The sequence below is a fragment of the Nelumbo lutea genome, chromosome 2 (assembly GCF_056320005.1).
Source record: "Nelumbo lutea isolate HS-2025 chromosome 2, American lotus-T2T, whole genome shotgun sequence".
Taxonomy (NCBI): domain Eukaryota; kingdom Viridiplantae; phylum Streptophyta; class Magnoliopsida; order Proteales; family Nelumbonaceae; genus Nelumbo; species Nelumbo lutea.
The window spans coordinates 35,243,758-35,359,224 of record NC_142685.1 but is presented as its reverse complement, the minus strand read 5'-3'; the positions used below and the strand labels follow the sequence as shown (position 1 = coordinate 35,359,224).

The 115,467-nt window shown below is 37.1% G+C and overlaps 3 protein-coding genes, 1 long non-coding RNA gene and 2 pseudogenes across 6 annotated transcripts in view; 3 read left to right on the top strand and 3 right to left on the bottom strand.

Moving 5' to 3' along the window:
* Positions 1-16,879: 16,879 nt before the first annotated feature.
* LOC148869826 (HAD-superfamily hydrolase, subfamily IG, 5'-nucleotidase) lies at positions 16,880-65,436 on the bottom strand. Of its 2 annotated transcripts, none has more exons than XM_088969463.1 (13): positions 65,011-65,436; positions 64,703-64,918; positions 64,433-64,569; positions 64,172-64,321; positions 60,877-60,978; positions 48,429-48,593; positions 48,011-48,121; positions 40,988-41,085; positions 27,720-27,843; positions 27,217-27,306; positions 23,840-23,884; positions 18,567-18,887; positions 16,880-17,288 (listed from the first exon to the last, which is right to left on the bottom strand). In XM_088969463.1, the coding sequence occupies exons 1-13, from the start codon at positions 65,087-65,089 to the stop codon at positions 17,256-17,258; spliced, it is 1,671 nt and encodes a 556-aa protein (XP_088825589.1). In that variant the 5' UTR covers positions 65,090-65,436; the 3' UTR covers positions 16,880-17,255. The 2 variants fall into 2 exon arrangements, with proteins under 2 accessions (XP_088825589.1, XP_088825590.1); XM_088969464.1 differs by lacking the exon at positions 16,880-17,288 and adding an exon at positions 18,231-18,371 and having other exon boundaries at positions 65,011-65,417.
* Positions 65,437-67,033: 1,597 nt separating this feature from the next.
* On the top strand, positions 67,034-70,115 carry LOC148869825 (uncharacterized). Its single transcript, XR_016106551.1, has 2 exons — positions 67,034-67,331; positions 69,768-70,115. It is a non-coding gene; the product is annotated as an uncharacterized LOC148869825 (long non-coding RNA).
* Positions 70,116-74,093: 3,978 nt separating this feature from the next.
* Positions 74,094-79,635, bottom strand: LOC148869824 (putative dynamin-related protein 4A pseudogene; annotated as a pseudogene).
* Positions 79,636-81,782: 2,147 nt separating this feature from the next.
* Positions 81,783-85,428, bottom strand: LOC148869823 (Rubredoxin-like superfamily protein). Of its 2 annotated transcripts, none has more exons than XM_088967407.1 (2): positions 84,653-85,428; positions 81,783-81,919 (listed from the first exon to the last, which is right to left on the bottom strand). In XM_088967407.1, the coding sequence occupies exon 1, from the start codon at positions 85,273-85,275 to the stop codon at positions 84,685-84,687; it is 591 nt and encodes a 196-aa protein (XP_088823533.1). In that variant the 5' UTR covers positions 85,276-85,428; the 3' UTR covers positions 81,783-81,919; positions 84,653-84,684. The 2 variants fall into 2 exon arrangements, with proteins under 2 accessions (XP_088823533.1, XP_088823532.1); XM_088967406.1 differs by having other exon boundaries at positions 81,788-81,919; positions 84,659-85,428.
* A 10,124-nt stretch (positions 85,429-95,552) lies between these two features.
* On the top strand, positions 95,553-96,452 carry LOC148869822 (LOB domain-containing protein 23 pseudogene; annotated as a pseudogene).
* An 8,642-nt stretch (positions 96,453-105,094) lies between these two features.
* Positions 105,095-115,467, top strand: part of LOC148869821 (FAD synthetase 1, chloroplastic-like) — a 17,039-nt gene continuing 6,666 nt past the window's right edge. Inside the window, exons 1-3 of the mRNA XM_088967568.1 lie at positions 105,095-105,322; positions 106,322-106,562; positions 114,947-114,999. Coding sequence (XP_088823694.1) covers positions 105,175-105,322; positions 106,322-106,562; positions 114,947-114,999 — 442 coding nt within the window. The 5' untranslated portion in view covers positions 105,095-105,174. The remainder of the gene's footprint in view (positions 105,323-106,321; positions 106,563-114,946; positions 115,000-115,467) is intronic.

Genomic DNA, 115,467 nt, shown 5'->3' with positions numbered 1-115,467 from the left:
CAGACGAATATCTTAGTTTGGGCCTGGCCAACTAGGAACTTGCACCAAATTAAAGGAATGTTTAATAGATTTTTAATGAAATGGTTAGTGAAAAAAAAAAGACTTTTTATAAAATTAAAGGAAGAGTAATTTTGCACAAGTCAAACAAAAGGGCTCCTTATTGTTCGGTAATTCAATTCATTAATTCTCATTCTCTAAGCACTTTAATTAGTAGCTAAAAACTCATATACATATATATATAGCACTCAAATCTATACTCCATTAACATAAATCTGTTGTAAAAGAAAACAAGAATGTCCATTTAATTTGCAGGTCGGTATTTGGAACATCAATGTCCATTTGGAAGTGCTTCCCTACTACTTGTATTCTTATTGGGAGGATTTCTCCTTCCAAAAGGTTGGTTTAATTAATTTGATTTCATAAGTTGAACAACAATTTACTTAAGCTTTCCTTAACGACCGAGTACTTTGTATTCCGGCAATGATCAAGCCATGGTGGATTTGGGTTTTCTGGTTGTCACCATTATCATATGGGCAGCGTGGAATTTCAATTAGTAAATTTTCAGCTACAAGATGGATGGAAGTATGTTCTTTAGAACCTATACACTAGCAATTTTGTTAGATCTTAATACTTTATATATTTGGCATATCTCCCAAGTACTTAATCATTTGGGCAACTATTGAATAAGACTTACAAGTACTGTTAACATTTTTACTTGGTAACGATTTACATATGGAAACACTACGGTTGGATACAATGTTCTCTATTTACATGCTCTACTTAAGTGCTAGTTACTGGTATTGGCTTGGTATTGGGGTTTTGTTGGCTTATGCAGTGGCCCTCAATAGCTTGGTAACCTTTTCCTTGGCTTACCTTAACTGTAAGTCTACAAGGACTTCATGTTTTCTTCATACACATGTGATTTGCCAATTACGTGTTTAGTTTATCATTCTTACATTAACAACCTGATTTTTGCAGTGAAAAGTCATATATATGATTCAGAATCCATCTTCTGAAAGTAGAACTCCAAGGAGGGGAATGATCCTTCCATTTCAACCACTATCAATGACATTTTATAATGTCAATTACTTTGTCAACATGCCAAAGGTAATTTTGTGTAGTAACTTTATTTTCTTTTTTTAGTGCAATACATTTAAGTAAAATTTTCTTCTTTGTTATTTTTTCTTAGGAAATGAGTTCAAAAGGGATCCCAAAAAAGAAGTTGCAACTGTTTTCAAATGTTAGTGGAGTATTCTCCCTGGTGTTCTTACTGCATTAGTTGGTGCAAATGGAGCAGGGAAAACCACAGTGATAGATGTGCTTGCAGGCAGGAAAACTGGTGCATATATAGAGAGAGGGATATTAGAATACTAGGGTACCCAAAAGATCAAAATAATTTTTCCAGAATTGCAGGATATGTTAAACAGAATGACATTCATTCTCCTCAAGTTACAATTGAGGACTCCCTTTTGTTTTCTTCATCTCTTCACCTTCCAAAAGATGTCAGCGGAGAAAACAAGCATGTTAGTGTCTAAGGAGAGTAAACTTCTAAAATATATGCTTCTTTCAGTCTTTTTCTTAATTTAAGCTATTGTTGTCCATTGTAGGTGTTTGTTGAAGAAGTTATGACATTAGTAAAACTTGATACTCTAAGACATGCTTTGGTTGGTTTGCCTGGAATCAGTGCCATATCAATTGAACAAACAAAATGCCTAACAATAGCAGTGGAACTTGTTGCAAATCCTTCCACTATTTTCATGGATGAACCTACATCTGGATTAGATGCACGAGCAGCGGCTATTGTGATGCATATCGTTCGTAATATTGTTGATACTGGAAGAACAGTGGTTTGCACCATACATCAACCTAGTATTGATATATTTAAAGCATTTGATGAGGTGACTGAGAAGTTTGCTTTGTTTTTTATCCAAAGTACTCCTTTAAACTATAATTTACATATAATTATTATGATTGTGGTGCAGCTACTTTTGATGAAACGAGGGGGTCAAGTTATATATGGAGGGAAGCTTGGAGAGCACTCACAAATTATGATCAACTACTTCTAGTACTATTGAATTGATTGATATAGTCACTTGTGTGCCATTTGCCTTCTAAATTCAAACATTGTGGAGAATAGTTATGAATTTCACTTCAAACTGAAGAAGTAAAAATAAATTGTCCCATTTAGATTTGTAGTTATGCAAAGAACTTGCATAAGTTTACCATTTTGGGTTCTCTTTTCCAACTTCTGGTAACGAAGACTCTTACTTATCAAGAGGACCTTAAAATCTTATCTTTAGTTGTGAGAAAACCTGGACAAAGTGCAGTTATTTATTCATCTGAACTTATGTGTTTGCGATTAACATTACCCAAGTCAGATCAACAAAGCCTCGTCCCAAGTTACAAACTATATCAGGCCGGTTAGACAAATCTAGTTTTTCCATTCCACTCTATCATATGGTCATATCTTTTGAACCAAAAACATGTAACCAGATTTGGCACTCAAGTTCAATTCCATATAGTTTCTCTTATCTTTCTCAGTTAAGAAGACTCATACACTATGAGAATAACCTTGTAGGAACAATACCTCCAAGTGTAGGAAAATGTATCAACCTAGAGATTTTAGATATTTCGCACGATAAAATGTTTGGGTTTATTCCAAATGAAGTTGTAGGACTGAGCAGCATGAAATTGTACTTGAACTTGTCAAGCAATCTCTTGCATGGGCCGTTGCCATTAGAGCTTAGTAAACTAGACATGATCTGGCCATTGATCTGTCATCGAATAATTTCTTTGGCATAATCCCTCCTCAACTAGGAAGCTACATTGCACTGGAGTATCTCAACCTTTCAGGTAACAATCTTCAAGGTCCACTTCCAGTCTCCGTTGCAAATTCGCCTTATCTTCAAGTCATTTGGTCGGTTAGACAAGGCTTTGTCTCAATTATATATATCAGCTCAAATCATTTGTATTATTAATTTTATGCTATAGGTTTCAGAAGGTGTCAACTGAAATTCTTTAAAATAAAATTAGAAACCTAAGCCATCGATCAAACAAATCGCCACCTTTGTTTGGCAAAGCATTACACTTATACCAGCAGTTTATATAACGTCTACGCTGGCGGTCCAAACTGCCACCTTTCATGAAATAAAACATTAATGGCGGCGGTTTAATTTGATAAAAATTTAGTCTAGCCTAGCGGTTAAAACTGCCGGATTTGATTACAAAATTCAACTAAGGTGGCAGTTTATGGAACTGCCAAATTAATCTAAGTCAGCGGTCAAGGCATCGGCTCAATAACTAAGCTGGCGGTCAAGGCTACCTGTCCCAGCGGTTTGGGCAACCACTGTGCATTATATAAGCCGATTGTTCTCTAAAAACCACCAGCAAATGTATGGTTGGACTGGTTCCCTAGGATGGTGGTCTTTGTATTCTAGACCAGCGTCCATGACCTAGGGCAACAAAACTATAGAAGACGGCCACTGAACTATCGGCTCATTTCTATGCCGGTGGTTTAACAGGCTAAGCCGGTGGTCCAATAAGAGCCGGCTTAGCCCATTTTTCTTGTAGTGTACTGCCAGTATTATCAACAATATTGTTAGCAATAATATTAATAATATCATAGTAATGTTATTATTCTAACGTAAATATTATTATTATTATTATTATTATTATTATAGCAATATATTACTGTTAATATTGTATTCTTACTACTATTGTTAACAATACACGTGTGTATTTTTAATAGGGAAAATCTACGATTACATATCATAGTTGAACCCAAGATTCAAAATTTTGCAATATATTACTGTAGAGTTCCTTTCCGTATGTATTGGTCTGTATTGGACTATTTCGGGTCTGTATCGGTCGACGAAACAGTCCAATACAGCCTAATACAAGTCCCCTTTTTTTTCATTAATTTCATTAAATTATATTTACCTCTCATTAATTTTATATTTATTCTTATATTTAAATGCAATGTCTCTCTCATTAATTAATTAATTACTCCTATAATTAATGCATAATTTTAAATTTGAATTTCACATTTAGCGCCTAATTGGAATTCTCTTCTCATTAATTCCGTTAATTAATAACCCTCTTGCTCATTAAATTCATTTTGTTAGTATAAAACTACAAACTTAGCAATAGCAAGATTTGAACCCTAACAAATAGACTCTAACAACTAAAGGTTCACCACTAAGTCATGCCCATTTGCTTGCTATAGGTCTATGAATTTTTATTTTTAAGTGAATTTTCTCTTTTTCGTAGTGTATGCTTATCAATAAATGTTATAATTAATTACTAAAATTTATGTATTAATAAATATTAAGATAAATCATATTGATTATTTTAAAACTAATGTATATCAATATACAATTTAGTTTTTTTCTTTGTTTTTTCACATTTTAGTTATTCCATCAATTGTCAATAGTTAATAAGTGTGTCCCGATATCTCAAATTTTATATATACCAATAAATTACAGTTTTTTTACTTTTAAATAACTTATTTACAATCATATAAAATTTGTAACTATCATAATTAATATACTTTTTAGGATGTATTTGAGATTTTTAACATATTTATGCATATCTTGATTTTTCGTCTGTATCCATACGTATCCAAAATGTATCCTGATACATCTCTTAAAATTATCTTTCCGATACACCTTACATTTTCAATACTTTAAACCTTGATTGAAACCATATATAAATTATATATTTGTTTTCATTCCTGAATGAATTGGTTGAATTGAATGTTAGCCTCTTGTGTCAGCTCTTTCATGTGGTAACCGATAATGATAACATGGACGGGCTTGAGTCGAGTCAATTAATGAGTTAATTGTAAAATTACAACTGCCATCCTGTACTTTCATGGTAATAACAACTAACCCTCCAAATTTCATTTGCAATTTTTAGATTCCAACACTTTACCCAGATTCTCATGTCAATGACACGTCTATGCTTACTCTAAACATTTTTAAAATCCCAAATTTCCCTTTTATCATTTTATATAAGAATACTTCTAGAAATTTTATAAAATACAACAAAATAAATAAAAAATAAAAGAAAAAAGAGAATTGTAAAAAAATATAATAAATAGAATAAAAAAAGGAAAACAATGCAAAATACAAAATTTAAAAGGAAAAGAAAAATATAGAAAATATTAATAATTATCAAAAAAAAAAAAGTAAAAAGGAATTTGAGAAAATAAAAGGAAAATACAAAAAATAATATTGCAAACAAAGAAAAAAGATAATACTAAAAATTAGAAAAATAGAAAAGTATATAAAACTTTTAATGGATATTTTCGTAATTATCTTGGAATTTAAAGGTGGAATTTGTCACAAATGAAAGTTTGGGGGCTAAATGTCACTACTCCAAAGTATAGGGTGACATTATAATTGACACATTTATAAATTTTGAATCTTTTATCGAAGAGGTAGCTTACATAGATGGTAATCATTTTTTGCCCGTAATAGTGCAGGACAGTCAAGGGGGTCGACCTAGTCATTCGCTCCAAGACAGTCTTATTTGGTAACGGGTTTTGACCTTTCAATATACTCCTTAAAGGTTATTGCTAGTCTTGCTTGGTTAGACTTGGGATGGATGAAATTTGACAAATCGGGTCGAGTTTGAATGATAATGGAATGCGGATCTAAATTGAGTTTTTTTTTTTCTATGAAATGCAAATATTTATATGCTTAAATTTATGGATATAGAAGCTAAGAAACATATTGTTATAGTCTGGGCCCGAGCTAGGCTTAGCACCTCTCATAATGTTTATAGTCTGGGCCAAGGCCCATCCCAACTGGACTCCTGGTCCTGAAATGTTAATTAACTCAGGGTCAAGCTAGGCTGGTTTAGGACCTATAAATTTAAATGTATTATATTTTTTTACTGCAATTTAAATATATTATATTATTTAACATATAATATATGTATAAAATATATTATACTTTATATAGTATAAAACACCATTTATATATATAACCTAAAAGCAAAAGGTTGTACGACCGATTTTACCAACTAGAATCTTTTTTATATAAGCTAAATGAAATTCTATGAACTTATAATCTTTCCATTTTTATGTTTTTAACCATTATCTTAATTACAATGATGCCATTGAATAAAACAAATAAATAATCATAACTTGTCATTTCTCCTTTTCCTCTTTCATATTTAGTATAAAGATATAATTATTTATAATGGTGCATTGTTAATTATTTACAATGATACCACTAAACTTCTACTTAAATGAAATTTTATAATCTTATAATCTTTCCATTTTCATGCTTTTAACCATTATCATTGCAAATTTAATTAATTACAATGATGCCATTGAATAAAACAAATAAATAATCATAACTTGTCATTTCTCCTTTTCCTCTTTCATATTTAGTATAAAGATATAATTATTTATAATGGTGCATTGTTAATTATTTACAATGATACCACTAAACTTCTACCTAAATGAAATTTTATAATCTTATAATCTTTCCATTTTCATGCTTTTAACCATTATCATTGCAAATTTAACTAATTACAATGATGCCATTGAATAAAACAAAAAAAAATCATAACTTGTCATTTCTCCTTTTCCTCTTTCATATTTAATATAAACATATAATTATTTACAATGGTGCATTGTTAATTATCTACAATGGTGCATTGTTAATTATTTACAATGATACCACTAAACTCCTACCTAAATGAAATTTTATAATCTTATAATCTTTCCATTTTCATGCTTTTAACCATTACCATTGCAAATTTAATTAATTACAACGATACCATTGAATAAAACAAAAAACAATCATAACTTGTCCTTTCTCCTTTTCCTCTTTCATATTTAATATAAACATATAATTATTTACCATGGTGCATTGTTAATTATTTACAATGATACCACTAAACTTCTACCTTTTACGTATTTGCTAAAAATTATCTTCATCTCTCATTTTATTTATAATCGTGTCATATTGGGTCGTGCTAAGCCAAGCCAGGCTTCTCTCCCCTGGAATAATTTAGGGGTTTGGCCTAGCACAACCGTCAGCCCAAGCCCGCACTTACTTGTGTCGTGCCACAGGCTAGGCTGGTCCGAAGCTTAGGCCAAGCTAGGCCATGAATCGTGCTAATCCATGTTTTTTTTTTAATTTGAAAAAAATAATGAAAAAGATTAACATAAATTAAAAAATTAAAAAAGATCTTAAAATTTTATTTTATATAAATTTTGATGTATACAATTGAAAATAAATTTTTATATAATATTAAATATATATACATATTAATATAATATAATTATTATCGGGCCACCAACTAACATAAGCCATGTTTTTATAAATTAAAAAAGAACTTGAAAACTAAATTGTATACATTAATATACATTATATAATATATTATTAAGGTTTTAGTATTTCTAATTAGGATTAAGTGGAGTGATTATCTTAAAAGAAATAAATGATAGTATATGGTGGGGGCTGTACAATTATCATGCATATAAACAAATCAATATATCATATATCATATATAATATATTTATATATGATATAGAATCGAGTTCGGATTGGTTCGGGTTGCCCAAGAGGTTAACCTTTACCCAATCTGAAGTAAAGTTGGATTCGTAAATTTCAACTCTAATCCTAACCCGAACATCAACCCGGCCGAACCCAATCCAACTTTTTTGGATTGGATTAGGGTTGGAGCTCATGCCAACCCGGCCCAAGTTTGCGGCCTTACTACCTTATTGTAATTTCTAGGGATAAAGGCAAACTTTGCACAAAAGTATCCACAGGAGCCCAACAAGCACCTGCCTCTAAAATCATGCACAATGGCCCGCCAAGCACCTAAAATCACGCATAATAAGCCGCCAATCACCTGCCTCTCGCTCAAGCTTTTATCAAAAGGCAAAACAAAAATAGAACCATGCAATCAGTGCATTTGGGAAATCCATTGAGAATGGACCAAGACAAAGGTGTTTAGGGCACGCTTACAACCCACTTCCCGTCAAACGCAATGTGCTGTAGATCCTCCAATAGACGTTAGTCCCTCCTCTCCTGCATCCCTAGAGGCCAAAGCAGACCCTTCAAAAGCCGAGAAACCAATTCAACAATCAAATCAACCAGATCCATCTCCTCTCATTCTTGCACTGTCGGTGCCTTCTTCGACTACAGCTGTAGCTCAACCCGCCACGGATAATCCCAATTTAAATCCTCTTGGTTTTACTCCCATCCATTTGCGTCCAGAGACGAAGTCTAATAAAATACCCTTTGTAATAGTGGATTTGAAACGACTGGTGGGTACAGTGGAATTGTGGGGTCTCCATTCTCCACTGCTGAGAAATTATTCAAATGATGGATTCGGAAATGGGAAGGTTCTGGGATCTAGTTGTTTGGAGACTTGTGGAAGAAGGACAGAAATAGATCGTACCCATGCCTCTCTACTGTTTGGCAACAACACGACATTTCACAGCTTCGTGTTTCATGGTTGTGAATCATGAATGCACCATTTGATGTGCATCCTGCTAGCATTATGCTTATGCAAGGATATCAAGTTTCATTTTGAAAATTTGAAGAATAATAGAGGGCAAAATTGACCGCAAGAGAGTAATATTGGGTTTTACAAAAAATTATACAACACATGGTGTCACATGTACACGGATTGTGATGGAACATTAAGGGATGCTAATAGTAGGGGTAAATCTAGTCAATTATGAGAATACTTGAGGGTACTTTAAGACAATATGCAAAAAATAGGGATAGTACTAGTCAATTTCTAAACCATAGGGGTACTTTAAGAAATTTGCCCTTAAAAAATTTACCTTTCGCAATTTTTTTTTCTATATAATAACTTACCTTTTGACAAGCCACTTACCATCATGTTTTGCCCCTACATTGCAAGGGCCCCTCATATATAATATACAACATATATTGTGGGTCAATCTTGGCCTAGAGTATTAGGCTTAGGCCTAACACAAAAATCGTGGGCCTAATACAGGCTAGGATAAGCCTAAAAACAAAATGTAAGCCCAAAAGGTGTATATATTGAGCATTTGGTTTTTTTTTTTTCTGCAAAGCATTTGGCAAGGGTTAGGGGTGAATATTGCCAACTTGGCACAAGCCTAGTGTTAGACAGTGCATGCCTTTAACTTCAATTAGATTGATGTACAGATATATTTATTGTAAATGAATAAAAGTATATTATTGTTTCATGTTGATATTAGTAGGTTTCTATGAAATTACTCTTTAAACTAGATACTTATGAAACTCGTGTTAATTTAGAATGTTCTCAGCCATTTGATGGATTTGAGGAGTTTATCCTGCTAAAGTTAACACTGATGTGTCACCAAAGAAGTTAGGGCAACTTGTCTCAGTTTCTAGGGTTAGACCTAAAGCACATGCAGTGTGTGTTTGGATGAAATACTGACCTCAAACCATTTTCTAGTTATGCCCTAGACCTTGGAGATTGATGGGCAAAACTGAAAAGTTACACATAACCCCTAGACTTGATTATGGTACTATACTAGATGTTGGATTGGACTGTCTTTAATATGCCAATTAATGAGATTCATTAAGGGTCAAAATCTGAATATGTTGGGGCAGTCTGAGAATTCACTTAAGTGGGTGGTCATAGTGATAGAATCGGCCACTTTGTCAGAGAAAATGAATGATAGGACTTAGACTCTCTCTGATTGAAACCTAAACTATCAGTAGTGGATTTCAACTATGTTTGAGATTTGGTTTTGCAATATATATATATATATATATATATATATATATATATATTATTTTATGAAAAATGCTTGCAAAAGGTTTTAATTCCTATGATCTATCCGAGTAGAGACTGTGACACTATACCTTGCAGCGAAAGGAGATGGGTAGTGTTATGATCATTATGGGCTGAGAGGTTAAGTGTAAGAGATCATTACAAGGCTAATTACATGATAGACTTTATCTTACTTAAGTCCATTATCCTTTGATCTTCATATGATGGTTGAATTTAATTTTTATTTAAGTGTAAATGTTGGGCCCTTAGTAATGTGCTTAGGGGTTCACTACGTTTAGCAGTGAATTCGTCCAAACATTTTCACAAAGGCTAAGCCGAATCCATGTGAAGTCATTGTGAAGTTTCATGCCATACAAATAAGGCCTAAGTTGGCCATGCAACATCTTGGGCCATGAGCCTTTTAAGAAAATGGGCCTTAATTAATAAGATTAAGTAAGCTTTCACATGATAACTAAGTTATCATGTGCTCTAGTTCAAGTCTAGGTTTGGAAATGGGTATGGAGCACCAATCCTCGTAAAAGGATAAGGCTTATCTTTTAATAGAATACAGATCCAATTAGATTTGGATAATCTTCTAATTTGATTAGGAGAAATGCTCCATAAGGAGATAAAAGAACAAGAGGGCAAGCCAAACTAGAACACCACTCTCTTGTTCTCTCTTCTTCTCTTTTGTCTTCCAAGAAACCCTATCATGACATAGGCTTTCAAGGACTGGTAGAGATCAGTTTTCTTCTAACTTTTGCATGAAAATTTCAGAAGAATTTCAGGCTCACCTTCCCCAATTTGATCCAAGCAGTTGGTTTGTAGTTTTGCTGAAAACTGTGTTGTTGAATTAGCTTCGCCTATACACTGCGCCATCTTCAATGGAAGTTGGTTTTAGAATTAATTTGGGCATGAACTTCCACCTTGAAATTTGTGTTTGTGGTATCCATATCATGTATAAATCTTCCTCTTTGTTTGATTTCAAATTTGGTTTGATTCAATGCAAGATCGATCTTAAAAAATGCAGTTTTTCAAAACATAGGAAATCTGATTCCCAAAATGATTAGGAAATTTTTGAAATTTCACCTAGCCATATAGCATGGTTCGACCATCCATATGATGGATCTTAACCCTTCCAACACCTTTCCAACTTTTCGAACGAGATGCAAATAGTTAGGATTCTAATGGTTTGGCCCTTGTATTTGGCTTTAATGCATTGGTGATATATTGACGGGACTAACCCTAGGCCATGTAACAGATATGATTGAAAAGATACTATGTGCAGATCAGATTGTGACCTGCTCTGATACTATGTCAGAGTCAAGTCAAAATGACAAAGATAGAAGAACCAACAATTTGGTGGGTGTGTCACATAGTGACTGTCAACACCCTAAAAGAGATATTTATATTAAAAAAAGTAAATGGACAAATATGCCCTTAGTGTACAAAAGAAATAGTACAAAGAATAGATGTACAATAAAAGAAGTAAAAGTACAAAAATAACCTTGCAACTAGATCTTTTCACTGTCTCTACATATATGAATCAATTATAGAAACTAGAAAAAATAGAAAAATGCCATTTAAATGGGAATTATCAAATGTGTTTGAAAGAAACATCCATGAATGAAAAAACTTTTAGATCCCTATATTTTGGCATTTGAAGGAAGAAATTAGCTTAGGAAAATAGTCGAGAAAGAACCACCAGTTTCCTTGTTTTCGGCATCTGGGGACAAAAATTAAGTTGCCTTTTTATTGATGTTGTCGTTGATGCCACTTTTGCAGCCAAAGAAGATAAATTGTTACAAAAAAAAAAAAAAAAAAAAAAAAACATACAAAGTGATGAAAGCGAAGAGAGAAGATGATAGAATGGGTGTTTATGCCGCTACCACTGCAACACTGCGATGTTGATGCTATTTTTGAAAAAGAGAGAAAACTGGAAAAAGAGAAGATTGAGTGGATGCTATTAGCACCGCCAAAGAAGGTGAACTACCGTTGTTTCCAGTGCCATTATCGTTTCCAAAGAAGACAAACATGCCTCTACCGCTTCCATGAAAGACAGAAAATGAACAGAGAAAAAAAAATCTTGAAAGGCTGAAGAGGAAAAGGACCAAGGGGCAGGGCTTTGTCATATTATTATATCCATTCAAGTTTGAGTCAATTCAGGACAGTCAAAACCAATCCCAACCCAATAATAATTGGGACATGGAACCTAGAACCACAACTGGCCCAACGAAACAATACATGATACTATAACCGATATAACCTACTCGATTTGTTAAGTTTTGTCAGGTAGACCCAACCCGTTAGCAGCCCTAATTCAGGACAGTCATCCTCCCATATTTCTCCAATTCGACCTTCACTACTATCAAATGCTTAATGGTAGTCTTTTCCTCATTATAACCCTTGTCAAATCTAGTACCATGGCTGTAATTGCATTCCTATTGGTTCAGTTGGTTTGGTTTTGTCAAGTAGACCCGATCCATTGGCAGCCCTAATTGTAGTTGTGCTTTTGAGGTGATAAATCATCTTCCTATACTTCTCAAATTCAGCTTTCACTACTACCAATTTCTCAATGTAGTCTTCTCCTCATTAGAACCCTTGTCACATCTGGAACCATGGCTACATTTGCATTCCTAGTCTTTCAATTTCCAACTTTCTTACTGTTATATTAAGATTTTTAAAATTAAGCTAAAAAATGTGTGATGTAACTTCCAACAAGTATCCTTTGTATATTTAGACCTTTTGCAATATTCACATATAGCATCTTTCTTTTCCTCAGCTACCTTAGGTTTCACCCCCTACATTAGCAAAGTGGTCGATTGGAATTGCCCATTGAAATTGAACTTGCATTTTATTTTCTTCACTACTTACCATAGAATAAGTCTATGAGTGGAATTATCATCTTTTATCAATATATTTTGTCTAGTAATGTCTTATACCGGATGTAGACCTATAAAAAATTCAACAAGTTTCTAATATGTTTCAACATCTTTTGTACTTTCCTAAACCACTACCTCCATTAAATTAATCTCTTGCCATGGATATTTCAGCATTGAATAATAAATTGCTAAAGGTCTCTCCCCTTGTTGTAAATTATTCAAATCATTTCTAACAATATGTCTCTACAACATTATCCCAAATATCCCTTACAAAATTTACCAACAAGTAGTTGATTGATATGAGGCTGCATTGAGTTCACCAACCCACCAATGGCATTATAGTTTTCTTACATGCATTTCTCATTTCTCATGGAAAGAATCATCCTCCTTAGGCTCCTTAATTACTATCCAAATTTTGAGCTTTGCTTGATCTCTTCAAATTGCTCCCATTACTTCTAAAACTTCAAAGAACAAGATGTGACTAAAAAGGATAACAATTGATACTAACCTTAATAAATCCCCCAAAGTATGATTGCGTCGTACTTAACAACCTAAGAGAAAGTAGAAAGTTCCAATCGCTCCTTGCAAGATCGCTAGAACTGACTGATCACTCTCTACAAGGATCAAAAGCAACCCCCTTCAAGCCTTGAGTGGCAGGTTGGAACCCCCTCTGGGACCCTTAATCCCCAACCTCTGTTAGATAGGGTTTTGGGAAAAATACTCCAAGAATTGTAATGTGCACTAATTTAATGCTTTTCTCCTAAAATCCTCTACCAATTAGGCTATATATCTTCTTTTAATTAATTAATCCTTAAATTCTCCACACATACTATGTATGGGATTACTTTTACTACTCCCATACCAAGATGAAAACTAACCAGCAATTATATTCTCTGTCTAATCAATGAAAAACAGTACAAGGAAAGGGAACCAGTGAATAAGAAAAAGAGAAGGAGAAGACAATTACAAAATTACCCTTAATTTGGCAGCTGTCAAAAAACATAAAGAAAAAGACTAAAGGCCCATAAAAACTAATTAACTCAAAGAAACTAACGAACAAAGCATAAAATATTATGACCCATCTGACACACTATTTCAACAATAATCATCAAGAACGATTCCAAAAAAACAATATGCGATAGGTTATTCGATGAAATATGGCTTTTCATAATAGACTATTCCGATAAACAACAATGAATAATCATCTGCAGTGAACTCTAGAAGAGCTGGGGACATTTGATCTAGCTCACTAGCGGTGAGAATGAAGGCCCAATGGTTTTTGCTAATGGAGGTTTAGAGAAAAGTAAAGTCCAAAAGAGGTAGGGATCGTGCCTTAGTTTCCAGCTCCTACTCCAGCTCTGCCACCTTGCTCCTCAACCTTTGGTCTTCCTCTACCTCGGCGCCATGAGCACCATATTATTCCTAGCTAGGAACTCTTGCCTTGCCTTGTTGGTGTCTCACATAGACAGAGGCATATCAATCAAAGTAGTCATAAGTAACGTTTTAAAAAACATCTTAGAAATAGAACTGTTCTAGTCACTAGTTTTGGGGTTGATGGTCCAACCGTCCAGTTTGAATAGATGGCTCGTTCTAATAAATAAATTAAAAATAATAAAAATAATAATTAAAAAAATAAAAAATGGTCAAAAACTGTTAAATGGGTGAATAGTTTGATCGCCCGAGTTAACGGGTTGTTGACTTTTTCAACGGTTTTTGGTCAAAGACCATGTTTGGGATAAAATGGAGCCAGTTGCCTAGACGGTTCCCAGGCCAAACAGTCTGATCATCTGGGTCAACGGCGGTTCGAAAACCTTGGTCCTAAGTAAGCCCACATTCCTTAGTGTAAACTCCCTATCTGCCATGCGTTGTAACTGTTGGTACCAATGAACTATCTTCCATACAACAAGGGTGAGAGTCAAGAGTCAGGCAAGGTGTTGAAAAAGCAAAGATTTGCGAGGAAGGGAGAAGACAAAGGTCATTTCTCTTTGGAAAATTATTGACAAGGGGTGTTAATGGTATTCAAAAATTTGATTTCGAATTCGATATTTGATATAATTGAATCGAATTCGATATTCGATATAATTGAATCGAATTTAGATATCTAATCGGTTGAATTCGGATATCCTATTCTTATTGAATAGTTAATCAGATTCGAATTCGGATATGACCTTATTCGATTCAATAAATATCTGAATTCGACCAATTATTTAATTCATATATATAATATATAAAATATTTTATATAATTTATATATAATAATTAAGTTCTATAAATAATTTATATATTTATATACTTTATATCAATAAAATATTTATTTTATATATTTTAATTAATCGAATCGAATATTCGAATATTTAATCGAATCCGAATTCAGATATTAATTTTCAATATCCGTCAAATATCGGATTCAAATTCAATCCGTTTACACCCCTATTATTGACTAACACCTCCTCTCCATTAGCGGTAGAGCTCCAACTCCAAGGGATGTGCTCAAAGGAAATGGAGATCGATTGAGAGACCCCTATTTTGAGAACCAAGCACATGTGCAACTTGAAAACGTATTAGTGTATCTCAAGTAAACCCAAGCTGATTTTGGAAGGAGTACAAATACAAATAGAGCAAAACCTTATATTTTGTATTATTTTGTATGTATTTGCACCGTACATATCTGCATTTGTACTCTTTCCAAACTGAGCCTATATGAAAAACATTTTTAGCTTTCAAAACTGACCAGCTATTGGGATACTGGGCTAACGACATTAGATTATTTTGTCATATTTTCATCTACATTTAGATGATAAGACTGGACATGCCATAAAAATTTTCCAAACAATGCCTAAAACTAGCTTCACCAGAAAGTTTATTTGATGACTGAACAAAAATGTATTGGGGCTTTCTAGTTTTTTCATCAAACATAGTTTCTAGGCTTTCTATGTGGAGGTACACCTTGCAAAGCTAGAAAAAACTATAAAAGCTTGCTAAGCCTGCTGAGATTAAAGCATGTAATCACGAGCACCGGGAGAAAATCAACTTGAGAAACCTCTTCAAACGGTGCAAATTCAAGAAACGCCAAAAAATATCGGCTGGATCCCTCCAACAGAGATGAATCAGCAAGTGTGTCTCCCTAACAAAAGGGTCCGGATCAACTCGGAAAAACCCACAAAAGGGGTAAAGAAAGACCCCCTCCTGTGAACATGGTTGTATATCTAATAATCTGCCCAAACTCTAAACAAAACACAGTGACTCTCCGAACATCCAAGGAACAGGCCTCACAGAAAGCAAAAAAAGACCGCTACTCCTCACACATGGGCGCCTCACAGGCACATCCACCATGCATTGGGAACATTTCCCATGAATAATAACTTTTAAGTACGGGACATGTTCCCAATGCATGGTAGGATGTGTGTGAGGTCGGTGAAGCACCTTTTGTGAGTAGTAGATCAGGTCTCAAAAAGACCACGTAACACTATGTAACTGTAGGGGCGTAACTATCCATCCAAGTCATTAATACTGTGTAATTGTAGGGGCGTAATTACCCATCCAAGTCATTGTAGAAACCAAAACAGTTGGAGAATGAATGTTGTCGGAGAAAACCCGAAGATCACCGGAAAAGGTTTGCCAGGAACAATAGCATCATTACAAGGTATGGTTAGTGTGTGTGTGCAACTTGTTGCTGGATGATTAGTACAAGGTATGGCAACATTAACTAGGGGTGCAACTTGTTGCTGGATGATTAGTACAAGGTATATTAACTAGGGGTGCAACATTAACTAGTGTACTAATCATCCAGCAACAAGCCTAACCCATCTTAAATTCCGGGCTGGGCTGGTTTGAGCTCGGGCTGGGCCCGCCCAAGTTGCACCCCTGGTTATGGCAAGTCACAACATTTTCTACTTCGCTGTTTTCAGGGATGGAGCCTGTTTACTTACTATTTTGCTCATGAGATTCTTTGTTATATAAAGATGATAGAGCTAATGCCATTTCTCCAATTTACGGAAAACCCCAAAAAAAGAAAAGAAACTGTTATAGAAAAAATAAGCTTTGACCTCTCAGATTTTAGAATACCATGAAATACTCTCGATACACATATTTTGGGTATTGAGTATATTGAGTGAAACTCTCTTCTTTTTAATTTTTCATTTGCTAATTTGACGGGATACTGTTTCAAATAATTGAAATCTTGTAAATACTCTTATTTAACGCATGGATCACCCAGACAACCCGATGCATATTGGTTGATACACAACTGAAACCTTTCGATATTTTGAACCTTGGCCTGAAGTTACTGGGCAGATGATAAATATCTAATCAACCACAATGTATACACATCTACAAACGAAGAAATGAGGAGGAAACATAACTAGCTAAAGTCTAACTAAAGAATGAACTGGCTGACTAAATCCTACTTGGTTAGGATAACAAATTACAGAAGCCCTCATTACCAAACTTATAGAATGTGATACCTTTTTCCACCCATATCAAACCCTGTACCCCCAGAGCCTGTAAATTACCCCTTCCCAAATTAATGGCACCAAGAACCGGCCCCAAAATAGTAATCATAAGATTTGTTGAGAACATACGAGGCATCAAGACGATAAGTAATCTCCATCGTCATTGATTAGTCTTGAACGAGCTGGATGGAACCTGCACAAAGGTTTAAAATAATGTTTGGATGATCTCTAGTACATGGCGCAGGCTCTATGGAAATGCCAGAACTGAAACTGATTAATCAGATCAGACCAATCCAATTTTCATTAATTTCTTTAATCATGCAGGCATGCATGTAGAAACACACAAAATTGAATGTACACAGGAAAAAAGAGCTTTTCATGCAGGTATGAACTTGAACATGACTAATGCGTGAACTCATGTATATTCAAACAAATGGCATACTTTTGAAAACCATAAAATGTATGATGCAGGGGCATAGATGTCATTTCACCTGTCATTATCTTTTAATATAAAGACAGTGCATGCTTTATGATTTATCATACCACTAATAAATCATAAACCACGTTGATCAACCCTTTTCTTTTATTCTACTATTTTGCCATTCTTTTAGATCAGGTATCTTTTCTCCTCGGATCAGCCACACCAGAATTCTTTCTTTTTAATATTTGTCTCATGAACAAGATCTCTCGTGTGAGATTCATGTCTCTATGAAAAAATAAAGGTCTCAGTCTGTTTTTCCTGGAGCTTATGTGGTGCACCAGTTCAGATCTGCTTGGGTAAAACTGATTCCAGGATGCACTGAATCCAGATGGAATCCAGTAAGGAATTGGCAATGAAGCAGATGACCTTTAGAACACTGTTTCATGGAGTCCAGTAAGTATATCTAGGGGGATTCAGCAGCTCTCATTACTGATTTTGTTTTATACCAGCCATTGTTGTAGGCAGCAGCATTGCCATTGGTGAGTTGTGATTGTTGCTGGATGATTAGTACAAGGTATGACAACAAATGGTGATTTCGATGATACATCCAAGATTCTAAATCAGGAATATCAAGAAGTCATTCTATTGGAGGGGGGAGGGTATTCCCACCCCGAAGCTGACATCTCAACTAGAACTAGACCAGATTCCAGAGCAGTTCAACCCCTCAAGTCAACCAGATATATCCTCAGTCTGATGATCTAGAAAAGTTGTCCCAGGCATTTCTCTCACTCCAGTAGAAGGACGAGGAAGAAAGGGACCATTAGTCCCTTGAACAATCTTTCTTGAGAACTGCACCTGTTATTTAAACTTTTTCTTATGGCAAGTAAGAGACCTAGAGGTAATGTACTATAATTAGTCTCAACTGATTAAAAGAACCATAAGAGATTACCCTCCTTTCATCAGTAGAGACTAATTTTTGTACATTCATCTCTAAATGATTAACAATTTGAATGATGAATTTACCTTTACATGGATCAAAAAAAACTTTACCTTTACATGATGCGGTATGATCTTGATATCAAAGGGTACATGAAGCCATGCTTCATGTGGATACAACAAGAAATTCTCTGGCTTACTGGTATACACATCTGCATATTGATGAATGTGGTATGCAAAAGCTGATTCCTGACCCGTGTCAGTGAGGAAAGTAGCACCGAATGAGCTATTAAACATGTTCTTCATCACGGACCGTGCCATCTTCCTCTCCATATTCAGCTCGTTCAGAAGTGAGTCATAAGCTTCTCCTCTTTGACTGTTAGATACAGTTGCATGAAATTTTCCAAGCAGTTCTTGTATTATGTGGAATTTTGCCTGGACTCAGAAACAAAAGAAAAGAAAGAAAGAAAGAAAGAATTCAGAGATCCCAAAGTTGTGAAACAATAAATATTAATATAAAAATTCAAAGAAAATTATTACAGAATGGAAGAGGCCCTTAACATTGGAACCCAAATTTCACCAAGGCCCTGACATAATCCAAAGAAAATGAATTACCAGGCAGGAAGATTTCAATGTGATTTTCTTGGTAGTAATAACTAGGGTGATCATGAGCTGGGCTTGGGCACATAATCTAGGACCAGAAGAGCGTTTCAGAATTTAGAGCTACAGTTCCCGTTGAATGCTGAAAATTCTACCTCAGATTGGTGATAGTTTTGAGTTTCTTGTTTAGAGAGAGTTCTGCTGGTTGGGCATTTTTGTTTTTGTTTATTGAGGATCGTATGCTTCAGAAGCAAGCTGGGGGTTAACTTTTGAGGGTTAAAAGTTAAAAGTTGTTATTTCTTTTGTTTGGGCTTGGGAGTTGGGTGTTGTCTTTCTTAGTGGGGCATCTTATCACCTCTATTTTACCTTCTTCTTTTTCTTATAAAATTACTTTTTATTTATTACCAAAAAAAAGAAACAAAACCTAGGGCCAAGCCTGGAAATTTATGTGCTGGACTGGGCCGGACTTTTACACCAAGCTAGAAATGTTCACCCTTGGTAATAACTGACCAATATAACAAATGGAAACAATGAAGAAAAGGTGTGAAGCCTAAAGAAATTGCTTTATGGGCTGAAACAGTCTCCTAGGGCATGGTTTGATGTGTTCAAAAATGGGGTACAAGCAATTTTAAGCAGATCATACATTGTTCGTTAAGAAGGAAAATATCACATTATGGTTTTAATCATATATGTGGATGGTATTGTCATTACAGGGAACTTGCATTCCAAAATTAAACAACTGAAATTTTTTGGCTACTCAACTTTAAGTGAAGGATTTGGGTTCATTAAAATATTTCCTTTGAATTGAAGTTCTTAAGTCACAGAAAGACATCTTCATTTTGTAAAGTTGGGGTCCAGACCTACAGATTCACTCATGGATCTTAACCATGACCTTCGAGAAAACAGTGGAGAGGTGTTACCAAATGTGAGATGGTTTCTAGAGGTTGATACAAGATATGACTCGCTCCAACTCAGATAGTGCATGTGTTGTGTGGGTGTTTAATCAATTTTTGAATTATCCTATAACATCTCCTATTGCAATGGTTGACTGGTTACTTAGATATTTGGAAAAACAACTTAGATATACCAATGCTGATTAGGTAGGCTTAGTTAATGCTTGAGGTCTCTATATGTCATTATACCTTTGTAGATGGAAATTTAGTAACTTGGAGGAGTAACAAGTAGAATGTGGTGGCAAAATCTAGTGTTGAAGCAAAACGTCATGCATAGCACATAGAGTAGTTGAAGTACTAAGGCTAAGTGCTTTGTTGATTAAGTTGGATGCTCAATATTTGGTTTGATGCTTCTTTACTACAACAACAAGGCATCCATTAGCATCACCCAAAGCCCTGTCCATCATGACAAGATTAAACATATAGAGATCGATAAGCATTTCCTTCATGAGAAGGTTGAAAGGGGTGAAATCTTCCTTTAATAAGCTCTAAGGAGAAGTTAGCTGATATGTTTACCAAGAGTATTTCTAGCTTGCACCATGATAAGCTATGTAAAAAGATGGGTATGATTAATATCTACCACCCAACTCAAGGAGAGTAGTAATGATGTACTTTTCCCATGTAGGGTAGCAAAAGGGAACTTATGTCTTTTCATTGTACAGTCAATAAAACTGGTGATTTAAAAGGTGCACCTACGACATAGGCAAGGCACATGTTAAGAACTGCACCTGGTGTTTCCTTAGACTTCAGTTCAGGCATGCGCTTGAGTTACGCATTTTTACTGTGCAGTTAATAAAGTTATAAAACTCTTAATAAAACATTAGTGTGGACACCACCAACACACCTTTTGTTCAGAATTTGCTCTCTTCATCTCTTCTCCTCTCCTCTCCTCTTACATTATGACAGATAACAAATAAGGCTAGTAGTAGGTATTTATAGTTGTTTTAGAAGCTAGAGCCCATAGAGAGTTCTTATGGGTTTACCTTAGCTCTTGTGTAGTTTGGAGTATGCGAAGGAAAACCCATTGACTTAATTCGAGTCAATAAATATAGTCACTATAAATAAATTTTAGAGTTGATTTCATGAATAAAAGTTGTAATTTAGTAAATTGAAGCTCCAAGTATCTCTGCTTGTTCTTCACACTCTTTTTATAAAGTTTCTCTTTCTCTCTAGAGATAGAGCCTTATTCTGGGAGGAGTTATCAACTGTTAGGGGTTTATGGGAAGGCTCATGGCACGTAGGGGGCATAGTTTTCAAGGCACCAAGGTGAGGCTAGGCATGGGCGATGGATTTTTTTAAGTAAAACCATATATCCTAGGGCAGTTCCCTAGGTTCCATAACCATCTTTCCTTAATAATTATAAATAATTTTCACAAGAGAAGTATAAGTTATATTTTTAAGTCTAGAAAATCAATATTTATGAGAAGAAAAAGAACAAAGGAAAGAAAATTCAAAAAATATAGGAGCCAAACCCCTACTTTTGTTATAAGAAAAGAAGAAAAGGTGGAAGAAAATGTGTTGATTAGACAAAATTTTAAGTTCTTCCCTAGCTTATTGGTTCAGATTTTGAAATCTTTGAGGGTTCAATCAAGGATCAAAATTTCAATACGATACGCCCTGTATCGGGTGTATTGTATTGTATCTCCGGGATCCATACACCTGTTTACAGGTGTTTCGCGGACCCGTTTTTTTAAATAATATATATATATATATATATTTTAAAAATGAAGTTGAAAACCAAAGAAATTAAAAAAATAGGGGGAGTATCGTTATTTGTGCATTCATCTTTTAGATACCTGATTTTTGCTTTGGTCCATAAACCTTGCATTATACTTGTTTCCCTCCTTTTTCTTTATTCACACTTTTATTTTATTAGAAGAAAACATATATTGGTAAAACTACATACGCAAAGGAACGACAGCAGTCCACTTACAGCTGCCAATGGCACTAAGATGATGTAGAGCTCTAGAACATGACAAGAAGTTGATAACATGATGAAGTGAACAATGGTGAACAAAGGCAAAGGAACGACAATGGTGCAGAGTGTCTTAGGGTCAGCAGAAGCATCGTGATTAGAACCACGGGCAATTACAACAGGAGGTATGTTGGGTAGGGATGGAGGTAAGGTTGAAGAAAGGTTGGAGTTATTAAATAGATGTCTAGTTGGTAGATTTGTTCACTCAGACCCTGATATTAGAGCAGTAGAGAAATGGGCAATCCAAGAACAGAAAAACCAAAGTTTCTCCTGTGCTCAAAGGATGGGGATGTCTCATTCTTGTTCAGTTTAAGATTGGAAAAAGAGTTGGAGGAAGCCCTAGCAAGAGAATGCTTTGGAAAAAAGAGGAATCCTGAATATTTTTTAGTCGCTGGTGACCTAGGTATGGATTGGAAGTAGAGAAAATTAAGTTCATTTGGATCATTGTCTACGAAATACTGGTGCATGCCTGGTGTAGAGAGGTGGATTGAACCTGCCCCAAACAATTACCCAACAAGCCACTAAACATTAGAAGCTACATTAGACTAAACCTGCCCCAAACAATTACAAACATAAAGCCAAACAAGGGGAAATTATTAGGCTAAGACCTGTTCCCAAATATAACCCACTAAACATGCAAAATTACAAAAATACCCTTGCTGTCCAGAAATTTAAGAAAACCAAACAAATCTTATCCAGCAGCAAGCTTAACCAAACAAAGAGCATCTTAAGGTGGATTGAAGACTCTAGGGTCTTCCCAAGTTGAAGCACTTCTAACCCAGCTCCCATGTGGGCCCCACATCTTCATAATGATGCCAAATGAGCATAGGAGCAGCTTTGGTTCTCTTTTGATATGCCTTAAGTTCACAGTACCAAGGTATTTTCCAGGTTGAAAGATGGACTCATAGGAGTAGGCCCAAGTAGCAAATTTAATAGAGTGCATACAAGGAAAAAATTGAAAGAAAAGTCTTGTTTGATCAATGATGGTATTGCTGAGAATATTTAGAACTGTTTTCCAATAGGTGGTAACAAGGGTGGTAAATCATCAGAGGTCACTAAAGAGGTGTTGGCAAAAGAAGGGGTGTTTTAGAAGAAGTTGATGAAGGTGAAGAGGAGAGGAAGAAGTGGAATTGGATAAAGTTAGAGAAATCAGGCAAAAGGTGGTGGAAACTGGTCTCAAAGTGGGTAAAAAACTGGGTTTATTGGTTTTAGGAGGGGAAGAATACACCAGAAGAGCATACCGGGAGCTAAAGCTACAATACTCGATGAGTGCTGAAAGGCCTTGATTTGTCTGGGGTGGGCATTTCTCAGTTTTTTCTCCTGAGGTTTGTGTTGCTTTGATAGCAAGCTAATGTTTTTTTCTTTTTTTCTTTTTTTTTTTTTTTTTGAGGTTCTCAAGTGATAGCCATCTGTCAGGAAGGTGTTTTCTGGTGCATAACAGTGTAGGAGATTGTGCTTCATCTGCACTTTGGTTTTTCTATTTCAAAGCTCGGATGTCTTTGGGTTGCTTCAGAATTATTGTGGTGATTCAAAAGTTTTCCTGGAGTCATTTTTGCTTGTTTGGTCTACATTGAAAGGATCCCAAGCAATTTAATCTTGTACTTCTCTCTCCTCTTTGTTGTATTCTCTTTTTAAGCTGTTTAGAGTCTAAGTTGTGGTGATTCCTCATCACCCTGATCGTTGTACTCTTCCTTTTATCAATAAGCTTTTCTTTTTTATTTATTACCATAAAACTACATAGACAAGAAGCACACTAGCATTGAAGAACTTCTCATAGATGATGGTGATGATGATGATGATAATGAAAATTTGCAACCAACCCATGGCAGGAGAGGTTAATAGTATCACCAGAAACATACCTGGTGGAAGCGGTAGTTCTCTCCATTTTGTATGCGTATTTCATTCTGCAGTGATTAGAAGGAAAAAAAACCACATAAGAACTTCTGATGGAGTATGTTTAGGTATCAACCATAAAAAAAGTGTTGAACCTCAAAACAGTGAACAATGAAGATTCAATAATTGTGATTGAAAGGTGAAATTACATAATCTCCATATGATAAATAATGGACATGTATTATCATAACTATACATCTAAGAACATGCATTATCAGAAGATAAGTATAATTATTAAACAAAAATATAAATACAATCATATGTGCAGGTTTTGTGGCCCCAAGCCAAAACAAAAGCAACTCCTTAACGATACTTTATTCCCCAAAGAAATGCACTTGAAAGATCACAGACCCAGAAATGTGAAACCTTTGGTGCACTCTTATATCTCAACATTCCAAGACCATTAATTCCAATGAAGCCTGAAAACAGAGCTTTGATAGTACCCATTGAATCTCTAATTACACCTACAATACTTATTGGTCCTAGATTTCCCAGAGAGTTGCCATCAAAGTTCAACTTCACTCTTGGACTTGTCGGTGGTTTCCATTCCATCACAGCCTTTGTCATCCTTTGAAGATATAGGTAATGCTCCCCAAGCTCTCAAGATCCCATCTACATGGACTTCTTTGAATGTTTACAATGTTTTTACCCAGTTTGCAACCTTTATCTTTATAATATCCACTAATTCTCCTACCACCTTAAATTTTTTCTTAGGAAATTCTTTCATTTCAATGTTTCTTCCTTCTTCTCCATTGCTTTTTATTTTCCTCATTTAAATAACAAACTTTTCCGTGTTAGCTTTTACACATCTTACTTGTAGTTTAGCTAGACCTTCATCCAAACATTTATTCAGACTAGTAAGTATGCGCATGCTTTGTACATGACAATTCTAGATGATGATAATGATAGTAATAATGTATCAAAAAATGTATATTAATATGTATTTTTATTTTTTGTTTTTATATCTTTTGATTTTTATTATTAATAGGATGCACATTGCAAAATCCAAATCTGATTATATCAAACACCTCATACAAATCATAGTTGTGAAGCTTCAAGTATCATTGATAGGCCTACCTACTTAGCTAGATTCTTCTTTTTGTAATGTTTTATCTTTTTGGTGTATCTTTTTTTGTTCATTTATCAAAGAAATGTAAGATTTAAATAGAAAGAATTGAATGAGATGAATGATGTTCTTCAATCCTAGGTGTGCCGAGCCAAATACGCAACAAATAGTCCTGCCAACTAGACGAGATTGAGGTGGAAGGACAAGGCTGTGCACCATAGTCTGCAAGCAGAAAGAGAATCAGAGGCCCAAGGAATTTACCCCAAGTAGGCACTTCAACGCTCAAGTCAGTAATGAAGAGAGATAGAGAGATCGATTAGGCCGAGCAGGTAGAGAGCTAGTCCAAGCCGAGGAGAGTAATGTGTGCTAGACCCCAAAGAGCTTACCTTGCGGGGGAGATGCCTTTATGTCGGATGATGACCACTGAGGTTCTCAAGAGGTCTCGCTCTCCCCGGTGGGCCACATCTCCTTGTCTCCGTGGGATGTGGCTTCCTCGTGATGCCTCTCCATGATGTGGTTGTGGTGACGTGTGTCGGCATGGTCCAAAATCACTGGCCACAGAGTTAGATCACGTGGTGGCTTTGGCTAGCTAAGGCATCACCCGAATAGTGAAAAAGTAGTAGTATGGGTGTCAATGGACCAGTTTTGGATTGGACCGATCCAATCCAAAATCAATTTGAATGGATTGGATGGACCAACAAGACATTGGACTGGACCAATCCGGTCCAAAATATTTATTAGATTGGATTGGACCTTGTCCGTTCATAATAAATTTATATTCTATTGGGTTGGATTAAGCCAATATCCGGTCCACTAATATAAGAATATAGGTGTCAACTGGGTTAAAACCAATCTAAATTACAATGAATTTGAAGAGAATGGATGGTTCAGGTCCAAACACTGAATTGGACTGGTCCAAAATACTTATTGGAATGGATTGGACCTCGTCCATTTGTAATGGGATCACGTTGGACTAGATCGCATTGGACAAAAATCCAGTCCAATTGACACCCTAAGTAGTAGTTTAATTTACAATTTAAACCTTACAATTAAGTATGGACTAAATTCAAAATCGAGTATTTTAGTTAAAAGAATGTTCCATAATCTTATTCATATTTTTAATAGTAGTATAAATATAGAACTATAGATGTGTTCAATTTTTTTGTAATTCTTTTTGTACTTCTATGTGTAAAAATAATTCTAATATGCCATACTTACTTCTTGTTTAATATGATAATTATATGATATTATGCATGTGCCTGAATGTTCTTTTGAAAAATTATCTATTTTTTCATTTTGTATTTTAATGTTTTATTAATTTCTATTTATTTATTTATTTGACATTAAACACTAAGAAATTTGACCCAAAAGTTGAATTATTGATCTTTGCCAAACAGTAAAATAATTTCATTTTTGCTCAATTATAAATTATGTATTTAATTTTCATTATCAATAAAGTTAATTCTTGTTTGTCACACTTATTTTTTAATTTCATTAATAAAAATATCATAAATGTGTCTAATTTTTTCTACATTTTGCATTTTTTTATATTTATTTCTATTTTAAAATTTCTATTAACTAACTATGACTATATAGGTTGATCAATTTGATTCGGATGGTTGAATTTCTTAGCCACCACTTTGATAAAGAATGGTTTTGTTATTGAGTTAGTTTTAAAATATACAAGTTTATATTGTTAAAAATATTGGCACAAATCTAATTAGTATCATTTATTAGTGAAAAATAACTTAATATAGAATTTAATAAGAGAAAATGGGAGTTAATACTTTTAAGTTATAAGACTTAATGAGAGGGGATTAAATGAGGTGAAATGTAATAATTGAACTTACATTTTCAACCCTTACAATTAGAGATGCACTAATTAGACAAAATATGGGCATTTTAGCAGCCATTAAAGTTGGCATTAAAGCTACAACAAAATGACTTTTATACCCTTTCACAAACAATGAAATAGGAGTAATTTTAGTCCAAAAAAACTTCCGCATTGCACTCCCACTTTTATATATATTATAGATTACAAAAGAAACTTTTGAGGTGGTGGACAAACAACCAAGAAAACATCCAAGCCATGGTTCCAACCTTTTGTGTAACCAATTCATATGTTGATATTAGAGTCTGCTAATGGTCTAACTATATGTCATAGTGTACGAGAGAAAAGAAAAGAAAACAAGATCTATCCATGAGTATAAATGAACAGTAAGCATTCAACAAGCAAACAACACAACCAAATCCAGCTAAGTGAGATAGTATGCATACTTCTAGTTCATGAATAATAGCAGCAGTACGCCAACCAGCCTTTGAAGGTCCTCTTAGATCGCTAAATAGATGATCCCCAAAATATATCACCTAAATAATTTTTGAGATAATAAGTGCAAGACACATTGTAAGTAGCAACACAAAAACAAAAACAAATTTCTGTCAAAAAGAAAGTGACACAAAATATAAGTTTAATTCAATTCTATCTTCCTCTTAATACTTATGCAGTAAGATTGCAAAAGAAAAAAACTTACTATTTGTAAACCTTTTTCCACTACTTCATTGTAGTGTTTATACAGATTTAATGTGGATTTGTAAATTCGAAGTAATGAAATCACTTCATCTTAAATATTATTTTCTTGGTTACTAGAAGGCATGCTGAAGCAAATAAAACCTTATATTTATGTTTTCAATTTCCTATTCTTTTTCTTCATCTTATTTAACATGCATGAAAAAAGAAAAGAAAAAAAAAACTTTGCATCATGATAAAGAAGACTACATACCTCAGGACCTTTCCACCGAGTAATTTGGAGGAAAGATTTAAGACATCCATGGTAATAGACTTGATTTGGAAGAAATGCATCCACCCTGGAGAAAGCTAAGGTATCTTTCTCAATGTCATAGCAGCTACAAGAATAAGGAAATGAAGGAAAGGTTAGTAGATTCTTCATTGAGTATTAGTATACATACAATTTTCTTTCTTCTTTATAACAATAAGTTTCTAATTATGAAAGAGAAAATGGTAGGGAAACTTTTTTTCTCTTTTTTTAGAATATTAGTTCACTGTCTGGACTCTAGTAGTCAAAAAGTTTTTTCAATATTATATGACATAAAACTTGATAGTCTAGGTTCAAAGTATCAATATGCTTGATATTCAATCTTTTTTGGTAATGACAATTTACATACCTGCACATGATTACTATGATTTTAACTTAGTAACCCAACTCAAAATATTCAACATATAGGTGACCTGAAAACTGATATGTATCATACAATATGCACCAATACATTACAATACATAGAACCATGTTGATAGTAATAATTATAGAGCTACTACATTTCTTAGTGCAAACAAATTCAGGAAAAAATGGTTAACAAAGACAAATTTAACATGAAATTTTTCTTTAAATACTTAAGTATTGTTGTTAGAGTTGTTTCTTGTTTCTGTTGTTAGGGTGCTGTCAGCATGTTCTTTTCTAGTTTTAATTAGTTTATTATTAGGGTGTGCCGCCAGGGGTATGTATGTTTGTAATTTTCTTTTCTTTTAATCACTTATTGCTATTATAAATAAGAAGCTGACACCGCCAGCTAGAACTTTTGACTCTTAAACAGATCTCTTCCTCTTCTCTTCTCTCCTCTCCTCTCTCTCTTCTCTCTCTTTCCAAGAAAGAAAACATGGTATCAAAGGCACATACTTTGACCAAGTGGTCTAGTGTTTGACCCTCGTCGCCCCCATTATAATTAAGTTTTCAGCACAAGGTATGGGTGGGCCTGTGCTTGTTCACGCTTCAAGCCCAATGGGCTTTCGTGTGAGGGGGCATGTTAGAGAATATCAACCCATTCAAGGACCTCGCCTAACAGCTTAAGATTTTAGGTTGAATGGTTCTTTGAGATGGTATCAAAGCAACAAATGGCGGAGTGTGATGGTTACAACTAAGGGGGAGCAACAAATGGCATTAGCTACAATGGGTGGCAACAATATGGGGAAGAAAAATGACTCCAAGAAAGTTGATGATAAAGACAAGTTGTCATGTACCCACTGTCAAGGTTCAAGACACACGTGACACATGCTGGAAGCTCCATGGGAGGCCAAAGGGGCTGTAAAGAACCATGAATAGGGTAAGGTGTAGGGTCAGAAGAAGCCCAATACAACACATAATGCAGCTAGGGTGTCAACTGGTACTTCTCGGGAGCACTTCATTGGTTCTGACCCCAAGGAAGATAACATGAATTCCTTTCGCAATCATTTGGAATCATATGGTAGGGCCTTGCACCAGATGGACAGTTTAGTTACTAATATCCTTTCTACTTCTTTTGTGTCTACATCAAGTAATGAAGTCTTTGCCTTCCATGTCTCCACTGCCACTGATTCCCCCTAGATCATTGACTTCTAACCACATGACCGGTAAGCCACACCTTTTTCAGTCTTATAGCATTTTGTCAGGAAGGGATAAGGTGAGACTTGCAGATAGATCATTTTCCTCCATTGTAAGCCAAGGATCAATATCCCTTCCTCATGGACTTAACCTAAATAATGTTTTGCATGTCCCACAACTTCCCATCAATCTGCATTCCATTAGTAGTATCACAAACTCTTTAAACTATAGTGTAACATTTTTTCCTGGTTCATGTATTTTTCAGGATCTAACTTCCGAGAAGACGATTGGTAGAGGAAGCTTAGTGGATGGTCTCTACACTCTTGATAATAAGGCTGATTTCTCGATGTCATCCTCAAAGTCGCATAGACAGTCAAATAGGAGTCAGTTTTTTTTGTGGTGTAATCGGTTAGGTCATGTGTATTTCGAAATAGTGAAGTCTTTGTTTCCTTATTTATTCAAGTCATATTCTGTGTCAAACATGTTAATTGAACAAGCAATGTAGAACAATATTTCATTCAAGTAATAAAAGATTAAGTTTCCCTTTCCATATTGTGTATTCTGATGTGTGGGGACCTACTACTATAATTTCAAAGGGCAGGTATAAGTACTTTATCACATTGATTGATGATTTCTCTCACTATATATGGGTATTTCCCATGCGTAGCAGAGAAGTTCCAAAGATTGTGAAAGATTTCCAAAGGATGGTGCTTATGCAATTTCATGTCGAAATCCAAAATTTTCAATCAGAAAATGCAAAGGAATATTTCCATGGTGAGCTCATGTGCAAGAACACCGCAACAAAATGGTGTTGCAGAAAGAACAGACACCTCCTTGAAGTAGCACGAGGGATGATGTTACACATGAATGTACCAAAACGCTTTTGGATGGATGTTATACTCAAGGTTCAAAGTATCGATACAGGGTGTATGTTGGTAGGGCGTACTGGCCTATATCGGTACTCTTTTTTTTTGTTTTTCTTTATTTTTTTCAAATATGTTTTAGAGAGGCCGGTCTACCCCCTAAACCACTTGCCGACCCGAAACACCCCCTATAGGGGCATATCGGGAAGGCTCCGATATGATACATATCAGTCGATACGTATCGATACTTTGAACCTTGGTTGTACTTGTTGCTGCTTGTCATTAATTGCATGCCCTCCAAAATGTTGAACTACAAGCCCCCCCATCGGCTGGTATTCTCTTAGTCTCCTTTATTTTCCATTCCCATGAGGGTGTTTGGTTATCGTGCTTTTGTCCATGATTTATCTTCGTCTCGTGGCAAGCTAGACCCTCGATCTATTCCATGTATCTTTTGGGGGTATCCCTCCTCTCAAAAGGGTTATCAGTGCTTTGATCCTATTGGTCATAAATTTTTTGTCTCTATGGATGTCTCCTTTTTTGAGTCTGAACCATTCTTCCCTGCTTCTCCTCAAGGGAAGAGTAATGTGGAAGAGGAGAAGCAAGTCCAAGTTCATCAAGTCTCTCTTCCTTCTATTCCGGATCCTGCTCCTATTCGTGTCTTCCAACGTACACATCGTAGAAATCAGCAATGTAACAAAGGTGTGGAGCAACCAACACCTTCAGACTCCCAAGAGGTAAGTCCAACACCTCCTATTTCACCTGTTGATACCCTGGCTCCCATTTCGGTTGTGGATGACCTTAACATTCCTATTGCTTACAGAGAGGGAGTCGGGTCATGCACTACCAAACACCCCATTACCTAGTATGTTTCCTATGACCACATTTCACCCTCTCATTGTGCCTTCCTATCTACAGTTGATAGCATCACCATACCCAGAAATGTGGCAGAAGCCTTAAAATATCCTGAATGGACAGATGTTATGAAGGAGGAGATTAATACCCTCCATAAGAATCAAACATTAGAGTTGGTGGATCTTCCAAAAGGGAAAGACCCAGTGGGGTGTAAGTGGGTGTTTACAATGAAACACAAGGCAGATGGGACAGTTTAAAGGTACAAAGCAAGGCTGGTATCTAAAGGATACACTCAAGTCTATGGTGTTGACTATGATGAGACATTTACTCTAGTAGCTAAGATGAACTTAATTCAAGTTCTTTTATCATTGGCTGCAAACCTTAACTAAGAATTGCATCAACCGGATATAAAGAATGCCTTTTTAAATGGTGATCTAGAGGAGGTGTACATGGTTCAACCCCCAGGTTTCTGTGCCAAATGAAGTGAAAATAAGGTGTGCAAGCTAAGAAAGTCCCTCTATGGTTTAAAACAATCTCTTAGAGCATGGTTCAGTAAATTTCATATGGTGGTTCAGCAAGTAGGGTTCAAACAATGTCAATCTGATCAGACTCTCTTTGTGAAAAGATGTTAGGAACAAGTGGCTGTGTTGATAGTGTACGTGGATGATATCATCATTACAGGAAACTAAAGCATAGAAATGCAAAAGTTGAAGGAATTCCTTGCTTCTCAATTTGAAGTGAAAGATCTGAATCCTCTAAAATACTTTCCAGGAATTGAAGTTGCCCCTTCAAAAAGGGGCATCTTCATTTCTTAGAGGAAGTATATCCTACTGTTACAGGACACAAGCAAGTTAGGTGCAAAACCAGTAGATACCCCTATGGATGTTGATCATAAACTAGGAGATTGTGATGGTGAACCACTAAAAGATGTGAAACAATTTCAAAGGTTAGTGGGAAGGCTGCTCTATCTATCCATGACACGTCAAGACATTTCTTATTCAGTTGGAGTTATGAGCCAATTCATGCGTTCCCCTAAGAGACCACACATGGAGGAGGCAGAGAGGATTCTTAGGTATTTGAAAAAGTATCCAGGAACAGGTTTGCTATTCAGTAAACATAATCATCTAAAGGTGAATGTCTATACAAATACTGATTGGGCAGGTGTTGTGGATGATAGAAAATCCACAAGTGGGTACTGCACATTTGTGGGAGGAAATCTAGTGACATGGAGAAGTAAAAAACAAAGTATAATTGCGAGGTCGAGTGCTAAAGCGAAGTATAGGACTATAGCACATGGGGTGGCCGAAGTGCTTTGGTTGAAGAATCTTCGAGGGGAGCTTGGGGTTATTGTTCACAATCCTATGTCTCTTTATTGTGATAATAAAGTAGCTATAAACATTGCCAACAACCCTGTCCTGCACGATAGGACCAAGCACATTGAAGTGGACTGTTTGTTCAGTGGCTTCAGTAGTTTGAACCAGAAGAAGAAGAACAGTTGAACCTGACAGCTAAACCCTATCAGTCGACCATAATGTAGATTAGTCTCTAATTAATTGTACAATGACTAATTGCCACCACTTAAGTATGGGACAGGAAGTCATATTAGAACTACCACATAAGCACATAACTTAACTGAGTAAAAATGACTAATCTACCCTTATTCGGCTAGCTCTAACATCCCCCTCAAGCTGGAGAATATATGCCATATAATCCCAACTTGTTACATATATAGTTCACTCCCTGAACTTGAACCTTTTGTCAACAAATCTGCCCATTAATCACCTGAGCCCACATGTTCTGTGCTTATCTCTCTAGTAAGGACCTTCTCCCTCACAAAGTGGCAATCGATCTCTATGTGCTTTGTTCTCTCATGAAAAACAGAGTTAGATGAGATGTGGAGTGCAGCTTGATTGTCAAAGTACAAGTTCATAGGTCTGCCCATGGAGAATTCGATTTCTTGTAGAAGATTCATCAACTACTAATTCACATGTAGTGTGTGCCATGTCACAAGATTTCCTTCAAGAAATGTGTAGTAACCTGTAGTAGATCTTCTATCCGACACTGAGCCTGCCCAATCTGCATCTATATACCCAATTACCTCAAGTCTTCCTCCTGGTTTGTACAATAACCCGCGGCCTGGAGCTCCCTTCAGGTACCTTACAATTCTAAAAACTACATTCCAGTGAGGTACCCGAGGGTTCTACATAAATTGGCTCACCACATTGACTGCAAAGGAGATGTCTGGTCTTGTGATAGTCAAATAGTTCAGCTTCTCCACTAACCATCTATATCTTCTAGGATCATCAAATATTTCCCATGCATCACTTCTCAACTTAGCATTTGGTTCCATGGGAGTTTCAGTCAGTTTTGCACCTAACAGTCATGTTTCATCCAGCAGATTAAGAACATATTTTCTTTGGCACGGGTTTACACCTTGTTTTGATCTGGCTTTTCCTTTTTTTCCTTTTCTTGAGGTTCTTTGGTGCTCTTGGAAGATAAGCGTGTTTGTCTTCCTTTTGTAAATCTTCTATTGATGATTTAATGAAAGTGTTATTGATCAAAAAAAATACTTCAACTTCCCAAGAAATACTTCAACTTCCCAAGGTCTTTTGTTTGAAAATGGTTTTGCAGAAAGACCTTTAGTTTATCAATCCCCAATTTGTCACTACCAGTTATGACAAAATCATCCACATAGACCACTAGTAAAATCTTTCTAGCTTTTGAATCATAGTTGAACACTAAGTGGTCAACTTGACATTGTTTCATTCCAAAATTCACCACCACTTCACTAAACTTCCCAAACCAAGCACTAGGCGATTGTTTCAACCCATAAATTGACTTTTAAAATCTGCACACCTTACCATCCTCCCCCTAAGCAACAAACCCAGGTGGTTGCTCCATATATACCTCCTCCATAAGGTCACCATGAAGGAAGGCATTGTTAATGTCAAGTTGAAACAAGGGCCAATCATACATAACTGCCAGGGAAATTAAGACACGGGCGAAGCCAATCTTAGCCACTAGAGAGAAAATCTCCATATAGTCCACCCCATACAACTGTGAATAACCTTTAGCAACAAATCTGGCCCTCAAACGCTCCACACTACCATCCGGCAAGTATTTAACAGTATACACTCATTTACAACCCACAACATGCTTACCGGGAGGAAGAGTAGTGAACTCCCACGTTTGAGTATGTTGAAGGGTAGAGAGCTCCTCCTCCATTGCTTGATGCCACCCATGTGAGGTAAGAGCTACCTGGACATTCTTAGGTATAGAAATAGATGACAACAGTGAAACAAACTGGCAATGTGAAGTGGAAGGCGAGAGACTGAAACAAAATTGGAAATGGGATAGGGGTACAACTACGTTTACCTTTCCGTAAAGCAATGGGAATATCAAGTTCTGAAGGTTCTGGGACAAAAGCAACAACAGGATCTGCAGACAAGGTAGAAGCTGGAGGAGGAGCCGGATCGGTGGTCGTTCAGTAGGAATCTGCATTGGAGGTGAAGGGTCAGCCCCAACTAGAACAATTGGAGCAGGATCACGAATTGGAAGAGGAAGAGGAAGCAAAAGTGGAGATACCAATACTTCAGGTCTCGAGAAGAAGGGGACAGACTCAAAAAATGTGACATCAGGACAGACATAGAACTTCCGAGTAATGGGATTGTAACACTTATACCCTTTATGGGTCCGAGAGTAGCCAAGAAAGACACACTTAATAGAGTGTGTATCCAGCTTGTCTATCCCAGGACTCAGATCGTGAACAAAGCACACACAGCCAAAGACCCGAGGTGTTAATGGAAAGGGAGACAAGGTGGAGAACAAAATAGAAAAGAGAGACCAATCATGAAGGATGAAGGAGGGTATTCGATTAATAGGGAAACAAGCAGTAAGCACAACATCAATCCAAAATCATTTAGGAACAATGATGAAGAATAGACCGAGCAATTTCAAGGAGATGACGATTCTTTCGTTCAGCCACCCCATTTTGTTGGAGAGTGGATGCACATGAAATTTGATGAATGATGCCATGTTGTTCTAAATACTGTTGAAAGGAAGTAAGAAAGTATTCACGACCATTATCTGAACAAAGAACTTTGATACGTACACCAAATTGTGTACGTATTTCAGCATGGAATTTTTGAAAAATGGAAAATAATTCACTCATTTCTTTCATTAAATAAAACCATGTCATCCTTGAACAATCATTAATAAAAGTGACAAAATACTTGTAACCGTTATAAGACTATTTAATCAGACCCCAAACATCTGAATGAACTAAAGCAAAAGGACTCAACATATGACTATCAACTCTAGGACTAAAGGAAACCCGATGATGTTTCCCATACTAACATGACTCACACTGTAAAGACGACAAATGACTCAAAAACGGAAACAGTATCTTGGGTGCCTTGAGAGATGGATGTCCCAGCCGACAATGCCATTGTAAAAGAGTGAGTGAAGTCTGAAGTGCAACTGACGATCCACCACCGTCAAGGTAATACAATCCACCGGCTTCATGCCCCCCACCAATCTTCTTCCCCATCTTGAGATCTTGAAAAACACAAAAGGGAAAAATGTAATAGAGCAATTAAGGGTCTTAGGTAATTTACTGACTGACATAAGATTGAATGGAAATTTAGGTACATATACAACAGATGATAAAGAAAGAGAAGTCGTGTCAACATTACCAACACCAAGATGGGAGAAGAGGAACCATTGACAAGGGTAACACTTTGAGATGTGGAAGTTTCAAAGAGGGAAGAGAACACACCTAGAGCCCCTCGGTCATGTGATCAGAGGCTCCAGAGTCGATAATCCAGGGAGAGGGTTTGGATGCCAAACAAGCTATACCTGAGTGTGCAAGGGTGGCTGTAGTATGTTGTGAAGTAGCCTACAGAAACCTCTCATACTCATTGCGTGGTACACTCATCATCTCCTTCCCAGAAACAGATGTAGATGTGGAAGGTGTTAGATCTATCTGTTGGTTATCACTGACATCAACCCCACTAGCTACTACATGATTAGCCCATGTAGAAGGTGGGCCATGGAGATCATAACAGAAATTCACTAAATGCCTATCCCTGCCACAGTGGGTACACTTCCTAGTAGAGTTACTTTTTCCTTTACCACGGCCTCCCCCTGAGTCACGACCACCACCACGGTCAAATATGGAACCACCACGGCCTCCTTGGGAAGCATGTCCTCCCCCTCTAGTACCATGTCTGCCTCCTCTGGCTATCACAAATGTTGATCTGTCAAACGGTGTAGGACTCTCTATAGATCCCAAAGAAATCTTGCGAAGCCGTACAAAAACTTCCTCAAGTGTAGAAAGAGTAGACCCACCCAATATTTGGGCCCTAACTGGTTCATAGTCTAATTTCAACCCCACTAAGAACCTAGTGACATCCAGTTGCTCCCTCTGTTATTGCTAAACCTTAACATCTTAAGTGAGGGGATGATAGACATTGAGTCAATTTCTAAGGTTCTCCACACTGGCATATAGTACTCTTCTAGGGTTTTATTCCCTTGCTACAGATTGAAATACTCCTGATAGAGCTGATATACCCTTGTAGTATTATCTTGCCCAGAATAAAGCTTCTTGGCATATTCCCATATGTCCTTAGTTGTATCTAAGAACATGAAGTTGGCACTTATTTTGGGTTCCATACTGTTTCATAACTATGTCATGATTTGGGCATCTTCCTGTTCCCAGTCATCAAACCCTAGAGAGTTAGCTGATGATTTATCTTCCTTCACATGTTTCACTTTCCTCTTTGCCTTGAGGAAAACTTCCACTGACTTGGCCCATGGCACATAATTCTCACCATTAAGTTTAATTGAAGTTATCTGCACACCCAGAAAGTCAGAGGGGTCATCACACTCGGTTTCTGATCACAAGAACCATCTCCCGTTGCTGCCATTATGTCCCCCACTGCTATTTCTAATGCTGAACTCTCAGTCACCAACCAAATACTGCTGTCAAGGCAACACTACAGCAGTTTCTAAACTCAGATGATAGGTTCACAACTAGTCACAATCAATCACCACCGTGCACAAACTACCATTCAGATCAAGAACAAAAGGTAAACCAGCATTCAGATAGCACCAACAAGCCAGAAAATTGATGTAGGCAATTCGGTCATTCCTTCCAGCCCAAAAAAAAAACACAACTTTTGTTCTTGTTCACACCACTACTGACTACACAGAGTCATAAATCACCATGACAGTAATTCAGCAATTCACTAACCACATACAACCCTCTTGAAGCTGCTCAATAAAGGGTGAGCATCACAAGCACCACCACACAACCATAGCTGTCACACATGGTACAGGTCTGTCTGACCTTTTCAGAGGGCAGTACCAGTCCAAAAACATCAACTACTACCACTGGCAATAACCTGTCAGTCAATTCAAGTCACCTGTGACCAACAAAGGTTTCAAAAACAATCTACAGATCCACCCAAGAGGGTCAAACATACCCTTACACCATTCAGTCACTGTAAACGCAGCCTGTTCTTGGACCTTTTGCCAAGAACCAAGGCTACAAAAAACCTAGTTCTTTAGGTTCTGACCAGTCTGAGCAGATTTTTGAGGGTTTTCAACCCAAAAATACCAACAGCACAAAAAAAAGGTAACCAACCTCGATGGAGAGCTTCAGTCGACCATCCACTTACTTCTACAGTTATTCTCTTTGAAAGACAATCAAGTTCTGAGCAGAGAAAGAGGGGCCGAAGTGTTCTCAGACCTAGGTCGAGTATGTGTTCTCCATTTGCAGAAGAAAAAGGAAGCCACGATCAGAGATTTAGAGAGCAATGTCCTGCTCTGATACCATGTTTGTTCAATGGCTTCAGCAGTTTGAACCAAAAGAAGAAGAAGAAGAACAGTCGAACCTGATTGCTAAACCCTATCAGTCGACGTCGACCATAATGTAGATTAGTCTCTAATTAATTGTGCAATGACTAACCTGCCCCCACTTAAGTATGGGACAGGAAGTCATATTAGAACTGCCACATAAGCACATAACTTAAATGAGCAAAAATGACTAATCTACCCTTATTCGGCTAGCTCTAACATGGACAAACACTTCATAAGGGAAAATTTGGAAAAGGGAGAAATCTTTACTCCTTATGTCAACTCCAAGGAGCAACTGGTTGAAGTTCTCACAAAAGGGCTTCCATACTTTCTACACAACGAGTTGTGTGACAAGTTGGGAATGATAGATAATATTCAGCCCAACTTGAGGGGGAGTGTTGTTAGAGCTGTTCTTTGTTTCTGTTGTTAGGGTGCTGTCAGCATGTTCTTTTCTAATTTTAATTAGTTTATTATTAGGGTGTGCCACCAGGGATATGTTTGTAATTTTCTTTTCTTTTAATCACTTATTGCTATTATAAATAAGAAGCTGGCCACCGCCAGCTAGAACTTTTGACTCTCAAGCAGATCTCTTCCTCTTTTCTTCTCTCCTCACTCTCTTCTCTCTCTCTCTCTCCAAGAAAGAACAAGTATCCAGCCTAGTGGTGCAAATTGGAAACCTGGCATGAGGAATTTACGCAGCATCAGGCTTAGGCCCTTGGGCCAGGCCCATTTAAATTTTAACAAATCCTTAACCCACGCCTGCCCAACTTACAGCCCTATAGTCTAACCTAACATTCCATGTGATTCCACACATTGCAAGCAATCCTATCACATAGCTTTCCACCAATACTGAATGAGAATATAGTTCAAACCTCAGTAATTATAACAATTATCAACTAACAATGTTCATCTCACAACCATGGTTTACAAAAATTGTCACATGAAGATTGCAACGCTAAGAACTGGTCGAGAGAGACAGAGACCGAGAAAGAGAGAGATTGTAAATGCCAACAAATTGCAACTCCATCCCCAAATAGAATAAGCTACATACCCATATAGAAAACTGTGTAGTAAGATGATGCATGATACAGCTCTAACACCCAAAAAACTGGATCTAGATAAACTCATTTGCTGCTACATTCTGCTCCCTAAGATTCTATTTTAACAGTGTTAGGACTTAGGTGAGAGCAAAATCCCAATTCATTCAAAAATTGCAACAATCCTCATAGAGCACTTCCAAGCCCATTTACCCAACAAATAGCAATAGACCTTTCCTCCATTGCCCAATGCTTCCTACAAAATGTTTCTATCTCCATGGGTACTGCAAGAAAATATCCTTATAATAGTTTCTAACACATTTCCTACTGTTTAAATGAATTCAATTACAAAAATGTGATGTTGGAGTCCATGATCATGGAAATACTTATCTATCAATAATAATTCCTAACCTATTTGCTGTTCTCCAAGGAATACAAATGGGATAGAAAACTGGATGTGGCAAGAATATTAATCGAGGTTGAAGATACATCTGCTATCCGTCACAGTATGTTTCAAACATTTGCAGGTGAAAAATATCTTACGGTTGATAATATAAGCGGAGGATTGAATCTATTTTGGGAAAAGAAGGAGATGTCAATGGAAAATCAAAAGAAGGTAGAGGAGGGATGGGTGGAAGAGGGAAGGGTGGGTCCGGGAATAAAAACATCAGGGGGCAAATGGAGGGAAGAGGCAAGGGAGGAGAGGGAGTCGAAGAGCCAAACTGAGGAAGAAGATGACGAAGAAAAGAATGAGGTGGCGATGGAGGATTCAAGTGGTGGTTACGTGGCCAACTCAAATCCAGGTGGAAGGGCGAATGTGGCCCACATGGAGAAGTAATATATGGAGCCAAGGGCAATGTTGTCAAAATTTTAAAATTGATACAATTCACAATTTGAATCATGAATTCCAAGGGATGAGATGCTACCTCCCTATAGGGATGAGTACAAACTCATAGGGAAAAAAGGAGAGTACAATCAGCTTTAGAGGAGGCACGAGATGCTACCTCCCCATAGGGATGAGTACAAACCCAAACTCTTATCAGTAAACAAATTTTTTTTTTTGAAAAAAGATAAGGTAAAATTATAAGTTAGCCCAATACAATGAAACCCGAGAAGCCCCTTGTTTAGGCCCAACTCCTATTCCAGAAAAATAGATCATCCTCATCATTTATTCCAGCATAGTAGGTAACAAATACAAATAGTTTCTTCCCAAATTGTTGCTTGTAAGCATGTCAATTGAAACGACTGATCTCAAGTTCAGGGGAATGGGGAGTTCAGAATTAGCAGTTGGCACAAAGGAAAGATGATGATCAAATCACAATAGGCCCAGAACAGGGATTTAGATACACCCAATGACATATTGAGAATTGTCTTCAACATAAGACCTCATACTTAGTATTCTAAGTTTATATAATAGTTTATCATGACATAATAATTTAGAAATATACAATTAAGCTTCTCTTATCCTTCCTAAAGTATTTATGAATATCAACAGTGACTTCGCAATATTTTTACAACATTTTAGCACAAAATATGTCATGTGTTTCCTATTTTTGCATGGAAAAAATTTCCACTAATGCTCCTTGAAGTACATTATGAAAAACAAATATAATGTGATTTCTCAAATTTATATTAGTTTGAACAGCAAAAATTTCTATCTCCAATTTCTTAGCAGAGAAAATGTTGTCATTTTTGTACTAATTGCTCTACAGCATGATAATATTTTAGCCATCTAAACCAAAACTGTTATGCACCATTTATGGGATTCAATCTAACTTAGTAGCCTGGGTGTTTTTGCCAATTTAATTTTCTTTGTTTACTGGCATATGCATGGTCTTCTTGCTACAAGGCATCGAAGGGGCATATAATGAGTTAAACACAGGATACATGGCTTTGCACTCAACCATTTGACCCAAAAAGAGATGCAAATGAGGATGCAGATTGTACAAAATGACAAATACAATAATCGTCCTCAAGTCATAAGGATCAGATGTAAACATCATATAGACAAATTGGACAGATACAATTATACAGGCATAATATCTAGGAAGATGAAGATAAAAACCGGAATGGGTGCTCAGAATTGTAAAAGCCTGGCTTATTAGCTCGAGCAATCACAACGTCAAAAAGCTCCCTCCAAGAATCTGTACTTCCTATTGCGTCCTATTGAAAATTTGAAACGAATGAACTCTAATTAAAAAGCTTCCAATGCAAACCCATAACTAATTAAACATCAAAAACAAACACTAACATAAAAGTGCTAAAATGACAAGACCATATTCAAAAAACAAAAAACAAAAAACTTTTGTAAGGACTCTAATACTAAAACAAGAACAAAAGGGAAAGAAAGTGTCCTATAGGTTTAAACTTGCTAAAGGATCTGATATCTGTCATAGAGAATAACGAGAAGAATAAAGAGAGAACAAGAAAGGGGAGAAAATCAGAGATGTGTGTGGCAGTGCCAAGACAGTTCTTTTATGTAGAGTGTGCTAAAATGATTAAATTACATTAATGCCTCTAAAGACTACTAATTAGATAATTCTAACTCCCCCTCAAATTAGGCCATAAATGTCACACATACCTAACTTGTTATAAAGATCATTATGGCATAATCTAGTCAGTCTTTTTTTTTTTTGATAAATGTACACTGCTCAGTGTTTGTAAATGTAATCATTCGTGGAGAGTGGGAGATGAGAGAGAGAGAGAGAGAGAGAGAGAGAGAGAAAAAGAGAGATCAATTGAGAGGAAAAGAAAAGTCATTGCTGGCTGTCGCCAGTTCTCTATTTATATTAACTTAATAAAAATAATAATAGAAATTACAATTATGCCCCTGGCGGCACACCCTAGAACCGAACTAATAAGAAAAAAGAAAAAGCAACTAACTGACAGTATCTTAAGAAGTCAGCCTACTGACAGCAACTATAAAGTAACAATTAAATAAGGCCTTACAACACTCCCCCTCAAGTTGGGCTGAATATGTCTATCATGCCCAGCTTGTCACATAACTCATTGTGCCGCGAGTATGGAAGCCCCTTTGTGAGGACATCAGCAAGATGTTCCTTGGAGTTGACAAAAGGGATGCAAATTTCCCTTTTTTCCAATTTTTCCCTTATGAAGTGTTTGTCCACCTCAATGTGCTTGGTCCTCTCATGTAGGACAGGGTTGCTGGCGATGTTTATTGCTGCCTTGTTGTCACAGTAAAGAGACATAGGACTATGAACAACAACTCCAAGCTCCCCTAGAAGATTCTTTAGACAAAGGACTTCAGCCACCCCATGTGCTATAGCTCTATATTCAGCTTCAGCGCTTGACCTTGCTACCACACTTTGTTTCTTGCTTTTCCAGGTCACTAGATTTCCTCCCACAAATGTGCAAAACCCACTTGTGGACTTTTTGTCATCCACAGCACCTGCCCAATCAGCATCTGTAAAGACTTCCACCTTTAGGTGATTGTGTTTACTGAATAGCAGACCTGTTCCAGGATATTTTTTCAAGTATCTAAGAACTCTCTTTGTTGCCTCCGTGTGTGGTTTCTTAGGAAAGTGCATGAATTGTCTTAGGACCCCAACGGAATAGGCAATGTTTGGACAGGTCATGGACAAATAAATCAGCTTTCCCACTAACCTTTGGAACTGTTTCACATCTTTCGAAGGTTCACCATCACAGTCACCTAACTTGTGGTCAACAACCATGGGAGTATTTGCTAGCCTTGCACCTGTTTTGCCTGTGTCCTGTAATAGATCAAGGGTGTATTTCCTTTGAGAGATAAAGATACCCTTTCCTAAGCGGGCGACTTCAATCCCAAGGAAATACTTCAGGGGACCTAGATCTTTCACTTCAAATTTAGATGCAAGGAATTGTTTCAATACAGCAACTTGTTCCTGACATCTCTTCACAAAAAGTGTATGATCAGACTGACATTGTTTGAAGCCCATCTGCTGAACTGCCATGTGAAACTTACTGAACCAAGCTCTGGGAGATTGTTTTAAGCCATAAAGAGACCTTCGCAGCTTGCACACCTTATTTTCACTTCCCTTGCACACCTTATTTTCACTTCCCTTGCACAGAATCAAGGGAGTTGAACCATGTATACTTTCTCCTTTAAGTCACCATTCAGAAAAGCATTCTTTATGTCCAGTTGATGCAATTCCCAGTCAAGATTAGCAACTAAGGACAGGAGAACCCTAATTGAGTTCATCTTAGCTACTGGAGCAAAAGTCTCATCATAGTCAACCCCATATACTTGTGTGTACCCTTTGGCTACTAATCTTGCTTTGTACCTTTCAACTGTTCCGTCTGCCTTGTGTTTAACTGTGAGCACCCATTTACACTCCACGGGGTCTTTCCCCTTTGGACGGTCCACCAATTCCCAAGTTTGATTTTTATGAAGAGCATTAATCTCCTCCTTCATGGCATCTGTCCATTTAGGGCATTTTAAGGCTTCTGCAATGCTTCTGGGAACAGGGGTGCAATCAACTGCAGATAGGAAGGCTCGATATGAGGGGGAAATGTGATCATAGGAGACAAAATGGGTAATGGGGTGTTTGGTAGTGCATGACCGAACTCCCTTTCGTTGAGCAATAGGAATGTCAAGGTCATCCATAGTAGGAATAGGGTTAGGGAGTGGACTTACCTCCTGGGAGTCTAACAGTGTCGGTTGCTCCGTGTTTGGCTGCTCCACATCTCTATCGCATCGCTGATCTCTACGGTGTGTACGTTAGAAAGGGAGCAATGTCCATAATAGAAGGAAGAGATACCTGAACCTACTTCTCCTCTTCCATACTACTACTCTCCCCCTGAGGAGAAGCAAGGAAGAATGGCTCAAACTCAAAGAATGACACATCCATAGACACAAAAAACTTACGACTAACGGGATCAAAGCACCGATACCCTTTTTGAGAGGAGGGATACCCCAGAAAGATACAAGGAATGGACCGAGGATCTAACTTACCCCGAGATGGAGACAAATCATGAACAAAGGCACGACAACCAAAGACTCTCATGGGAATGGAAAATAAAGGGGACTGAGGGTATAATAACTGATGAGGGGCCATGTAGTTCATCACTTTGGAGGGCATGCGATTGATGACATAAGCAGCTGCAATATAGCATCCACCCAAAACCTTTTTGGAACATTCATGTATAACATCATCCCGCAAGCTACCTCAAGGAGGTCTGTTTTTTCTTTCTACAACACCATTTTGTTGTGGTGTTCTGGCGCATGAGCTCCTATGAATAGATGGAGACAAAGAACTCATTGAGCTCCCTATGGAATATTCTTTTGCATTGTCGGATTGGAAGATTTGTATTTCAACATGGAACTGCGTAAATACCATCCTCTGGAAGTCTTTCACAATCTTTGGAACTTCGTCTCTACTACGCATAGGAAATACCCATGTATAGCGAAAGTAATCATCGATCAATGTGATAAAGTACTTATATCCGCCCTCAGAGATTACATTTGTAGGCCCCCATACATCAGAATACACAACATGAAAATGAACATTTGATCTTTTATTACTTGAGTGAAAATTTGTTCTACATTGTTTGCTCAACTGACACGTTTGACACTGGAACTCTGACACTGAACATGACTTAAATAAAACCGGAAACCAAGACTTTACTATTTCAAAAGAAACATGACCTAAACGACTATGCCATAAAAGAATTTGACTCTTATTTGACTGACTATGTGACTCTAAGGATGACACCGAGAGACCAGCTTTGTTGTTGATAATGTAAAGACCATCAACTAGGCTCCCTCTACCAATCGTCCTCCCAAAAGTTAGGTCCTGAAAAACACATGAATCAGGAAGAAAGGTTACACTACAGTTTGAAGAGCTTGTAATACTACTAATTGAAAGCAAATTTATAGGAAGTTAAGGGACATGAAGTACACAATTCAGATTAAGGCCATGGGAAAGAGATATTGATCCTTGGCCTGCAATGGAGGAAAATGAGCCATCTGCAAGTCTCACTCTATCCCTTCCTGACAAAAGGCTATAAATCTGAAACAAGTTCGGCTTACCGGTCATGTGGTTGGAGGCTCCTGAGTCAATGATCCAAGGGGAATCCGTGGGAGTGACATGGAATGCAGAAGCCGTATTACCTGATGTAGATGCAAATGAAGTAGAGGGAGTACCAGTGACCGAGTTGTCCATTTGTCGCAAAGCCCTACCATAAGATTCCAGGTGTTCTCTGAAGGAATTCATTATATTTTCCTTGGGTTCAGAATTATTAAGGTGGTCCCAGGTACTACCGGCAACCTGAGTATCTTGGGTTGCCACATGTGTTGCATTCTGTGTTGTGTTCATCTTCTTCTGAACTTGACCTTTACCCTATTCTTGATTCTTCACTGCCCACTTGGGTTTCCCGTGGATGTCCCAACAAGTGTCACGTGTATGCTGTGAACGCCGACAATGGGTACAGAACAACCTATCTTTATCATCAGTCTTCTTCGTGTCACTTTTCTTCCCCGTGGAGTTATTATTCATTGCAGCCAAAGCAACTTGTTGCTCCCCCTCAGCTGTAACCATCACACTCTGCCTACTTTCTTCCAATTGAACAAGGGAGTATACCTCGTAAACCGATGGCAACTCTTTGCTTCCTAGGATCTGAACCCTCAACGGTTCATAGGCAAGGTTCAGTCCCAACAAGAAGGCAAACACACGTTGCTGAGAGACCAGCTTCCTGTAGGCCTTAGCATCATCATCATGTTTCCACTCTATAGCCTAATAATGATCCAATTCTTTCCATATGAAGGTAAGGGCTGAATAATATGAAGACAGACTACGGTTGCCTTGTTTACAGGTTGAAGATTCAGCTTGTAACTGGTAAACCTTGGCATAATGCCTTTGCTCATAATAGGTAGTTTTGGCCTGTTCCCAAATCTCACTAGCGGTGTCTACCCACATAAAGTTCTTCTTCACATCAGGTTCCATGGCTGCGAGGAGCGAAGACATCACCATACTATTTTCATAGTCCCACCTATCATGTTCAGCTGTCTCACCATTGGGTTCTTTCACCCTTCCATTTATGTAACTAGCTTTACCCCTTGCCGTTACATAGAGTTTTACGCTTTTAGCCCACTCCAGGTAGTTCAGACCATTTAAAGGGGTAATTGGCATGGGAAACATCATGTTTTCACCTCCCATACCAGTTGTGCTGCGGGTCGGTGTAACCCCCGATGAAGTTGATTCATAATTTGCCATAGAATACTGCTGAAATCAGTCCATAACCCACACAACTACACAACAGCTACAAGCAGAACACCAACGCTAAAAGAATTTACTTCTAGGATGTGAGGAAGAGAGCAAGACACTACTGAAATCAATTCTGAGATGGTTCAGTCATTAAACCAACCCGGTAATCAGTCCAACACAGCCAAGGCAGACATTACTATCAATTCGACTACACCTCATACAGTCTAACAATCTAGCATCCAAACAAATATATAGAACCAAGAAATAAGCCCTTCACACCATTGGCCAACAAAGACAAAAAAACAAGAACACACCTGTCCAGCACCTATACGAAGGTGCCAACCAGAAATCGACTTCACAGCAGTGAACAGAGAAGGGAGTCTCTATCAGCATCGCCCTTCTTCGACTAGGGTTTCCTTGATATTACGACCAAGGAAAAAACACGGGAGGTGCCGCCAGTAATCTGCTAGGGTTTCTTTGTCTTCCACGTCCAAGAATTTAAAAAAGGAAGAAAAGGCGAAGCAGGTTCAAAACAGGAGGGATCGAAAGTCTTTTACAGCCAAAAAAACTTGCTCTGATACCATGTAATCATTCATGGAGGTGGGAGATGAGTGTGTGTGAGAGAGAGAGAGAGAAAGAGAAGAAAAAGAGAAATACGATTGAGAGGAAAGGAAAAGTCACTGTTGGTTGTCGCCAGTTCTCTATTTATATTAACTTAATAAAAATAATAATAGAAATTACAATTATACCCCTGGTGGCACACCCTAGAACCGAACTAATAAGAAAAAGAAAAAGCAACTAACTGATAGTATCTTAAGAAGTCAGCCTACTGACAACAACTATAAAGTAACAATTAAATAAGGCCTTACAACAGTAAACACATCAGCTAATTTCTCCTTAGAGTTTACAAATAGAAGACATATTTCTCCCTTTTCCATCTTCCCACAAATGAAATCCTTGTCAACCTCAATGTGTATGGTTTTGTCATGTTGAACCGGGTTGTTTGCTAATGCTTAATATCTCCTTGTTGACACAATAAAGAGATATAGGGCTGGTCATAGATAAGCACAGTTCAGTTAGCAAATCCCTTATCCACAATACTTTAGCCATTCCATGTGCCATGGCACAATACCTTCGCACTTGATTTGGCCACTATTATTTGTCTTACTCCTCCATATCACCATATTTCTACCCACAAACATGCAACAGCCTATGGTAAGCTTGCAATCATCAATGGAACCAGTCCAATCTGCACCTGTATGCATCTCTACTCTAAGATGGCCATGCTTAAAAGGCAACCCAGTGCGCAAGATCCTACCAATGCGGGATCTGGGGATGGACAATATTCGCAGCCTTACCCTTGCACATATAGAGAGGCTGTTTCCAAGATTTGAACCCTTGTCACCCACGTCATAATGGAGCAACCCAACTGTTGCACCAAGGCCCACCCTCAAGTATGTTTACAGAAAAGAATTCTTCCTCTAGTATGTTTGTTCAAGTAGTTTAGGACAAGTTCAGCAACAAGTGTGATGTCTTGAGAGAGTGCATGTACTGACTTAGACACTAAGTATTCCAACAATATGCAATATCCAGCTGTGTCATAGATAGATATAGTAATCTAGCAATCAGTTTATGAAACTGCTAAGCATCTAAAAACATTTCTCTACTGTTCTCCCAAAGTGTACGATTGAGGTCCATAGGTGTATTGACTGATTTGGAGCCCAACTTTCTTTTGTCCTTGAGAAGTTCCAAATTTATGACATGTAAATATGAACAAGAATAAACTAAAACGAACAAGAATTGTTATTAGGGCTACTTGGACGATGATTTGCATTAGTGAGTAGTAAAACAAGTGTCATCAGAATTTATCAGGGCATGAAAATCACCTCCAGCATAAAACGCATCCCTCCATCCACAAAATAATATGGAGAATTAGTCAGCAAGAATAGCTTCTTCCCCTTCTCCTTGAGCATCTTGAGAAAGCGTAGCATCTGGCCCTAGAGTGTTTACCCAATAAAGTCAATCCAAAATGCAACTTATCAAAATCAATTTGCAGTCTAATGTAAAGAAACTGCTTTCTATGCAAACATTTATTTCCACCTCCTTCTAAATGTTTTTATTGAATTTAATTTTGTAAAAATATGAAAAGTGACTAGCAGTAACCTTTTATATGGTTAGACCAGTAGTAAATAATAAATAAGAATCTTCTTTCGATAAAGGGTATAGACATTGTAATAACATTCAAGTAAAGGAGGGAGAGGAATCCTTAGAACATATATAATAAATAAGAATCTTGCCACTCACATTCTTTACTAGGTATTTTTGAGGATCAGAGAGAATTCCTCTATGAACCAAGCCACTATGATGAACATGCTGAATCGCACGATTTACGTCTTGGTAGATGTAGCAAGCATCAAACTCCAACTTCGCATCTACAAAGTGTTGTACTATATCTGCAATAAGGCATGCCTACAAAGGAAAAACAGAAAAAAAAAATGCAACTGTCAGAGAAGGGTAAAAATGAACCTCATGCAATTGACAATACAAGACCAGTCTGTGGATGCATTACATATAAATATGTAAATATAAGCAGTTATGCACCAATAAATCAATCCCAACATACCTAAGGGGGATACACTTAAAAAGGAAAATTCTATGTGCTTAGGATAAAATAAAGCACAATAGAAAAAGAAATTTAACATCTGGCATCAGGGTCAAGGCTTGTCTAATATTCAGCATGCAACCAACCCCCTTGATGAAGAAGGTTATGTTTGAAATTATACATAACTTTCTTGTACCAACTAATGGAGCCACCACCAAGGTCGGTTGGGACCAGATACTACCTAGAGCTGAACTAGATCCAGCATGGGCCCAGAGAGTATACTTTAAAGCTCAAGTCAATAAAATAAAATTTGGAAACTTGGGGTCTTATACGAGATCAAGAAATAAAGGTTTAGCAAATGAAAGTGATTAGTGCTAGGTACAGAATTCTTCTAAACAATCCCAGGGTTTAAGCAATTGATGACTCTTGAAAAGCAAGCAAAGTAGACAAATTTAAAGATTTTGGTTATGTTTCACATACAAACACAAGCTCAAATTTTTGAGCTTGCTAAACCATGCAATAATATGTGACTTCAATGTATCTTTTCAAGTGTAATGATGCAAATGAAGTTTGTGTGAATGAGCATATACATAAATATACATGCAAAGACATGTACGGAAGATCCCCTTGTACAGCCCTTCTCTATTTGCTCCTTTTGCAGTTTTGCCAAAGAATTTTCAGCAGTGTTTGCTGATTTTGGCACCTATTCAAATTCCAACCAAGGTGTAAGGGATGATTTAACATATCACAACTAAGTGAATTGAGGGATCAAGGATAATTCTGTATTGGAGTGTCAAAACACTAGTTTCTGAGGTGGTGTTTGGCACTCAACACACAGGAGTGGTGAAGCAGCACAGTGGGTGCCATGAAGATCAAGACTTCTGAAGGAGGGTCAACTGGTCAAAATTCACACAAGTGATAGGACCTGCTAAAGGAGTGGTAGTGGGCTACCTTTGTGCAGAACGATAATTCCCTTGGTGACTTTATTAAGGATAAAGAAAATCTTAGATGGAAAAAGTTAAGAGTCACCAAGGATTTTTTATTTGGGGAAGGTTTTCATTGTCCAATACCCTGGAGTTTGGACATCAACGGTGAAGTTACACACTAAAAGTGGCAGTAGAAGGTGAAGAATCATTAGTAGCAGTGAACTATTAGAATTCTAATAATGATCAGAACCCCAATCTGAAGGACAAATGATCTACATCAAAATCCCAGTGAACCATCAACCCACATGATGAACAAACCTTGTTGATTATGCATGTTTTAATTTTATTTTATATCATAGGGGCAGTTTGGTCTTTCTTCATCTCTCTTTATGTTCACCCTATTTATAATAATGAAAGGGGCTGCCGCCCACATTTTTGTGCACCTCAATCACTTGATTCTCTTTCTTTCTCTTCTCCCAAGCTTCTAGCACAGAAAATATGGTATCAGAACATGGTTTCTAATCATATGAGCTGATCTCTAGACTCTCTCTTCCTTGTTTTTCTTTGTTCCAGATTGATAAACCTATTCAAAAGCTACTTCACTGATTTCTGGGCTGATAAAGAGGCATGGCTATTATTTCTTATTTTTTCTTCCTTTGTCATGTACCAAGAAGATTTGTTGCTGCGGGCATAAAGATTAGACATGAAGAGGTTCGATTGGATACCTCTTTCTTTTCTCTGCCATACACAGGTGTACACCTGCATGTTTGGTTTGTTTTGTGAAGGTGTTGAGGTATTCCCCGAGATACGGTTGAAGCTGTGTATGTGCTGAAAGTGTTATCAGCTTTGTGTAGTATATCTGGAACCTTAGTATCAGTGTTGTAACCTGCTTCTGGGGGCAAAAAGCTTGCAGTTTTTGGTTTGGGCGGTGCTATCAAGGTCCATAAAAGGCTGACCTCTCTTGTTTCTTGTTTCTTCTGCATGGCCAGTGGTGATTCAGCTACTTCTTCAATCACTGGATCTCAGTCCGGGTTGTAAGATCAGATCGATAATGTGCTTGTATCCATTCCTATTACCCCTCTAGGTGGTCTAAACTATCTTGAATGAGCCAAGGGTAGCTATTTGACAGTTAGTATAGCAGAAGCAAAGAATAAAGGTCCCATTTATGATAAGTGGGACCAAGAGAACTGCAAGGTTATGACTAAGGTTCAAAGTATCGATGCACCCCAATATGGCAGAAGAGGTGTACCGGTACTTTGAACCCCACAGTTGATTTTTTTATTATTTTTTTTATTTTTTGTTTCAAAACCCATTCAGAGGGAGTGGTCTAAGGCCTGCCTACCCCATGAAATGGGTTTTGACCCCAAAAGATCTAAAGTTTGCATATCAGTGATCTGCTGATATGATACAATACGCTTGATATGGGGTGTTTTGTGTCGAAATTTTGAACCTTGGTTATGCCATGGTTGCTATCATCCATTCATCCATCAAATGGGAAGATTTTCTTTAGGCAAGTAATCAGGAAGAATTTTATGTGGGCTGAAACTGCTAAGGAGGTTGGGATCAGGTCAAAGCTACTTACTCTGAGCAAAGGCATCATGCTAGGATATACCAGTTACAGGTAGAGTCAGCTTCTTGTAAGCAGGGGACAAGAGTTTATCATCCTATTATTCCACACTCACTACCATGTGGAAGGAGTTAGACTACCATCAAACCATTTTCTTGAAGGGATGTGGATGATGCTAAGGATTATAGGAAGTTATTGTCTCAGCTAAGGGTGTATGCATTTCTAGCCAGTCTCAACCCAATCTATGAATTAATCAGAGTTCAAATATTGAGAAGTAAAGATTTACCTAGTTTACAGGAAGTGTATGCTCTTGATCAATCAAAGGAGACTACGAGGCAGGTCATGAATCTTAGTGAGGGGGAGCAGGTTGCCTTGGCTGCTAAGAGTAGTGTTAAAAAGGCTGCTAAGAGTAGGTGAATAGGGAGCATTTTGGGAGAATAGAAGAATTGAAATCCTCTCTGTTGACCCAAATAGAGGAATTGGATGCGAAGGAATCCCAAAGAACCATAAGCCCTCAGGAGAGAGATCGGAGATGGGTTCTAAAAAGAGAGTTAGATGAAGTTGTTTTGAGAGAAGAAATTTCTTGGAAGCAAAAGTCTAGATGTAAATGGATTAAGGAGATGGGAACACTAAATTCTTTCATAACCTAGCCAATGGAAGGAGAAGGAAAAACCTAGTGTCCAAGCTGGAAATGGATGGAATAGTCATTGATACCCAAGAGAGGATAGCCAATCGTTTTGTTGACCACTTCAAATCCATTTTGAGGAGACCCCTAAGACCTAGGGTGGAGTTGGAAGGCATTACCTGGCAGAGACTTCCAGAAGAGAGTAGAAGCTGGCTGGAAAGGAATTTTGAGGAAGAAATCAGAAAAGCCGTTTTTTCAATGGGCAGGTCAAAAGCACCAGGACCAGATGGGTTTACAATGGCTTTCTTCCAAGACTGTTGGGACATAGTCAAAGAAGATTAAATTGAGGTCTTTAAGGAATTTGAGGATAATCTAGTGATGAGTCGTGAAATTAATGCTACTTTTTTAGCCTTAATTCCAAACAAGAAAGAGGCCAAGCATCCAAAGGATTTTAGACCTATTAGTTTGGTGACTAGTGTTTACAAGATTGTGGCTAAGGTCTTATCTTTGAGGATAAAAAAGGTGCTTCCTTGTCTTATCAGCCAAGTGCGAGGAGCTTTTGTTCAGGGGGGACAAATTGTAGATCAGATTCTAATAGCAAATGAATGTGTGGAGGAAATGAGGAGATCGGGGCATCAAGGTTTTGTTTGTAAACTTGATCTTGAAAATGTGCTAAGGAAGTGCGGGTTTGGGGATAAATGGTGCAAATGGATAAATGGTTTTCTGTCCAATTGCCATTATTCAATCCTAGTCAACAAGGCAGTTAATGATTTTTTCCCAGCTAGTAAGGGTCAAAGACAAGGTGGTGATCCCATGTCATCGTTCCTTTTCACTTTAGTCGTTGATGCTTTTGGTAGACTCCTCTCAGAAGCAGATAGAGCCGGATCTCTAAGAGGGTGGAGAATAGGTAGAGATAGAGTTGCAGTAACCCATCTCCAATTTGCAGACCACATAATAATCTTTTGTGAAGGTTGTGATTTGATGGAGGTAAGGAATCTAAAGGATTTAATAATTCACTTTCAGAGGGCCTCAAATTTAAAGGTAAATTTTGAGAAGAGTTTTGTTGTGGGAGTTCACTTGAACAGAGAGGAGTTGGAGTCTATAGCAGCCCTGCTAGAATGCACTTGCTTTCAGTGACCTCTATCCTACTTAGGACTTCCATTAGGTGCAAATCCAAAGGAAAGTAGGTTCTAGAACCCGGTGGTGGAAAATTCTAAAAAAGAGTGGCAGCTTGGACGAGAAACTATATTTCCAAGGGGGGTAGAGTTACTTTAATTAAAGCAACTTTAGCCAACTTGCCATTATACTTCTTGTTAGTCTTTAGAATTCCTAAGAGAGAGGCAAAGAGGTTGGAAAAACTAATGAGGGATTTCTTATGGGAACCTGGTGAAAAGAAAAAAGATCCCTTGATTAGGTGGGAGGTGGTGTGTCGGAGTAAGGAAGAAGGAGGCCTAGGATTAGGGAACGTGGTGAGCAAGAATGAGGCTCTTTTAGGTAAGTGGCTTTGGAGGTGGCCCCTGGAGAGGGAGAGGTTGTGGCATGAAATAGTGAAAAGTATCCATGGTTGTTCCGAATCAGGTTGGGATGCGGGAGTATCCCGAAGGGCTTTGCTCACAACACCTTGGAAGGCTATCTCTGGCATTCTTCCTAAGTTCCTCAGTTTTGTAAGGTATGATGCTTGCTCTGGGAACCCCATTCTTTTTCGAGAAGATACTTGGGTGAGCTCTCAACCCCTAAAAGACTGTTTCCCTTCTCTACTCCATCTCCCTCTTTAAAAAGAAACCCATTTCTTGGTTCCTTTCCCCCCCCCCCCCGATTTGCCCTTTGGCCTTAAATTGGGATCTTGGGTTTCGAAGAGGGTTAAGGGATGAAGAATTCCTTTGCGTTTCAGAGCTGTTGTTTCTTCTAGATTCGGTGTGTTTGGACCCCCTAACCCGGACCACAAGAGTCTGGTCCCTAACCCCGGTTGGCTCATTAACTTGTGCTTCTTTCTTTAAAGCCCTTTGCTCCAATCCCTCCTCTCAAATCTTCCCGTTAAAGAGGTATGGTCAAGACCAATTCCCCCAAAATAGTAGTGTTCTGTTGGGAAGCCTATTATGGTAAGATCAATACTGCGGAAAACTTGCAAAAGAAGAAACCTTTTATGTGTTTGTCCCCTAATTAGTGCTCTCTGTGTAAAGTGAAGGGTGAGGACTGTAACCATTTGCTGATATCATGCTCCTTTGCTACCAATATTTGGAACTGGGTTGTTTCATTATTTGGGTGCAGGAGGAATTTTCCCTCTGAAGTAAAGTTGTTCGCTCTGACTGCTTTTGGGAGATTGACAAAATCTCCCATAAGACTTTTACTTGGTTAAATCTCCAATCAAGACCCATTTGCTCTAAATTTGATAGATTCCTGTTCTCTCTGGATTGGGAAGTTCATTGGGGAACCTTGGCTTCTAGAGCTCTCCTAAGGGTGACCTTCGATCATTGGCCCATAGTGTTATGTAAGGAGAAAAGAAGGTGTGGAGGTCCTACCCCCTTCAGATTTGAAAATATGTGGTTACTCCACCCAAGGTTTAACAATAAAGTGAGGGAGTGGTGGTATGAGTGTAACCCTTTGGTGGAATGGGAGGGGATGAAATTCCATAAGAAACTTCAATTTTTGAAAGCAAAAATCAAGGAGTGGAATTTGGTGGAGTTTGGGAGGATAGAAAAAATAAAGGGAGATCTGCTGGATAAGATTGAAAACCTTGACTTTAAAGAAGAAAGGGGAGAACTGGGAGAGGAAGACATTGAGCTCAAGAGAGATTTAAGAAGACAGTTAGAGGACTACCTGCACAAAGAGGAAATTAGCTGGAGGCAAAAATCTCGGTGTAAATGGGTGCAAGAGGGGGACAGAAACACTAGGTTTTTTCACTCTCTAGCAGAAGGCAGGAGAAGGAAGAACCTGATCTCCAAATTGATAGTAGATGGAGTTGAGCTAGTACATCAAGAGGAGATTGTCGGGGCTTGTGTGGAGCACTTCAAATCTATCCTAAGAAGGCCTATGTGTAGAAGGGTGTGGGTAGAAGGTTTGGATTGGCCAGGTGTAGGGGTGAAGAACAGGAGAAGGTTGAAGAGAATCTTTAGTTTAGAAGATATCAAGGAGGCTGTATTTTCTATGGATAGAACAAAAGCCCCAGGGCCGGATGGGTTCACAATGGCTTTTCATCTGGACTGTTGGGACATTTTGAAAGATGATCTTTTGATGGTTTTTGAGGAGTTTTACAGGAGAGGAATTGTCAATCCGGGTGTGAACTCTACATTTATAGCCTTAATTCCAAAAAAGAAAGATGCTTCCCACCCGAAGGATTTTAGGCCAATTAGCTTGGTTAATAGCTTGTATAAGATCATTGCAAAAGTGTTGTCTTTGAGGCTGAAGAAGGTTTTGCCAGATATCATTGCACACTACCAATGAGCTTTTGTGAGTGGAAGACAAATTACTGATCAGATTTTAATTGCTAATGAGAGTGTGGAGAACTTTAAGAGGGATAAGAAGAAGGGAGTGGTTTGTAAGTTGGACTTAGAAAAGGCTTATGACTTGGTGGACTGGGAATTTTTTAGGAAAGTTTTGACTAAATTTGGGTTCGAGACTAGATGGTGTAAGTGGATCATGGGTTGTGTCCGGAATTGTCATTACTCAGTGCTAGTGAATGGGACAGTGGTAGACTTCTTTCCAGCCAGTAGGGGTATAAGACAAGGAGACCCCCTTTCTCCTTTCTTGTTCACTCTAATTGCGGAGGTTTTGGAGAAATTGATTCACAGAGCAGATTCTAGGGGGCTCATTAGAGGCTGGAGAGTGGGGAGGGCTGAAACCCCTCTTACTCACTTGCAGTTTGCTGACGACACGATTCTGTTTTGTGAAGGAGGTAATATGAGCTTTATTAGGAATTTGAAGTCGGTGATACAATTGTTTGAGCAAATATCCAACTTGAAAGTTAACCTTGGGAAAAGTTGTGTTGTGGGGGTGAATTTGGAGGAGGGAGAGATCAGGGAGAGTGCTGAAGTGTTGGGGTGTGAAGTCTCGAGATGGCTTTTGAAATACTTAGGGTTGCCTTTAGGGGATAATCCCATGAGAGAGAGCTTTTGAAACAAGGTGGTGGAAAGGTTCGAAAAAAGACTGATGTCATGGAAAAAGAACTACCTCTCTCTTGGTGGGAGAATTACTCTTATTAAAGCCACGCTTGCTAATTTACCTATCTTTTTCTTGTCGGTGTTTAAAATCCCAGTGAAGGTTGCTAATAGATTGGAGAAGTTAATGAGAGGTTTCCTGTGGGAACCGGGAGAGGAAAAGAGGGATCATAGAGTAAGCTGGGAGATAGTTTGTAAGAGTAAGACTTGTGGTGGTTTGGGGCTTGGGAATATTAGGAGAAGGAATATGACTCTGTTGGGAAAGTGGTTGTGGAGATTCCCCTTGGAGAAGGAGAAGCTTTGGGCTAGAATAGTGGCAAGTATTCATGGGCTGGAGCATAATGGATGGGACGCTGGAATCAGAGCTAGGACCACAAGCAATTCTCCTTGGAAAGCCATTCATGCCATGCTACCAATTTTCTCCCCTAATTGCAGGTATGATTTGAATTCCGGTAACTCCATAAATTTTTTGGAACAAACCTGGGTGGGGAGTGCCCCTCTAAAGGATCAGTTTCCTTCTTTGTTGCTCTTTCTGATTTGAAAAATGAGTCAATCTCGTCTTTTACCACCCCATCCTCTTCCATTTATGGGATTGAGTGGCACTTGGGTCTAAGAAGGGATTTGAGGGACTCAGACTTTGACACTATTTTGAGCCTTATTGCAATTCTTGATAACGTTGTCTTAGACCCCACTAGGGCGGATTCTAGAATTTGGACACCTTCTCCCAATGGCATTTTTTCTTGTGCCTCTTTCTTCAAAGTCTTAAGTCAGTCCACCAGTCCTGCCTTCCTTTTCCTATTGATGAGGTTTGGTTTAGAGCAATACCTCCTAGGGTTGGTAGTTTTTGTTGGGAAGCCTATCTGGAAAGAATCAACACTAGTGATTTACTCCAAAAGAAGAGACCCAATACTTGTTTGTCACCTCAGTGGTGTGTTCTTTGTAAAGTGGATGGGGAGACTGGTTTTCACCTACTGGTGTCTTGCCATTTTGTGAGATTAATTTGGGAATGGGCTTTGTCCCTTTTTGGTTGCAGTTGGAACCCCCCATCAGACTTGCAAGGCCTTTTTTCCCCTTCTTTTTTCAGGTGGCGGATAAAAAGGGGAAGGACGATGTGGAAAGGACTAAGGGCTGCATTGTGTTGGACTCTTTGGGAAGAAAGAAACTCCAGGATATTCTCAAAAGCTCAGAGAGGAGTAGCAGATCTGAGGGCTATCATTCACATTAGGGTTGTACAGTGGCTGAAATCTTTGGAGCTCTTCACATATTACACTGTGGATGACTTGTTGAGGAAGTGGGGTGAAATTGCAAGTTGCACACAAACTAAGTCAGTAATGTGTGTGGCTTGGACCCCTCCACCTAGTGGCTTCGTGAAACTAAACTTTGATGGGTGTAGCAAGGGAAATCCGGGACAATCAGGGATTGGGGGTGTTTTTAGGGATGAAAATGGGGTCATTTCTGCCATGTTCTCAGGCCCAATTGGAGTGGGTGACTCCCTTAGAGCTGAGATCTTTGCAGTTATGGAAGGAGTCCAAAAAGCTAAGGAGTTGGACATCAGGAAACTCTTAATTGAAGGGGATTCAGAGGTGGTGATAGGGTGGCTGCTTAAAGATTACAATGGTTTATGGAAGTACAATAATGAGAGGAGGAAATTCAAGTGGCTGGTGCGGGAGATGGAAGTTAAGATACGTTGGGTTAAAAGATCAGCTAATTCCCTAGCTGACGGTTTAGCTAAACAAGGGGCAGAAAGGGACTCACTTTTTTGGGCCAAGCTGTAACTGTAGTGTGTTTTCTTTCTTTCTTTCTTTTCTTTTCCTTTTTTTTTCCTTTTCTTGAGGTTCTTTGGTGCTCTTGGAAGATAAGCGTGTTTGTCTTCCTTTTGTAAATCTTCTATTGATGATTTAATGAAAGTGTTGTTGATCAAAAAAGAAAACAAAAAGAGGGAAGCTAATGCGGAAATGTATCAGAGCTTCTACGTTGTGGACTGTATGGGAGGAGAGAAATTCTAGAATATTTCAAGAACATGAAAGAAGTCTCACTGAAATCAAGGAATGCATATTGACAAGGACTATTTCATGGTTAAGATCTTCACACTATCGGATGCTGTGGTAAAATTGAATTTTGATGGAAGCTGCCAAGGCAATCCAGGGCCATCAGGAATTGGTGGGATTCTGAGAGACAAAGACAGCAATATGTTGTCTCTATTTTCAGGACCAGTGGGTGAAGGTGATTCAATAAGGGCAGTGCTACTAGCAGCGGTACAAGGCATACAAATGGCTAGTCAAAGTGGTGTGACAAATCTGCTAGTAGAAGGGGATTCCAAGGTGGTAGTAGGCTGGTTAATTAGGCCAGAAACAGCTTGTTGGGGCTACAGGGATCTGTTAAAGAAAGTTAAATGGATGACAAGGAATATGACTGTCAGGTTTCAGTGGGTTAGAAGATCAGCAAATGCAATGGCTGATTCTCTGGCCAAGCAAGGGGTGTCAAGGGGAGATCTATTTTGGGCTACTTTGTAATTGTGTCTCAGGCTTGGGCAGTTTTGGTGTATATGGTTCAGTCCTAGGGGGGTAACATCTCGTGCCTCCTCCTAGGCTGATTGTATTTTTGTTATTTGATTTAATAAAATTACTCTCATTTATCAAAAAAAAAGGGTGACTAGTCCAAGAGGTCTGAAGAGGTTGACAAGGATGAACTTTGGTGTACTCATTGTGGTAGAAAGAGACACTAAGGAGCACTGTTGAGACTTCATTGGGAAGCCTAAGAACTTCCAACAAAAGAAGCCAAGGAACCAATAGAAGAATAGTAATTCAGCCAATGTTGTGACCAGCACACATAGTGATGCAGGAGCTGAAGAGTCAAAGTTGGAATTTTATGAAATTTTATGTATTTATGTATTTTGGGACAATAGGGGTATTTTTTTCATTTTGCAATTTTCTGTGGGGTCCATTGATAGGGTTTAATTTGTCTAGTTATAGTTTTTTATGTTTAAAATTTCTGAGTCATTGCATAAGTAGGATTAGAGTTATTGAGCCTTCTTTGCATTGAAATAGGATATGACTACTTAGTTTGAGTCCTACTAAGATTATTGAGTCTAACAGTTTGACTCCTAAGACCATTATAAGTCTAACAGTTTGACTCCAAGGATTATTACAAGTTTAGAGTCTATAAATATGTATGGACGTTTTACACAAAGGCAATGAAGTTTATTGAGTTTTCTTCAGCTTATGCTAGCTATGGTGAGTGATTCCCATGCCCTAGAGTGATTCTAGGCACCCTGTGAGTGATTCCAGGTATTTTCTCTCTTCTTTCTCTCCCTATTTTCTCTCTTATTCCTTCAAGAAGCCATTACAGCCATCGACAGCCATAAAACTGAGCTGGTCCTACATCACCTAGTCATGATGAGAAGATTTCTCAGGCTCCCACTGCACCTGGTAAGAGTTCTAGATTGAAGGAGGATCATACCAGTTCTCCTTAAACAGTTTGGTAGGGCCCTTCAGTAGCATGAGGGAAACACTTCTAACCCCTACACTTATTTGCGGCTAGCTCAGGTCAGGCTACTGCTTTCCATGCTACCCTATTCCTAGGGGCCCCTAGATTATTGACTCTCAGGCCTCTAATCACACGAACAGTGAGCCCAATCTTTTTTCCTCCTATCAATTACTGTCAGGGAGAGATAAGGTGAGACTAGCATATGATTCTCTCTTCCATTGCTGATTGAAGAACTGTATCTCTTCCTTTTGGGCTAGTGTTGACCATGTTCTTCATGTTCCTAAATTACCTAGTAACCTACTCTCTATCAGTAGTTTGACCCAATCCTTGAATTATAAAGTGACTTTCTCTCCTACTTCTTATGTTTTTCAGGATTTGGCTTCAAGGAGGATGATTAGTAAGGGTCATGTGATGGATGGCCTATACCTCTTGGATGATGTCATTGGGTCAATGGCTTCTCCTCCTGTTGTCTTTATGAGACTTAGTGATAGTTCTGTTTAGAGTCAAATTTATTTGTGGCATTTTCATTGGGTCATATATCAATTGAAGCCCTAAAGAGTCGTTTCCCTCTTTGTTTAAGTCTATGTCGATGTCTTTACAATGTTCACGTGCCAGTTAAGCAAACATTGTAGAACCTCTTTTCCAATGAGAAATAAAATATTAGAATTTCCAATCCTATAGTATATTCTGATGTGTTGGCCTTGCTTTTGTGGTATTGATGGTGGATATCATTATTTTATAAGCTTTGTTGATGACAATTCACAATATACATGAATCTATTTGTTCCACTCCTGTGAAGAGGTACCTCAGGTGGTTTGAGAATTTCATTGCATGGTATACACCTAGTTCCATGTTGACAATCAAATGTTCCAAGAAGATAATGCAAAGGACTGTTTTACAAAAGGTTTGGCTGGATTCTTGGTTGATAATGGTGTGTTGCATCATAGTTCCTACCCCTAGACACCACAATAGATTTGTTTTTGAAGAATAAAGATAAAATTTTATTGAAATAAAAAGAGATACAACAGACAGGTGATAAGATATCACCGAGAGAAGAAGAGCAACCTTAACAACCCCTTATAGACCTATTAACCACACCACTTACTAACAAAATGACACCCAATCAATTCCAATCGAAGCTCAAGGAAAAGACACCATAACAAATCCCCATTAAAACATAGACCATCAGCCCGTTAACTGACCAGAAACACAAACCCCTCCTTGCGAAAACAGACCCTTGTTAAGGCTACCATGTGCACTGTAAATGGTGTTCAAATGCACACTGTTAAATGAAAAGGAAAATGGACAAAGGTAGAAGATATATGATGTAAATCTAACTACAGCTACCATGTAAAACAGAAGTAGCAGAGAGCATTATTAAGAGTATCTAACCTCACTAAAGCAAAAGAAATCCATAAGACCAACAAGTCCATGTGCTTGATCTCGACCAATATGGCGTGTTCCATATATCTCTTCTATTTCCTTCTTGCTAAGCTGGATATAAATATGAAATTACAATGGTGTCAGAAAAAGGTACTCCCCATTCTTTTGAACTAGAAGTTATTCTAAACTTTATACAGGCTCAAACAATGATTTTATTTGCTTTCTTTTAGGTGATGTCAAGAAAAGAAAATTATACCACAAGAATTAAAGAGATCAAATCTAGAAAGTTAATTTTAAAGAAAGAAATACAGGTGGAAATATGCATTGGGTATTGCCCACATAGCTGCTAACAAATTTGCATTTAAAGGTTAGGTTCATACTATAAATTATGGGGATCTAGGGCATGCAGGTTATTCAACAGACTTCTGTAATATATAGATAGATAGAGAGAGAGAAAGAGAGAGATGGACAAATCCAAGGTTAATATATTCTCTAATATTGTATACCAATGTTGTCAAAATCTTACAATTCACGATTTGATTCATAAATCTTACAATTTCTATGACTCAGCATGTTTCAAATAAATTCAATTAAGAATTAGTTCTCTACTTTGTTATTTTTTTGTTTATATTTAATTTTGCCAAGGGAGATTTTTTTAAAGCCCTTACTAGAAAATTATTTATTTACATTATTTAAGACAAGAAGTTGAGTTTATTTTCCATCATATGTAGATTAAAAAGCTATTGTATGTAGATTTGTTTGATTTTCAAGTCAAAATTGATTATATCATCTTAGGCTTCTATTGTTTAAGTGGTAAATTCTATTGTTTTAGGTACATATATGGTAGATATAGATTAAAATAGGATAAAGTCACTTTCTTATATATAATTAGCCTTTTAATATACCTATATTTAATTTTTAGACAAGTTTGTAAAAAATAGAAATAATCTTATGGTTTACGATACGATTCACGATTTGATTCAATTCAAATTTCTCTACGATTTATGATACAATTGCGATTTTCAAAATATTGGTGTATACTTTGACAGTTAAAAAGTTGGAAATAATGACTTGACTTATTCATAAGCTTAGCATCAAGAAAGTCTCCTTTACATGCTATTCTGATAGGTCTTGCATTCAAAGTCTTTATATGCTGTCTTAATGACATCCTTCTTAGGGGTGGTTCAGGACTCAATGATGATGAAAATATTTTATAGTCAAAAAAGAATTTTCACTAAAAGAAAAAGAGTATAAAATGCTAAAGGTGATGAAATGGCACTCCACATAATAGGTAAAAATATCTCCGCAAGATAAACATAACAGTAGCACATCAATAACCAAGCAAGACAACAAGAGCACCGTGCAAAAAGGTTTTGGATTAAGTGGTAAAAGCCATAAGCAAGTGATGGGCTAGAGAGGCTGGGATAGACCTTAAGGTGTTACAAGATGTAAGCAAGTGATGGGCGGCGCCCGCGGCCCAACATTTGAAGGTGGCGAGGCACCCAGCAGACAGAGGAAAGGCAAAGGGGAGAAAGAACATCTTTCTTTGGCTGATGGCCGGAGGGGGGACAGGTTAGACTGAAGGCGAACGATAAATCATTCTTCCTGGAGGTGGAAGAAGGAAAGGTGAAGGAGAGGAAGCTATTTCTGCAGGCATGTTTGGTGGGCACTTTCGACTGGAAGGGTTTGGAGATGGAGGAAGTCAGAGTCTGGGCAGATAAGTGCTGGAAGTGCCCGCAGGGTGTCGACGTGAGAAAGCTGGACGAAGACAGATGGCTTTTCTTCCTACCCTCTATAGAGGAAGCGAGGAGAATCTGAACACAGGGGCGAGATGTTGTAAAGGAGCCTTGCTCACCTGGAACCATGGTCAGAAGAAATAGAAGTATGGAAGAAAACGGAGGCATTCAAGGTTTCCTCTGGGTCAGAATCTTCAGGTTGCCGCTACAGCTATAGAGTAAAGAAATCATAAAAGGGATAGGGGACCTCTATGGGGGATTTGTGGAAGTGGACAATAATAAGATCTACAGAGAGTTGTTCGAATGTGTAAGAATCAAGGTGCGGTGGAATGGGGTGCCTCCTTAAGCGGTTAACATAGTGGTGGAGGGAGAAATGTTTGTGGTCACTGTCTGGCTTGAAATCAAGTCGGAGAATTGGTTTCTTGAGGCAGGCTTCATTCTTTGAAGTTATAGTTTCTTGAGAATATCAAGGCACCTAAATAATAGCAAAAGAAAATATACCAGGAAGATAAAGACAACCTCCTTCAACTGGTTGTGAAAGGAAGAACCATAATATCAATCAAAAATAGTCATCCAGACTGAGTCACTGATCTACTAAAACATCATCTGTATAAACTCTCAAACAGCAATATCATCCCCCAAATACAAAGATTTTCTTACTACCCAATTGGCCCATCCCTTGGCAATCCATCTGCTAAAGTATGCCAAATATCAGAACCCACATGAACAAGACCTTCATACGGTCTACCAACAATATTGCCTCCCAAATGAACCCTTAGAATATCCAATGAAGTATCAAGTTGTACATCCTGCTATTCTTCATTACTTAATAATCAGTTATATAAAATGTGACTAATCTTATAGCTGCCAATAGACTTGTTCACAGGCCGGGCTTTGGCTTCAGCCGATCTAAATTTTACACTGTTTCAGGCAGGCTCAGGCTTCAGGCCAGGCCCATTCAAATTTTGGCAAAAGCTAAGCCCGAGCCCGGCCCATGAACAGGTCTAGCTGTCAAGAGTCTCAAGACTTTTACATGATTCCATTGGTATACAACACTCAACAGTTAAAAGGACAACTCCCCTCCAAATCAACTACAATTATGGGGGTCACAGCCCCACGCATCATCTGTCCTTATAAGCAAACTGAAATACTAGAGAAACCCAAGTTGAGTTTTATATGTATTCACTCTTTAGAGCCAAATTATGCATCCTTAAACCAACCTCCAGGTCATACAAATCATCCACTTCCTACATCCTAAATTCCTAATCCACTTTACATGCCATCTCCCTTAGTTTAGCAGAAATTTTTAGCCATTTTGATATGTTTCCTCTGTTGCAAGCACTTGAAAGTTGAAACTGGATTATAAGCAAGTGACAAGAATAGGTCATGCAAAGAAGAAATTTGTAGTCCTTATTCTATAAGCGATGATAGTTCTTGATACTGGAAAGAGGGGGTGGGGAAGAAAAGGTAAGGGGAAAAACAACATGGTACCAGATCCAAAGCAAAATAGTTCTCATTAAATAGAGTAGCATATGAACATCAAACAAAGTTTTATAATGGCACGGTACCTTCCTACGCCCAAAGAAGCATCCATCACTCTCGATAGACCCAAAAAAGTCCAGTTTCAAGAGGCATCCTTTCAGTCTATCATAATATAAACCTCTGATGGGAAATGAAGGATCATACTTGAATCCCAAGCAGCTCTCAGGATACCTAAGCTGACAGAATGCAACCAATACCAAAAAGAAAATTCATTCAGATTCCTAGAACACTGAAGACCATAAATGAAAACACTATAAAGTGCAGTATGTCATCAACCCCATGCTAACCTCATTAACAAGATGTTCCTTGGCAAGGTCATATATCAAATTCTGTAAGTTAGAAGAGTAATAAGCCAACGTGTAATCATAGTCAAAGCCATAGACTTGCACGCTGTCCAACCTCAGGTTTTTATTGACAAATATACCTAGTTCAGAGTTTGAGTTATAAGAAATCAGTGAACGCCAGAACCAAAATGCCCAACCCAAAAATCAAATAGAACTAGAACAGTGAGCCTCAGTTCAATTGATAAGTTCGAATGGAAGGAAGAAAAGTATAACCTCGAGGGTTCATTTTGGGCATTTCTCTGAGAGCCTCTGGAATCTTGAGGAAGCTTTGTTTCGCCGCCTCAAATTCACGTCGGATCTTTGCGATCCCATCTTCCATAACCAGAACCTCTGGTTCCACCCGTCCATCTTCGTCCGGGCATTTGAAAATAGCTTCTTCCGACGCTACTGTAGCACTGAAGCTTCTACATGAACCTCCGACTCCAAACCCTGGATTAAAACAAGTTGCTATGTCTAAGAATTTTTCTCTTCTTCCCAAAACCAGATAATAGATGGATAGATACAAGAGAAATAGGAAGGACCTTCTGCAGTTCCTCGAAGAGAAAAGCCCGTCCTCTGTAATGAAGAACAGAAAGGAAGAAGCCTGCGAATGGAGGCCATGAAGGAAGCTCAGCTCTGCATATGTTCGATAAGATCGAAATTGATTTCGGATTCCAATGATGAGTGTCAGAGTGTATATAGCAGTCGCCGTTTCAGACAGTTGAAACGCAGCCCATTTGAACAAAAACTGTGTTCGATTCTTGGGGCTTAACAACTGAAGTGGGCTCCACTAATGAATCTAGAGAGGAGCTCGATCTCAGGCTCTCAGCCTACAGAGAGGCGCGTGGAGATCGATGTGTGTGTTGATACTGTGCAGAGGTGGTGAAGAGAAGTCGACATCTGCTGCATAATCGTCGCACAAGTTATTGCGACGGCCCATCAAAAAGTTAAAACTTAAAACACGGTGCCGATCAGTCCATCTCGGTTTTTTGTCTCATTGTAGGGTAAATTTCGTGTTCGATTATGGTACCAAACGGTAACGATACCTAAGAAACTGAAAACCCGATAGAAAGATTAAATTAGTATCAATACAATACTTCTTATATGAATATATCGTATGATATTAATGGCTATATACAATACTTTTGATACGGATATATCGTATTGTGTTACTACCATATCAGTACTGTGAGGAGATGCCAATTCAACATGCATATAACTAGTCTGGATGTATTTGTCGCAGAGTATTCCTCATATGGACCTCATAATATGTATCAGCCACACATTGGGATCAGTAACATTTTCAGTACTTGTATAATATTATTGACAGGAAATATTTTCAATACATGATAGGATGTGGCTGTAAAATTAGTGTGAAGAGCTCCATGAGAAACAGATCCAAATTCATATATAACAGGTTGACCATGAGCATGATAGGTAGACTCAGATTCCAATCATGTGTAGATGATGTATCCATTCCAGAACAGAGGCCCTTCCTCTATAAATTATTAAGACCTTCATTCGTTCCATCTCTCTAAGCACTCTATACACTTGATCCTCACTCATCTTGGCACACTTCACTTCAATCTACCTTCTACACAATTTTTCCTTGAGACTCATCTCCTTCACTCTTCCATTTCACTGACTTAACCATTGAAGCCTCTTGCCCGAGGATGCTATGGCATTTGTGTTAAGTTCGTCGTTGCCGAGATCTCGACTTGCCCATTGCCGTTCAGATCGTGTGGCATCACTCACATACCTTTCCGGTACCATAAGAATTGTTAAATTTTAGTACACCCACTCATCCATCTATCTCGATCAGCGTTATTAGGGACCTCTGGGTATGTTCTGGGTTTTATTATTATGAATCCATTACAATTGGGTCGAGATTCGAGATCAGTTTTTGTTATTAGATTCAGACCAACTGATGTAGTTTTTAAGAATGTCAAACCAATTGTACATATAAATAATATATATATATATATATATTTGTATATCAGTATATTATAAATATAAACCCAGTAGGATAGCTATCTTTCTCATTGTATACTTGTAATGATTACATGATAATGTCCAAATGTGCTAATTTAACAAATTAATAGGTGTATTGTCAAGTTACACAAGTAAAATACAGCTGTCAAGAATTAACACAACATCGGGCCCAGGCCCATTCAAAATTTATCAAACGCTTAACCCACGTTGGCCCAATCCAAATTAACAACCCATTTGCCACATTTGGTCCAGATCTACATTGATCCACAAAACAAGCCAATCTCGAAAATGAATTTTTAGTGTAACACTATAACACTCCTAAACATGGTTTTCAAAATTGGATCAGAAAAATCGATAACCGGTCAGCCCCCGAATCCGGTTATACTAGAAACCAAAAATTTGAAAAAAAAAAGAAAATGTTGAAAAGTCAAAAAAACCACTGACCCAGGTGGTCGGACCGCTAAACTGTTCGACCTGGGTAGTGGTTCGCGGGTTATCCTTTTTTATTTTCACAGTTTTAATTTAAAAAAGCAAAAAATAAAATGACTTCAATCCCCAAATCAAAATCGAATGCCTTTAGGGTTAGAACCCATTTTCATTCTAACCCTTCCCTTCTCTCAACCCTCACACCTAACTGACCACCTACGGCAACCAGTACCTCCAGCATCCGATGACAATACACACCGATCAACAGCGAATAACGGCTACCAGCGGCGACGAGTTTGCAGCACTTCTAGAGTTCCAGGCTCCAGTAGTAAGAGTTGCGGCAGGCGAGTTTGCAGCGGCGGATGGCAAGTTTGCAACGGTTGTCTAGTGAGTTTGTAGCGGACAAACATCTTCACAAGTCACAACCCAAATTCGTGAGTTTGCAGTGAGTTTGTCACTTTTTTTTTTCTTTTGGAAAAATAATAGACCAGGCTGGGTGAGTTCTGGTTTAAGTGCCTTGCTAAGAAAAAAGACGATGAGGAGTAGTGAGTTTGTCTTCTTTAGCTTGCTCTGGTTTGTCTCTTCAGGCTACCTGTCTTGCTGCTCAATCTTTGTTTTCAATAAATCAATTTCCTCCTCAAAGGGGTCTTTCATTTCACGAATGAAGAATATTCAGCCAAACATCTCTCACAACCCAAAATCATGGTTTTTTTGCACTGATTTTTACATATAGATTTAAGGGTTTATTTCAAGCTATTTTTACTTTATTTTTTGAATTTTTTTGTGTTTTTTCTGTATTTTTAAGAATTTTTCTGTATTTTATGTATTTTATACTATATTATTTTTTATTTAGATAGTTTTATCTTCTATATTTTTTTCTGTTTTCTATTTAATTTTATGTTATTTTTAATTTTAATTTATTTATGATGTCACGGGTCAAACCATTTGACCCGTATGGTTGAACCACTTAACCAGAAACCGGTCCCCTAACCGGTTCTGTTTCTGGTTCGTTTTTTAAAAACCATGCTAAGTATTGATTGTAGTGTTGGGTGGTCTCCACCAAGTTCTTTGTGGGTTTGGGCTCTTTATTGGATTTTCCAAAAGGAGTTTTCTTAGCTCTTTTTTGGCTTTATTTATTTGAATACAACTTGTTGGTGATTATTAATTATTTTAGTGAGCCTTTATCCTTTGGACTCGTAATTATTTTAGAGTCGTTATCTTTTGATATTGGACGACTCAGTCTATAACAAAAGAGTTGTAACATCATTATTCACATTAAAATAGTGGATATTTGCCTAGATTAGGTTTCATGGTTTTCCTATTCGTTTTTTATATAAAAATATTATAGTGTTCTCTATTTCTGTTATTTAGTTATTTTAGAAAAATTGTTTATTTGAGTAAATGCACTTAAGCAAGTAAGTGATATTAGTTTTATTACTAGTTTTGAGCATTTTTCCCTTGGGTGAAAAAGTTACTTATTCACATGAAAGATGGTAAATGATACTTAGGCTCAGTTTGGAAAGAGTATAAATATAAATATGTACAATACAAATACATAGAAAATATAAGGATTTAGACTCTATATATTTGTATTTTTACTCCTTCCAAACTGAGCATTAGGGGACATTCTTCTTTCAGATTTTGAGAGGAGGGAAAGTTGGTCAATCAATGGGATCTTGATTCCCATTGACCAAGAAATCCGTATAATTTTTTTTAGATTTATGTAGAGACCAAGGAAAGTTTATTTTCCTACCCATCTTGTAGGTGGGCAAATGATTTTCCCACTCATTAACACTTGAATGGAACAAAATGCTCATTTTAATAATGAAAATTTATGGTTAAAATGGCCATTGTCTTATTTACCTGATAAATAAAAGAACATGGATAAATGAATTTACCGTAATAAGTCATTCCTAGGAAATACTTATCCAGACAATTGTATTTATCTGGATAAATAACTTACCGAAAATTAAACGGGGCCTTAAGGGAAGCTTCATTTATTGTGGAATCCACCTTTATGAAAGAAACAAATGCAGGAGAGTTGGTCAATTTTCCCACTGACCAACTACCCCTCCTCCATTTATTGAAAAATAAATGCACCCTTTGTTCATTTGCACATGATTCATATAAGCAAAGGTATTATCCTGTAGATAGAATTTTCTACACAGAATTTCTACAGGTGAATCCCTACGTTATATTTGTCGAACATTTTTCTTATTGGGGTTCTATTTGGTTTATTCACAAAAATGAAGGGTCAATTTCCCAACTCTAATGTGAGTGAATGCGGATTAGAAATTGATGCAGTGATCAAAAAAGAGTTGCATGGATTTTGGTCCACAAGCATAGCTTCGAACAGAGCACCTTTGGTGTTGAACTGCGCCATTAAATGAAGAAGAAAGAAGAAATATAAAAAAGTCAAGTGAAAGAGAGGGTAACCTTGACCAACTAAGATTTGAGAAGAGAATAGGCAAATTTGTATTAGAAAAAACACATTTCACAAATTTGAAACTTCACTTAAAATCATAGAGGATTCTCTTGTTAGAAATGATAATAAATAATTGAATTGGCTCATCAAAATGGTCTAATGTGGCCAAATTTATAGCCATTTGACAGATAGAAATCACTTATGCAGCCTATAGGTCACATTAAGGGGGGTGTTTGTGAATACTTTTTTTTTTTTGTTTTTTTGCTTTTTGTTTTTTTAATCTACTACATTAGGGAAATTGTATTGTTTTTGTTGACATGATAATTATTTTTGTTTTAAAAAACAAAACCATTCAGCAAACACCCTCTAAATTGTTTCCAATTGGAGGTTGGCACATCATCCAGAATTGAACATTTCTTTTTTTTTTTTTTTTTTTGCAAAATTTTCTTGTAAAAGAGTTGGCTCTTTTGAGAATTGGAGGCAGGAATACTTGGGACCTGATCTTAGCTGAATGGTTCTAGTGTACCACATGGCTGATCGATTGTCTACATCGGATCACAGGTCACTTACCAAATAGGATATTGCCATTCCTAGGTCTCCATGACTACAATTGATCTGACCTTATATTGTTTGGTTTGGATAAGCATTATGTCTTAATTCTATTAGGTTTGAGATTGTATCATTCCTGAATTCTGAGCCAATTTATGCAAGGGTAAAAGTATCATTATTGTGAACAATATAGAGAGACAATATTTGGTACATTTTAGGAATTATTACAATACAGTTGGATGTAGTAGAGAAAAATTCCCTTAAATCCCATAGAAGCATAATGGCAGTATGTGAAGTATGAACTACTGCGATACATTTGGGAAACATTGACACAAATTGTGGAAGGCTTAAAATTTGCATGTATATGCTTTGAAAATCAATATATATCTCATTAATACTTATGATATGCTAACTTTAATTAGGAATGGTAACGAGTTGGGGGTCATATTCCCCGTCCTTGACCTTGATTCTGAAATTAACCTCCATCCTCGTCCTTGATCCCCAACGGGAATGGGTTTCCTGTGGGTAGGGGTGGACTCAAGCCAAGCCAAGCTGAATATTTGGCTATTTGAGTTCAGCTCGCTCATAAACTATCATGTTCAAGCTCGAGCTTGATTCGAATTAGACCCTTGAGCTCGACCTCAGCTCGAGTCAAAAGCTCGGAAGTTCGAGCTCAGCTACCTTTGATTGCAGGTCTCTATTAGCTATTGAAGTGGCGCATTGAGGTCTCCCTAGCAAATGAGTCTCCCTCAACAACTAAAGTGTCAAGCTGAAATTTTCCTTGTAGCCGAGGTGCCGAGCTGAGGTCTCCCTTAGTTGTTGAGGTGTCGAGTTAATGCCACTTGTAGGCAGATTAAGGTGACAAGTTTGAAATTTAATAGATTAAGGTGGGATTTGACATATATTTTCACTAGCGGGACCCGTGCGATGCATGGGAAAATATACAAATAATTCAAAATCAAGAGATAATTTCACCACAATTTCAGCATCATAATCAATTGATATCACTAAATACATAAATGAACCACAATTAGTAATTTTTCAATAAATTTCAATTATTATTTTTTCAGTAATTATTGATCTGAATAATTAATTAATCCTTGACAAATATTGATTGATCATTTCATAAAAATACATAAATTAAATCACTGAAAATCAATAACTAAGTTTCAAAAATATATTAAATTATTTTCAATCATTATATGTAATTGATTTTTACTGAAATGAATTTCCACAAAAAAAAATATTGAAAATGTTCAATAATTACTGAAACATTAATAAGCAAAAATTACTGAAATAAATTTTTAACATTTTGAAAAATATCAAATTTTAATATTACTAAAAATCTTTCACTAATATTTAGTGGAAAAATAATTGTAGTTAAAATTATGTTTTTTTTGCATTTTTAGTAACTTTAAAATTAATAAATAATTAATGGAAACATTAAAATAACTAATTACTGAAAATATCAATAAATTGAATATTTTTTAATAAGTATCTCAAAATTATTTTCAATTATTGCCAAAAATATTTAAATAATTTGATATCACTAAATATTTTTAATAAGTATCTCAAAATTATTTTTCAAAAATTACTGAAAAATTCATATTTGACATTTTAAAAAATATTAGTGTTAAAATTAATTGTCAATAATTTTTAGTAGAAAGTTAATTTTAGTTAAGATTAATTTATTTTTGCATTTTCGTTCATTTTAAAGGCAATAATAAATATTAAAATAACTAATTAATTACTGGGGATATTAAAATAAATTGATATTGTAGAACATTTTTAATAAATATCTGAATTATTTGTGCATTATTATTATTATTATTATCAAATTAAATATCTTTCAACCCATCCCATGTATTACACGGATTGGGTCTATATGGTCTCGACAATTTTTCAAAATCAGGTAAGCAGAGATGACTGATTTGGGTTGTCTTGTTCACCCGTAAGTTAAAGCGGCTCACGCAACGAACCAATTTATTTTTTCCTACATTTTCATATTTTTTTTTACCTCTAATCAATCTTGGATTGGCTTCAGTCAATGCAAGGCCAATTCGAATATCGTTCGAACAACCTTTACAGCATTACATCGGAAACATTTCCGCATTTTTGTACTTTATTTCATGGGGAGATATTCCCGATGCAAGGCTATAATGCATGCTCACTGAATCCGGTTTCAATGAGTCTGTTTAGATTTTAGAAACAATATTTGATCGGTTTTAGAATACAATAACGTTTTGTTTTGAAGAATTCATACCTGGTCTATTACTCTTGCAAGATTAACGTCTGAACCGACTTAAACCAATTATTTATGATGAATGGTGATTTGGCCCGACCTAGTAACAGGGGGACACGTGGACACAACCTAACTAGCAGGGGGACAGCTCATTCCGACATGCCAAGTCTGTAATGGATTGAGCTCGGATAACCAAACCACCTCGAGGCAAGTCCACCTCAGGACGAGTTCACCTTGGTGCAAGATCGCATCAAGACCACCTCAGTCCCAAGGCACTTTGGCATTCATATCAGGTCAGATCCAAAGGGCACTAGCTCAGGTAATACTGACCGACCACTACATGGCAACCCCGAAGATCTCACCACCAGATTCTGCGCCTCACGGGATCATGCCTCGTAACAGCTAGCATTATTTCCCCCATCTAATTCGGGCGGAAGTGGTGAACCTTATGAGTTGGCAGCGTTATCTCCCTCATCGTGACGAGGATCCCGAAACCACTCTGTGAAACTTGCGAACACTCTACTATATAAAGGCTCCACCCCCTAGGGGTGAAAGATATGTGTAATCTCTGATCTCTAGCTCTCTTGCATTCTAAGCTATTATCAGCTCGCAACCAAGTACTAACTTAAGAATCGAAGCGACCTCACCGGGGAAGCCACCCCGGGTTCTCTGATTTGCTTTTTGTAGATCAATCAAGTCCGTCGTCTACTGAGAGCCAGACAACCTCTAGTAGGGAGCAACCGGATTGTGCAACATCATTTGGTGTCATCTGTGGGAAATGCTACTAGAAGCCTCTTTCCACCAAAAATCTCAAACTCAGAATCAATGGCATCCTCCAAGAACGCCGAACAAAATGGTTAAATGAATGTCTTCGGGGGGCAACCTCAGGTCACAGCCGTGTGCATCGGTCAGTTCACAGTGCCTCTCTCTGTAGATGGGATTCCAACGTTGAACATACCTCGAATCATAGCACCAGTGAATGCCCCACTCCTTCCTACGGTGGGTGTGACCTTCATTGAGTCCTCTATGGTTCCCCCTGTAGTCGGGCATAATCAAATTGACGACCTGGTACATTGCGTGCGGGCTATTCAAGCTCAAATGCAACAGGTCCATTTCAGCATTACTAGTAGCAGGTTTTGCACCACATCTACCAGTAGCAGTTCCTACCGTTGTAGAAAAATCAACAACCAGTTCCACCTAGGCATCTGATGACACAACAGAACAAGTCTCACCATCAGAACAATCGCCCTCCTCACCGGGAAGAGACTTCCCAGATCAAGAATCCTCTCGGGAGCCAGGTCTCGTCCCGCGGCAGGAGGGAAAGGCAAGTCACTCCTCCCGCCTCGCAGCAAGTGAACCAGTCGGGAGACACCCAGCCCACCAGAGCTACTTCACCTTGGCCCTCACAAGCGGAACCGGTTCGGGGTTCTAGCCGTGGATTCCAGACGAGGCTTTTCTATTCACAGTAGCCAGCGTCAGTAGTCTGAACCACTTCATGCTAGGACATTGCCCAACAACACAGAGGTCAGCAACACCAATGCGGAGCTAGTCAGGAAATAGCAAAGGCGACGTCCTAAGGCATGATGAGCAGTAGCTCCAAGCCAGCTCACTAGACTTAGTCAGCCCGAATAGCCTAAATGTAAAGAGGAGGTGTGCTCGAAAGCCACGAAGACCGCTCCCCTCTTCTTTGTGCCATCTCCTTTGTCCTCCAAGCTACCAGCCACCCCAATGCCGAAGGACTTCAAAGTACCTCCGCTGGATAAGTATGACGGGTCATTCGACCCAAGTTATCATGTAGATTCTTTCCAGTCCCAGATGCACCTAGCTAGGACCTTGTCAGGAAAGACGACATCCCTACTCTTGCGCATTCCGAGCCGAATAGTCATTATGCTTTCTTTGGGGGACTTGAACCCAAGTGCAAAAGCGCTCTTTGGCTCATGAGGCTGGATGCCTTCCTACTCGGGTACAGAAGTGCTCTCCAGTTTATGAGGCTAAGCACCTTCCTCCTGGTCTTCATCTAGGTCCACTACGGGGGGTTGAGGGCTGACCTCCTCCTCGGGGAGCTCGACAGAGATTGGCTCCACGGCAAGGACTTCAGATGGGGCGGGGGTAGAAGGATCCGCCTCTCGGCGAGGCTTCTTTGAAGCCTTCCTCTTCTTCCCTTTCTGAAAGCTCTTGAGAAGGTTCTTGGCATTGACCTCCGGCATGGTAACTGCAAGAGTAAAAGGTTAGCCGCGATTTAAAGAGGACCTTAAAGTAAAAACCGAGGTGAAAACCTACCAAGAAGGCTCAGTTCAGCTCGCACAAGCTTCTCCTCGGCTAAGAAATCTTTCATCTTGAGGCCGAGGTCCCTCCACGAGTTGGTAACTGCTGTAGTTTCTGCATCTAAGCTCACCACGGGATCCTTGATAGCCACCCTCCAGTGAGTTGGAAAAGACCATCCTTTAGGATTTTGGACAATGAAGTACCTCCTCTTCCAGGTCGGAATCTTGTTCGGGCTACTAAATAGGATTTTGAACCCAGGCTGAGGAAAGATGTAGTAGCTTTGTCTGTCGTCCCCGTGTAGACAAGCAGAATTTTTCTTGATTGCATAGATCAAGCTGAAGACATCTAGGGACAAAGGTCGGTTGTACATGTGGAATAGGGAGATGGTACCTGCTATGTTTCGAATAGAGTTCGGGTGTAGTTGGTCGATGGTGATGTTAAAGAATTTGACTATCTCTATGATGAAGGGGGTGAAGCGGGAAGCTTAGCCCGACAGCGAGCTGCTCCTCAAAGACCGCGAGCTCATGGTGATCATGAGCCCAAGGATATTGACCTAGAAGAACACTAAAGACTAAAATATCGAGAAGATGATAGCGAGCTACTAAGTACATTAGCCTATCCGAGGTCAAAGTAGAAGGACCGAAGTCGTATGGATCCCGACCCTAGGAAGAAGATGGAGCCTTTGTTCTAGAGGATGGTCCCTCTTCCTGAACCTTGGTCTCCCTGAGCCGAGATGGCTCAACTTCGGGGACCAAAGTTCCCTCCAAAGACCGAAGAGGGGAGTCGCCCAGCAACGAGCTGATCTCCCCAGCAGGGGCCGCAGATTGCACCTCGGCCCCCTCGACCTCACTAGAGTTACCTAAGAGCCTATCTATGCTAGAGCTAGACATGATTAAAAACAAAGGAAAAACAAACTTAGGAAAACACGAACTCACCAAGAGAAGAGTGACATCGAAAAAAGAAGAAGGAAGTAGCGAGTTGAAGGATTCCGACGCGACCTCAAAACGAAGACTTGTGAATTTGTAGCAAGAAAAATGAGTCTCGGGCCCCCCCTATTTATAGCCGCTATGTCTGAAAACTAATGGTTGAGATTGAAGCAATCCAACGACTCCTTGGAAAACCGGCTGTGCGACCCCTGAGGATGAAATCGGTTTAGCGCGTTTTTTGACGTCCGCGGAGTTTATAGATCGCGTGACGTCCGCACGTAGACCAGATGTGACCTAGGTTTTTCCTGGTTGAGCCGAGTGTCTGAACAAGTCCGACCAGTGATTCATCTGACTATCTACCTGAACCTCGGACCAAATCCACTTGGCTCATCATGAACTCCCCGCACCGGGTCAGGACCCCTGGCTCGAGGAGTGGGGGACAATTGATGAAGGGTGATTTGGCCCGACGTAGTAATAAGGGGACACGTGGACACAACCTAACTAGCAGGGTGACAGCTCATTCCGACATGCCAAGTCTACAACAGATCAAGATCGGATAACCAAACTACCTCGGGGCAAGTCCACCTCGGGACGAGTTCACTTCGGTGCAAGATCACATCAGGACCACCTCGGCCCCAAGGCACTTCGACATTCATACCAGGTCGGATCCAAAGGTCACTAGCTCAGGTAATATTGACCGACCACTGCATGGCAACCACAAAGATCTCGCCACCAGATTCTGTGCTTCATGGGATCATGCCTCGTAATAGCTAGCATTATCTCCCCCATCCGATTCAGGCGGAAGTGGTGAACCTTATAAGTTGGCAGCATTATCCCCAATTAGCGCGGAAACAGGCCTCATCGTCACGAGGATCCTGGAACCACTCCGCGAAACCCGCGAACACTTCACTATATAAAGGCTCCACCCCCCGGGGGTGAAAGGTACGCGTAATCTCTGCTCTCTAGCTCTCTTGCATTCTAAGCTATTATCAGCTCGCAACCAAGTACTAACTTAAGCATCGGAGCGACCTCGCCGAGTAAACCACCCCGGGTTCTCTGATTTACTTTTTGCAGATCAATCAAGTCCGTCGTTTACTGGGAGCCAAATCACCTCCAGTAGGGAGCACCCGGATTGTGCAACGTCATTTTATTTATACAAAACGCACCTGGACAAACAAACATGAATTCAAAGGAAAAAGACTGGTAAACAAAGGAAAAAAAAAACTGACTTGAAAAACGCAGAAATCTGCAACAAACCTCAGTAATAAAATAATAAAAAAAACTCTGAAACTACTTCTGCAACAACAATAGTTCATTTGAGAACAAACTCTGAAACCAACGAAACATAGAAGATGTGTGGAAGTGGAACTATCTCTGAAATTAACTTTGCAACGAATTGGAACTCGCTCTACAAACTACAACTATCTTAGCTCTAATGTCTACAATGATTTAAAGAAAGTAATTAGAGAGAGAGAGAGAGAGAGAGAGAGAGAGAGAGAGAGAGAGAGAGAGAGAGAGAGGGACATATGGCCTACCTAAGATTTGAAACCAAAATTAATTAATCTCATGGAGAAGATGCTTTGGAATTCCAAACATCTCTTTAGCGTGATTGGAGACGTGCTAACATTAATATATATTATATATTATAAAGTATATATTATGAAATCAAACTTCATTATATTATATATTAATATATATATATATAATATTATATGTTACATATTATATATCATATATTACATATAATAATAGAAAGTTTAGTTAATTTGGTTAATCAAATTTCTAATTTTAAAAACTAAAACCGAAAATCGAATTAACCAAATATCGAAAAAACCAAACCGAAAAAAACAGAAATCGAAATATTTGGTTTGGTTTTCCTATTTTAACAAAATGATGCTCACCCCTAATAAAACCTATTAAAATTTAATTATCCTATCAATAATTTATGCTTGGGCTTGATGTAGATCTGAGCTATAACTAGTTTAGAAGAAAATATTTGCTTGAGCCCAAGGTTGGACTAAGTTATAAATGATCAACCCAAAGCATGAGTCTGATGACATTATGCAAATGGTTTTATTTTTATTTTTCATAATCTTTTACTTTTTATATTTATTTTAATTATCCCATTAACTTATAATTCAGTTTTTTAATTAATGAACTACTAATTAATTCTCATTAATTTCATAGCTTTTAATAATTGCTAGATAAAAACTTGCTAATTTTAATATTCTTTTTAAGTTTATTAATTTTATTAGTTATAGTTATTAGGTTTCAAATCATATATAGATTGCATGTTATAAATAAAATACTTAAATAAATATAATTAATTATTATTAATATTGTAATAAAATACTATTTTTAATAAATAATGTATTTATTGAGAATATGGTTAATTAATTAAATACTATTAATTAATAAATATTCAAATTAATTAAGTATTGTTAATTAATAAATATTGTACTTATTAAAAGACTGTTAATTATTAAAAATACTGTAATTATTAATTTACTGTTAATTAATAAATATATTATTTATTATGTAATTATTAGTACTGTTTTTAATAAATATTATATTTATTAAAATACTATTAATTATTACATTATTGTTAGCTATTAAAATATTGTAATTATTAAATTACTGTATTTATTTAAAATTCAGTAATTCTCTGGAAATTATCATATTTTCAGAAATATTGGAAAAACTAATTAAATATAATTTTCTTGTAATTAAATGTAATTTTTGGTGATTACATGTAATTTTCTGTTATTTATAGCTTAAACTAGAATTACTATTAATTATAATTTAAAAATAATTACTGTTAATACTTAAAAATTCTGTTAAATAATTAGTAAATACATCACTTTTTTCATTATAATTCAGTAATGTTTGCAATAAAATACAATTAATTTTATTTTTAATTATTTTTAGTATTTTATTAAGTTTTAGGGTTTTCAGAATTCCCAGATTTTTAATTAATTTGTGGTATTTTTCATTACTATTCGGTAATTTTTGCATATGAGTATTTTTCAATAATCTTCAGTATTTTCAGCATTTATTTTTTCATATTAGTCACTACAAATTAATTTGCACTTGATTTCAATAAAAATAAATTAAATAAGTAAATAAATACCTTAATCAAGAAAAATATTGTTTATTTTCAATATTTTTCAATAGTTTCTGGCTTGGGTGTGTTTTTAATAAATTTTTGTATGTTCCAATAAAAAAATACTATTAAGTTTTCTTTTTAATTATTTTTAATTAAATACCCTAATTAATCTAAAATACTATTATTTTTCAATATCTTAAATTATTTTCGGTATTTTATTTATGTTTAGGTTTTTTAGAATTTTCCTAAATTTTAATTAATTGTTGGTGTTTTGTATTGTTATTTAGTAATTTTTGCAATAAAATACTATTAATAAAATGGATTCTACATTTTAAATCATTTTTAATGAGTTCATTATGCATAATAAAGTTCTCAACTCATAAAAATTATTAATTAATTAAAAATGCATTGATACAAAGTTATATAATAATATCATTAAAACTATCAATTAATATTTTTATTAGTATTTATTAAGTTTGATTTTTTATGTAGAATTGAAACGTTTTTAATATTTACTAAGTTTTGTTAATATTTATTAGTTTTAAGTAAAAATTTAGTGTATTTTGAAATTAATGATTTTTTTCTCTGTTGCTTGTCTTCGTCCTCTCGCTGGTTTTATCAACACGTTGAGACACCTAATAGATTCACTCGTAAAATCAACGGTAGCCAATAAGACATTGAGAATTATGCTCTCTTTCGGATTTATATATTCCATTATAATGTTGGAAATCTGCTCATAGATATTCTCGGGCTGGCCATGAATGGGAACCCTCATAATATCGGGCAAATCAACCATGGTGAGATCGGGAACACCCCTCTTTTTCACTACAAGAGTGCGAGGAGTATGGAAGATGCCCTTACTGTTGACGACAATCTCATCGATAGCGTTGTTAATGGCTTCCGAAAGATGGGCTTCATTTCATTGGTGGCCACCTCACAATGAAGATACTCCAAGCGAATCTCAAGGGTGGGTGCCTAGTGGTTCTAAAGAGGAATTATCAGAGGAACATGAGTGCAAATGCCCTGGCCTCAAGGGAGGTTGGTGCCTGCAAGAGACTCGAGAACACTAGACTTGCTGGAGGATTGATCTCCGACAACGATATTGAAGAGTGGCCGTATTTGATCATTGTAAGATGAACAAAGAGCCGCAACCTTGAATTGGTCGTCTTCCTCCTTAACATTTCCTAAACCAATCTTGAACATTTTATCTTCAATGGAATGAGTTGCTGGCACCATGAAAACCAGAGAAATGAGATCCTTAGGGTGGATGGTTTTTGGGTTAGGTAGTGCATCTCAGTTCTCATACTATCACTCTGTCTTACTTGGCATTCGGATGCAGAGGAGGAAGACGATCAACACTGTTCAATACCCTTTATTGATATTCTTCCAAAAATGCTATCCCATTTTAATTATAATATAAAAATATTATTTTTATTGATATTAAGGGCAAAAAGTTACCTTTATCTGCCATTCTCCCTATATTATTTGATTTATATTATTACTATTCCCTCTCTCTCTCTTTTAAATGTAATAACAATTTTGTATTAAAATAAGAAATTTCAGAAAATCCAAAAGTCTTTGATCCAATCAAAATAGACAATGATCATTTTTTTATATTTTTAAAACAAAAAATATAAAAATATAAAAATAGAGAAAATAAATAAATAACTTCTCTGACATGCTGACATGAACTGTCCAATTTTGTTATATATGTTATATATAATAATTCGGAATTATAATTTGTTGGTTAATATATTTGTGCAGCCTGATCTTGAGAGTATTCTGAACACGCACCTTTTTGTAAGCTGAAAATGAAAGAGTGTTTGTCATGTATTTTTGTTTTGTCCTTTCTCTCGACACTCGAGCTTTAATTCTCGCCAAGTCGCTAGTTCTCGTTCCAGGACTTTAAAGAGTTAGCTTTGTTTATCACCAAATCACCAATAGAACTTCAGATTTCAAAAAGTTGTAGTATTTTCTGTGGCAGGCTCGAAATGATAATTCTTGTAACTGGATTCCCCGATTGTAAATAGAGTTCTTGTAACTTTTAACCAGATATTTCCTTTTTGCAACTTTTGGGTTCCATGCCTTTTCTCATAATCTTAAATTTGTGATGGCTGCAGGAGGAAGACTAGAAAAGATTTCTGAACCCATAGAAGCGGAATGTGCAGCAGTTTGGGGAGCTCTTTATTTTGCTAGAACTCAAAACTGACTTTCAGTTGTGATTGTGTCAGACTCTAAAGCTCAGTTTGTAAATAGTACAAGTACAAATATGTACAACACAAATAGATACAAAATAATACAAAACATAAGAGTTTTACACTCTACAAATTTGTATTTGTACTCCTTCCAAACTGAGCCTAAGGTTCTTATAGATGGGTGTAATAGGAATTTAAATGGTATTGCTTGGTCTTTTTGGGTTTGGATAGACAAGATTCTGCAGTTAGTTGCTGATTTTGAGTCAGTCAAGTTTATACGTAAGAACAGGAAATTAACGGTTAGTGCTCACACTGTATCTCAGAAGGCTAAAACTTTTAAAGATGGATTAGTTTGGTGGCATAGTCCTCCGAGCAGGTTGGAACCATTTACTTGTGTTTCTGATTTTGCTCAATCTAGTTTTACTTTCAATTGTCAAATTTAAAAGAAAATCATTTGTATTGCCCAATATGGACCCATACTCACCCATGTATTGGCTGATATAAAAACCAACGAAATGGTGATGCAATGACACAGAAGCTGGGCCAAGCCACCCACACCAAGTATTTATCTTCTATAAAACAGATGGAACAAACCCTACATTGTTTGAGAGGGAAGGAGTAAGACTGTAAGAGAGTAAGAAGATTTATTATCAAAAAGGAAAAAAATCTTACCAAGCCCAGCTCTGGATAATACTTGCCTTGTATCAGAAAGAGAGTCACACATGATTTCTTATTCTTCAATGAAACATCACAAATCAGTGTTTAAAATCCTTAAACAAGATCTACACTTTTTACAGAGTCATTGTCCTAACAAATAGGTTCTAAGAAGTACTCAGATTCTTTACCAAAAAAATGTACTCAGGTTGTTGAAGTTGAATTGTGGTTTGTTGTGCTTCATACAAGCCACTGAAATCTCAACTTATATGAACTTAATTGGTGCAATCAAAGCAATGTATTCACAGTTATCTAATACATCTCAGACTACATTTCATGATAAATTCTGAATTACAAGGTATTCACATTGATCTAACCAGATCTTTATTTTTGATCGGTATCTAACCAGATCCAGTTCTCTTCAAATTTACACTACCTTCTAGCTTTGCTCACATTCTTAAGTTCTTTGATGATAATGATAAGGGCAGAGCTTTACAGAAAGCCAGAAAGTAGAGTTCCTTGAAAGAGGATAATAGGGATAAAAAGAGAAACCTTTTACCAAACCTTGTCCCATATAAGTTCCTCGTAAATGTTTTCAATCAGTCAGCAATTTGAAAGGAAGCAAGTTACCTAAGTTCACAAACTCTTGATCCTTCCACAAACACATTATTCTGAAAACCAAGGAGAAAAGAAGATCATATGTTCTTCACTGTCATTAATAAAGAACTATTGAGAGTGATCAGAAAAATAAATAAATAAAATAACTGTTTAGCTTTGATGTTGGAAAATAGAGGAGAGATAGATGGAGGAATTACAAAAGTGGACATAACCTCTTTAGCAGGTTTTTGCAAAAGACTTGAGCTTTTATGAGGGAAATATAAGGGAGGTAGCTGCCATACTTTCAAAAGGGCTAGATAACTTTTAGGTAAAAGTTCATGGATGGAGGAACCAGAGATATGCCAGAAAATATTAATATCAATCAGTATAAGACTATAAGAGTATATTGGAGGCAGAGTGCTGGAAATGTAGATATCTATCTTTCCTGGAGCTCTAGATCAGGTATATCATTATAATGGAATTTATTTAGGATTTCTCTAGAAGACAATGAGCATGTATGTCAATGAGGAGAAAGTTTTTATGAAGTTTAAAATTTCACAAGAAATGAAAGGGAAGAGTAATTGAATTTATCATTGGTATGTGCAAGAGAGCTCAAGTAAAGCCTTTCTAGAAGACTGTAGAAGTGGGAAGAACCTTATGCTAAAGTCTAGATCATTTCTTGACCCATACATGGGTTTTTTGATAGACGGAAATTGCAGAACAATATTGTAATGCAGGGTCATATTCATATTGGAAACGCTATTGCTTCTAAATGCGTGGAAAATTGATTTTTTTTTATGTGATAGTATAATATTCAAGTTGTATATTTCTGGTTTTCCATACTTTATGATTTACTTTTTATACTGCATCACACACTCATGGATATGAACCATTTACCAAAAAAAAAAGGATATGAACCATTCGTTTATGTACAATTTAGGAATTGAAACTTTATAGCCTTACGTATTCTAAGGTTGTGCATGTAATTTGTTATAATTCCTGCATTTGAATGGTTGAATTGGTTATAATAAGCTAAGCATGTAGAGGTTCATATCCTATCATCTCCTAAACTTTCATCTTAGATTCTAATACTTCCATAATGTTCCTACAATTTCTATACCCCTTACTATGTTTCTGAGAACTTTGATAAATCTCACAATTTTAATCCACATCCATAAGGCCAAACTTAACCAAAATTAACACCAAAACTAGGGGATAAAGGCTTGTTTCTTGCAATAAGTAGGGAATTTGGACGTAGATGATCTGATTATACTTTTGAATCCTCCACTTTTTACCATGGTGCACTTTGATCTTTCAACCAAATAAAGAAAATGCCTCATTTAAGGGTGTAAGTTTCTTTGGAGGATAACATTGAGCAGCCATCACCATCCCATGGCCTTGAAGGGAAACTGTGTTTCCCCTTTTTATCAGCAACAGACCAAAGTGAATTCAAACCCCTTAAACATGGATGATTAATAGGAATAATCAGATAGTGAAAGCCACTGATTATTCATAGACTAGCACTAACATAACACCAGAACAAATACTGTCATCTCCATATTTACTGAGACAGGAGAACATGACCGTGGCACCTATAGATCAAGTCAATCTCAAACCTAAATGTGGGAGAGCCATATAAAGAACTTCCCCCATTTTGTTATTATTAAGGAGGTTGGCACACCTATTGATGGTCTGCTTATGATTTATCTAAACATCCTTGGCTCCTTGCTTATTATACATCTTATATTAACCAGGAAGAAGGCCAGGGCAAAAATTCTGGCAAAGATTGACTTAATACCATAGTTGGGAAAAAAAATGCACTTAGGTGCACTTGTAGTAAAAAATTTAAGTGGTGTTCTACAACATGAATGTTTTTGTTTTCATTTGTTGTTGAAATTTCCATGCAGCAAAAAAAAAGTTGGTTTTGCTTTAAAAACCATTCATGTTTTTTAAACCATCAAACTGATGGTTTTTAACCAGAAATTACATGATTTATGAAACATAATAACATTATCATTAAGGGAGTTTTGTGAAAATCTATGATTTTGTTTTTCAAAAATCGAAACAAAAGCAATTGCCACATCAGCAATAATCATAGTCTTTGCTGATGTGGCAATTGTTTTTAGGAAAAATCTATGATGCCAGAAAGACATGATATCGGAAAGGCTTTAACCAATCAAACCCCTCTGTGATTATGATGAAAACCCACTTGATTGGTTTCCATTTTTATGATGTCGGTTGATTGGTTATAAGTTTTTCCAGTATCATGTCTTTCAAGCATCATAATCGAACACTTGTTTTTTATTTTAAAAAACAAAACCATACATAAAGGCGAAATCCTTTAAATGAGAAGATGTTTTTCAAACCAGAAATTCAAGAATACGTAACATGATTTCAGTTTTAGAAACAATAAACACATTACACAACCAAGAACATGTTTTCTATATTTTTGTTTTAAGAACCAATTTATTTCCAAACCAGATGATACTCGCAACAAGAAAAAACAATTCATGGAGAACACCCTCCCCCCACTTGTTACACCTGTATATTGACCAGTAACGAAGCAACCTGGATTTCCTAACAGTTCTACTTGATCCTTAAATATGTCAATGCCCCCACAGTATGGTAACAAATTCTTTCATTGTTTAGACTATTACTGAGTAGCAATTCACCCAAAAGTTACAGAGACTCAGAGAGGCATCAAAATATTCTTGAACAAAACTCTTTTCAAAAATATTTATAATCAGAACTCTACAAACAATGAAATAGAGAAAGAACAAATTGAAAAGGGTTATAAAGGAACCGACCTGTACCTCTTTTCCCCCCTTTTCAATTAGGATTATTGCAGAAAATACCCAGATAGGAAGAGTACAAAGAAAAAGAACAAACTGCCGTAGATGAGCAGTGCCTTCTGCCCGGAAGTGAGCGCGTTCCCACCAAGCCCAAACTGCTGATTTTGTGCAAACCCAGCAATCTCCACACTCTTGCTCTCAAAGAACGATTTCGCCGCTCCACAAGTTGGGCACCTCCAGTTATCTGGCATTCTATCGAATGGCAGTCCCGGAGGTATTGGGTAAGACGGATCACCAACTGCTTCGTCGTACCGGTACCCGCAAGACCGACACTCATAAATCCCGGTGTTCAATACAGCGAACCGCTCTTCTAGCCGTCGCTTATCAAATTTCTCTTCTTCGGGAGGGGGAGAATCAGTGGGAGCTGATGCCGACGCGGGTTCTTCCGAGATGGGCTTGTCTTCTTTGGAGACATCGATGGACTTTGAAGCGAGTTGCAGTCGTGGGGATCTTTGGAGGGACTGAATTGGGGTTTTGAAGGGTTGAAGAGAGAGAACGGCGAGATGGGGTTTTTGTGGTTGAGCATGTGAAGTGCGGAGGTGGAAAGAGAAAGTGGGTCTTGCAGTTGCAAACGCCATGGGTGGCCTTGCACTGTTCCTCTCTAACTGTATTTTCCCTCTATGCAGATTTCAGAAAATGAAATTGCAATGGAGTTAACGAAGTTCTTGTTTAGCTTGTTTGTCCTGAAGAGAAGTTGGAATGAGGGACTAGGAGAGCTCAGAGGATCCACGTAAAGCATATACTTCTGAATTCTGAAATGGGGTCGGATAAATACAAGGTGGGTGTTATGCCTAGTGCCTGCCTTATCCGACAGGCGACAGCGAAGAGAGAAAAAGGTGTGGATCGAGGTTTCTGAATCCTATTGGTGCTGAAATCAAACGACTCTGGGTGGAGTTCACATTTGCGTCCCACATAGCGCGCTTCACAGGCGCCCGACATGCACATCTCAGCGTGCATTGGAAACGTCTTCGGTATCTGCCAGTAAGAGATGTTTGGATCGCGCTATGTGGGGCACCGGGTTCGGGTGGGTGTGAAGGACAGAACGACTGACGAGTTCAGATCCACTACCACACATTTCAGATAGGCGGATCTCAATCTTATAATGGATCCCAGTCTATGATAAAATGTGGAGTGGATCAAGTTGAAACAGGTTGTGTTACTTCGTGTGGACAGTGACTCATGATGATTCCTAATCGGGGCGGGTTTTATGATCGCTAATCAGGAATCGGGCAGATTTGAGAAAATCCAAAGATCTGATAACAGGGGATAAAGGGGGGATGGTATTTCATAATTGTCGGCCCTGCTCCAATTCCCGTCCCAAATTTGTTCCAACTAAAAGTGTGTATAATATGGTTTTAATATAATATATGTATATATTATATTATATAATATAGTATATTTTTAAATAAGTTAAAAAAAAATAATTTTATAAGAAAGAATGACCAGGATGGAATGAGGCAAATTTAGCGATCTTCATTCCCCACAGGGCTCACAGGGATGAGGACGATGTTCAGATGTTTAGTGCCATTGGGGTATGAGGCGGGGACGGGGTATAGGGTATATGAATTGGGGGGTGGGGGTCAAGGATGGGGCATGCAAAATGCAAATTAATTTTAACAGAAAAATAATTAAGTAAATTAAGTGAATGAATTAAATAAACTAATTAAACAAAGTAAGCAAATTAAGTGAAACTGACTTAATTAAGTTAGAACTAATTTATTAAATACAATAAGCATTTACCATTAATTTTATTATTTTACTTTTAATTTAATTAGTTCATTAATTAATACAAATAAATTTTATCAAATTATTGTTAATTAGATTTAATAATTATTGCTAATTTTCTATTAATAATTAATGTTATTTATTGGAAATTAAATTTACTACTAACTTAATTAACATCAATTAATTTACTATTAAAAATGATTGCTATTAATGTTAATTAATAGAACATTAACAAAAATCTAATTAATGGTAACATGACGTTAATATTAATGCTAATTAATAGTAATTAGCAATGTTGTTAATAATTACTAAACTTATTACTAAATTTACTATTATCTTAGGTGTCGTTTGGTAAGTGAAAGATTTTCCGACAGACCTAACAACCAAAAGATTATATGAGTTTTGCATTAAGATCTTAGCCACCTAAAGACCATTTGGTTAAGGCTTATCTTTCCATGCACCTTTCCGCACAAAGATGTGATAAATTCATTATCTTACATTAGCCCCTTGCTCCATTGTTAAGCAAAAGTTGGGTTAGGTGTTTTAACCATTGTACTCAGATATTAACCTCCATATTTGGAGTGAAGTCACACAACGATGCTTCCAAAATTAAATATTTTGTTGATGAATTATTGTTACAAGATTAACCCCTATAATTTCGAGACAATTTAACTCTAAAAGATTTTTGAAAGATTAGACTCCAAAATTTTGAAGAGTTTTGTGAAAGATTAGCCCCCAAATGTCTAAGCAAGTACATCTATAGCACTTGAAGCAATTGCAATCACAATGGAAGTTGCAGTAACAATCATCAAAATTTTCTTCTGTTCATTCTTTGTCTCATTGATGCTTTTGTTCTGTTCATTAATGCCATTCTTCACTTCATTTTTAACTCATCAATGCCATTCTTCATCTTGTTGTTTCCATTCTTGAGAAACTCCAACTTTTTAATGAGTTCTCCTCCTTCTTCATGCTTTTTTTGGCTTTCTGTAGCTACCACCCCCACATGATCCACCCATTCCACAAGCTCTTTTCCTGTCACACCTTTCTCCATTACAAGAACATCAAATGAGATAACTGATCTTGATTTTGATGATAGAAAAAAGATGAGACAAATACTCACTTTTATAGAGAGGGATGCTGTTTGAAAGTGTGACATGTAGCCCTATCTAAAAGATTATTTTAATTAATTAATTAATTGAATAAGTATTTAAATAAATGAGATTTAATTCAATTTGGGTATATCAATGTTTTCAACTAGCTATTGACCTAGCTGGTTGGTTGAATAGTTCAAATTGTCAACCAACCTTGATTCCTTTGGTTCTATTGAAACTCCCTGATCAGTCAAAGCTATTTGACCCAGGCGGTTCAACAATTGATCCATCCGATCCTATCACTAGGTCGTATGTTTGCACATAAAATGTATGTGTAAACTTTCGGAGGCCATAACTTTGCACTACAATGTTTGAATAAGGTGTTATCCTTTTGATTTTAGGTAACTTTTTGAGATCTATACGTCCCAAGGTGCCATTGGTTCCTTGCCTATTATCTTTGCAAAAAAAAAAAAAAAGAAAAAATCCTTTTGCCCTCAAATGCAAATTTTAATTTTCTTTTTATAAATAGATATAAAGAATTGAAGTTAAAAATATAAATCAAATGTAAAATAATACATATGTTATATATAAAATATTATTATACACTATTTATTGATAAAATATGAATTTGTACATACACATGTATGCATATTACACAATTTTTATAGTCATGCTTTCTCACCATTAATTTATTTATACTATATATAAAAGTGTGGATTAAGAGTGGAATTTTTTGAACCAAAATTACCCTATATTTCTTTGTTTAAGAAATGGTATAAAAGTCATTTTATTACAGCTTTAGTGGCTACTAAAATGTCTATTTAGTGCATCTTAATTGTAAGTGTTGAAAATGTAACTTAAATTATTACTTTCCACCTCATTTAATCCCCTCTCATTAAGTCTTTTACTTAAAGTATTAACTCCCATTTTCTCTTATTAAATCTTATATTTAAGTTATTTTTCACTAATAAATGCTACTAATTAGATCTATGCCAATATTTTTAACAATATAAACACATTTTTAAAATTGACTCAAAACAAAACCATTATCAATAGAAATTTTAAAATATAAATAAATATAAAAAATTACAAAAATGTAGAAAAAAATATACACATTTATGATATTTTTGTTAATCAAATTAAAAAAAGATAAGTGCAACAAGAATTATTTTTATTGATAAAGAAAATGAAATACATAATTTATAACTGACCAAAAATGAAATTATTTTACTATTTGGCAATACTTTTGGATCAAATGCATTAACATTTAATACCATAAATAAATAATAAAAATTAATAAAATCTAAAGATACAAAAATGAGAAAAACATAAATTTTGCAAAAAAACATAAATTTTGCAAAAAAACATTTAGGATCATGTATAATATTATATAATTATCATATTCAACAAAAGTAAGTGTTACATATCATAATTATTTTTACATACAAAAATACAAAAAAAAAACAAATTATAGAAAAAATAGAACATATTTATAATCCTATATTTACACTACTATAAAAAATATGAATAAGATTGTGGAATTTTCTTTTGAGCTCAATTGTGAATACAGTCCCTATTTAATCTCGAGGTTTAAATTGTAGATTGAACTATTACTTTTCAGCTCATTCAATTACTTCTATTTAAACCTTATATTTCTTTGATAAGTGAAAAAAAAAACACCAAGAAGATAACACATTACAAAAAGAAGAATATAGCCAAGCAGGTAAGCTTGTCATTGATATTTGAAACTTTACAAATCGATTCTATAATCACATATTGGATGAGGTGTTTATGTAATCAGATTTGGATATTTCAATTTGCATCCGATTAATAATAAGTATAATGGTAGGAAAGGATTCATCTAGTCGGCCCTAGATAGCTAGGGTTAAGGCTGAGATGAGTAGTTTATTTAAAGCTACCATGAGTAGTTTATTTAAAACTCATATGCTCAACCAATGTTTTATTTATTTATTTATTTTTATAGTAACTCAACCAAAATGCAGAAGTCCTCCCAAATGGGGTCTTAGATAATAGTCCCAGTGCCAACTGAGGTGGTTTAATTGGTATGTTATTTGGTTCTTCCTAGAGTTATAAAACAAACCATGCTACCCGCAGCCACAGCACAGCCCAACACGATTTTTAGCCCACCCAGCACGGTTTGGCATGACAAAATGTGGGACATGTCGGGCACAACACGACATGACCGAGCAGGCCCTGCCACCCGTGGCCTGACCTATATATATAATATAATAATATCATATTATATTATAATATATTAATATATATACTTTTATTTTTAATTTTATTATATTATTTCATTTTATTATTACATACATGTTCTAGACAAAACCATGAGTACAAGTTCTAATGACCTATATCTTTTTAGGGTTGCCTTTTTCTCAGCCAAGTAAGATTTTTGTCCAGACATAACGAATTAAGTAAAAAGGTAATAAAGGGCAAGATTGAGGATTTTAGATTGTATTCCACCTCAAAAATCTTAGCTCCACCATACAGTTGGAGGTAGGTGCCAGCTTCTTGGAATTGATGCCAATTCACTGACTGATATGAATGTTATAAGTGGAACTGTTTATAATTTCAAATCAAAATTCTGAGGTCGAGTGCAGTATAAAAATCCTAAGATTGATGATGTCACTTGACAGGGAAGTCTAAGTTCATTTTAAAAAATCATGGAATTTTAATTTCAGTTTTTAGGTGAAATCGCAGGGTAGGGTAGGTTTAAGTCTTTTACCCCTAATAAAACGCACTAGTACTACATGTTAAACAACTCTACTATGTTTTAACTCGTATCCTCACAAATGGATAAAATTGAATTGGCATAACCAGCACTACTCAAAAATGTAGAAGAACAATTCAACTCAAAAACTTTTGGGGACAATGCCAACATTGCCCAAGTGTATCCTTCACACTTCACATAAACTATTAAAATCTGTTTTTCTTATTTATGAGCCTTGAATTTAGTCACTATGAATGAATTTGTGAAAGCAATTTCTGGAAATTAGATCTTAGAGAAAACACTTTAGGAAACAAAGTGCAAATAAATTTGTACTTCAACCAAAAACAACCTTATATGTTTTTTTTTTTTTTCTAGGTGCAATACATGAGAGTATTATGGATGTGCCAGCACCAGCAGGAAACTTGTTAATTACTCCTAATTGGACTACACTGAATCGACAAACTTATTAATTACTCAATTGTTCATTACATAGCCTTAGTTTTTTCCACATTTCAGTCCTGCCTTCCCTTCCCGGCACTCACTGGAAAATAAGCCAGGTGGGTATTTCCTGTAGAGGTGGATGTAGCTGAACATGGTGGAGGCACAGTCATTGGTGAGGTCATTCAACTCCTTTGCAAAGGGGCAAGCAAATTTCTTGAAGGCTCCACAGCAAAGCTTGGGTGGGTATTTGGGCCCTTTGCACTGACTGGTGATAATGGTGTAGTTCTGGACCTCAAAATTGATGGGGCAAGTTGCAGATGAATAGGAAAAAATAAAACAGTTAGATATGGATTTCAGATGTTTGAAAACAATACTAAAATTGTTTGTGAGACCACCGTATCTCAGTAAAAAATAAATAAATATGTTCTTGAGCTGTGTTTTTTTCTGAGAAGCAAAAGCATATTGGTTTTGTTTTAAAAACCCATTTTATACTTTTGGAACCATCAAAATGATGTTTTAAGCCAAAAGCAATTGGCTTTTGGAAACATACACACCTTCGTTTTCAGTTTTGGAAACATACACATACAGTTCCAAGAACATTTTTTTTGTATTGTCATTTTTATTAACATACAAATAAATTTAATATTTTATTGTCATTTTTATTAAGTCTATATTATCAAAAATCTAGTTTTAAGTTAGTATTTAAATAAATAAATAAATATAATTGTTACTATAATAATTAATAATTATTACTTGGGATAGTTCTGGGTCCATGATTTTGCCCCAGTTAATAATCGATCGAGGACTGAGACACCCTAACCCAACCAGGTGGCAAAAGGAATAGATCCTAGCTCTCTAGTGCAATAAAGCAGTGAATCTAGTTGGCACTAATAATCATATTCATGTCAATTAATAAAGACTTGGGAGAATGATCAATCAACCCAGATCAGAATTTTATAGTCCCATAGTACAGGGGAATGCATCCTAAATTGATGTCAAATTCATAAGCGGATGTGGTTTAAAGGGGGAGAGGGCTAATAGTAGGGGGGGGGGGTGGAATTCAGAATTCTGTATTGGTGTTTCTTTACTTCTCAGTACTGCATACGTTAATTAATAAAGGGAAAAATCTATTACCAAAAAGATATGGTATAGGAAGAGCTTTGACCAATCAAACTCCCCATGAATTGTGATGAACACCATCTCTTTTATGATACCAATTGATAGGATGTAAGTTTTTCCAGAATTATAGTTGAATCCTTAATAAAGAGGAGTTAAAAAAAAATCAAATAAAAAGAAAAACATCACTCTTCATAGATTAATTAACTTTAATTTTATAATTGTAGTGGAATCCAATTTATTATAAAGCCAAAATAAAACATATAAAAATGAAAAACCATTAGTAAGAAAATTTTCAAAGTTGAATAACCCACCAAAGCTTAATCAAATACATTTGAGCCCATCACAAGTTGCATCAGGTTTAACTTAATAGGTGGGTTTGGATTGGCAAATTTGGGCTTTAACTGTGGTATTAGTACAAGCTCGAGGTTAGGTTTCGGCCTAAACCACACCTGACCCATCAAATTAATACTCTTGTTTTATTAAAAATAATTAAGATAATTCAAAGAGATTTAAGAGAGAAAGAGAGATTTAATAATGGAAGAAAAGATGTTTACAGATAGACAATTGGGGGGAGTTTAGAAGGATTCTATTAGAGAGATTTACGGGTTTTATTAGATAGCATTAAGACTTAATTTTTTTTTTAATTTTAAAATAAATAAAGCACATATATGAAAAAGTAAAAAGCGAAACAAGGAAGATTTGGATGTAAGGGAATGGGTTCATATATTACAATCACAACTAATAACACAAAATGAATCGCAAACTCGCTACCATAGCTATACTACAAGGGAGCTAATTGGGGTCATCCTCCTTGTCCATAATGAGTCGTGGTCCTCTACCACAAGGGACAGCCAAACACTAAAGCCGCAATGCAAAATTGAAAGACAAAGACGTTGTATAGGCGTGCAAGATCTATAGAAAACGCTCTGCATGCAACACATGGTAGGATCGTAGAGGTAATTGCTATCTGTACGGGCTGACAAAACTGGTTCTCACCCTACCATCTAACGTGTGTTTTCATCAAATCAACTTGGGCACTTAAAACGAGTGACCGCCTTGTGGATATTCTGGAATCCTTCACATTATGCACATATAAATCCTCCTCTTCTCCTATTAATAAGGATCATTCGATCATTAATCCATTTGTTAATTCATTCTCTGGCCCATTCTTAATCCATGAGCTTTTCTGACCAAACCCTAATCTCCCATTTTCATCTCCCTCTCAATTTTATAGCTAAGACCACCACCACCACCATCGAGGGGACAATACTCTCCATCATTGACCCTAATTTTACTTTTATGTTAATCCCTGTTTCCAACCTTGATCTTCAATGGAGATGGCTTTTCCATCAGGGATTCGAATCTCCAATCTTTTTTATTAAAGGTTTTTTAGAAAAAGATTTTCTTGAAACAAAGGAATTTTTTCAAGCATATCTATATATATATATATTCTTATATTATGTATAGAATATAAATATATTTCAAAATATGAATTATAAATTATATGTATATTTGTATATATGTATTAATCAAGTGAAACCCGCAAGCTTTTAAACCAAATTTTTTATTGGTTAAACTCAAGTTCAAAGAACTAATAAAACTTATCTGGAGATTCAAACTCAAACGAGCCTCAATGATCACTGAGGCGAAATTGCCATCCTATGAAAATAGAGAGGAGCAAGCTCCAATGATCACCGAGGTGAATGGACCCCTCACCTACTCTCTTTCCTCTGTAAATATATAGATAAATTTAATTGGTTTAGCTTAATAAAATGACTAAATACCAAAACGAGTTGGACATAAGTTCCATGGATCATATTCTGATTCCAGTATAGATATGGGTTTGGGTGTGTGGTCTATTTGGATACTCCATTGATCACTACATAATATAGGGCATGTTAATTAGGGCATCAAATGGAGCTGGTTCAACCTCTCATATTCCATCGCATTATATTCGGATGTTACCTCAATCTGAATTCAATCTGATCAGTTTGATCCGAATCTGGACCTGCTGCTTGACCTATTGTGTATAACGGACTATATATGTAATACATCACAAGTAAATATGCCAGTGTTGACATATACATAGTAGGGTGAGTAGAAGAATCTTACTTCCCTCATTCCCCATGCATATAATCAATATGGTCTAAGTGGAACTCAGGCAGGATGGGTCAGGTTGAAGGTCAACCCAAGCCCAAGTTTAATCCAACACAACTTGGGCCGGGCTTGGGCTCAAGTTGGATTTGGGTGAATTGGTTGGGTTGGAAATAATTTATGTATAATATATTCATAGTCTTTTTTTTTGGCTTTATGGCCTAATTTAAGTGTAGAATTGATTAAAAATATTTACAAATGTGCAAATACATACTTTATACATGTTCAAATGTATATAAATAAAAATGATATTTTTATATAAATATAATACATATATGTATGCATTTATTTGGGCAGGCTTGACTCTTGAGTTGTGTTGGGCTTGGGTTACACAAGGCCTCAACCCAAGTTTAGTTCAGGCCCGGATTTTCTGGCCCTGGCTCAGCCTACAACCCAAAAATGTAGGCTTAACTTGCGTTAAAACTTAGGTTGAGCCATATCGGGCTCGGGTTAAGCCTGCCCAAGTTGCACCCTTATGTCTAATTGTTCTAACTTAAATCAATCTAGCCAAATACCATTGTACCAAGTTTGTTTAAGTCAAATTTTCTATATAAAATATGTGATTGGAATACTCCCTTTAGCGGCCACCTCTTGATTTTCACTAGGGGTGGAACCTGGGCGGGCCCAATTCAAGTCCAGACTGACCCAGCCCACAATTTTACACGGGCTGAACTTGGATTTTCAATCCTCAGGCTGGGCCTGTGCGCAAAAGTTTGAGCTTTTTTATTTTTTAGGCTAGCCCTTAGATAGCTTGGACCTAGCTCAAGCCCAAGCCTATCTTAATCCCAACTCAAGCATACACATGTACAAACACATATTTGTATGCATAGATGCATATTCCCATGCTTATTTTTTGGTAAAGCTTACATATAGTCATACACTTGTATTGAATTTTAGCGTAGGTTGATTGACTAAACCAAACCCAACCTGAGTGCATCAAATTTCAGTTCGGGTTACACGCAGATTGAATATTTTGGGTTTGACCTCGGGCTTGGGTCTTAGGTCTAATTCTTAGGATTGGGCCTGAATTGAACTTAAACGCAGCCTAGTCTACCGAACTTCAACCCTAATTTTCACATATAAACCCTAAACCAAAAACCCCTAAATTCTAATCCTTCACTCTAAATTAAACTTACATATAAAATGCAGTTGATGCATGCCACCGTGGTTTGAGCAGATGTGCTCTCCTAAACATTATCAGTCTCGTAATATATACAGAACTAATTAACTATGTTGGCAATTATAATGGTTTGCATATAGAAGATTCAGAGCTAACTTAGATTAATTATTTTCTTAAACCCGCCAGCTCATGGCCTCTCTCCCATATAAAGACACTTCACACCACCTTTGTTTCCTTCCTTTATATGTTAAATTATTCTCATAATTCTTGAAAAGCTTGCCTTTTTTTCTTCTCCTCTCACATTTGAATTTCTAGCCGTTGTGGGCATTCCAGAATTGGAGGTTTCAAAGATGCTAAATCTTCCTTTGCATTTCAAAAAGAAAAGACAACTGTAACAAAATCAGAAATTTAGATTTGATCAAGCAAGGAAGATCACAGAAAATTTTCCAAGAGATTCTACAGAATCCAACAATGTCTAATTCCACCCGTTGTGCAGCTTGCAAATCTCTTCGTAGGAGGTGCCCACAAGATTGCACTCTCGCCCCTTATTTCCCTTCAACCAATCCACAAAGATTTGCTTGTGTTCACAAAATCTTTGGGGCTAGTAACATTACTAAGATGTTACAGGTAAGAAGATTTTTCATTTATTACAGTATAATTCATTAAATCCAATTAAGAAGTTCAAAGATTTAACCATTAATGAGTTAATGGCTTTTTATTTCTTTTTCATTTTTATATTTAATGGGAAATATAAGACTAAAGGAAAATATTCTTGGATTTTAATTATGGGTTTATAAATATTTTTTTTTCATTTTTTAATCCCATAATTCAGTTTGAAATAACGGGTCTCTATCATTTATATTTTAGCAGAAAGCTTACGCTCTGTAGTTGGATAAAGAAACTAGTTTACAGTTGAAGATCTTACGCTCTCTTCATCACATTTTCTTAAAAGTTTAGAGAGTTGGAAACCTATTCTTAGTTCTTTTCTAGAGAATTTTTATTTCCTCAATTCTGACAGATGGGTATTTGTTTCTTCTTTGTTTGGAGCAGCAACTCCCAGTCCATCAACGTGCAGTAGCTGCTGACTGCATGTCCTTCGAGGCAAGCTCAAGGGTCAGAGACCCTGTTTATGGGTGTGTAGGAATTATAACTCAATTACATCAATCGATACTTGTTGCTCAACGTGAACTTGCTGAGATACAGGGCCAAGTTGCCTTCTATGGCGCACAACAAGGCCAAGAACAGAAGCGGATGGCTCAGAGCCAAGTCCATCAATACAATGGACCCATATGGTTCACTACAAGCCAACAAGATCCCCCTCACTTAGACCAGCCCATGCTAGACTTTCATCAAACACCTGGTCTTCTCTAATTTGCTTCTTGTCTACTAATAAGTGCTGGGTTTTATCAGCTTCAAATGTCCATTCTTCCGTAATATACTTATCTTGTAAAGCCTTAATAATAGTGTTTATGAGTCACCTCATGCAGTCCAAATTGAATAAGGTAATAGCTCCTACAGGTATTAATTCCGCTCTGGCCCTTCATAAACCATAACACGCCACAGATTTGAATTAAAGAGTCAATTTGAAGAAAGAACATAATTCAGTTTCAATTAATTGTTTGAAACGTCTAGTGGGATGTTTTTGCATACAACACGGTGCACAATGTGGTTAGTGACAGTTCCAAACACATAGATTTAGGGCTGCAAATGACTCGGGTCTGATCCGATTTGAATCCAAATTCGATTCAACAGATGTCCCTAAAATTAAACAAATTTAATTGAATTGGGAAATTTAATCCATTTAGTTATCGGATCGAATTTTGATATACCCCATTAAGGCTGTGTTTGGCTTGGAAGAAAAGAGAAAAAAAGTGTAAGTAAAGAGAAAGAAAAAGGGAAACCAAACACTTAAATTAACCTCCTCTCTCTCTCTTTTTTTTTTTTTTTTTCAAAATGGGCTAAGACTTCCCTTATCTACTGATGTCATTGGAAAAAAATCTCCTCCCAAGCTCTGTTAAAATGTGGCATACATGTTAGAATTTACTAAATTTTGTTCTTTTTTTTTTTAAATCCGAATTTTTCCCTGGTCCATTTTGGTCAATTTGCTCACCTAGATAACAATGTGGTGATCATCCAAAAAAACCAGAAGACATGTGTGATCAAACCTGAGCATCCATACCAATCATGCCATGGACGAGTAACAATCTCCAAAAAGCAATGGCAATAAAGAAGAGATTAAATTAGTAAATGAAGGAATCAAATCTGTGTATCCTTCAATTCTTCTCTGCAACTCAACTGCATCAAGGTTTCTTATGGCATAACTAGTATTTTCCCTCTTTGTGGAATAAGATTGAGTGCATTTTGTCTTTTTCAGATGGCTTTATTATCTGATTTCTTTTACGATAATAGATTTTTTTATTGATTATCCGTAAATGGTCTCAAATTTATATGAGATTTTACATCATAGTCGTATAGTAGTTTGAATGTTGTTTCTGCTGTAAGAATTTGATCTTGGATGTGTTTTGGTTGAAAGTTAGATTGCAAGAGTGAGCTGGTTTGTCCTCATGAGCATTTTTACAAATGCCAAAAAACAAGAAAAATTCCCTTTCTTTTGTTTGGCGTGGTGGTAATCAAGCTAACTATGTAGCTGCTATGGGTCATTAGGTCGCTGAATCACTAGTTTCTGATATAACCGAATGGATTTCTTCTATTTTTGAGATTGGCAGGTGTGGTCTCAAAGGCCTTTGAGTTCATTTATAGGTGTAGGCTTTGGCTTTATTGCTTTGTTTTTACGTTATTAGTTCTGTGTTTGTATCGTATATTTTTAAAAATTTGGTCTGGACATGATGTGTGCCGTCTCATTGATTATTGAAATGATTTAAAACCATGATTATTGATATGAATTAAAGCCATGCCCACATTGCTATGATAGTATGATCCAATGTTAAAACTTCAATGTCTTTCCCTTTAGGCCCCGTTCATTTTATGGGATATATATCTATCTGCCATTACCAAATCAATCCTTACATATTTACAAAAGGTGTTGACAAAAGCATAGAACGTCTGTGTTTGTATAAAAGAAGAGAGAGAGAGATTTTGATGCTGATCCAAGCAAAGATACTCTCCAATCTTGGATGTTCATGAATTTAATTAGATAGCTTATTTGTGAGGTTTCAATTTGGGCATGTAAGGATCGATCATCATCTTTGACCTATTTCAAGCCTACAATCTACATTGAATCACTATTAGGGGTGTTCATATTTAATGTCAAACCAACCAAACTGGTCCGACTCAACCTGATTTGGTCACTTTTTCAACACCACCAGTTAGTTTCAGTTTGTGTAAGTAAATAAACCGACATTTCGGTTTAGTTTTGGTTTTCACAAACCAAACATGTAAGTTTAAGTAATTAGTCCCACTCCCTAGTCTTTCCCTAATCCCTATCCTAGTTTCTAGTTAGCTTTAAGTTTAAGTAACATGAAAAACATTAGCTAAATTGGGGAATTGGTCTTGTTTTGGGATTGTTTTTCTTTTTTGAGTTAGAAACTTTATAGGAAACATAGGAGTGGGGGAAAAGTCATACTTTGAGTCAATTTCAAAAACTAATTTAAATTGAAAAATTGTCAAAAGCTCACCGTGAGTTTTCAGCATTTCTCTTAAACTCAACACAATTTTTCAAAATGTCTAAAAGTCACAATGTCAGCAAGTTTTTATTTTCCAAAACTCACCTTCTATTAGTGCACCGCTAATGTTTCTTAACAGAGGTATCCACGTCAACATAAATAACAATTTTTATAACCAAATCACCCTTGAATGGCGAGTTAGAGGAAAAAGGTCTTTTTCATTTTTCAATTTTTTTACATTTTTAGTCTAAAGACCAAAACTTGAAAAGAACACAAAAGACACCTCTTATTGAATTAATATTAAAAATGAGAATGATTCACTTAGTGTGGTCGAAAGACCCTGATTTTTCATACCAATTCTACCTCTTCGTTTCTTGGGTTTTCCAACATATCCCAATTCTATATGAGGGTGCATGATAGTTGTTGGCAAAAAAAAAAAACATTGTCTTTTCTAAAAAGCCATTGGGTGGGCACCTGACCCATCAACTTGTTAATGACCCATTTTGGGTTCAACCCAAACCCACCATAACCCAACCCAACCTACCCAACCCATTAATTTTTCACATAATACATAAATTCTCGAAAAATATAATTATAAAAAATACATAGTATACAAATAAAGATAGAAACTGTAGAAAATAACATAGGTTAAATAACAAATAAAAATTGCAAAATAATTATGAAAAACATGGAAGATGAAGAAAATAATATAAATTACAAAAAAAAAAAACAAAGAAATACACAAAAAATTTACAAAAAAATGTAGAAAGTCATAAAAACTGATGAAAAATAACAGAAATTGCCACAAGCAAAAAACCATAAATTACAAAACATTGAATAAAAGTTGTAGAATAAAACAAAAATTTATAGAAAAATATAAGAAATGAAAAAATATAACAAAAATTACACAAAAATACAAAAAAATCATTCCATGGGCCCTACACATGTTTCTCAATTGGGCCCATGTCTTATAAGGGCATTTGGCCACTAGGACTCTATGCTATCATGTGTGCAGTTGTTAAGTAGGGCTTGCAACTCATGTCCTCAGTCGTATGCAACATTGTGACATGTTATGAATTGTCCGATTGTTCTATTCTTGGACAATTGTGCGGAGGTGCTCAATGTGCCTAGAAGGTGTTTGGATACATATTACTCTAGTGGTTGGTTGATAAATTTTGCTTCCAACTAATTTCTTTATCTCATATTGGTTAAAAAGTATGAAGAAAATGTTTTTAGGCTTAAATGTAAGTTTTTAATAGTCATCTTAGATAATGACTTTTGCTATAAAATAGTTAATTGAGTAAATTAACATAACATCTTAGTTTACTTATAACCATCAATAGTAATTATTTTCATAAGTTTTAGGTTATTAAAAATATGAGGTTGGTTAAGAGTGGCATCTCCAATTCTTCGTAAATTGTGTTTCATTGGGATGAATATCTGTATATAATGTCACTGAATGTAATTTTATCATTGATTTGGTCCATTAATGTTTCAATCTAATGCATTTGCAACCAACATTTTATAATTTTAAAACTCAGATCTTGGCATTTTGTGAGGACAGTCTTTTTTTATGTATTATATAATTGTCTTAGGACTTAAATGGTATATGAACTTTCATCTATGCCCGATATGTAAAAGCATACTCAAACTTCATCATCAATATCAAATACCCCGTGCATTGCACGGGCCATTCCACTAGTAATAATTAAAAGTTTGAATATCGGATTTGGGTTGATATATGATGCCTAAGAAAAAGCAACGATCTGGTGCCACTTAGATGCCACATGTAAAAATTGTGGAAAATGTAACAAATAGTCACCGAACTAAAAAATGTAATGTTGGTGGAATGTTTTTTTTTTTTTTTTGAAAATGTGCAAAATATTAAACAAGAGAAATATTTACAAAGTCGTCTACCCTAAGCATCCCAATGGGGTAAGATGGTAAATAAAAAAGTTTTAGATCATGAGGTTTTGCTAGATGGGATACTTTATGGGCAAACACATTAAAGGTTCGAGATACATAACAAAAGTTTACATAAGGCTTTTGAATCAAAAGCTCCCTAATCCTATTCAAAAGCCAAAGGCAGGTCTAAGGAATTTCAAATTGTCATTGCAAAGCATCCACCACTTGTTTTGCATCAGATGCAATAATAAAGACCTTTTGACAGCTCCAATACGAAAGGCATTCTACAACCTGCAAAATGACAAACATTTCAGCTTGAAGAACAGAAGATACAAGTTTAGTTCGACCACTTAAAACTTTTAAGTAGGCTAAGTTTGGAAATAGAACCATACAACCAAAGCTGTATGTGGAGTTATCTATTTTCCCTGCATCAGTAAAGATAATAAGCTCCATATCGCGTTCCATTGTAAGATTGATCTTATCCAAAGTTAACGCATGATTTGGCACAGTGTTTAGAACAAAAGTTTGCACTTTTGGAGGTGGGGGACAATTGTAGATTTGGTTTATATGGTGCAGGAGAGTTATAAGTTGAATTACCTTTCCTTTGAAACACTTTTCATTTCTTGCAAACCAGATAAAGTACAAAGTAATTGCCAACCAAGTTAAAATCTGTTTAGCTAAGTGAATGTCCTGAACTTGTTGAATAAGATTATGAATGCTTGTTACCCAAGAATCTTGAAATCTACTTATGAAGTTAATATTCCAGGGGTTACCAAAAAGAATAACTTGGGTATAAGAACAAGTCAAGAAGAGGTGCGTAAGGGATTAGACATGAGATTCCCAGAAGACACAAAGCTTTTGGTTTTCTTCATTATTGAGCTTTTCCTTTACTAGAATATAGTCATTGATAACTCTCCACAAAAACAACTTAAATCTTTGGCCAGTGTCTAACGTCCAAATGTGTCTATGAAAGTTTTATAAGAAGATGGACTTGAAGCACAAAGATTGCATGGTGATAGCCTCTCTTCGCTATAAACTTACCTAATGAATGAGGGAGTCAAATCCAGTGGGGAATGTTTAGGTCTGGGAAAATGAGAGTTGCCTGAATACATTGGGCTTCTCTTGGGGGGAATAGGGAGTTAATGATTGTGGAGTTCTAATAGCCTTGATGGAGGAGGTGGGAGACATTGAGGTATCTGATATTTGAGGCCATGGGGAGTGGGATCCAGGAAAATGAATGATTACTTTGGATCCAAGGTCGATGTGAAAGAGGGAAATCTAAATTCATGTGCACCAGAGCACCACATTCAGAGGCTAACTCCCGTATTTCAGGATTTATGGATTTCTAGAAAATGGACCTTTTGGTTGGGATGGTTGAGGGAAACAAGCTTTTATTTCGTAGATATTTCGATTTCCAAATTTGGGCCCAGAGTTTGTGTTGCTCATTAATGAATTTCCAGGCTACTTTCTTTAGCAGGCTTCATTTAAATAAGGTCAATTTCTTAAAACCCAATCCTCCTGCATTTTTTTGGGAGAGTAAGCTTATGCCAAGCACACCATCGATAAGAATGGGAAGTTTGATTAGTGGAACCCCGCTAGAATTGACGAAAAGTTTTCTTAATATGATTGATGGTTTTTTTAGGAAATTTGATAAGAGACATGGCATGGATGGGGGTTGCCTGAAGGACTGATTGGATGAGGACTTGCTTTCTAGCCTGATGTTTTCCAAAAGGAACGATAGTTGAACATGTTTGTTATTCTGTAAGCTGCATATCCTGTGAAAGGGATATTCCAACCATCTTCGATGGCTTGCTTACAAGAATGGAATATGAGCCACATTTCCAGGAAACGAAAAGGTTTAAGAAGGTTGGTTCCAGTGGGGATAAATTAAAAATTAACGGGTGATGATCCAAACCCCATTTGGAACCAAGGGTAAGGATGGCATTAGGGTAGACTCCTAACTAGTCAGGAGAAACTAATACTCTATCAAGAGTTTGATTGAGGCGTCCAGAATGTCTTTTATTGGACCACGACAGTCCTCCACCCTGAATGTTCACTTCTAGAAGGTTATGATCAATGACAAAATTCTGATATTGTCTAGAAGAGAGAGAAAAGGGGTTAGAGGAAGTAGAAGGTTCCATAGAATTTAAGGCAGTTGCCTCATTGAGGTCACCAATAATAACAAAAGGAAGGTCCACTTGCTGGAAATATTCATTAAGATGAAGCTAGAATTGGTTTTTGTGGTATTTGATTGGTGGACCATAAATAAAAGCTAGAATCCAAGAGAAGTGAGAATCTTAAATTTTAAAAAGCACATAATTGGCAGAAGAAGACAAAAAAGAGACTTGAAACCCCACTTTCTAGTTAGGATAACGTAAAGTATTAATTAATTTATTAATTTTATCTTCAGGGATCTTTGTCTCACATAAGAAGATAAAGTCAGGATTGACATGGTTGACAAAGTCCCTGATCCCCCAAATTGCCTTAGGGCGCCCTGCCCCTTGGCAGTTCCAGCTAAAGACAATCATTGGTAACGGTGGGGCTATTTAGGGCTAGCGACCTCTACCCATAGATAAACAAGAAGCAAGGAAGAAAGGAGAGGACTTACCGAAAATTGATCCTTTGAGTGCTGAGTGTCCTCAGAATGTCCCACCAGATCGATCATAAGAATACGGTCATTATGGGTCTCTTCAGAAGGAGGATCTGGCCTATCGTAAGTTGGCAGGTCTGGGGATTCAGGATCCAAGAACAGGTGAGAGGTTAGATCTAGTCTGGGTCGTTTACCTCGAGCACGGGAAGAAGGGATAGGAGTGTCTTCGAAAAGTTGATTCATCACTAAGTCTTGGGTAGTCTCTACTAAGTGAAAAGTTGTTGCAGACACTAGGAGAGTTGGTAGGGATGACCACCGGGTTGGTAGGACTCTGTGGGGAGGAAGTAGAAACAACCAGCTGTGGTTGGTTAGTAGGTGAGGAGGTTCCTTCAGTAGGAGGATTTCCTGGGGCTAGAGGGACAGGCGAGGGGATGTCCACAAAGTCCATGAATCAAGGACGTTGCCAAGTTCGTTGTAAGGTAAATTCAGCCCACAGCAAGGCCTCGGGAGGTTCATAACCCTCCGACTAAAAAATTGGTCGAATGAACGACCCTGAGGGTCAGACAAAGGTTGAGAGTAGTGGTAAAATTGGTGTCCTATTTTTTCACAAATATAGCAAACCCAGGGGAGATCCTCATACCTATAAGTGATCCAGTTGGTGATAGTGGCAAAACAGCCTGTTCGAAGAGGACAATCCACAGAGATAATGAGTTTAGTTCGGATATAATTTTGAACAACAGTAACATTTCGAGCGAGACCTAAACGTTTAAATAAAGGGCGACCGATAGGGATTCAAAGGGAAGGTCATGGATTTGGACCCACACTTCAATGTCTTGTAGATTCCAAACATACTGAGGGATCTATCCAATGAGACATAAGAATCCATTGACCGTTTAACGTCCAAGGTCCATTTAAATGAACTTTTCATAATCCTCACCGTGTAAGTTTAACAAAAAGTGGCCTCTATGAAAAGGATCAATTAAAAGAGTATCCAGGTCCAAGTTCCAGAGGTCATAAAGGCCTTGAACTACCTCTTCAAATTGGTCTGTAAGTGGAAAGAAGCGACAGATAAGCCAGAATTGCTAGTTTTGGGAAACATTTAGAGGGATCAAAGGATGGATATTGGCAACCTCGACTCCATTGTTTCCATTACCTTGCAGCATATGCTGAAAGGCTCCATTCAAAGCTTCCAAGTTCTCCATGCTGAGAAAAAGCAAATCAATTTAAGGAGGAAAGGACAAAGAAAGAGGAGGGAGGGCTGAGAAAGCGGGAGAAAACTGGGAGAAGAAATGGAAGGGAAGGAGGAAGAAAAAACAAGCCTAAAAGAAACTGGACCAAAAACTTATCTTAAGCAAACAGAACAAGAAGATCGAACTAGTAAAGGGAAGAAAACGAGAAAACTTATAAAAAGATTAAAATCGAACCCAAAGTAACAAGTGTCTTAATTGCGCCGTAAAAATAACCAGGCAAATAAATGTACAGCCAAAGTAACCAGTTTCATAGGTATTGAGAGCGGTGAAACGTGTTTGTTGACTGTAGATTCTTCCACTGCATAAGAACCGCCGAGTAGGTTGTCAAACCTTCTGGGATTTGCCGTGAGATTACATGATCATCGTAAGCAGTTTACAGACAAGAGCTTGTTTTTCTTGATGTTGACATTCACGACGTCCGTTGATGATGTGGTACAACTAAAGGCATTAATGGAACTGAAAGAAGAGTCTCTACTTTGATGATGTGGTACAACTGAAGGCATTGATGGAACTGAAAGAAGAGTCTCTACTTTGGTGGAATGTTTATTACTCTACTGCTTCATATCTTACTGAGAGTGATTAGGTCAGGTTTTCTATTCCACGTGGCATTTTTAATTGGATAGTCAAAATGACGGTCACCGTCACGTTAGTTTTTCCGTTTTCCTATTTCCCCACAAACTTCGGCTCTGGAACTGAACTGAGAGGTCTGTCTGCCATCCACGCAGATGTTCCAGTTGTCGCTCTCTGACACTATTGCCACTGGTTTCACCGCCAATCATAGGAAATTACTCTCTCTTCCTCCTCTCTCTCTTTCTCTATCTGGAAATCCTACCTGTGTTTGCAGTTTCACACCAGGCGATATTCTCTTCTTTCGTAAGTTGCTCCATTCAGAACAGTTTCTGGTAAACTCTAGTGAAGTCGAATTAGTTGTGGTTCAATCCATGGGTTCTTAACTTCTTATATCTAATCTTTCTAGGTTTTCATATACTATATATATATATATTTGTGGTTCAATTTTCCTTTAGCGTATATATATTTTTTCTCTTATTCTTTTTTTGTTGATTTATTTTTGAGTTAGTTGTTGACCTATTAATTTGTAAAGTTGCCGGATATAGAATTGACCAATTCGAAAATGAATCATCAGTTTCATACAAGAAATTTGTCCACTTAAATGTGCCCGGATAAATAAATTGGCCCAGTTCACTTATCCAGGTTTTCAGGTTTCAGACTCAAGCAATTCCTGAACACAATATCCAATATAGGATGGAGAAAATTAGGCACCCTAGAGATAATTGAGAGCTGAGACTTGTTTTGACCAGGTTAACTGCGACAAGAAACTCATAAGCAGGGTCAACTGAACTACTGAAGTGAACTATAATGAGGATATCATGAGATGATCGTTTTTCTTTTCTTTTTCACATTTTTTTAATCTTTTTCTTGAATCATCGTAAAGAGCTCCTGAATATATTCTCTGAAAGGATTTCATGGACCCAATTTTGTTTTCTACCTTGGTGACCAATGTCAAAAATATGCTGTCTGTTTGTTTTCCTCCTCTCAACCCAAGGTAAATTGTGTTTATTCTTATTCTTCTGTTCATTTCTTCTAGTAAGTTCCTTTTATCTTGTCAGTAAGGAAAAAAGAAAAGCAGTAGACATATTTTGTTGAAAATAACTGGGTTACCTTGATTTCTCAAAATGAGTTGTTCTGGTCCTATGAATCCATTTCCTTAGATCCTTATGGCTTGGCCACATGCCACTTTCTTCAAATCCTTGTGATTCTTTTGTTGTAAATTGTGAACATTCGGTGTCCTGCTTTATTTGGTTTAATACGTCATATCTTTCCTGTTTTATTGGACTGGCCGTTCTCAACTAGGAATGGCAAGTGGTTTTCGAGTTCGACAGCACTTGACAGGTTGCAAGTTGGGGTTATGCTCAAGAATTCAACTTTGCTCTTCCGCGGATGGCAGAAATTCCATCTCGTCTGCTTTGAGATCCTTTGGGGGGATATGTGAGAAGCATTTGCAAAGAGTGATGACATCGACCCGTGCTTCAGGAATTCTCATTGATTACCTTCAAGCAAGATCACTTGGTTCAGCGCTTGCTGATGGTTTAAGGTGTGATTATTTGTTGTTATTTCCGTATTCCCCTTCTTGTTCTTATTTGCCTCTCTTTATTTCTTTCTTCGTTATCAATATTTTCCTGTTCTTACTATTTAGGCTGATTTTACTCTGCATTTTTTACTCTTCAATAAAAGAAAATATCACAATGAAAATGTCATTTGGATTTTCTGTTAATTTTTCCTTTTCTTAAAAAAGAAAAAAAAAACTCACTCTGATATCCCTTCTGTTCTTCAGTTTAATTGAAAGTTTCAGATTTTATTGATTTGGTGGCTAATTCTATGAAATGTGCCTTGTAGAAAGCAATCACTTGAATTGGAACGATTTTTCAGGGTTAAAAAGCTTAGTTGTTCTTTATTTTTTTTATGATGGAAAAATAAGTTTCAACTGGTCTCATTTAAAATGTCATAAAATCAGAAAATAACAGAAGCTAGACAATGCTGCTTTAAAAAGAAGAAGAAAAAAAGAGGCTAGAAAGTGAGTTTTAAATATTGATATAAAGCAAAGAAAACATCTGTGGGGAAAGTGGTTCAAGATGGGCTGTGTTTATATGTAATAGTTAATAAGTAAAGATTGCTAAGGGTCTGAGCAAAGGTAAACAGTACAGGTTGGCAAGAATGGCTCGAGGAATTTAAAGAGAAAATATTCTGAAATTTATCCGGATGAATTGGACTTGTTAGAAGATATAAATAAAGAAGAAACTAAGGCTGTTGAATGGATCTTCTTTTCTTAACAATGGTGCATGCATGAAAAATATCAATAAAAGAAAACAATAAATGTGCATGCATGAAAAATACATGTAAAAGATAGACAGGAAGGTCAAAATTCTAGTGGGTCAATTATAATTAATACTGCTAGAATCAGTGATAGGTTAGTTAAAAGAAGAAACCACATGATTATTATAGATTTGAAATTAATTGTAAATTAGCAAAATATTATACTATAACAAATGTACGAACTTACTTCATTAAGGAAACTAAGGAATTTTGGCATCACTTTTAGTAGAGATTAGATGGATATGAAGGAAACTGAGCACAATGGTAGATAGGCTTGCAGACCAAATATGAATAGGGCACTTTTATGTAGCAAAACCTGAACACTATTGTTTCTTAATCTGTTTGAGGATTCGGCTGCATGAGTGCATCCTCATGTACAATGTTTTGTTTTAGTTAATAAAGTTACATCTCATTAGAAAAAGGAAAATGTAGAAAATATAAAGCCAAACCAGGATCACCACTAAATAGGAATTGACACGTTGAAACAGGAATTATCTGAACCTTTGTGAACTTGGAATTAATTAAACCAAACAGTTCAGTTTTCATTTCATTTGTTCTGTAGGGTACTTATAATAGATTCTCTTGTTCTTAGATAAGTTGTGAAAGCCATAGTAATTGGCTGGGTTCATAGGGACCTGTTTAAACCAGTTTGCTTGCCATACTGGAGAATCATTTGGAGATCCATTAGATTTGTACATGCTTTTAGTATAGCCTTTTGTTTTCTTTTCTCAGCCTTTTCCTCTGCATATTTTGATCCATAAAGGATACTACATTAAAACAAGATAAAAGGAAAAATATACAAATTATATGAGTAACAGGCGATAAGACAGAAATATGACTGGGATCACAACCAAACAGGCACCAAGCATCATTAACCACAAAGCCTTTCCCAAAATAAAACTCAAAGATCCATCAGAAGAGCGAACTCTCTACCAACAAGATAAAACCAAAAACAAAACATCAGGTCTTAAAGCATTATGACAGATGTTAAAACAATCAATATTTGCAACCCCTCCCACCCTCCTGAAAAAGAGTAAAGGAATCCACAAGTATGTTTAATCTCTAAAATATAGATGACCACCTTAACATAATCCTAATCATGCATTAAATAGCATCAATGCAATTACAGTACCCATAGCACACTCATTGCCATGATTACAACCGTATGAATTATCCAGTTTCCCCTGTCTTCTTTTCTATGTCCCATATTGATGTAGCCATATGTTTATTAATCCCTTCTCTTTTCTTGGCTTAATGGGACCAATTGAGGAGGACACTGACTTTGACTTAAAACCGAACATTCACTTTCATCTAATTAAGGCTTGCATTTGCAATTTAAATTTTGATTCGTCAAAAATGAGAAATTTCATGGGAAATTTGTTAGGAAATATGTGAAACTTCAGCTTATATTTGAGTTCTGTTTAGCTTAGCTGACTTAGGATGTAATGACAGATTTCTTTTAATAAAATTTTATTTTTCCTTAAGTAGAAGATCAAGACTGTAATCAGTCTTGAATCCTAAAAGGTTTTAGGTTTGTAAAACAGAAAAGAAGATGAGAGAAAAGGGAGAGAATAGAAGAGAAGCAAGAGAACACAAGTTGCTGAAAGGAGGGACAGATTCTAACAGATCTGCCGTTGCCACTCTCTTAATATTTATAGGTTTATGTTTAGTACATGATGAAAGGACACATCTGCCCTTGGTACTTACAGAATAAAAAAAGTAAATAAAACTGAAATAAATAACAGCTGAATTAGCAAACTGACTCAAACTGACACTACTATAACTGAAACAAATATTGCTGTCCTATGAACACAGTGGGGACCACTGCAGTGGGGCCCACATCAGTGTTCTCTACACTCCCTCTCAAGTTGGGAATAGATATCTATCATGCCCAACTTGGATAGGTCTGTCTCTAACTTCTTCCTCGGTACAACCTTGGTGAGGATATTCGTGAGCTGCATATTGGATGTGATGTACGGAAGACACACTTCTTGTGATATAACTCTTTCTCGCACAAAATGTCGATCAACTTCGATATGTTTAGTTCTGTCATGCTGCACTGGGTTGTGGGCTATATTAATAGCTGCCTGATTATCACAATACAACATTAAGGGCTTTTCATAGTCAATACCCAACTCTTCAAGTAGTGACCTCAGCCATAAGATTTCAGCCACTCCATTAGCCATTGACCTGTATTCCGCTTCAGCACTGGAGCAGGAAACAACACTCTGCTTTTTACTCCTCCAAGAGACAAGGTTACCTCCCACAAGGGCACAATATCCAGAGGTAGACCTTCTGTCATCAACACTTCCAGCCTAATCGACATCTGTATAGACTTCCACCCTCATGTGATTATTGTTCTTGAGTAATATACCTCTACCCGGGCATCTCTTCAAGTATGCTAATATTCGTTCTGCCGCAAGAAGATGAGAAGTTCTAGGGGAGTGCATGTACTGGCTGACAACACTAACTGCATAGCTGATATCCGACCGAGTGAGACAGAGATATAGAAGCTTTCCAACCAACCGTTGGAACATAACTTTGTCCTCAAGAGGGTCCCCACCCTCTGCACTAATCTTGTGATTTTGTTCGATGGGTGTATCGGCCGGCTTAACACCCAACTTTCCAGTTTCCGCCAACAGATCTAGAACATATTTTCTCTGAGAGATAAAAATCCCTTGCTTGAATCTAGCAACCTCAATACCCAAAAAATACCGTAGTGCACCAAGATCTTTTACCTCAAACTCTTGATGAAGGAGCTGCTTGAGAGACTCAATCTCATGACTGTCATTTCCTGTCACCACAATATCATCTACATATACTGCTAGTAGTGTCAGAGAGGACTCCATCCTTTTGATGAATAGTGTATGATCTGACTGGGCCTGTACATAACCAAACCTTCCAAGGGCTAATCTGAATCTATCAAACCAGGCTCTAGGTGACTGCTTCAAACCATACAATGCCTTGTTCAGTCGGCAAACCTTCTTACCTGTCTCTGTATCATAGAATCCATGAGACAACTGCATGTAAACCTCTTCTTGTAAGTCTCCATTCAGAAAGACATTTTTAACATCCATCTGAAATAGGGGCCAAGAATGATTTGCTGCAAGGGATAACAAAACTCGAATGGTGGTCATCTTGGCTACTGGGGCAAAGGTCTCCAAGTAGTCTATACCATAAGTCTGAGTGAATCCCTTTGCAACCAGCCGGGCTTTGTATCTTTCAATAGAGCCATTAGCATTATGCTTCACAGTGAATACCCATCTACATCCCACCGGTTTCTTTCCTTTTAGTGGGTCAACCAGTGTCCAGGTATTATTCTTCAACATGGCATCCATTTCGACTTGCATTGCATCTTTCCATTCTAGAACCAATAAGGCTTCTTGCACTGTTCTTGGAATAGGGACATCGGCAATGGAAGTGAGATAGGACCGGTAAGATGGTGATAGACGACCATAGGATAAGAACTGTGAGATGCTGTGAGCTGTAGAAGTGGTGCAATGTTGTTTCCCTTTGCGAATGGCAATAGGGAGATCAAGGTCATCCACGGGAGGGGAAGTGGCAACAACGAGAGGTATCTCAGTAGGCTCTAGATCTGGAGCCGCAGAAGGAACTGGATCTGGCCGGGACTGCCAAAGACTAGGATCAACCTGCCTGCATCGCCTGTTATAGACTCTCAACTCCGGCTCCCTCTGACCACCCTCACCACTACAACCTTCATTACCCAGTGGAATAGGTAAAGGAACAGCCCCACTTCCACTCTCACTGCTCAAAACAGCCCCACTTCCACTCTCACTGCTCTCCCCCTAAGGAAAGAAACTCAAAACAGCCCCACTTTTACTGCTCTCCCCCTGAGGAGAAACCCTAGGATAGTAGGGTGTCTCCTCAAAGAAGGTGACATCCATAGAGACCGTTTCCCTGAAACCGGATCATAGCAGCAATAACCCTTTTGAGTTTGTGCATAACCCAGGAAAATGCATTTGGAGGCCTTAGGGTCAAACTTGGAATGATGAGGCCCGAGAAGCTGGACGAAACAGGTACAACCAAAGGTTTTAAGGGGAACAATGAACAACTCCTTGCCTGGGTAAAGAATGGAAAAGGGGGTTCTCATATCAAGGACCCGAGAAGGAACTCGATTAATGAGATAAACTGCCGTGAGGATAGCATCACCCCAGAAGCGAATAGGTACATTGGAGGTAAACATAATGCTTCTAGCCACCTCCAAGATATGCCTATTCTTCCTTTCGGCAACGCCGTTCTGCTGTGGTGTATAAGGGCAAGTGCTCTGGTGAATAACTCCATGGCTACGAAGGTAGGAGGTCAATGGTTGAGCAAAGTATTCCTTTGCATTATCAGATCTGAGGACTTTGATTTTAGTTCCAAACTGAGTGAGAATCATCTAATGGAAGTTTTGGGTCAGAGCAGGAACCTCATCCCGAGAACGCATAAGATATACCCAAGAAAACCGGATATGGTCATCAACAAACAGTAGAAAATATCTGTACCCACCCATAGAAGAGATATGATATGGCCCCCAAACATCAGTATGCACAATATCAAAAGGGAAATTACTCCTTTTATTACTTAAAGAATAAGAGGTTCTACAATGTTTGGCAAGCTCACAACTCTCACACCTCAACTTTGATATCTCAACAGAATCAAATAAAGCAGGAAACAGACTCTTCAAAGACTTAAAAAACAAATGACCTAATCAGTTATGCCAAAGCATAACCGAACTCACAAACTGGGAAACAAAAGACTTCTTATCCACTGACTCTTCCCGTCGGGTACTCTCCCCAAGCAGATAGATCCCGTTCGTCTCACGGCCAGTTCCAATCACCTTCCTCGTCTCCAAATCCTGAAAAACACATCGGTCAGGGAAAAAGGTTACTGAACAGTTCATGTGTTTGGTGATACTACTAACTGAAAGGGGGTTGGTATCAAGCTTAGGAACATGCAAAACAGAAGATAAAGAGATATTGTCCGATAACTTGATGTCCCCCTTGCCCGAAATGGGAACAAGAGAGCCATCAGCAATGGATACTTTATCTCGGCCAGAGGACAAGTGATAAGAGGTAAACAAAGATGGCAAGCTAGTCATATGGTCAGATGCACCTGAATCTATTACCCAGTAGTGATCAGTATTACCTGGAGCTGAAGCATGGTAAGCTGAGGCTCGAGTACCTGAATGTGCAAATGCAGATGTAGCAGGAGCTGATGGGGACTGGGATGGCTGAGCTGAACTTCCAACTTCTTTTTCCAACTATATGAGGGCAACCCGAACAGCAGCTAAAGTCTCCAGGGATGTACCTGATGAGGATGTTGAATCAGTGTTCACTGCCATATGAGCATTACCCTTCTTATTTCTCAGTTTTACCAAGTGAGGATGTAGCTTCCAACAAGTATCTTTTGTGTGCTTGGGTTTCTTGCAATGTTCACATACCAGATCCCGTTTATCTTCCTTCTTCCGGTCCCTTTCTGAGTCACCCCCTGGCTTGGGTTTAATAGCTGTCAAGGCTAGGAAAGAAGGCTGAGGCTGCATCATAACTTTCCTCCTGGTCTCTTCACTCTGCACCAAGGAGTATGCTTGAGAAAGGGTCACACTATCTCTTGTCAATATCTGTTGTCGCACAATGTCATATTCTAAATTGAAACCAGTCAGAAACTCAAATACCCTATTCGTCTCAACTTGTTTTCTGTGAGTCTGTGCACCTTTGGGACTCTCCCACTCAAGGGTCTCCAGATGGTCAATCTCATGCCACAAGGATTTCAAGGTAGAGAAGTAGACAGAAACAGGCTTCTCTCCTTGTTTAAGGCTGTTCACCTCACACTTCAGTTCATAGGCTCTGGCAACATTGAGGGGTTGGGAATAGGTTTCTTTCACAACATTCCATATTTCTTTGGCTGTCTTTGCCCACAAGTAATTTCGGCTGATATGTGGCTGCATGGAATTACACAGCCATGCCATAACTAAATAGTTCTCTTGAACCCACTTGGTGTATATTGGGTCCTCCTTGGAAAGTTCTTTCACATCTCCCAAGAGGTAACCCAGTTTTCCCCTTCCTCCAATAGCCATCATGGCTGATTGTGCCCACTCCAAATAATTTGACCCATCAAATCTCATAGTTGTAATCTGAAACCCGGTTTCAGATACATTACCATAACTGTGGTTTCCAAAACTAATATCTCCCTGACCCTTGAACTCCATCTCCGATCAAGATTCAGTGGCTACAAATTGTTAGAGCAGTTATACCAGAAAACAGAGTCAAGGAAGTAAGTCTGAAAGCTGATCCGAAACTGATCTGATCTGAAACTGATCTGATCCGATCAGAAATACCAACACAAAACCGGTCTGAAACTGGTCTGATCCGATCAGGAATACCAACACAAAACTGATCTGAAATCAATCGCCTATCAATCTGAGATGCTGTTCTCTGAAACCACTACTGTGGGGCCCACTACTGTGAGAGCAAAAATAGGGTTTCAATTGTAGGTTTGAAGAAAATTAGTGATCTGAAATCACTAAAGTGCTCAGCTGCACTCTCCAAGCAGTCCGCACCAGTAGGACTTGTCGTAGGGCACTGTGAAACCCTAAAAAACTAATCCCCTTTGAAGAGGGGGTTCGGCCCAACAATCAAACCCTAGACACAAACTTAATCACAGTTCGGCAAGCCAAACCCTAGAGCAAACTTAAACACAGTTCGACCCCTCTTTCTAGATAGGTCCAACCTATCTCGGCTGATTGCAATCTCTAAAAATCAGTAAAGAAACAAACTTACTTACTGATTACCTGCCTTCGGTGTACTGTCTTCTAGGGTTACCTAAACCCTAGCCTTCGCTGCTTCTTCCTGATTACCAACTCTCTGCAGGCTGTGGCAAGTCTTCAACTGCTGCGAACCTCTCCTGGTAATCTCCAAGATTCAGCCGCCGAAAAACTTCTTCAAGGCTTCCAGCCCTAGCTAGTTCTCATGTGATCGGCTGGACTAGATACACATGAGAAGCCCTAGATAGGCTCTGATACCAAGTAGAAGATCAAGACTGTAATCAGTCTTGAATCATAAAAGGTTTTAAGTTTGTAAAACAGAAAAGAAGATGAGAGAAAATGGAGAGAATAGAAGAGAAGCAAGAGAACACAAGTTGCTGAAAGGAGGGACAGATTCTAACAGATCTGCCGCCGCCACTCTCTTAATATTTATAGGTTTATGTTTAGTACATGGTGAAAGGACACATCTGCCCTTGGTACTTACAGAATAAAGAAAGTAAATAAAACTGAAATAAATAACAGCTGAATTAGCAAACTGACTCAAATTGACACTACTATAACTGAAACAAATACTGCTGTCCTATGAACACAGTGGGGACCACTGAAGTGGGGCCCACATCAGTGTTCTCTACACCTTATCAAAAAAAATGGCAAATTTCAGGTGTAGTATATCAATAAAAAAGTTTCAGGGGAAAAGCCTTAGTTACCTTTGACAGGACTTAACTAGCATCGGAAAAAGCCTTAGTTCCTTCACTTGATTCCATTGTTGTTATTTTGACTTCATTTTTTGTGTTTGTTAATGCTCATGTTGTTCAAATATCTGAGTCATTTGTTATTGCTAGTCAACAGGAAGATGATCGTGATCTCCCTTCTAAAGGATCATCCTCTGTGGAAGGTTTCATCTAATCCTTTACTTGTGTTATTTTTTTAAAGGGCGAATGGTTTGTATTATAGGAGGGAGAGAATCCCTTGAATCAAAAGCTTTACAAACAGCAAGGATAATCACTTGACCCTGGCAAGTATAGATGCTCTTTTATTTACAAGTAGGCATCTATTATCACGAAATATTTGTCACATATGGTCTTTCTACCAATGGTTACAAAATTAGTGAAAACTGAATCCTATAAACTAATAGGATTTAGAACAAAAAAAACTTGTGTAATTTTCCCCTACTTTTGTGATTTTCAATTAATTTTGAATATTGGTCTTTTTTTATCAATTCACCAAGAGTCTATGTTGCAACTGTTCAGCATTTTTTGGTGGTTTGGTGAAAGTGTTGGTTGGGTGGTCTTTACAAGAGTTAGGAAGGAAAAGAATGGAGCCAACATTGAGTGTTGGCCTTTTATTTTTTATATACCACCTT

Bases quoted from the DNA above. Each gene is read 5' to 3' on its own strand.
- LOC148869826 (XM_088969464.1), bottom strand. From the start codon at position 65,089: ATGGCCTCCATTCGCAGGCTTCTTCCTTTCTGTTCTTCATTACAGAGG. The intron at 64,919-65,010 runs GTCCTTCCTATT...GTTTTAATCCAG, and splicing joins TCTTCGAGGAACTGCAGAAG to GGTTTGGAGTCGGAGGTTCA. The intron at 27,844-40,987 runs GTTTTTATCTTC...TTATTCTTGTAG, and splicing joins AATTCTGAGCACCCATTCCG to CTGCTATGACATTGAGAAAG.
- LOC148869823 (XM_088967407.1), bottom strand. From the start codon at position 85,275: ATGGCGTTTGCAACTGCAAGACCCACTTTCTCTTTCCACCTCCGCACT.